This window comes from Colias croceus, chromosome 1 (genome assembly GCF_905220415.1).
Source record: "Colias croceus chromosome 1, ilColCroc2.1".
Classification (NCBI taxonomy): Eukaryota; Metazoa; Arthropoda; class Insecta; order Lepidoptera; family Pieridae; genus Colias; species Colias croceus.
The window spans coordinates 3,488,191-3,593,297 of NC_059537.1; the positions used below are offsets into that span (position 1 = coordinate 3,488,191).

The following is a 105,107-nucleotide window of genomic DNA, read 5'->3' on the forward strand; positions in this document are numbered from 1 at the left end:
ATCTTAATTTTTCAGTTTTATCCATAGACGTCGCGGTCGTTCTATAGAACCGCGAACACACCGTTACACTTACACCGCGTTACCCGCAGTGGATTCTTTTTTTTATAAGATGTCATCATTTAAAAAGATGTCGTCAGAGTTACTCAAAATGGAGAAATAAACCATCCACGCGAAGACGGACATCCGCGCGGACGGAGTCGCGGGCGGAAGCTAGTTCATAATAAAATATAACCAAATACAATGAAACTGAAAGTAGAAATGACTATTAAATTATAGGTACTAACAGCAACTAAGAACCACAATATTACTTGTAGTAATAAAGGAAGAATTCTCGTTAAAAGTTTCTAGAAATTTTCATTCCTTATAGAAATTTATGCGGGATCAATTGAGGTTGTCAATTAAATACAAAATTAAAATTCATTTAAAAGACAATGTAATAATTGTTTATAGTAATTAAATCCGAACACCAAAAAACAAACATTGCATGCATATGCGTTCTTACATTGTCTACTGTTCTTTTTAAGACTTTAACAAAGATATAACAAGTTTCATTAGTATGAAAATGAGTAGTTCAGAATTAATTAAAATATAAAATAACAAGTAACGTGCAACAATAGATACAAATTGGACTGAGAGGAACTTAGACAAACTCCGTAATACCTAAGGCGATAAATTATTAGTGCTGTGAGCAGTTTTGTCTTCGTAACATCTGTCCACCTAGTTCTACAGTTAGTTACTATAACAACGAACAAGGTATATATCACGCAGCTACCAATATGCAGTAAAAAAGAAATAAAGAATTTTCTTTATAATTTTTTCATGAACTTTCCGACATTTGAAACGGTATTCCGATCTCAATAAATAATGGATGCGTTTTTGTTATATACACATATATGTACATTTACGTATCTCATATCCATTTATTATCCTACACTGCGACAATGAATAAATTTCATGTACCCCACTCCATAAAAATCACAACACCTACAAGCTTTACTATTCAATTGTGATCAATATTTGGATTGCTCGCTACAAAAACTTGAACTACTAATTTACCCTCTTTTTTAACGGCTACAATATTTCAAATGAACATTATCCAGAGCTATTAGTCTCAGTGTTTGGAAAGAAACAGCCTAAGCGTGAAACAATCCAAGTTGTAAACTTCTTAAGAGTTTAATATCCTTATCATGGAGCACAGTCTCGTTGGTCTCGCCGTGACAGGGACAAATTACGCTTACAAGAATACGCTGACTCATTTAATGAGATACTTCTAGACGAGATAAAGCACTTCTAGCATGGAATATAATTGATGAATTTGCTGCCCCGGCCACGCAATTTTTGGCGCGCTCTATGCCACAGACTATAATAAGAACAATAGATAAGAACCTCTTTGGTGCTTGTAAAGCGTTTTGTAAATGAATGGCACAAAGCTGCGGGCTGCAGGGACTTACCTATTCATTAATAAATAAATATTTTAAATAAATAAATAATAAATAATAAATCTATACATATAATAAATCTGTAGAAGGGTCAATTCTGTACATTGAAAATATTGAAAAAATAAATAGCAGGGGGTGTTACTGGATCGATACCAAACCCAAATATGTGATTAAAAAAAATTTTGTCTGTCTGTCTGTCTGTCTGTCTGTCTGTCTGTCTGTCTGTCTGTCTGTATGTGAAGGCATCACGTGAAAACTAGCGGTTCGATTTCGATGAAACTTGGTATAATTATACCTTATTATCCTGGGCGTAAAATAGGATACTTTTTATCCTGGAAAAATACGTAGAAAAAATTAATCTTAATTTTTCAGTTTTATCCATAGACGTTGTTCCGTAGAACCGCGAACACACGTTGCGTATTATTATAGGCCTAGCCGTATTTGGGAATTGGGTCCAATCGATATTTATAAGATGTTATTGACAGAGGTACTCAAAATGGAGAAATAACCATCCACGCGAAGACCGACATCCGCGCGGACGGAGTCGCGGGCGGAAGCTAGTAATAAATATTTCTGGACAATTTTCACACACGGCACGATCTGTTCCCATACTAAGCTTTCGCTTGTGTTATAGAAACAAGATGGCTGATAAACTTACATATATAATTTTAAATAAATACTTAAATTTAGATAATTAACACCCAGACACAGAGCAAACATCTATGTTCATCACACAAATATTTACCCCGGGTGGAAATCGAACCTCTGGCTTGGAAGGCAGGGCCACTACCAACCAAGCCAACCGGTCAGTCAAAATAGATACTACAAGCAACTTGGTGTAATAAAATTTATATCGTATCACTACAAATTCGCTTAAAATATACAGTCATTTATGTAATGTAAAAATGAAAATGTGATGTTTTATTTCATGTAATTATAAACTGTAATGACCTTCCATAAACAGGCCGTTTAACACCAACTTGCCAGAACTTCGTAACACGGGGACAGTATATTGTTTGGAAATTTTATTTTCAAAAGTTGCGGTTTTTTCCTACTAATGGAAAAAGTCTTAATGTTGCCTTTTTTCCTTCCGTCCCTCGCTGCCAAGAATACGCTTACCTATCTTCGTGAACTTTGCTGCACAGTTCAACTTTTTGATGTCTTTTTTTCCAATGATAATAAATGAAATGTTTATGGGTATAGCATATAGGTACTATTATGAACGTAGTGATTAAAATAATAACAACATGAGTTCTAATATTAACATACAAAATTGACCTTGCTTCATTGCGCTCCAATGGGACTATAATCATGTTCAATCCTTACCTCAAATCACTACATATTGTTAAAATAACATACAGTAAATACTTTCCAAACCACGAACAAAATATTCTCCTGCACTAAAAGCTTATATGAAAACAAACCACAATGCAATCTACCACATTCAACGACAAATACAGAACGCGCAACGAATTTCTAAACAAACTTCCCTTTGTAATAAACTTCATATTATACCAGAAGTTACCGCTAGGTATAAACGTGATGGCATTATGCATATATCTGTTTCACTGTTTCTGTAGGGACAAGTAGGTGATCAGCCTTCTGTGACCTGCCAGACCGAGACATTTTTTTTGGTCTCCACCGGGAACTGAACCCAGGACCCCTCGGTTCTACGCTCACGTCTCAACCACTGTACCAAAGAGGCTGAACAGAAAGTCACACACATTAAAATATGAATGATATAAAGATCCCATTACGATTTAATAATGCCCAAATCGCCACATAAGCCTGCCTTACCCAACGGATTGTGAAATAATTTATTGAATATTAATTAACATCGCCGAGTAATACGATTAACAAGCAGATTTGTGTTTCGCTGTAATTGCATAATGCACAAACGGTACAAGTATTGATTGTATAATGGAGCTAAAGATATCATTCCCCAGATCTGCCACTGTTATTCTAGTTTCGAAATGTTGAATGTTTTGGTCTAGTATTTTGATGTTAATGGAATACTGTTATATAATTCAAGTCAAGGACCATAATTGCATTCATTGTATCGTTTTCAATCTTATCATTTGCGTTATTTTATGGGTGTTAATTATCTAGGTATATAAGTATTTATTTAAAATTATATAACTATGTTTATCAGCTATCTGGTTTCCATAACACAAGCGAAAAGCTTAGTATGGGATCGGATCGTGCCGTGTGTGAAAATTGTCCTGAAATATTTATTTATTTATATATTTATTATTTTTTAATTTGACTAGAAAAATAATCATTAAGAACATTTGGTATGAATCAGAATTCCAGGATGTGAAAATTTCGGGAATTGTTATCTTTTCAGCAGCGTTCATCTTAAAATAAAATACTTTTTTTCTGAAACAATAGTTACTTAAGTACGTGTTTTGCTTTATAAATATAAACTTTTATAATATGTGTGTAGTTTATTTTCAACATATATTTTATAATTACTTGCTATAAATTACTCATCTAGAAAATGTCTATTTCCCAACATTTTTCAACTTCGAAATAGATTCCATAGAACCTACATCAAAAGTTGAAAATAAAAAATCGCACTGTGGAGCTAGCCGGAAATTGCTTTGATGCAGTGCACTCGGGTATACAACAGAAAAAAATTAGATTTTGCAGCTCCCAGAAATATTGGTTATCATTGAATGAAAATAAAGATCTTAAATGATTGCTGAATAAACTTATGTCTAAAAAATATTTTATTACCTACTTATATTTCTGTTATAATATTTCTGTGCAAAATTATTAAACTTTACCGCTCTATTAATAGTGCCGGAAATTGCCCTACGGCTTTATATTATCGAGTTAGTATTGCCTGGAAATTATAATTATTATGTTCAGTGCCTTCAATAATTTATTTTTTATTGTAGTAAAGTCGATATAATAAGTTAATAACTAAAATATCCACATTGAATAGGTATATCATACTTAACAGAAAAGATAAAATTATTTTAACATTTTATTTACCTTCTCATTTATCTATTTATGTACATATGGGATAACTTCATATAGACGTGGTATAATATATTACTATGTATATATTATATCATATACTAATTGATATTACTAAGTTTGGCTTTAATGAAGATGGAAAGAGCGAATACAAAGGTCTACCAAAAGCAAATCGCTTCACCCTTGTCCAACCCAACCATTCAAAGGGTTATAGACTAAAGAGTATAGAGTATAGACTATAGAGACATCCAAGTAAATAGGCCATTACCATACAGGTCTGATGACTTGCACGGGTGGGGGGTCCGAGCAACAGGCAAGATCAATGCGACCGCTCTCCGCGCCGCATCTGCGCACTTGTTGCGCGCGTCAAACAAAGAACCATAGAGTATAGACTACATAGTATATTATTATATAAAAGAGGCAGTGGACACTTGACAAGTGCAACCTCATCGCTGATTTGTAGTTTATGGGCCCGTCTGGGAGGGGGACAAGGAACATTCCAGTGTTATGGACAGTAAAACTTTATTAGATAAATTACGCTTGTTTTATAACTAATTACAGTTGGGAATCGGGAAAGGAAACAGGCGTAGGATTTATGAAATTAACTTTTTTTTTGTTATAAAATGAACATTAATGTTTACATTAATTAACCCTTAGATTACAAAATAAAAGATCTGTAAAATTATTATTCGTATAAAGAAATAAATCAGCCAAATAATCTACAGAAAACCTGTGAAAAGATGTTTCATCTTTTTTTTTGTTTTCGGGAACAAATTTTACAGCGTTTTATTATCACAAGACAGCATTTTTTTACTAAAATTGCAAACCCTTTTTGACGTATTGCATGACACTATATGCGCTATATCACTGATGCAGCGACGTATTTGCTTTTGATTTCGTATTTTCTTTGACAAGAGCGACGGGCGGTTGTCATGCTCCATCTGTACTTTAATTTGTAATCTAAGAATTAACCTTTAATGAGATACAACAGCAATGAAGGACACTCATGAAATATTTAAGCATGTTATTATTTATTCAGGAAGTCAGCCTTATCGGTCGTGCGTAGCGTGCCGTGGTCGGCCGCCAACAGTCAAGGTGGTGAGACCGAGGGGGTGGTACAATTTAAGTTTTTATCTCGATAAATGGTGATACATAGAACGTAGCCGTGGATCTGTCAATGTCACTTACTTTAAACCTTCAAATATTCTTAGCATAAGGATTCCAAGTATAACTAGTGTTTAGCTACTAAGTCTAAGGCCCAGATTCACAATCGTGACTTTACTTTAGAGCAAAAGAGTCTTCACAAAGTAAACTTTGTATGGCCGAAGTTTACTTTCAACATATTTAATTTCAGAGAGAATTGCTTGACTTTCCTTAGAAAAGTACGGCCCCAAAGTAAAGTACAGGGTAAGACGTGTAACTGTTACTTTATACGCATAATTTATGTTTTTGAGAACATAATATTATTAAATTATGTTATATTTCCATAAAAAAAAACATATTATATAATAATAACATTATTATTTTATATCAAAAATGAAATGTTTAGAAAAAAAAACATTATGTAGGAAGATTATAGTAGAAATATCAAAAACCGGTAGACACCGCAAAATTCGTCAGAAAAATATTATAATAATGTTAAAAGACAAACGAAACCATGCAACGATCAACACATCAACAAAAAAATGTTACTCGACATGACGTTTCGATCTATAACCCAACCATATTAAAATGTGTTTCTGTTCTAGGAAATTGGTTTAGCTTCTTGGTTTAAAATGAAGGCCTACACAATTTATACGCATAGTCATGTAAAGTTTACTTTGAGACCAAAGTCATGATTATCGGCTCCTTAGCCTTTACTAAGTAAAGTATAGTTTCTGGAAAGTAAAGATGAGCTTGACACGACTAAGAAATATATTTTTGGTTGAAAGTAGATCTTTCCATCAAAGTAAAGTTAAAGTGCGATCTATGAATCTCGGCCTTAGTACTAAGTATTATGTATTCTGTGGTATAACTATGTTTTTGTATACCTACCTAATATTCAAATAAATGTTTATGTAACTCTCTACCACTGAAACTTTTACGCTTCAGTGACCAAAAAGCATAACCATTTTAAACGGCTACCTAATTTAAGGACATTTGGAACAAGTAAAGCATATTGTTCATCTCCAGAATTGTACGGAACGACACCGCTGCGTGCCGTATCTGCCATTCTTGAAGCGTGCCACCGATTTAGATGATAATACGCTTCTCTAACTTAGATACCCATTTCAAAGTTATTCTTACACGTTTAGGAATAAATTATATTTTTGAAACATTTTTCTTTGCTGGCAACAAGTGAAGGGAATAATTTTTTGTTCTTTAACTTTTTATGAAGCGTTTTCTTTTAGAATTAGGAATGGTTCTTAAATTTATGGTGGATTTGAACCGATACCAAAATATAGGGAGGTGTAACATGTCTATTTAATATTTTATTTATTTATTTAAAAAAACACAGTTCTCACAAGAACAAGATTTGTTCCCATTCACATGAAGTTAATTTTACTTTATAAATGAACTGAAAGAAATAACTTCTCAAAAGCGCTTGAAAAAGTTGAAAAAAGTTTTGATTTAAAAATTTTTCCTCTGCATTTATATCTTCCAGCTATATATTTAAGCAAATAGCAATATCCTCCCAGGAGATTGAGAAAATTTGCACTATCACTCAATCCAGTCCATACCCTTATAGGATATACATTAAATTTGTAAATATTCACATAACGACCTCTTCGGCTTAACGATTAGGGACTAACAAGGAAAGGGCATGGACTACTCCCTCGGGACTGACCTTTGTAACATCGTTGTTGGCGTCCACACAAACAACAAAAACAACAAAATCCGGGTAATTTAAATAGTAATAACGTGTTAGCCTTAAAGAACAATATTGCTTGGCAATAAATGCCATCATGTAAGGGTTGATCAATCGGTTTGTAGGTTAGTTCATTCAGTTTTATTTCTATGTAAGGCATGATTCTCGTACTTTATAGATATTTCCGTAGCCTGCCCATAACTTTATTAAATCTATAATTATACATACCTAAATATCTCCTACTAGATGCCAAACACAATACAATCAATGCTTTGTTTTATTATTTCTTTAAACTTAACATTTTGATACTGTCTTTTACACTGTATACCCTGACCAAATACAAAGCAATATCTCGTGTAAAAGATACAACGAAAATTCAAATAGACAAATAAAAGCAACGTTGAATCGGCAACATCAATCTGCGGTTTGCGGAAATCACATATTGCACGATGTTTCTGCAAATAATATTATTTTTCCGCGTATTATGCTTTATGATACCTAAATGGATGTTACCATTACAAGGAATAGCTTCTTATCTTATTATATTCACTGAGAATATTTTGCCTAGCCTATATAAATATGCGAAAATAAATCATATCATAATAATTCATAATCATGTGGGCTTTTCTCTCCTTTATTTTATTGAAATACTTTGGTTCATACTATGTTAATGTACATATTACATTAAAGATCGTTATTTAATTCCACTGTAATACATTATTTCATAAACTAATACCTATGTATCTATCCAACCATAGTTTTATTTTTTTAAATCATGTATTCGCTATTTGTAACAATAGCTCAATTTAGTGTCCACTGAAAATCATCGTCAGATTTTGCTATAGGATTTCCTATGCACTGCACATTTTGTAGTATGTAACTTTATACGTGATAAAAAGAAATGTCACTGTGAATGTCCCTTTTTGGGGAAAACAATGCGTTAACAAACTTTATTGTATACTTATTTAATACTTTATAATATATTGTTGGGTACCTAAAATAAGGTAAGTAAGGTAGGCCTTTCTATATCAATTGATAGGACTTGTTAAAAAGATTTATTTGCAAGTCTATTGTCTTCGGTTAACCCAGCTTAAGCTGATTGATTAACACAACCTTAAATTACGTAAACTTCCAACTCCTGAAGACACGTTGCTCCAACAAACGATTAAACGATTAAATCCATTGTTGAATCGCTTAATCTCGGTTTAATTGAATGTGAACTACGATCGTTGGGAATGCACTTCATGCTTTACATATTGGATAAGCGTTTCTTGTCCGAAATTAGACGCTGTGAATACTAAAACTTGAATACCTACTTGGATTAAAAAACGGTAGTTGTAATTTGTTGTTGTTGAGAAGAAGAATTTTTATATTTTAAGATATAACATAGTTACGCATATTCTGCTATATTTTTTTTTTCTATAATTTTCATTTCGTACGAAAATTTTATTAAAATACTTCATTTATTTTAATAAAGAGCCATCTATATCTAATGCAGTTAAATCGTTGCCTAAAAATTTGATACAAGAAATAATTTCAAGCGTAACTGACTGGGTCCACTGCGGTAGTCCTTATTTACACAACAACTAAATTCACAATCATATAGATACAAACCGCAAATAGTTTCTGTGGACACAATCTGTCATTTGTTATTCACAGACCCCAAAACCCTTTGGGATTAGAAATCGCGTACAACTTGCAAAAGTCTACGAACTCAATGAACACCGGTCCGCAACACTTTGATGTTCAATTCAACATTAGAAATGAAATTCAAAAAAACTCAATCTCTCGCATTATACCATCAAAGAAGTGTGAATTTAAATAAAGCTAAAATCGTATCCCTTTTTGTTTTCATGAATAATTTATCTTCCTACCCCTCTCGTCGCTGCAATCGACATATCTTATTTCGTTTGACTCCCTTCTTTTGAACTGAATAGCAATAAAAACGTTAAAAAACAACTATTTCCATTCTTGGGACTTTTGAAAAATTCCCACGAATCGGCACTGAAGAAAGCGTATTGAATTTAGGTCAATTGGGTTGTAAAATGTGGAAACAGTTCCGGTAAATAGCTTTAAAAATAATAATTAACATTTATTTGCGAACTCATCAGTTTATTTGCGAACTCAGGTTTAGAAAAAGTCACCATTTGTTCTTTTATTTATAATCAAAAAAGTAGATCCTTTAATAAAATTTTTAAAATCGTTTACTCTCCATCGTCATGAGACGTAATGACATGATATATTTATATATAAGTATTTAAGAGTATTTATATTTATGACAAAACATCTCGATGGCTATACAGTTCACATAGTACCTACTTAGGTATATTGTGAAAGGGATACAGGCTCATTGATCGTTTAACAATGGAAAGGAAGAATAACAATGATAACGAAATTGTTCAGACAACTTAATAATTTTATACCCATATATATATTATATAATTTTATACGTTATTAAAATATTTTATAATCAAAATTAGCCAAATTGGTCCATCCATTCTGGAGTTTTAGAGAGACATTGATTTTCATTGTTACAGATTAATAAACCAGACTTATCAGTAAAAATAGTAAGTACCTTTAGCTTTCGTTTAAGATTGGAAATTAGGTGGTTTAGTACCTATAATTTTCCTTTTCGTAAGTATAATAAATGTCTTCATAAGTTAGATGATAACACTACAAAACGTGTATGAATTTCTAAATAGAATAACAACTAAAACACATAAATACAGGCAATGCTAATCCACATGTGCGCTCAACTTCACTAGTATCAACAATCTAGTCGCTTTTCCCATTTCCCCAAGCCCTGGAGCATATCGTTTCTGAACACATTTCTGAACATGCCTATATACCTACTGCAAAAGTCCTCGTACCTACTTACTTAGACATTAGACATTTTGGTACGGGAGCTAGCAACGGTTGAAAACAAATAATTTTAGAATAGTTGGTTTTTTGATATACTAATTTTACCTATAGATTGCCTTTTTATTCTCTTCTTATTTCACCTATAGATTGCCTTTTTATAAGAATGTCGTGTTAGTGTGTTACTAAAATGAAATTTATTTGAAAGCTATCTACTTGTAAAATCTATTGATATTTTATATTTAGTATGGACCATTTATACTTATGATAAAACACAGAAATACTTATTAAACAATTAAAAAATTTATACGATTTTTTAAAGCTAAGATACTACGAAACTATGGAAATCTAGTTCTTTTTCTTTGTGGTTGGACTGCGCTGAGAAATGACAGTGACAACTGACAATACTGTCAACTTCAGTTCGTCCCAAGTTCGTCCAAATAAAAATTATTTTATCTTGAACGCATTCATAAATGTAAAACGACTTAGAAAACGACAGTAGTGTAAGTGAATGTCAATTTTTATTTCTATTTTTATATTCTGTAGTTTCCTCCGATTCCAATGCTTTGTAGAAACAATTATTAAAGATTGCTTATTCATAGATAAGAACAATACATATTTGTAGTAAAGTACTCACGACTACGTAAGTTTCGGCCTTGTATTATAACCCCAGTGCGGTAAATCATTCTAGTTTAATGAAACTATATTATTGACATAGATATAATTATGAAAAGAGCAATCGAAAAATGTTGGCGTGATTCTGCTTCGCTTATAGTGCTTGCTAAGCGAAATTTAGATGCGTTACCGAGAAACAGTGCGGATGGATGTAACTATGATATCTTGTTGCAGACTCGAACGCATAACGCTTCTTTCTCGAATAGTGTAGTGTTTCCGGGTGGTGTCTCCGAGGAGGCCGACGCCGATGACCACTGGCTACCACTTTTCACCTCCTTTGGGTATACACAACGGGATTTTGAAGCGCTTCACAGACCTGACGCACCAACAAACCTCATATTTGAAAACAATCCCGTGCGAAGGTATTTATCTCGCTTATGTCAACATAAGAACTTTTCCCATTTGTGATGGAAATATTTACTCATTTTTAATGATTGATTCAAATTTTGTCAAATGTTTAATAATAAATGTTCAATTTGTAATCGACCTTGAAATCAATTTTATTGCTTTTTTATTATATTTAGGCACGTAGCGTTACGAATTTGTGCTATACGAGAGACATTTGAAGAGCTTGGGTTACTAATTTGTAGTTCAGATCACAAAAATAACAAAGCTGCTGCTTGGAGTACAGTTCGCACTGATATAGATACTGATTATTGGCAATTAAAGGTAAGTGTTAGTAATATGTATAAAATAAACATAAAAGACATAAAGACATATACTGCACATGATATGTATCAGTATAAATATCTTTGATATGCTGATAATTTTTATCTTCACCTACTATGCAGCTGCAGCTGCTATTTGCTGCTTCTGCATTTACCTTGCTCTTATTTTACTTTTTTATTGCCTATAAAACATTGGCAGCATTTGATTATCGGCAAAAAGTTTGTCTAGTCAGTAGTTGCAGTCATATGCTATTATGAGACTAATGACGAGGTGATATTTGAAACTATCTGCTGGAATATGAATTGATTGTTCAAGTAAGACATTGTAAACCATAGATTAATTTTAATGTGTGTTTTGTAGAGTATGTAGAACTAGTTTGCTTAATCTATGTTAATGATAGGATTTGGTTAGAGCTTTTGGAATTAATATACCACACTGTAGGTTGGATTTTTCTATAAATTTGTGTATATAAAATGTATCTTTAACTATATTCTTTACTTTCAAAATTGTATTAAAATTAATATAATAAGTGTTATAAACCCTTTATTCATCACAATACCATTTTTACATACACTTCATATTTACAGATCAGTGAAAATCCATCAGAGTTATTGAACCTATGTAAGGCATACAATTGTTATCCAGATATTTGGTCCTTACACTATTGGAGTAACTGGCTTTCCCCTGCCTCGTTACCAAAACGTTTTGATACTGCGTTCTTTGTGACGGCCGTTGAAAATAAAATAACTGATATTAGTAGCAATAGCGAAGTAGTCAAAGTTGAAGTGAGTGTTTCAAATATTAAGACGCTTTTATTAACTACATCTTTATTTTTGTATGTAACTGACTCGTTTAACCCCTTGTCACACTTTAAACAGAGGGATTTAATTCAAACTTTGTACACTTATCAAGCATCAGTAACAATATTTCATGAGTTTTTTTTTACTGTTTTCTGGACTAGGTAATGTTAGTATATTATTGCATTATTTCCTACTAGCGGTACGCTCCGGCTTCGCCGGTGGTACATCTTTCGCAGAAAAGGGTAGCCTATGTTCTTTCTCAGGGTCTAAAGATTGTGCCAAATTTCATCAAAATCGGTCCAGTAGTTTATGCGTGAAAATCATACACACATACAAACCTTTCCTCTTTATAATATTAGTATAGATTTACTACTCCTTTTGACTCCAAAGTAGAAAAAGTTTTCTCTAAACATCTTGGCATTCAAGAATTGTGTAATTGTTATGATAGTAATCATAGAAAAATATAAATTTTGTTTATTTTATACAAAACCAGTTTTGATTTGAAAATGATAAGTTATTTAAAATTCAATTTACTCAGAAATTTATGCTTATCTCAATATATGTAGATGTTTAACATACTCTTTGAAGTGCGTGACTCTAAAGAAGAAAACAAAACATTTTGTATTTTACTTCATTCTTAAATAACTTGAAATGTAATTGTAGATTATTATTTCATGTTTGTGCATAAGCAAGAAATATTAAACTACAGAAAAACAGTTATTGATGCAGGGATAAATGAACATACCTATTTGTCTGGATGCAATAGTACACTATCTTTTTTAAATCTTTTGTATTTAAAAATATTACCAGGAAATAAAAAAAAATATTTAATTAGAATTGATAAAATTTATTTTTTCTTTTTTATGGGATAGAAAAAATATGAACATATTTTTTTTATTTCAGTGGGCAAGCCCTATAGATATATTGGATAGAAATAGCAAAGGGGAACTACAACTACCTCCACCTCAAGGTTATGAGTTAAACCGATTCAGTCACTTTTTGGATATAGATAAATTGGTTAATTTTGCCAGAAATATAACCAATCAGGGTAATGAGCTTCTTTTCCCCATTCCTATACAAACTAAGGATGGCTGGATTTATCTCCTACCAGGTAAAAACATGCCATCCAATATATTTAATTTAAATTGTAAATATCCAGTTATAATTAAAATGTATGAGTATCAAACACATGTTATAAAAACACATTTTATTTTCAGGTGATCATCAATACCCAACAAATGTAGATTATAATGGAAAAATTATAAGAAAAGACAAGACAATAATTGAACTTCGCGACACAACCAAAGCTCTTCATCGTTTTGAAGCTATTGGGTCCAAAAGATACCTTGTTACACACAATTTTCAACCAAGAAACCACATCAATATGGGAAATCAGATTAAAGAAGTGAATATTAAATTTTCAAATAAAAACTAAATACTATTGCCTTAGCTCTCAGCCTTATTAGCAGTACAGATTGTGAAATATTATAGATATACACAGTAGCATTTTTGAATAAAAATGGCAGGTTCAGGTCACATGTGGCCAAACAGTCAAGATGACTATGAATTACTGGAGGTTATCGGCGTGGGGGCTACAGCGGTCGTACACGCTGCTTACTGCCGCCCGCGTTCCGAAAAATGCGCAATTAAACGTATCAACCTCGAAAAATGGAACACGTCTATGGATGAACTTCTCAAAGAAATCCAGGCTATGTCCAGCTGCAACCATGAGAATGTCGTAACGTACTATACAAGTTTCGTCGTGAGGGAGGAACTGTGGCTCGTTTTGAGACTCTTGGAAGGCGGCAGCTTACTTGACATCATCAAGCATAAAATGAGGATCTCAAACTGCAAGCATGGAGTTTTTGATGAAGCTACTATAGCCACCGTTCTAAAGGAGGTGCTGAAGGGTCTCGAATATTTCCACCAAAATGGACAAATCCATCGAGACATCAAAGCTGGTAATATTCTCCTGGGCGATGACGGAATAGTACAAATCGCTGATTTTGGAGTTTCCGCATGGCTGGCCACTGGAAGAGATATTTCGCGACAGAAAGTCCGCCATACTTTTGTGGGGACACCTTGCTGGATGGCACCTGAAGTGATGGAGCAAAATCATGGATATGATTTCAAAGCTGACATCTGGTCGTTCGGTATTACAGCGATAGAAATGGCGACAGGCACAGCCCCATACCACAAGTATCCTCCAATGAAAGTTTTGATGCTCACTTTGCAGAACGATCCGCCCACCTTGGACACCGGGGCAGAAGAAAAAGATCAATATAAAGCATACGGAAAAACTTTCCGGAAGATGATTTCAGAATGCCTTCAAAAAGATCCAACAAAGAGGCCATCTGCCCCAGAGCTGTTAAAGCATTCATTCTTTAAAAAGGCGAAAGATCGCAAATATCTCGTACAAACGCTCGTCACGATCGGGCCCAGTATGGAGACTCGCGTCCACAAGGCCAGTAAAAGGCAGCCGGGCACATCAGGACGATTACATCGCATGGAAACCGGCGAATGGGTTTGGGAAAGCGAAGAGGACGATGACGATGAAGACGGCGAAACCGGCAGCGACCGCCCGATGAACCAGTTGCTGCGGGCCGATTCATCCGACAGCGAAAGTGACAGTGAATCGCGCGCCGGTTTCACTATCGGCTCAGTGGAAGCGGAGGAAGCTCCCCTAATTAATCTCGTCCTAAGAATGAGGAATGCACGCAAAGAACTCAATGACATTCGCTTTGAGTTCGCTCCTGGCAAGGATTCCGCTGATGGCATAGCCACAGAGCTGGTTGGCGCCGGTCTGGTGGCCGCCAAGGACTCGGCGACGATCGCACAGCAACTGCAGATCCTGGTGGACGCGCACATATTCCCGAGCGGGTCTCCGGCGCCGCGCACGCTGACCTTCCGCCTGGACTCCGCCGACCCGACCGAACCCGCCGACGAGAAGGGCCTCATTGGCTTCGCACAGATTTCCATCGTCGACTGAATCCATCTTTCTACCTCCCCTATGGACAATAATGTTGTGAACTCGAGTATTTTATATTAAAACTTTCCACAGTGCGTTTAACCCGCGTCGAGCACTTTTGCTATTTACTTGTTGACGAAGCGTGAGAGCACAAAAGGTAATCGTTACTAAGTCGCGAGTTGGCTTCCAAATTATCTTAATCACTGTTGTATCGCGTGTATATGGTATATGAATAGGTGCAACGTTGCGCGCCATTTTAGTTCGTAGTCGTTTAATCTTAAGCGCTATATTATTACTATGTTATTACTTATTACGCTGTGTTCTGTGTACCTACGTATTTATGGGTAAAATGGAATCCTTTAGTTTATGTCGTTTATAGCTCAAGCGAAGTAATTATTGATAAGAATGATGAATTTATACGATTTTACATATTATATTATATTCTTTCGTGTTTATTTCGCTGAAGTGGATATGAAACACTGTAATTGATTTTATTGTTTGTATAAATGTATCGCTCAAAATCATCCCTAAAATGGAGATATAATCTATGATTGATTAATTTATTTAAAACTATTTTAATATGTAACTTTAAACGTGTATTTAGGTATTATATAAAAAAGTAATCTATGGAACTAAAACAAAAATAAGGCTCAGATTAATAAAATGTTACGAACTAACATGAAAATCGACATAAGGGGTTACATTTAATATAATTTCGTTGTTGTCAGCCTGTGTCAAGTTATGATAAATTAAAAAAAGACATATCCAAAAGTCAATCTTCATTCACATTATTATAAGGATCGCTTTTCATTGTAATGCATTGTATATAAAGTTGTCATGGGATTATTGTAAAATATTGGTGAAACATTAGGCCTAAGAAAAATCAATTGATTTTTAATACAGATTAAAAGTAGAGATAGGCAATTAATAAAAAAGCGCAAGAGGAGCGAACAAAGTAATCGTACTAAAGCTGCATTTTTATAATTGTATTATTTAAATGCTCCCTGCAATATCAATGATTTAGAATTTTGCAATAATCCCGCGACAAAGTATAAGTTAATAATAAGCATAACTTATCATAACCTTTTAGGTACTGACATTTAATCATCATATAAATAAATTAAATATTTCGTTTTGTATATAGGTGAAATTTCAATGACGAAACCCCATACGTGCCATATTTAGTTTGTCTAAATATGATAACAAATCATTTAATCTTGGTGCCTAACACTTCATTATATTTTTATATTATATATTACAAGATCATTGCAGTGTTCAATCAGACGGATATATTCATTCAAATAATTTTTACGTTGTTATTGTATTTGTTTGTTGCTTATTTTGGAATTATTTTTTAAATAATAAAAACATGGAACAGAATCGGCAGGATGTTTTATTGAGACTTCTATTTTTCAAAATTTATATTGACTATATTTTTAATTACATACAATTTGTGCTTATATTAGATACACGCCAATTATACAAACCAATTATCCGAATTTCAAAGCCAGTACACAATACATTAATTACTCCATATATTTCGTAGTTGTTAGAGACGAATTTATAAAGCATTTCCTTCATTTGAAAAACGAATTCATTCCAACAAAAACGGTTTCGACTTCTAAAATATTCTTACATCACACACGGAAATACCTAACTAGTTTTACTATGTCTTATTAACACGTTCAGTGGATAATTTAAATTGTTACCATTCTCATTAAAATGAATTCGTATAGGAATGGAGGATCTTCTTATTCGTACTTTGCTTTTCCTTATTCTAAATGCCATATGAACAAACAAAACTGGAAAAATGTAATCGTCTACATTAAAAAAATGCAAAATGGACGCATTCCGGATAGTGCAATGGAGCGAAACGTTAGTGATTTATAAAGACAATTTTTATCCATTTCACGTACATCCAAAAAATACAAGCAATTCTATAAAATACAACAGGCTTAATCCTAAATACTGGAGCTGTAAAAGTTGTAAAAGCAGTATAAATACAAAAATAACGTTTTTACAGGTACAAAATTAATGTTGGTCCACAGAATGAAATAAATACGCTATGGCAACACAGAATACTTCTAACGCGTTCGAACAACGCGAATTCGACCCTATTACGTAACAACAACATACATTATACAACAATACTAACCTTTCGATTGACCTTTGCAGTTAACATATTGAATTGTTACTCGCATCTTCAATTTACAGTAATTACTCTGATTGTACGGGCGCTGCGTTTTCACAACACATCCTTGAATGACTAGAATTTTACACAAGTGACAATTTTTGTACTAAACAATATGTACTTGGTTCACATCTTAAAGAATTTTTTTTTACATATTTTAATCTTCAATCTATCTTGTTCACGAACTTTTTAACAGTTAAAGAGCAAAGTTCAAATATAATTTCTAACAAATATGAAATCAAAATTGTTGTTATGTTACTGTTGGATACAATTTTAGTAGGTAAAATAAAAAAAATACTATATGATCTGATTAAGTACTCATTAGAAGTTTAAAGTTCCATTTGAATTATCAATTTGGATTCAAATTTAAATGTATGCTCTGCTTGTATAAATAACTTTAACAACATCGTTCTAAAAAAAGGCTAACAAAAAAATATGTCAAATAAATAATTTTCAAATAAATAATTTAAATGCCTATTTTAGACTTGTACTAATGGATAAGGTAATTGAATTCTTGAGGGCATTAAAAAGACACATACATTAATTTGTACTTTCCTTAAAAATAAATATTAATTGTTAATCGAATTAGCAAAAGCATACGAGTATTTTAGAAAAGATCCATTAGTTTTATCATTTATTCTTTTACTAAGCATTCAGATTAAAACAAAGTTGTCCCATAATATGATTTCATTATTAAATTCAGTGAATGCCCAGATTTGTTGCGTTTATTTGTCAATGTATTTCAATATAGTATAAGATCCCACCGCAGGATTAGTGCGTTCAAATTTTGACTGGCAACCTAGTCGATTTATATTCTTTTAATTATAAATATACATAAAAGTTTGGTTTATAGCAAAAAAACTGTGAACGCACTAATCCTGCTCTGGGATCTTAGACTAATAATATCATTCATCATAACACATTGAAAATATGTATATGTTATATTTTCAATTCGATTTATGAAAGGACAGGTAGATTTCCAATTCCTAAAATGTTAGCATATAAGTACTCACGATTGTAACAGGTTTCATAATATTCTTAAATCGACTTATTATTTACATGTGACTAGGCAAGGTGTAGACTTAATCTAACGCTACAAGGCAGTAGTGAAAATTCAAAATATGCGTGCTTCTTATAAATGCTAATACATATTTGAAAAATATAAAAAAGAGTTTGTCGAAACTTATAAAATATCGTGATTTAAATGGATTGAATACAATTTTTGTCAAAATATATTAACAACAAATAAACGTATAAAAATTAATATTAACATTTTGTACTAACATATTTAAAAATTAATAATTTAAATGCAACAACAGACAATAATTGACATCATAAAAATTCAATTAAATTATGATTACTTAATTTGAAGTACATAGTGAAAGTTTCGTAGTTTTCATACAAAAAATAAACCGACTTGAAAAACATAAGCTGCACTCAAAAGCTTAAAAATAATATTATTAATTATTATTAACCACATCGGTGCCCATTCGAACTAAACAATATAATACTTATTAAATTGGTTCACAATTGCGAAAATATTATTAGACAATACACAACAAATACATACAGATGAACAAAGAACCCCTTCCTTTTGTTTTTGGGAGTCGGTTAATAAATAAACAGTTATTCAAACAAATTAAATTGCTCCTTATCTTACTACGTAGTTATATTGCTTTCAATTAGTAGGTATAATACAAAATTTTCAATTGTAGTACATATATATAAACATATCATTTAATATATTAGATCTCTTAGGAAACAAAAAGTCAATATCAAAGTAATTTTACAGACAAAAATAAAACAACGTAGCTCAATCAATACAAAGTATGAGAGAGCAATTAAAATTTATTTCTTGGAATGAAATGTTAATAAATAATGTAAATAAATAAAACGATTATATAAATACTATTAATAAAATTAATAACAGGTACCTTAAATACTTAATTAAATTATAAATAAATAAAAAGGCGGTTAAAAGTGGAATGTTAGCAGATAATATAAATATTTATAATAAGTTAAAAACATAAACTTATTCACATAATATATATATGTATATTTGTGCGTGAGTTATTAAGCATTACTCGCTAAAAGGCGTCCATAAATACTTTAAAATTATAACATAACAAAATTAGCGTTATTCATTTCAAAGTTCTTAATTATTATTAATCATATTTTCACATGTGGTTATTTGTTTTCTTTATTTTTCTAACAAATCTAATACAAAATAAAGTGTGCTTTTATTTCTGTGTGATTCTAGAAAAATTCAAATCGAATTTTTACAACATGTATTTACAAAAGAGCTGTTAACAGTTGTAGTTACATCATATTTTCTTGTTACTCTGTACATATTAGTGTCTTCCTTTGTTAAATGTACAATAATCCCAATGGTGAGTTCTTTTCATATAACTTTCACACTCTAGTTGCAATCAAATTGTTATTAAAAGCAGTGTTATCTATCAATGTTAATACGTATGAATCATATTATTATACTATAAATAGATTCATCAAGGTCTTATCAAACAGATAGCTTTAACTTTCTCACCAAAAATTGGCAAATCATAAATATGCCCACCAGTTTGTCAAGCCCTTTTCCAAATAAAAAATATATTAGCTTTCGTGTGACAAAATGTTTATCTATAACCTAGAAAAGGTGCATTATTAACCTTAGTTTATGCGAAGCAATTTTAGTTCTATATACAAAACGTATATAAATACAATCCGGGTACTTCCCTAAAACGTGTCGAAAAATTTGACACATCAGAATTGACACGACTATCGGCTGACTAAGGGGATTTCAACTAATTGGCGCTATTCACTCTTAGGCCAACTAATTATATGGGCTTATCAATATTTTTCATACCTTTACGTACAAATATCATGATTGGAAGTAATTTCGAGATTTTTCTGCAATGTAGAGCACAATCTTACTTCTTACTATGATCATCGAAAATTAACGTTCAATTAATATAAATGCATAAAAAATATTGATAAGCTATAGGGCCCGTGAAAGGTAGAAACACTCGATTTTTACTCAATTTTTCATCGTTAAGAAATATTTTTATTTATCATTTTGCCTTACAATTATCCTATATTATTATAGTTATACGAAAAACAAGAAATTATTCTCCACCATATCAGAAACGACGATGAATGCTCTGCTTAAAAACAATATAAATATTTCACAAAACGCACGTTATTATTCCGTTTTTTGCCGAACTAACGACCCTAATGTTAGGTTTTTTCGAAATAAAAATAATAGTGAGCCTCTTGTGAAATATATTTGAATTCCTGATCAGGCAACCGAACCTGAGCGGCTAAATAAATAATAATCGGAGAAATAAATATTAACCGGTAATTAAAAATCGAAAATTTTCACCTCCCACTCGTAAACTTAACAAGATAGCGCACAACACCCACGCGCAAAGCTAATGCGAATCAAAAAAGCTCGACCACTTTTTTCTTCAGGTACTCCTTGAGCGGCGCGTAATAGTGATGCCTCAGCGAGACAATTTCCGGTTTCCGTTTCAACGGCCTGAATAGCGGCCAATCCGTTTCGAAGATGAACAGCATTGCTAGAGCGAGAGAGAGCCATACGAACAAGAAGGATGGAACGAAAGCGCGTAGTAAGCTGAAAGGTCTGGGTGGGGGTTGTAATGCGGGCGGCCGCCAGTCGTCCGCCGGCTGCGACGCGTGCGACACGTGCGTCACGTGGGTTGTCGCACCCGATTCGGTTGATGAGTGCTCGAACGAGTCGCGCGTATACTCCGCGCATACTGTGGAAAAAAATATTATTATGCAATAATTATTCGTAAGTGGCCCCTTCGTATAGATCGTTACAGTAATAGTTATTTATGCAAAAATCTAAATGCTTATATTGTGTCGATTTACCGTCAACTAATTGCTTGGACATGGTCTTAAACAAGTATTATCTCGACCAATTCCGTACCACGAACTGCAATTATTATCCCTTACCGCTCTTGTCGTCGCGCCGCAGGTGGTCCGCGCACGCGAGCGCGATGTCGACTGCCGGCCCGCTGAGCAGGCAGCCCCCCTCGCACAGGTCCCCCGCGCCCCCCGCACCCGCACCCGCACCCCCGCCCTCCCCCGCGCCGCTCTCTTCTAGCGGCGCGCTGTGTGTAGACCGCGGGAGGCTGCTGTAACCTGTAACAAGAACATTGAAAGTATTATTGGACTCACAATAATCAATGAAACAAATGTTTGCATAATATAAATTGCATAAATTAAATAAATAAATAATGCATCTGCCCGATATGATTATGACGATTAAAATTTTCTTCTAAAAGAAAACTAACTGAATAAATAAATGTTCGAGGTTAAGTTTTAGCCCCACTTGGGGAAACGGGACTTCACTTTTTATACTCACAATCATGCTCAAAATTTGTCTCGAGTCGAGGCAAAACTCGACCTACACGTTTATTAGGCAGATTTTTCTGGTGAGCGTATTGGAGCATAACAATGGATTTTGAACGTTACTGCGAGGCAATAAGATGTTAATTTGAATGAAAGTTTTATTTATCAAAAATAAATATATATTTATTATTCATTCATTCATTCATTTGGATCTATAAATAAAATACGAACCGAAATCTCCAGTCATCGGTGTGGAAGGCGTAGCTGGTACACTCGATGCTTTCCGCCTACCTCCAGTGCTTGAACCCTCGTCCTGTTGGCAATATAAGCAAGAATAACTATGAGTTTACTAAACAATATAAAATATTATTTTTAACACATTATAATTTTATTATTTAGATTTTTTTTTTTTTAATTTTAGAGATGTACAATAGTGAAATTCATAGTTTTAAAAAATAAGCTTTAGAAAATGAAGCAGGAACATTTACATTTACAGAAACATTTTTTGTACTCAATATGCATGCATATTGAGTACAAAAAATGAGAAAACAATGATGTATATGTATAACTCCGTTATTAATCATTACAACTATATGTATTCCTAAATATGTTTACACTATGTATTATGTATCCTATCTATAAATATAACATAAATAAAATGATTTTTTTTTCTAATTACCCTACAATATACATACCTGCGAAACCCTAGGAGCAAGTAGTCCGTCCCTCTCCAATATCTCCCTTTCAGTCCGACCCACGTATTTGAACTTTGTACCCCAAGAGAACAAGCCCCCACCCGAGTATACACACGCGTCTGATGATGATGGTAAACTGAAATAAAAATATAAACAATTTTTTTTTACTAGATTAAAAATATATATTTTTAGGGTATTATTGATTTTGAATTTAAAACATACTGGAAGGTTCAATAAACTTTGAGTAGGTATATAATTATACTGTCTATATATTTCCTTTTTTCAAATGAGATTTAGACAAATTTAAAAAATAAGTTAATAAAAATGATAATTACTAGAGATGCACCGAATATTCGGTTCCTATCCGGTATCCGGCTTATACGGCCCTTTTTTACTATCCGGCCGGATACCGGATGGTAATGTACTATCAGGCCGGATACCGGATAGTAAAATTGGTAGATTTTATAAATAGAATCGAAATAAAGACAGTTGAAGCTGTTTATTATTTTTAACGAAATTTTTTTTCACTGACACGATAAAAGTGTCTCTACCAAGAACTGTGACCGCGCGAACGTTCACTACGAAACAAGTCAAAACCTGCACTTCACAGGCGGCGTGCCGGTGCGCGACACGCACCTACGAAACTCAAAATGCCGTCGGCCGAATATTCGGCGGCCGGATACCGAACATTCGGCTGGTGGTCAGGCCGAACATCCGGTATCCGGTATCTGGCCAAACAACTATTCGTTGCATCTCTAATAATTACACATTGCCCAAAATAAACATAATATTATTACATATTATTTCACTTACGTAAAAAACAACATTTGTTCTATCGCACAACACCACACATGTCGACACGCGGCGCCACTTGGACATTTAAATCCAACTGTGTGCTTCTTCTGAAATATAAAAATGTTAAACATTGTCTAAAAAAGATTTATATTTAATCTCACTAATTTTAATATAGAAGAAATGCGTTTATTCAAAAAATATAAAGTATTATATTCATAGTACATATTTGAATAAATATACAAAAAAAACATCACAAAACAATTTTTCTTATGTGTAATTGTTGAAAATACCTCAGGATAGTTAAGGTGAACAATGAACATGCGCCCTTCGAAGTTAATCTTATGCACCTCGGACCACTTGAAGTGGTGCGTCTTCCGACTGCCTTGGAATGTGAGAATACCACAATGATTGATCCCCAAGTACAGTTGATTGCCTCTGTGGTCCTAAAAAGACAATACAAATATATAAAAAGACGTGTGGCACTCGGGGACTGCCGCGGTAAAGCTATTGCATAGCATGCCTTCAAGCCACACCTCCGAGGCCGTCGGAGTGGGGAGCGTGAGGTTTTTCGTTACGGAATTTCTCGATTCGGTCCCCGCGCTCAAGGCCCGCGATAGAAGCTATGCAATAGCTTAAAAATCATACACGATTTGAACCCGCGTCTTTCGCCATACCGTGGTGACGCCAGACCTCTCGACCCCGCGTGATCCCGACAGAGCAATCGAATTTATTCTACTGTATCGGTTTTATTTGGATGCGACACCCCACTTGGCAATATTTCTAGATGTTTATTACAGTTATACAAGGTGGATTTTTGGACAGGTAAGGGCAATTACCTTATGGCTTAACCATTACAGCTACAGGAAAACGTTCCTAGGAGACCGTAACAAGATATCCTGAATTCGATTCACAGATTTTGGAAAAAATTACATATTTGGTAGTATTTTTTTTAACGTAGTTACGATACAACGTTTTTATACGACCTTATTTATATTATAAGCATGTTAAAATGCTGTATTCTCCAGGATAAAAAACATGCTTTGTGCATTTCTTCAATTTCATAACTTCAGCATCAGCATGATGTAATATTGATAAATAGGGTTGACATTATTAACTTCTGGTGACAAACAAAGAAACATTAATTACATTAACATTTTATATATTTCATGCAAAATTAAATAGTGTTCAAATAGATAACACAGCATTTATCAATATGAATAAACAATTTCGTATACTATCTTCATTTTTAATTAATGTCAATAGGTCATCTGTATAATCTGCAAATGCAACAAATTTCGGAGTAAACAACTTTCTATTTGTAGAAGATAATATGTTACTTAACTGTACCATATAACATATTATAAAATCGTTAAATTTACTACAATGTATAAGGTTGCAATATTACTTGTAGAATCTCCATAACTTGAATACTATCTGAAAATATCATCGAAATTAGTTCAGCTAATTTCAGATCGTCTGAAAGAACACAGAGTTGAATCTCTTAATAATAAAATTTTGAATTCTTATTTGGTATCTCAACAATCCCTACATTTTTTTTTAAGCGCAATACACATTGAGCCCGCCGGGCCGCCGACAAAGCCCGGCGACACAACCCGGCGGCCTGTATGAAAAGAATCATGTCGGCAACATGCGCCCGCGCGTGACCCGCCGACATGTTGGCGGCTTGGGTACGCCTGCGCTCAGTTGCCCGGCGATTTTCCGACTTGTAATAAGTGAAGCCGCCAACTAGACCGCCGACAAAAAGTTGCCGACATATGTCGGCGGCCCGGCGGGCTCAATGTGTATTGCGCTTAAACATTTTTACCTTTAAACCCTCCAAATTATAACTTCTCACCTTTGAGCATCTCACCTTTACTGGATGTGGATCCACGCCATATGTGTCGAGTTGGCAAGCGATCTTGAGAAATGTCCTCTCCGCCTCTTGTGTGGACATGCCCTTAACACCGCCCGTCCCTCCCGGCGTTCCCTCCACTGGCTCTCTATGTAACTCCTGAATATATTTTTAGTTTATAATATAGGGTGGAAATGATGAATGGGCCCTGGAGGGATGGTACTTAAAATACTGGAGATGAAAGGCAACAGCTCTTTATTTTAAATTTATTTTCTGATTCTTTCAACTACTATGAACCTGTCAATAGTGGAAATGTTTCTGTGTAAAGCCGGAAGTCCAAAAAAAATTGATGATCTAGAATAGCATTATTCTCTGCAAAGCAGATGCATTCTGAATAATAAAAGCATTTCAAATCTCTTGGAGAGGATCTACAAAATGACACCTCATGGTTTGCCAGGTTTATGTATCATCTCGATGTTTGAAAATTTTTAGAACTGTGGAAAATGCAATATAATGGGCGGTCAGGAAAACTATAAGCTAACCATTGCATTAAATTTTCTATAATAAAAATCAATCAGTTCTTTTCAGTTTCTGTACAATATACAATACACATTAATGCAATACAATAATATCAAACATTTAGACAGCTCGAGCAGTGAATAACCAACCGCTTGAGCAGTCCGTGTATGTCACTCAGACATTAACTGCTCGAGCTGCCCGTGTTTGGCCGGGCTTATAGATAATATATCTTTATTCCTCACCTGTATCCTAGCTTCAATAGCATCAGTTTGTCTGAGCAGTAGTCGCATTTCAGTCACATAATTACCGACATGTATACTGGGATCGTAATCACCAAGTTCAACTGAAAAGATGTATTATATAAACATTTGAAATGATTAAAAACTGTACAATTTCTACTACTGTAATGTGTATCTATTACTGTATTTCATGTTTGTATTCAACAAAAGACTGAAGAGTGTCCCTTGTGTGATTATAAATTATAATACAAAGTAGATTTAAATCAGACAAAGGATTTTTATAATCTTTTAAGTGTATATTTAAACAAGCTGTTATAGTGCAATGGACATTGATCACTAAAGCGGCTTGACGGAACACAGTGGGGTTTTAGTCGGTAAGAATCCGACATAACCCACGGCTCCTTCACCGGGGGCCGTGGGTATCTTTGGAAGATTTCCCCACTATAAAAAAAAAAAAAAAAGGTAGGTGGATGATGAATTTTAATGATTCTTTTCATACTTTTCAATTTTTTTCCTTTTAAGTACTTGCTACAAGTTCAGATACTTGAATCAACAGTAAAATTGTTAAATATTTCTTTATCAAGCATAAATCCTTGTTTATTTTTTTTTTATTCAATCTATTTGCAATAATTGAGTATAACACAATTACAATAATAATTCAATAATAACTCACTTTGTATTATTAGCGCTCCAAGCATAGCAGCTTCATTTGATGTGCAATAAAGTCTCCCATGAAGCAGATCTCGTTTAAGTTGCAAGTAAATTTGGAACCGTGTAACATCTTCCTTAAGTAGCAATGGATTTGGAGGGTAGAATTTAACACGAAAACTGAATAATATTGGTGATGCATCTAGAAAAATAACAAGAACATTCAAAATACACAATCAAATTCCATAATAGCTTTCTATTTTTAATCTCAAATTAATTATCTAATTAAGATTATAGAACCCACCTTTAACTTGTTTCAGTATTAATTTAGCTAAGTGGAGCCAATGCTGTAAAAAGAAGACATCATAATTAGACAACATTATAATATAGCCTTTTATTCCTAAACATAGGGTTACAAGAGGTCCCTAAGTTTGGTGTGCCTTTTGGCATAGGCCTTTTATATAGGCAATTTTTTCATAGGCAATTAGACAACATTAAGTTAACAATTAATATGCATTTTTACAAAAATTGACTTACCCGTTGACCATTAGCGTCTACATATCGTAGCCCAAAATAATCCGTTTCAGACAGATTTAGTTGCTGGCAGACATGTTCCAAGAGAAATTTGCCTTTATAGCTAGGCTAAAAAATTAAGTCACAGTTAAATAATATACCGTTTGCACGGAATTCACTGTTAAAGTAGCTAAGAACCGTATTAAATCCATTGAAGTATTATTCTACACAATAATTACGCAAATATCTAAAATAAGTAGTCAAAGTACACTTACATGAAATTCACACTCTAATATTTCTGTATCTTCTAATAATCTCACAGTACATTTATAAACTATGTTACTATCTCCCCGGCTTTTAAACATACTGATTTCGAACTATAAAGCTTTGCAGTCAATATTATTAAAAGGACATAATTAAATAACAACTAAAATAACCCTCATAAATTCACGAGCAGAGACGAAACTATTAAACCAATAATTAAATGTGTGTCACTCGATATAATATTACTTGCTAGATTAATCATATATTACATATTTATTTTCTTAGAATTAGATTTTCATTTACCATTTTTACATTTCGCTTCATTAATTTATTTTTTTAATCTGTCAAAATTCAAATGTCAATATTACATCAGTACATTCCACAGATATTTAAAATATTGAAATTACATACAGATCACATCAATTATTAAAATGAATAAACACTGTGAATATAGGTACGTCATGTGGTGGAAATTTTCAATGGGAGGAAACTTGGATGAAAAGTACTGAAAATACAAGGAAAATACTGTACATAGCAAATTTTGCTGAAAGGAAACATTCCTTTATTTTAAGAAATAGAACCTCATTTAATTATTTTCAAAAATTCTCTCGCTAAAACTGGAAATCGATCTAGCTAAAAATTAAAACTTGTTATTTCAGTCTCCAAATCGACACAAATAATGATTAAATAAATTTTTCATTTCTCTTGCTTTTATATCTTACCTCTAATATTTGCTCTTAGGCCGCGTTTCCACCTGCAAGAAAACTTCCGCGAGAAATGTCCGACAGTCTGTCTGACAGCAACTTGCGAGTCTACTTGCAGGACGCAGGTGGATAGGCGGCCTTAGACATAGAACATTTTTATTGTGGATTTCTTGTAGTACATATGTATTAGAAGTAAAACAATTAATAATAAAGGCAAAAAATAATTTCTTAAGCACCGAAAAATTTTTAAGACGTTCTTTCATAAAATATGTGTTCTTCTTACTTTAAAATTTTTCCTCAAAAAGAATCATCTAAGAAGAATATTATGTTTGTTATTTTTCTTGGTTAAATTCAAAATTATTATTTAATGATTGCAAATGTCAACCAATGAAGCTGTTTTCTTATCTAAGTCTTATCTAAAATTCGTCTCTCATAAACACAGCTCATAAACAACGATTAATAAAACATCTTCAGATGTTACTTTGGTTCGAATAATAAAATTTAATATTATAAAGAGGAAAACTTTGTTTGTTTGATTCTAATGAATAGGCTCATAAACTACTGGACTGATTTTAAAAATTCTTTCACCATTCGAAAGCTTTATCCACGAGTAATGTAGGCTATATATTATCACGCTAAGACCAACAGGAGCGGAGCCACGCGGGCGAAACCGCGCGGCACAGCTAGTATTTAATATTTTACGGATAATGTGTTATAGAAAAACGATTGTAAGACCTATTTTTAACATTATTTGGTTTGAAGAGTTTTTAATATTTAGTTAGTAGGTAAATAAATTAATTTTTCCATCATCTTAAGTTGAAATAGGTTGTTCCATAATTTATTATAATGCTTTATTTGCCTAAAACCTTAATTGCTTATTATTATAAAAACACTAGTTTTACACTGGTTGCATATTATTATAACTTCTATTATGAATTAAATAGGTAATAATATGTTCAATCATTTTTACCTCAAGATATTTTAAAGTACTAGCTTTCGGCCCGTGTATTCGCCCGCTTTCTCTAAAACCTAATAAATTATAAACTAAAACCTTTCTTTTTAATAACTCTATCTATTAAAAAAACAGCATCAAAATCAGTTATGTAGTTCTAAAGATTTATGAATACATATTACATACTTTTCTGTATGACACGGGAAGCGACTTTGCGATACACTATGTAGTTATAATAAATTAAGCTAATCAATAAATAACTTTATATGTGTAACGAAATACTATTCCATTTATAATGTCATCAAATCTGAAATACAGGTATATTTTCTTTATCAGGGAGTAAATAAAATCTTCTCTGTATTTTTTATTATAGCAACTTTAAAGCACAACATTAAACTACTAAACGAAAAGAAAGGATGTGAGACCACATTACAGTAATGTTGCTATTTGAGAATAGCCCGAATATTGAGTAGATTTAATTTTTATTGGATTTAATAATTAATAAAAATGTAAAGATAAATTATTCGTAAGTAGGTAGCTATCTTCTTAGTATATTAAAATGAATCGAAAAATGTGTTGGTAAGCTCTTAACTCAAGTACGGCTGTCTTATTACTTTTTCATTCCATGAAGTTCGAGGATGGTTCTTATGGAGAGGAAACGTAAACATATACCACGGGCGAATCCAGGGTTGTCCGCTAGTATGGCATGAATTACATATTATTATCCGGATTCAATTTTATTACCCTCCCGGTAACATGCACACCCCGGTATGGAAATGAATACCCACCCCTAAAACATATTTTTTCAAACAAAAAGTACCTAGCCTGTAAGTTGAATCTCACATTGGTATATCTTTTCAAAATATAGCAATGGTTTTACGTGACATGTTACAAAAAGACAAACTGACTATCAGATAAAAACAACTTATCATCATTTTCAGTTCAAAGCTTAGCGTTTTCACGACGCTGCGCTGGACCGGCACATCTGTCGGGCCGGTAAAATTGTCCGAAAGTCTCGTGGATGTAGAATTTATTTATAGCTATTCACATTATCTTGAGTCAAGCATTTTCATTTTCAAAACACCGAGAGCTACATTCTTCTGTATAGTTAAATAATAGTTGTTTGAAATTAAAAATTAAGCTTCAGCATTTTCTCGTATAATGTTTTTTTTTTTGTTATATACTAAGTATATTTACTAATATTATAAAGCTGAAGAGTTTGTTTGTTTGAACACGCTAATCTGAAGAACTACTTTGGTCCGATTTGAAAAATTCTATCAGTGTTGGATAGCCCATTTATTGAGGAAGGCTATATTATATCATCACGGTAAGACCAACAGAAGCGAAGCCAAGTAGGTAAAACCGAGGAGCGCAGCTAGTCCATAATATGAATTTAAAAAAAAAGTCGTCAGAAAAATCTCGACATGTGTTATTTATTTATTTATTTTTTTCTTTTACAAGTATTTGTATTTGTTTCTCTATATTTAATTAATAATTTCTATGATTGGAATCACATAAGTACCATTAATTCGTAAAATCTAATAAGTATAAGATCAAGCATACTTATTATACATTAACGTGTTTTTCAACAATAAAGTTTTGTTGAATTTCCTATTCGAAATTATCTGATATGATTCCTTATTTCTGAAAATTTAAGACAGTTTAAGTTATTAAATTATTAGTTCATTGAATTATTTTAAAATACTACTAACAGTACGATCTTTATTATTCTGTTCTTAGTCTCAATTATGGTATGGGTAATTAAAAATTTATGTATGACAACACACGTATCCGGAAATGACTCCTTTCCTCTCCTTCCAGCCGAGTGAAAATCCATTTCTCGTCCATTCTGTTGGAGTCTTTCTCGGATAATACACGCTATCCGTGGTGAGTGTCGGGAAAAATAGTTAAGTGCAGTGAAAATCTCTCAAGTGATTATATTTCAAATCACCTTAAGTATTTAAGTGTTAGTAATAATTTTTTATGTTTTGATGTAGAATAGGTTACAATTTGAAATTATTTTGTGTTTCCATTGTGATTTGATATTATGGTGTAATTGGTATAGTTGATCAGATTCTAATTGATATGTTAGCTTAACTAGTATTTCTATAATCGTTTTTAGATCTGCATTTGTTTTAATTAAATTAATCTGCATTCTAATTTCAAAATTGTGTGTGCTTACGCGTCCGAAAAGTGACCGGCACATGTCACCACGTGGTTGTGAATCACCTTGTTTTTCCAGTTCTCAATAGAAGTATGATTGAAATTTATGCATGATAACTGAAGTAATAAGTTAAGACAATAATTTTTACGTTTTTTCATATTTCATTTTTCATCGTAATGGCTGACGTCCATTGTTAAAATGTCAAGATAGGGCGAGGCGGCCATGCGGCCGCCATATTGATCGCCGCGTATTCATTCACGAGTCCGACCTTGCTAAGGTCCATCACAAGTACTTAATTGTTTTTAAATAAATAAGTTCAATTTGATTTTTTTTCAATTTCAGACAAACCAAAAATGGGCAAGGAAAAGATTCACATTAACATTGTCGTCATTGGACACGTCGACTCCGGCAAGTCCACCACCACCGGTCACTTGATTTACAAATGTGGTGGTATCGACAAACGTACCATCGAGAAGTTCGAGAAGGAGGCCCAGGAAATGGGTAAGGGTTCCTTCAAATACGCCTGGGTGTTGGACAAACTGAAGGCTGAGCGTGAACGTGGTATCACCATCGACATCGCTCTGTGGAAGTTCGAGACCAGCAAATACTACGTCACCATCATCGACGCTCCCGGACACAGAGATTTCATCAAGAACATGATCACAGGAACCTCACAGGCCGATTGCGCCGTACTCATCGTCGCCGCCGGTACCGGTGAGTTCGAAGCTGGTATCTCAAAGAACGGACAGACCCGTGAGCACGCCCTTCTCGCCTTCACACTTGGTGTCAAGCAGCTGATTGTGGGTGTCAACAAAATGGACTCCACTGAGCCTCCCTACAGCGAGTCTCGTTTCGAGGAAATCAAGAAAGAAGTATCTTCATACATCAAGAAGATCGGTTACAACCCAGCTGCTGTCGCTTTCGTGCCCATTTCTGGATGGCATGGAGACAACATGCTGGAGCCATCCACCAAGATGCCCTGGTTCAAGGGATGGTTGGTTGAGCGTAAGGAGGGCAAGGCTGAGGGCAAATGCCTGATTGAGGCTCTCGACGCCATCCTGCCCCCTGCTCGTCCCACAGACAAGCCCCTCCGTCTGCCCCTGCAGGACGTATACAAAATTGGTGGTATCGGAACAGTGCCCGTGGGCCGTGTTGAAACTGGTGTCCTTAAGCCAGGTACAATTGTTGTCTTCGCTCCCGCTAACATCACCACTGAAGTTAAGTCCGTGGAGATGCACCACGAAGCTCTCCAAGAGGCTGTGCCCGGTGACAATGTAGGTTTCAACGTCAAGAACGTGTCCGTTAAGGAATTGCGTCGTGGTTATGTTGCTGGTGACTCAAAGAACAACCCACCCAAGGGAGCTGCCGACTTCACCGCACAAGTTATTGTATTGAACCACCCTGGTCAGATCTCCAATGGATACACACCTGTACTCGATTGCCACACAGCCCATATTGCCTGCAAATTCGCAGAAATCAAAGAAAAGGTTGACCGTCGTACTGGTAAATCCACTGAAGACAACCCTAAATCCATCAAGTCTGGTGATGCCGCTATCGTCAACCTCGTGCCCTCCAAGCCTCTGTGTGTGGAGTCCTTCCAGGAGTTCCCTCCTCTTGGTCGTTTCGCTGTCCGTGACATGAGACAAACCGTGGCCGTAGGAGTCATCAAGGCTGTCAACTACAAGGAAGCTGGTGGTGGCAAGGTCACCAAGGCTGCCGAGAAGGCCACCAAGGGCAAGAAGTAGCTATCATTGTTAACAGCACAATTCTTTATCCAGTTGCGATACTTCATACACCGCAAGGTGTTCCGAAGGAAAGAAAGGCTACCGACTCATTCCTTTTCTATATTTTTTACAAGGCTTATACTGTAACATTATTTTATAATTTATAAGGTTTATTATACATATATCTGAGATATTTTGTTACGACTTCCAACTAATGTAAATTCATAGAATAAAGTAGCCTCAAAAATATTATTGTATTTTCATTGTGCATTCCTTTTATAAATTCCTCTACATTGGATTCAGAATGTCACTATTGTTTTCCAATCAGTTATTTAATTGGTATTTTAAAATCAGTAGATTCCATATGTATATTTTTAATTTAATAATTTTTGTAAATTAAATGACAACTAATATAATTATGTTAATGATTTCTAGCCACTCTTGCACTGGCTCTAGTAAGTTTCTATGTAATTTTTCGTTGAAAATGTACCTAACATTTGTACCAATTTCAAATAAAGCTATAAGTAGGTACCTACCTATCTATAGATCAACATCCCCGAAAGGTAGGTACCTTTCGGGGGAGATAGAAACATTTTTAATAACTTGCCCTTCAGCCCTTAACTTAAAATCAAAACAAAAAAAATAGTACATATCTATAAATCCAACATTAATAATTATTACACTTAAATGGTTTTGGAAAAACGCCAATAACCAGAAAATATATAAATAGGTCATTCACCTGTGTTATGAAATATTTTTTGTAAAAGTTGCAAACTAGAACATGACGTGTAAACTGTTGGTATAATGATATAGCAGGTAATATGTCCCTAGGTAGGTACCTAACGTCAGAGCAAGTATTGTAGGTAGGTATTTAAAGTTTTCAATTAAATCCCACGGGAACCATACGGGTTTTTATTTCAAAATGCGGGCGGAAAGCTAGTGGGAATTAGGTAAATATCTTATAAATGCAATATTCAATCTAAAAGTGCATTGAAAAATATTTTTACGAGTAACTAGGTTATTACTTGCTCTGTGTGTAGGTACGGTGTTCCGAATTCTAATGCTATTAGGTATATTGTCGTGTTACCTAGGAATTTAACTACACCCAGTTTCTACCAACTGGATGTATTGATCTCAAAGAAAAACCCATCTATAGGAAGCTGACATGCCGGCCGGCACGGAGGCCGGCTTCACCACACAAGTTATCACCGCGTTTTTGAACGTCGCGAATGCGATTGATAATTTTTTACGACAAACTCTCAAGACCTTTGTCAATCTAACCCTAATCGATAATCTATATGACAGAGTAAGTAGATAATAATATAATATTAGGTAGGTACTAATCATTACAAAGTCGATATTTGATTGCCAATTGCCCACCCAAAGAAATCGCTTTCACTAGTCTCTAACGGCATTGAACTCTCAAAGCCATCATTAAATAAAGCCTGCCAAACAGAGTTCATTCCTCCCTGACTCCATCTTTTCGAGGACATTTCACATTATAGGTAGGTAGGTACATAAATAAACTATAATATACGTCAAAATTCTAATCCACTTATTACTGCCGTTTACTCCTCATATTATTCTTACACTGATACTTTCACCTTCAAGACCATCGTGCAGGTACCTAGTAGGTATTTCTATCGTCTAACAGTATGTATTCTGAAACACTATTTCACTGAAACTGGTACAATCTAAGGTACAATTTAATTTTAAACTGAAATACCTAGTTAATGTAGTTTAAAAAGTATGAACCTGTATTTTTAAAGTTCATAAGATTAAAAATTATTATTCTTGATAAATATTTTCAAGTCCGGTCGATTTAGACCAAAATTTGACTACCTACCCAAATTCCCGCACGAAGCTGAAAATCAGTAAAATTGTTTAAAAGAATGTTCCCCATTTTGTCCCCTGTAGGTATAGATAATTATTCAAGGTTATAAAAAATGGTTAGGTACGCGTGTGTTTTATCATAAAAATACTTTGACAAAAGTTCAGCAACAACTGCTAAAAAGGGTTGCAGTATTAAAATATTATGTGATTGCAAAAAAGCCGGACATAAAATTATAGTGTAGTGGAAAACCGCGACTAATTTTTTTTACATACCTACAGGGGAAACATGGGAAACTTTCAAATTTTATTTTTAATCACATTTTAAACATTTATCTTACCTACTGATTTTCAGCTTGCTGGAAGTTTGTATGTCCAAATTGATTGGACTTGTTTTTATTATACAGGGTTACAGGGAAAGTCGATGTAGATCCGTTAAGGGCATGTAGTACACATCATTTCTGAATGATTTCACTATGTAACCCCCCATCCTAAACTTAACCGTTTTCGAGATATTCGAGTTTTAATTTTTTTTATGAAAATGCCCAATTTTTCGGCTATTCAATTGAATATTTTGAATATTTTTGACTCTTATGATTATTTTTTTTGTTTTTTACATGAAGAATGAGATGCTTAATTACTTCAATGACTAAAATTGCATGTAAGTTAACTAAATAGGTCATTGTAGACGATCGAAACTTAAGAAAATAAGTACAAATTATAAAAAAATATTTTTCTTTTCTGGATATCTCAAAAAATTATTATGGCACTTGCTCTGCAGATGTGCTTAAAAACATCTATATTTTATCAGCTATCCAACGAGGTATAACACTCTAGGGTATTTATTAACCTCAAAGGTGAAACTTAGTTTCTAAGGCTACATGGCAGTCAGAATAAATAGTCCTTATTTAATCTAATTAATTTGACTTAGTTCAGCATCATCATTTCAGCCTACTGGCTTCCACTATTGAACATAGGCCTCCCTCGGCTAGGTACAACCTTCATGCATCCATCGATATCCCGCTATCCTGACCTAGGAGATCATTCAGTTTTATAGCATTTTTTTTGTTCACATCGTCGATCGTACAAATAATGACCGTAAGTACGCCAACTATTACTTGAGCGTAAGTAGTCACTTACGTCCAGTAACTAGTCATTTACTGGCTATTGTTTGGAAAATAACGTAATCGGCGCGTTGTTAACGCTAGGTGGCATACAAAGTCACTCACGCTCAACTCATAGTTGGCATACAGATCGTCGGTGATTGTAGTAAGCTAAATGAAACAATAAATCAGTTCAAAATAACATTTAATCACCTAATGTTTTTGAATAAAATTTTATAGTTCATGTTCTACGTGTCCACCTCTATTTCGCACACATTTTCTCATTCTTTCACGTAGTCCACTTTTCACTACACCATGTAGTTAATGTTCTTCTTATGTCGTTAGCAGCATTAATTATCCTTTCTTTGAGAACTTCCACTGACGATATGGGGTTGGGCTCACTGTAAACGAGGCTCTTCATGTGCCCCCATACATAAAAATCAATGGGGGTCAGGTCGGGACATCTGGGTGGCCAGGGTAAAGGCCCACCTCGTCCAATCCATTTGTTAGGATAGTTAGTGTCCAACCATTCCCTAACGCTTCTTCTGAAATGAGCAGGGCAGCCATCATGTTGAAACCACATGTCCCGCAGTAATGGGAGATCATTAGTAGGTCACCTAAGTTACACACATAAGTCGTATGGGAATCCGAAAGCACAATAATTCGCATCTACCATGGACGAATCGCATGAGTAGACTAAAATGGATGGCAAGCAAACAAACGACCAAATACAAAACAATGGGTATGTTGTATCTCCAAACTTGTTTTTGCACATTATTTTTCTCACTCTCATCTGCATAAATCGAAAGTTGTCTCGCTCACATGCACCGGATTAACTTGAAGGACAATATCCGAGGGACCCGTTAGACCTACTACCTGAACCTTTTCAACTATGTTTTTTTCTATGAGTTTAAATACAACCCTAGGTTGTTATACCTCGTTGGATAGCTGATAAAATGTAGATGTTTTTAAGCACATCTGCAGAGCAAGTGCCATAATAATTTTTTGAGATATCCAGAAAAGAAAAATATTTTTTTATAATTTGTACTTATTTTCTTAAGTTTCGATCGTCTACAATGACCTATTTAGTTAACTTACGTGCAATTTTAGTCATTGAGGTAATTAAGCATCTCATTCTTCATGTAAAAAACAAAAAAAATAATCATAAGAGTCAAAAATATTCAAAATATTCAATTGAATAGCCGAAAAATTGGGCATTTTCATAAAAAAAATTAAAACTCGAATATCTCGAAAACGGTTAAGTTTAGGATGGGGGGTTACATAGTGAAATCATTCAGAAATGATGTGTACTACATGCCCTTAACGGATCTACATCGACTTTTCCTGTAACCCTGTATAAGTAAGCTAAAAAGTTAAAAACCTTGTATGACTACGAGCCTATGCTTCCTAGTCCCACTGTTCATAAAATTATGATTAAAATATGTATATATTTAGTAATAAGAGGAGCTATGACTTAACATCCATAAAAATGAACCTATGAAATGACATTAAAAAAAATCTAGATAAATATTTATTTTGAATTCTGGGCTACCTATGTATTTCTTATAAAATTTTTGTTATTTTATATTTATATAATTTGTGCTAATCCAGAAACCATGCTTTAATTCAAAGATCTTATCAGTATTCAGCTGTTTTTACTAGACAGTTATTGTGGTTATAGGTACCTATGCAGTTATCCATCAATGCAAACGAGTAGTATTTAAAGTAATATATTTTGTAATAGTATTGTAAAATGGTTAATGGGAGCATGTATATATATTATAACACAAGTAGTTTACCATAAAAATAAAAACATGGAGAAAATATTAATTCTTAATTTATTTAAGGAAGCTATACATTTTATGTACTACAATTATATTTAATAACTCAGGCCCCGGAACCATAGACACAATAATATAAAATCTATTGTGTCTGGGACCGATCAGGCCGCTTGGGGCTCAATGGGTTAAAGCATTATTCATTTAATTCCCTATTTGATTCCCTTTCTTCCATTTCAATAATTGTTTGGGCCCAAGCTTCTGCTTGTTTGTATCTTTGTTTTGTAAGATAGGGTTTGATCCACATCTTATTTACTACAACTACAACGCCTGCAACTGCAAGACCCATGAAGAGCTTAGCAGGTAAATTGGACTTATTAACCCAACGCGATACTGGTGTCATTTTACTGGGAACTTGGGGTTTTTGTGGAGGGTTTCTGAGCACTTTGATTATTTTTCATATAATATTCTGCAATCAATGGCTGCCAAATATATACTCCGCCAATTACTCCTAAAACGGTTACTAAAACTATTTGCCCGTTAGTCAGATATCTTGGTCTTCGTATTCTCATAGTATTTTCTGCCGAATATGTTGTTATTATTATTTGCAGTACTATTTTACTATAGATTGCTCGTTTCGTAACATTATTTTATAACCTCTAAAAATCAAAATTTCAGCACAATTTCAGTTTGACAAATAACAGCTGTCACTTGTCTGAAAATTGAAATGTCAAAGTAAAATGTAGACAAAAAAGGAACAAGATAGGTAATAAAAGTTAAGTATAATGCATTTATTACACCTTGCTAAATTTAGAAAGGTCATCGAGAAATTAGAAGCTAGTGCAATATTGATAACTCTGTGATGACACAGACATCATTATGAATTTTGATACTTGACAAGTTGATTTATTCACACTTGACACTGGCAAATAGTCACATCTTCTTGCCATGAAAACAAAAAAAAAAGAAAGTTGATTTATGATTAGTTGACATTAAATTCGATAATTCGTTAAACCTATATAGTGTTAATTTAGTGCTTTCTCTGAAATTTTATCCATTTATACATTTTATCACTGTGTTTATATTTGAGACTGTAAAGTGAAAGAACAAAATGAATCTAAAACGAAGTTTACCCAATATATTGATTACAGGTACATGTTTAGAGGTTATGTTTATATTGTTTCACTACGCATGGAAGACATTTAATGCCGAATTTAAATATAAATAGGAACCCCTGGAGTTGGAAAGTCAACCATTAGCAGAAAATTAGCAGACCGTGTAAAATTTGCGTGGCGGGAGGTGTCCAAGTTGGCCGAAGAACACAACTGTTTAGATGAATTTGATCCGGAATACCAATGCCCTTTCCTTAATGAAGATAAAGTAAGTTTAGATAGAATAAATAAATACACAATATACAACGTATAAACAACAATGAAAATGGGGTTTCTTTAGTTAACTGCTGCACGTATTATAGGTTTTTTGTGGGAGGGGAGGGGGGAGGAGGAGGGGGGGACCCTCCCTCCAAAAGGGGAAAGTTAGGAAACCAATAGTTTTGGAGAAAAATCAATTTTCCTATTCTAACCTCAAAATGTATGGAATTGGTGTAAAATCATTTTAACTAAGCATTAGACGATAATAACAAAAAATTTACGATACATAAATAAAATACAAACAAGTTGTGTAAACCTACGTAGTTTTTTTATTTGAGTGGGAATCGCCCTATAGTCGCTTCTGGCACTCGCCGGCCGCTGATACACAATGTCACTATGACTTGGCTAAATATTTGTTCCAATTTTACATATCTTTTTTTCTTATTTAAAGCTGCTGGATGTCATGGAAGGAATGATGGCGAAAGGTGGCAACATTGTGGATTACCACGGTTGTGAATTCTTTCCAGAGAGATGGTTCGATGGTGTCTTTGTTATCAGGACAAACAATACAACATTGTTTGATAGATTATCTCAAAGGTAAATATTATATGAACTCAATTAAACAGATTATAATTTTTTGGTATTGTTAATCTAATCAGTTTTGAAGTTATTATAATATGTTTTAAGATTATTTCTAAATCGATTAGGTAATTAAATGTTTTCTCTGTATTTTTATTTTAAATTGAAAATAAATCCATGTATCATTCAAGTATTACATAAAACCATGTTTTTTTAGGGGATACACAGGCAAAAAATTAGAGGACAATATACAGTGTGAAATCTTTGAGACTTTACTAGAAGAAGCGCAGTCATCGTATAAGCCAGAAATCATTGTAGAGCTTAGAAATGACACTGAAGAACAGTTGCAAAGCAATGTTAACGCTATAGTGGAATGGATTGAAAGATGGAAGGAAGAAAATATATAATTTAACAATATTCTGGTTGTTTTATTCATGTCTTTTTGAATTATCAATCATATTATTAAAGATTGTTAACCTAGTCCTTCACACATTAAAAACAAAATTAACTGACAGAGATGCTAGTAGCTATAAATATATACATTTACACATTATTGTCTTTTTAAAATTTGTGTATCTTTAGATAAATTAATGTTTAATTGTTAGTAAGTGGATAATGCACCTATGCAGGTTTATAATATTCATGTATACAGTGTAAAATATAGATTACTAGCTTACCGCCTGCGGCTTCGCCCGCTTTGTCTGAAATCTAATAAATTATATACAAAAACCTTCCTCTTAAATCACTCTTTCTAAACAACCGCAAACCGCATCAAAATCCGTTCAGTAGTTTTATAGATTTAAGCATACAAAGGGACATAGGGACAGAAAAAGCGACTTTGTTTTATACTATGTAGTGATTACGATAAATACTAATCAAAATAAAAAATGGGTATCCTTTAAGCTATTACCAATTTAATTAGTTTTGTGTTTCTTAAATAATATGGTTTGTCCTCAAAATAGTAGATCTGTCACCATAATGTAGTCACCAAACAATGCAAAATCAGTTCCACAATAAATCACCTAAAATCCTGAGATATAAGGTCTAGTACCAAATAAATGTATTTGTATGTATTATAATAGGTGTGTCATAATAAGTATTTAAGCAAACTAATTTAAAAAGATCACCAATAAATCATATTATGTTACTAGAAAATTGCATTAAGTTCAAATAAAAAATTAGGGTTGTCATCATCGTTTCAACCAAAAGATTCTGCTACTTAACTAGACTCCCAAGGTTCTAAATTTCCACTGGTATATAGTATAAATTATATTTAAATAACATTTTTAACAGAGTAGTAAATAAAACAATTAAAGTCAAAATAATCAAACAAAGAAATTAACTAAAACAACAAATTATCCACAACGATAATAAAATGCACCTACAACAATGAACGTGAAATCGCGAATGAAGTAAACTAACTAAACTTGCATCTCTCTCAATCAATCTTTAGAGTCAATTTTTAAAGCGCGCCAATTTGTCTTTGATCATTTTTTCATTAAAATTATAAATTGATGTATTAAATTGGTAACGAATACTATTAATTTAATATCTGAACGAATTAAATGTTACTACTGTATTGGTGATAAAATATTAAATAAAAAGGAGTCGCACTAGTCGCAGTCAGGGATCGATAAATCGATTTATTTGGTGACAGATCTACCATTCTGAGCACAGAGCTATTATTAAAGTAACAAAACTGTTATTATAAGAACGAAGTTTACATTCATGTAATGCAAAATAATTTTATTGGTTATCGATCTCTTATTTTACACATAATATATTAACATTAATTTGATAATTCATACCTGGGAACAATTTTTGTTTATCTGAGAACGAAAATATTTCGTGGTGATAGATCTATTTATTAGGTGATACAACTTGATGACAAATATAAATTTTGGTGATAGAAAATATAGTTCCCATAAAAAATATATGCCTTAATAATAGTGTGGAGAGTTTTGTAAAGAAATTATATTAAATACTCAGTTTGACTTGTTAGGAAAAACTGCAATATCTATAAACTACATTTAAAATAAAACAACAGCATATAAATAACCTATTTATTATTCACTGACAAATATAAGAAATGCATTAAAAATTACTTTACTGTATTTGACATTATTGAGTTTTACCTGTACAATTCATTATATTCAATTTGCGACAGAGCTTATGGGCCCTCTTCACAATGGGTAGTGTTGGGCGAGTAGAGGCAATCACAATAGTGTAGAGGGCCTAAATGTCTATGATCGGCTGTAATTGTACAAGTTTCTTCATATCCGCTGATCGCGACAAATATCGACGATCATTTGTTGGACCAACACTGCCGATGATCAAGAGGGCCCTTTAGGTAAATACTCAATAATTGCTTAGACTAGCTCTCAAATAGTATTCAGGGGATGGAATGTGGACTAAATGCTATATGAGAGCAAACTGGATACATCCCACCACTTTCTGTTAAGGCGCATTCACACACACATTCGCTCGCAGATCTTCAAGTATTGCTTCACAACTCTACAGCTCGTCCTTCTTGGCGTTGCCCTTTCTGTCCCAGCCCTTGAGCTCGCTGCTGGACTGTTCGGCAACATACTTCAAGAAGTCCTCGATACCGCGACCACCCTGTAATGGAACAAAGATTTTACTTACTTTCCATTTATTTATTTTAAAAAAGATTAGTAGTCATTTGATATTTGGTTTTATAGCATTCAAATGTTTTTGCAATGAGAAATTTTTAATGAATAATTCGATACGGGTTTGAATCCCGCGTCGTGATCGAATTTTATCTACTCTTTAAAAATTTCTTATTTACAAAATATTTGATTGCTATAAAACATAAAGATTAGTGTCAAAATACGAAAACAAAATAAAATATTATTGACCATGAAGCAGTAAAAGTTTGATCAATTCAATTTTAGGATTTACATGTTAACATGATAAAATTAATTTAGTTTTAACTTCATATATATAAATAACTAGCTTTCCGCACGCGGCTTCGCCCGCGTTTTCAAAGAAAAACCCGTATAGTTCCCGTTCCCGTGGCATTTCCGGGATGAAACCTATCCTATGTGTTAATCCAAGTTACCCTCTATATGTGTGCTAAATTTCATTGTAATCGGTTCAGTAGTATTTGCGTGAAAGAGTAACAAACACAAACACACATTCTCACAAATTTTCGCATATTAGTAGGAAGGATAGGATGACGAAACAACTCATTTGCAATCTATACCAAAAGGTACTCCTATTTTTATTCTACATTAGTTCATAAAAAACAATCAAAACCATTGAGATATACATATGGAGACGAGACCGCCTACATCACTTATGTTCCGCTCAACATACGCCATATGGCGTAACTGCACGCTCATTTTTTATTTGTTTTAAAGTGAAACGCATCTAATATGCCTTCGTGTGTGTTACACACAAATAATACGGAAAAGTGCAAAGGAATAACTTTCATCGTACCTAACTAGATAATAATTTTTAAAACTTAGAGCAAAAAATGGCGCACAGATTTTGTTCGTGGTGTCTCCTCCATACGTAGTAATATTATCTCAATGATTAAAACTTACATTGTATCTAACTGGTCGCTTATTGGCGTCCTTGGGCTTCCAGTAGATGGTGGGGAAACCGGAGACATCGTACAGTGACTTGGGCCAGTCGTTGGCTGTCGCGTCGATCTTCACAATATCTACCTCTTCGTCTTTCAGCTGAATAACATAATATAGTAGAGTTAGAAAAATATAACAAAATTAAATAAAATATTGGTATTTAATAAAATATAAACGATTACTTCATAGAAATAGCAGAAGTAACATAAAGATTGAAATATCAAAGAAAACTCAACATATTTTATAATAATAATAATTTCAACACACTAAATCAGCGATGAAGGTTCATCAAATCTTCCAAGAATGAGCCCTGATTACTATAAATGTTGCTAAATACTAAACTAAAATGACTGAATGTACCCAAACAAAAATACACAAAATAAGAGAGCGTGTGTTCCGAGCACAAGTGCCAGAAGTGAAACTTCTTCGGCAAGATTCAAATATACCAAAATCGTCGCCTTACTCCATGACGTGACCTTGAAATTTTACTCTCAACGCGCCTAAAGAAGTTTCACTTCAAAAAATAGTAAAAATAAGTCACCTTGTCACCAAGTTCCTCCCACACGGGAGCAAGTTTCTGGCAATGTCCACACCAGGGTGCATAGAACTCAATGAGGGCATCCCGTCCACTGTCCGTCACCAGCTCCTTGAAGTTCTTGCCGACAGCCACCTTCACGGGACCAGAGTTGTCTTCGGGCAATGCTTCAGATTTGATGAACGGCTCCAACTTGCCAGCGAGGAGGTCTTTGCTGAACGCCAGGAGGTTCTCAATGCTGGAATGATCAGTATTTGTTATTAACAATAATAAATATTATCTTTATCTCACTGTGGTAAAAAATAATAATTAAAAAAAATCAAATGTTTACTGACATAAAATCATTCAGTATGTGTATAATCGAGATAATTTTTATGGAATAGAATATACGACTAATAATAATTTTACGTAATTAACTATAATCGCGTTACAATAACTTTTGAAGTAGTAACCAAACAACAAAACTGAGTAATTTATCACTTTAAATTAATATTACTCACTCCTTAACCTATCTTACTCAAAAGTTTGAAAAAAAACGTAATCAAAATCAAGCAGTAATGAAATTTCAATGTTGCCAGTGGCGGTACGTTCATACAAGCCGAAAAGCCCGGCTTGCCTAAGGAATTCGCTACGAGACAGGAAAATACCCAAATTCACTTTTGAATATTCGCGCGCAACGAGCAATTCAAAATTTGCTCCGAAATTCAATGAAAACTCACCAACAAACAATGTCGAATTCGAGTCAAACTTTTTAATTTCATCCTTCTTGCTATCTAAATAAAGTCGTACTTTGTATAAACAGTGCGGTGTCCTTCTTGAGTGACATATAGTTCTCTCGCTTGCACTCGTGGGCTTTTACCGGGCTTTGCGCTTATCTCTTCTAACGTATGAAATTTCGTTGAAGTAGCTACATACCTATCTGTAGAATTCTATAGCAATTTATATGGCCAACAAAGCCGGGCTTTAACAGTGTGAAGATAGTTACGATTGCGCGTCGCGCGAACGAACGTCGTGAATATTATTGTTAGTATGGTTTAGCGCATGATTATACCGGTGCGGTGTAATTTAGGTTAAGTTTTTCGAATTTTGTGATAAAATAAGTGTCGCGACACAGATTGTATTGTAAATTGTGATGGTTTGCTTTGTGCTCAGCGGGGAAAGGTAAAATCATTAAACTTTACTGTAAAACAACGATTAATTTCTTCATCAAAACCAACTCCCGATTTGTGCAGTAAGTAACATAAACCAAATTTTAATTGTAATGTTTACGAATTAATCGATTTCATGAATGAGAATTGGTTAGAAGAAGCCTTCTGATGAAACTTGCACATATTTTGGTATTTACGATTCTTGCTAGTTGTTCTTCCACGGAGCGTGCTTTCTCAGCGTTAAATTGAATTCATAGGTAGGTACTAGGTAGGTACGTATTTAAGAAATACACAAGGCCAAGAACGCCTTTCTGAATTAACAATGACTGTCATTGAGAAAGAGCTGTTAATTGAATTAAAACAATCACCTATGACCTAAGTAGGTACCTACTTCTATTCTGATGTTATAAAATATTTCCTTCAGAAAGATCGGCGTTTTGAATTAGAATATAAATGATCTGTACAATTTTATAATATAATGTCATACAGTTTTATATAATTTATAGATATAGATTTTAATATGATTGTAATGGTAAACGTTTGACTCAACTGTTTGCGGGCGCGCGTGAAGATTTAGAAGATTTGATTCGGTATGTTCACATTTTTTATAAGTTTTATAACGAACATAGGTACCTACTTAGTAACACAGTGTATACCTTATTCAAGAAAAGGGTACCCAGCAAACACTTCGAAAAATTTGGGCTTGCCCAGTCCTTACACCCTAGGCACGCCACTGAATGTTGCATACCAAATAATCAACATGCAAATAGAAATAAATAATTGTGAAGTAGATTAGAATACTGATAAGGTGGCAAAGTAATAAATGTACATTTTATGAGTTGGCAACAAAAAAAAAATATTTAAAAACATTGTTACAGTTATTAGGATTACATAAATTTCTTTCTTAATATATAAGACAAAGTATGGTTGTTGTTTATATTGTTTTTCATTATTTTCTATATACATACCTGAGATATACGAAGAATATCACTTAGTCAAATATGTTAAATTTTAAATGAGAAGGAAGATCTCTCGTAAATTAATGTACCAAGAAGGCGGATTATAATGCTACTGTAATCTTAGCTTTAGCTTAAGTCTTTCACAAAAAAAAAACAGCGTGTATGCTGAGGACACGTGTCAAAAGTGAAACTTCTTTGACAAGTTTCAAAGATACCAAGACTTACTCCATGACGTGACGGTATTGCCATGATGCGACCTTGAAATTTTACTCTCAAGAAGTTTTACTACAAAAAAAAAAAAAAAACATCTTACCTAAACTCAGTGCTCATAACGAATTTGTTTCCATCAGCATCTCGTCCAGCAACAACTGGCTTGTCACCCTTCGCGAAATCAATGCCATAGTCATTCAGTTCGTGCGTAAAGTCGTCCTTGTCGGACACTGCGAATGTAATTTCGTCCATTTCTTTGGCGACCTGCGAATATGGGAATTATTAATTAATTTGACCACTTTGATAAAACCGGCCAAGTGCGAGTCGGACTAAAGATGGTTCAATTGGAAGCATTCATTATTATTTTATACTAGCTGTGCCCCGCGGATTCACCCGCATTGCTCCGCTCCTGTTGGTCTTAGCGTGATGATATATAGCCTATAGCCTTCCTCGATAAATGGGCTATCTAACACCGAAATAATTTTTCAAATCGAACCAGTAGTTCCCGAGATTAGCGCGTTCAAACAAACAAACAAACAAACAAACTCTTCAGCTTTATAATATTAGTATAGATTTCTCTGGTTGTATCGATCTCTATAAAATTGAATCCTACTTCTACAATTCTCATATTTTATGTTTTATCTGAAAGAAAAGGGGCTAAATAACTGTTATTTTTTTATGAGGATGATGAACATTGAACATATGATGATTTGCATTTAACTTCTCAAACATTACTTTAAATCCAATATATTCACACACCTTAAGCACTCTGTTCCTCCAGTAGTTTGTTCCCTTGGGGTTCTTAACGTAGTCGACATCGAAGTAAGCGACAACCAGGGGGTCGGTGAAGTCGCGCATGTTGTCCTTTAGACGGATACCGACTAGGCCGTGGCTAAATAATTATCAAAGATTTAATATTTACATAAAATAAAATTCTTGATAGTAAGTAATATTTTTTAGAATTTTTTGAGCCCTGATTTTGTTATAAAAGACGTCAGAAGGAAGGCAGCATGCGTGTATCAACAAGATGATTCTGTAGCACACATCGCATTCTTGTCATCATTGTCTTTTCAATAAAATACATGATAATGTCTTTTAGAGAAAATGGCACGAATTTTTCTAGATTTTCTTATTTGAAATTGATAAATTCATTGTGGTCAAAAATCTCTCATTGATTAACTTTTGGGTAGGAAAAAATAATTTGTATTTTGTTTTCAACCTACTATGTACTAGCTTATAGTAACCAGGTAACATTCAAATACGATACTATAATATATCAGTCAACTTTTCGTCACTATAATATATCAGTCAATACAAATAAACGATCATATCCCGTGTCGCTGCATCCCAATAAAATAAAATTTATATGCAATAAAATTATTTCTCTCGACATTCGAAGGGTCCGCCCCAGAACTCGCGATCGACAAGGGCTGCCTTATTATTATTAATCTGTGATAAATAGCATTATGTTCTAACATGAAATATCAATTATGTTGGATGCCTGACGAAATGGAAGCGGATCAGCTAGTTCACAATATAGTAGACTAACTTTTCAAAGAAAAACCTACATAGCTCCCGTTCCTGTGGTATTTCCGGGATATTTTATTCCCGGAAATCCCAGCTTATGTCTTATTCTTGTTCTTTAGCTACTAACATACTAAATTTCATTGTAATTGTTTCAATAGTATTTGCGTGAAAGAGTAACAAACACCCATATATCCATCCTCACAAACTTTCGCATTTATAACATTCCTACTAATGTTGTAAATGCGATGGATATGTCTGTATGTGGAGGATATGTCCAAATACTTACAAGTTTTCCTTGATGAAGCCCTTCAGGGAGTCAGGCTCGCCATTGTATACAACTGAGGATTCTTCGAATTTGTTCTGCAGGCGTTTTGGACGGTACAGTACCACATTGTCCCTGTTAAAGATGAATGAATAAATAATCAATAAAATTACTTAATTCATACAACGTAAAGTAACTATTAACCTATTTGATTATATAAGAAAAAGTTGCAAACATTTTTAGTATTTTTAGAATCTATCTCGTTGCAGCTGCGACGAGCTAGTAAACAAATTTAAAAAAATGCTTGATTTTCACTATAATTCAGATTTTTTTTATTGTATTAAATGTAGTTTTCACGCGATTTATTTATTGTACCTAATATTTACAATATCAAATCTATTATAAAATTTAACTTCGACATATTATGAAATGTATGATATGAACAAAAAAAAATTCTATAGGTAATGTAAACTGTTGAAGGCCATAGATTTTATGCTTTTAAATTGTTGTGTATAGGAATGTTGATAAGTTATCAGTGTACACCATTTAAAAGTCATAAAAATACTAGCTTTCCACCCGCAGCTTCGCCCGCGCAGTCAAAGAAAAACCCGCATAGACCCGTTCCCGTGGGATTTACGGAATAAAACCTATCCTATTTCCCGGGGTAAAAAGTAGTCTATGTCCTTTCTCAGGTATCAAAATATCTCAATACCAAATTGCATGCAAATTGGTTCAGTAGTTAAGGCGTGATTGAGTAACAGACAGACAGACAGAGTTAATTTCGCATTTATAATATTAGTATGGATGGCAGGAAGTTTCGATTGAATCCATTTAAAATTTAAATAGAAAAAAATCATCAAAATTTATACATTTTTAGTATGTAAGTAACTTTTTAGCATTATAGGGTATTTTTTTTTTTCTAATCTAAAAGCTCATTATGTATTTTAAATTTGAATGCTATTAGATATTGTGTGTGTATAATAATCAGATTTATCAATAGTTATTGGAATGATTAAATCAGTTTGATTGAAAGAGAAGATTAAATTGATTTTCATGTAAACTCATAGTCTAATTGCATTGTGAGGTATTTTACAAATGGTGTATTAAATACTATTAGATATTAAATTATAATTCAAAGAAAATCGGAATATGAGGAGAGAGAATTTAAATCAGACAAAAAAAAATTATCAGGACTTAAATTTGAAGAAACAGGATTTACAGCATAATTAGCATATTCTATACACTTGCAGAAATACTAATTATCATAATACTGATAAATAGATGTAAGTTTAAAAATAAAATAAAATTTAACTTTTAACATAAAATGAATTGCTAATTAACTATTGCCAAATTTTAAGTAGCGCAGTGTAGTATTTAGTGTGGTAGGTGCTTCTAAATTCTAATAAAAATAAGGTTGGCTATTTTAAAATAAAGAATTTGTATTTTTATACTAAAAGTTAAGTAGTAAAATACTTATTACTTCTTCTACGATATGACTTTCTTGACATGCATGATAGATAACAAGAAAATATGTATTCATATGTTTGTTGTTACTATGTTATGTACCAAAGTTAACGATTAAATTAGATATTACAATCCTCAACACTAACAGGTTTGTGGGCTTTAGTAACATGTGGTTCACTAAAGTGTAAGCCATCAGCTACCTTATATTCTCAGTTATAAACATCATGAAATTAAAATACTCACTTAAATCCAGCCTTGTCAAGGACCTCCTTGGCTGATGAGTGACCAAAGGTGATTTCTTCACGCATCTTGTCTGCCGTTTTCAAGAACTCGCCCTTCAGGTCTGATTCCTTCTCGAAGAAGCCAACAACAACAACTTCATCCTTGTTGAGGAAATCTTCAAAGTTGGCGACTGTAAGCAGTTCCTTGGAGCTGGGGCCAACTTGGGCGCGCATGTACTTGACAATACCGTCTAGGGAAGAAATAATATGTTGTGTTAAGGATTAATATATTATTCTAAACTCGATTAACCAATTGAGATATAAATGGACTTTTAATATTATAAATGAGTTTATTTATATAATCATATTATTTAATTGGTTAAGAATATACCAGCTTTATTACTAAAAAGATATAAGAAATAACAATTGAAAGAAAACTTACTTGATTCCCTGGGTCCATTGTATTCCTGTGATAGTTCTCCTTTGCGGAAGATCTTCAAAGTGGGGTATCCAGATACAGAGTACTTTTCACAGAGGGTCTTACCACCTTCAGTACAGTCCACCTTAGCTAGGGCTACTGGTGGATCGTCATTTTTAAGAATGCCGGCCGCAAGAGCGTATTCCGGTTTTAAGCGTTTGCAATGACCGCACCTGAATCATATAAAATAAAGTTAATTTTTTCGTTTACATTCTCGAAGTTTATGGGGGTCAATAATCTCTCCTCAACTTACCATGGTGCGTAAAACATGACGAGAGCGGTGTCATGCTGAGAAATCGCACTATCAAAATCTCCATCAGTAAGTTCTAGTACGTCTTCCTCTGAGGCCTTACATAAATAAATTACACTTAACAGTAAAACTAACTTAAGTGACCCTATCATTTTTGCGTGCTTCACGATATCTCTCGGCGACAAAGTGAAGCTAAGTTAAGAGAGAGGACAAGGACCGGAAAAATACACGTATGATGCAGCAGATGACATTAGCCGGCACAGCGTTGTCGACTTTTGATTGGTTGATTATGGAAGCGTTCATTAAAGCATCTCTTAAGGTTTAAATATGTATATTATAACGTACAATTGAGTATTGAAGAAAATAAAAATAAAACATATTCTAAATGATATCATACGCAGAACAGGGTTATCTTATCATTTGTTTGTTTTTTCATTCGTATATTAAATTTTATCGGTTATTATCAAATGTCGATTTATAGGAGTGAGAAGCTCTCGGAGCTTCACTAGCACGTACAACCACCGATTTTGGCAGTTGGCTTTGCTGTCAATTGGAAAATGGCAGCGACGAGTGTTGTCGTTCTCGACAGAGGCAATAATACAACTTGTACCGTAAATCTTTTCGGTAAGTAAAATTATAAAATTATCCCCTATAAACATTAGTAATAACTAGTGAACAATATTGATTTTTTTTGTGTTTCCTTCACGATAACACTGTAAAAGCCGGATAACCTGAAAAAGTTTTGTTTTTTATTTATTTTCAAAAGATGCGCGGAACTTTTAAATTTGGTTTCACAACATATAATATTTTGTAATGATATGAAATAGGTCAAATCTTAAGTAATAAAACTATTTATTGGGTTTTGGTATCAGGTTTAGTATAATAGAAGGTAACAAGTTTTTTTTTTATTGAATAGACAAAGTTGTTCGCGGCGATTTGACCTTGGTTATTGGATTGTAGGAAGTAAACTGTAGATACTTCTAAATTGTAAGTGATTATTTGATGTACTCACAAAAAATTCTCATAAGTTGTGTAACAACATTAAATAATTCAATTATAATTTATGTAATAAGTTGATTAAATACAATATAACTTGTTATGATCAACATATTATTTTAAATTAATTAATAAAATATATTGTTTTAGGTGCAACAGTAGTATCATGGCGAGTTAATAATCAAGAACAATTATTTGTTAGGTAAGTGATAATTTAATTAAGGTATCATCATTTAATAACTGAAATTTACATAAATTCAAGAGACATAAATAACTAATAAACACTAGCAATATAGAACAACATACATACCTATATTCAAATTAATACATTACCGATAAATTAATAAAGAAGAGCAAAATATCATATATAAAATCAATCTTACACTTTTTTATTATATAATCACACATAGGTACACCAAAATAATCAACATTGTTACATCTTAAAATTAAAAAAAATCATACAATACGTGCCAAAACTCAATTTTTAAAAGTTAATTAAACTTATCATGGGTTCAATTATCTATATGGATGTTTAAAAACAATTTTATGGTTTGATAAAAAGGTGATCAAGGTTACTTATATTACATAATTTACTATTTACAAATTGGTATAGCGTATTTTAAAAACATTATACTTTTATGGGTTTTTATTAAACATCTAGAAGTAAATGTTTGTAAATATATTGGATAATTAGAAATAAATAGTATTCTTACTAAATAATTATTTTTGCAAATTTGCAATAACTGAAATGTGACTGTATTTTGTAAATTATTATCAACTAGAGGTCCGCCCCGGCTTCGCCCGTGGTATTTCGCAATAAATGTAGCCTATGTCTTTTCTCGGGTATCAAAATATCTCCATACCAAATTTCATGCAAATTGGTTCAGTAGTTTAGGCGTGATTGAGTAACAGACAGACAGAGAGTTCCTTTGGCATTTATAATATTAGTATGGATGTAACATTATGAATTGAATTTATAATCCTTACATAATATTATGTCTATAATAAATTACAATAGGCAAAAATAGGTAATCTAAAGTAATGCCAATTACTGCATAATCGCAATCTACATAATAAATAAGAATTTATTTGAGACTAGCTTTCCGCCCGCGGCTTCGCCCGCGTTTTCAAAGAAAAACCCGCATAGTTCCCGTTCCCGTGGGATTTCAGGGATAAAACCTAGCCTATGTTACTCGTGGATAATGTAGCTTTCGAATGGTGAAAGAATTTTTCAAATCTGCCAAGTAGTTTCGGAGCCTATTCAATTCATACAAACAAACAAACAAACAAAAAATCAAACCTTTCCTCTTTATAATATTTGTATAGAAAAACAAAATTAATACAATACTTAAAAAACCTACTTCTTAAATTTCGATATAATGTTATCAACTCTATACATGCCTACACAGAAAAACGAATGTAAAATTGTGTCCTTCCTAATCTCGAAAATTCTAGTAACAACTAAACTAAAACCACAGCTAAAACTTAAAATATTTATTACATAGGTATTATCTAATGAAAATTCTAAGTTGTGCTGTGTGTACTAAGTATGTATTCTAAGTGCATGCTTGGATTGTGTTGTAAAATGAAGAGTTAAGCTTTTCTTGAAAAGCACAGTCAAATGATTCGTGACTATTTAAATGAGTAGGTATATTTTATGTTTCTATATGTATATAGGTATGTAAATAACATAATATTTAAACAGCGCATTTATCGATTTTAAAAAGATTTTCGCTTTCAACTGTAAATATTTCTTCCCGAAGACTTATATACATATACGAGTATAATAATATTGTATGTTTATGTACTATTACAATTGATAAGTGTAGGTAATAAATACGTTTGGGCACCAAGTCACCAAAAAAAAAGACGTGTGGCACTCGGGGACTGCCGCGGTAAAGCTATTGCATGCTATGCCTTCAAGCCACACCTGACACCTCCGAGCCCGTCGGAGTGGAGAGCGTGAGGTTTTTTCGTTACGGAATTTCTCGATTCGGTCCCCGCGCTCAAGGCCCGCGATAGAAGCTATGCAATAGCTTAAAAATATTTTTATGCCTTGCGTAATTGAGCCCGTGCGAAGCCAGGCCGGGCTTTTTATTTCCAAGTTAGTTTTTATTGTAGGTTCTAAAGCTCTAGATTGAATGCATAGATGGCCTAACGACTAAGTAATGATAATTTAGTTTTTAAAAATCGGATTTAAGTTTCAGAAATAATCTATAAATAACGGCGTTTTGAGATAGCCGCAATATACTACATAAATTTAATAGCGATTACAATTCTTTTGTAAATTTTCTAAAGCCGAAGTAAAAAGCAAAGAAATTAAAAAAAAAAAATGTCTTCAATAAGGCATATTAACTTTCAATAATCAATAGCCTTTGTGTTTTCTACACCTCATTGTATATTATTTTCTTGTATATTTTAATAGAAATGAAACAACCCTTCCGATACTTTTTTTAATGGTTCATATACACACATAATACGTAATATAAGTTGCATGCATAAATTGCATAATATGTAGGAAATGCCCGTCCTAGTACAAACAGGAACCAATGTATCTCTGTCCTGTTTTATTATGTAGATGTATTCTATTAGGTTCTATGTATAATTGTTATACATTTTACGATGACATGTGCTCCAATATATTCAATTAACGAGCTCTTTTTCTGAATAATATAACAATATTTCATATTTTTTATGGATGGAACTTTTAATGGCGATCTGAAAGGGCACTTTGTTGTTATTCAGTGTTTCCGAGAGACACAATTCTATATTTTATAAATGACAAAGATTAATCATTAAATACGTTAAAAGGTGTACCAACGAATGGTAAACTAGCGTGTGTAATATGGTATATTTTATCATAATATTTCTTAGGTTTTGTGAACGTAAACCTAAGAAACTTGCTACATTTTTCGGAATCCATACCTTTTGACGTGAGACATTTTTTCATAATTTAATGCGTATTTTATAAAGATACTAGCTTTCCGCCCGCGGCTTCGCCCGCGTTTTCAAAGAAAAACCCGCATAGTTCCCATTCCCGAGGGATTTCCGGGATAAAACCTATCCTATCTCTCAAGTTGGATCGATCTGCACATGGTGTGCGAATTTTATTATAATCGGTTAAGTGGTTTAGGAGTCCATTGAGGACAAACATTGTGACACGAGATTTATATATATTAGATTATTATTAGATATTATTACAGATACAATAGTATAATTGATTTGTAATAAATAGCTGTTTGAAAAACACCTTCAGTAAAACCCTTTCAAAATGAATAAGTCGGATTTATTATAACGACGCTATCACGGGTTTAATTAGCCAAATAAAAATTACAATTACACACTTTGAAAGGAATGACGTTAATGGAATGAATTTAAATATTAAAGATACTTTGTGACGTATATTTTAAAGCATCAAAAGCCTTTAATTATACGGTTCATAATTATTATTATATGCTGATGTTACACGAAATATTGCTGGTCTTTATTTCTATTCAGGTAAACCTAAGAGGATTGTTGTTTGTCGTTGAATGTTTGAATGCGCTGAAATAAAGTCTAGACTATTCGGAAGTGCTTTTTAGTATTCCTAAATAATATGACGTATTATTATTTTAAAGCGAAGTTTTTGGCAAAATTTGTAGAAGGTTTTATCCTGCTCGTTCTCATATTTGCGAAAAATTGGCCAAATTCCTAAAACTTTGTTAAGAAATTCTACCATTACGACCAGATGTCGGTCTTCGTATAGTTATCTTGTATATTATAATATCATAACTAATTACATTCGAATGTGTTGGAAATAAAACCGCGACCGTGAATATATCCGCCTAAAACTTAGCGAATGTCTGTTACTTGCGTGAGGCCCAAAGCGCCTTCTGTTGGTCATAATATACTATTTCAGAATTTGTTTCTATTATGCGTATTTTGTTACAATAATTTTAGAAGTACTAAACAATAATAATCCTCGTATATTTTGATTAAACAACGCAAAGAATAGAAGATTAATTATAGGGATAGGAACAAAAAATAAGCCTTTCTGGACAGGAAGATAGTTATTGATTGACTACCTACAGTGTTTTCTCAAGCTGTTAGGAGCGATAGTTGAATGATATTTTTATACACTAGAACTAGATTATGATTGTTATCTTGGTAGGTACCCCTGCGTAGTAAAAATTACATAGTAGTACAATTATAACTTCGGCGCTCGGCGGTTCAGGATATCGTAAGGAAAAATCTAGTCAATTTTCAATCCATTATAGAATCAAGTTTATCTGAAGTTTGGAACTAAGGTGACGTAATGCCAGAAGGCTTGCAGAGCTATTAATATTGCATTAGTGGTTTTAAAGCGAACGTGCGGCTCTCGGAATAAATATTAGGTTTTGTTCACCTAGGCAGTTCTGGGTTATTGTCTCTGGCAACTTGTATCTGCATTGTTGTATATTACCTTAAGGGGTTTCTGGATACTGTTACAAAGGTTATAAACAAATTATTGTAGCCAGATATTCAATCAAGTACTTGACAGATTTTATAGTTTTGGACCTTTCTGTCCTCTCACAAACGGGACTTATTCCTGTAGTAAACCATGCAGGTATATGGTATTATAAATTAAAATTCACATATTATGTAAATTCTGAATTTTTTACTCCACACAAACAGTTTGTGTGAAAGTCGAATTAATTTTCCGTCCGAAAACAAAATGTAATCAATTCTCAATGTACTTAGAAGTTTTCAGCTCGCAATTAAATCCAGTGTAGGTACTAGTAACGCAATTAATTCGGAATCAATTTAGTGGCGCACGTATTGTTCGGATGCAATTTGGCCCTGGGACAAAAACGCGTCTCGGCCCGCGGATGGCTCTAACAAACGATCCGACTGACGCTAATGATTCTATGAAAGCATAGGGCTGCTACAGTTTTGTTATAAGGGAAATTATATGGAGAAATAATTTACGTATAAGCGACAAAAAAGATGTTAGAATATATGAAATTCCTGCAATTCTAGACTACCTATTTAGTCTTGAGACATTTGTTGAATTTGGGCGAAATTAAGAATTAGATAGTTAGATATTGAAAAATGTAATGATAACATTAACAAGTTATAATTGCACACGCTTTTTTAAAGGGCAGCTTGTCTGCCTGTTGATGTTGTATTACAAAATTACAATTTAAGTAAAAGCGATTGATTTGTACACAGTTATGAGGATTTCAATCAAACAAAACTCTTTTTGGACACGTATACATATAAAAGGATAGTATAATTGTTATATTGGTATTAAATAATATTGCTTCGAAGTTTATAAGTTTTACGGTTTTATTGAGTTCAATTTTTATGTGAGTTCAACAGAATTTTATGTTTTACGTGAATTAATAGCATAGAAAAAACCCAGAATGTAACTCAGATAAAAGTGCTTTATGTTCAATGTTCATCGTTATATTCTATTATGTCAAACGTATATCGAGAAGAATTATTAAAGAATGAAGATATTATCTGTAAAATAGATTCGATTATTTGCAAGGTAACCGTACGGTATAGGTTTATAGACGACCCTGCGGATGCTTAAACGGTTAACTACTGAAGTAATTCACAAAGACTCTCTGAAACACTCCTGTTTTATACAGGTAAAATAGCCAGGAGGTAAAATAGCCATATTTGAATCTGAATGAAGCTAGAAAAACAATAGATGATTCTTAATATTCTAAAACGTGATCTCGTTGATCAATTTCTTAATAAATAAAATAAAATATCTTTATCCATCTCATAGTAACATCAACAATGTCAAACGGACATTCACATTCCATAGGACAAATAAAATAATAAAACAAATCACTTCCCGTAGGAAAATGATCGTAAATTGAAAACAATTTGTATTTATTATGTCCTTATATTGGATCTACGACCAACAGTGTCATAAATCATTTAGTTTCATCCAAAAGCACTCGCTTCGAAAGGGTCATATTTGTTTAAGTGACACTCAAAATATTGGGATTTGAAAATACAATTCAAGGGTTAGAAAATCTGCGGGAACCCCTGTCACTAGCAAAAACTTTGCCGCCTTCTGCTCCAATATTAAACATAGTTGGTAGGTTTTTGTAAGCGAGCGGCCGGGATCGCTTGACCCTTTCATATCTGGGGGTATCGAGGGCGTGAAATCTTTTCAAATTTTAATGGACCCATTCGACACGGAGCCTGACTGATGATTCGGAGGAAGCTGGATCGATTAATATCACATGCAAATGAAGCGGTTGTAATAACTCCGTGTAAAGTGATTGACGCATTGTCACGGCTGCGGCCTGCCGCTTTTTGCAGCAATTGCTTCTCGGTATTGAACTGTTCTTTACATTGTATTTTTGTTTTTACCTCCTTTGTGTGTGATCTGATGCTTTATAAAGACAATTATTATTCACATGTTTGTAAACATAGTCGGTAGGAATAATTTGTTTGAAAATAAATAGATAGCATAGCATTTCTATAACTTTGGTCGTATATTATAATACTCCTCCATTACCACTTCTGCAAGTAATTATCCAAACAACAGTACCGCTATCAGCTTACAGCGCATTTATCCCGGCGCATTGCTAAATACACGAAACAAACATTAGTTACGGAGAGCAAAGATGCCCCTGCTAGCCTCGTGTTTTTGTGGTCGCGTCTGCAGCCCCGGGCTCTCCCTCCCCCCGGCCGATGACAAATGGTCCCACCCCGCTAATGCCCAGATAATTTTATGCCGTCAAGACAGAGATGACCGGCATACTCCATCCCATCGCTGCATCGATCGCCTCAACGTCCTCATCATTATACGCCACTTCACGGATCACCAACCTCTGAAACGGGTTTATCGCGTCATTTGAATTAAATTGATGATTTCAATCATTAATTAACCCTATTCGGTCTCCATCTTTAATTAATTACGCTAGCTCGGCTCATCGTGATATTTTTTGCGACGTGTGAGCGTACGGAGATTGAGATGTGTGTGAGGGACGGTCTCCGACGTATAATGTGTGTGAGGGATTTATTTGAGTTATTATTTGCACATTAGCGTGGGTAATTAATTTGCTCGGTTCTGTATTGCTATGATTCTACCGGCATACACCTATAATATTGAGTTAGAAAATAAAACATTTGTACGTTACCAATATAAAACATACCAAGAATACATAAATGCGGCAGCTGACCCCTACATATAAATATAACGAAATAACTTTTGAAATTACCTCGATTCCTGTTCTTAGAACGTAATATTATGTGGTGATAATCTATCTCAGCTTTGAAGGTAATAATTTCTACATTGATGGAAGGTAACCAGTAGCCGGTAGGTAATACGAGCAACAAAATCCTGTAGTCCGAGAGACAGTGATTTTTTTGTTACATATAATGAGATTGACTCCTCGTTAAGTACGACTAGGTGTATTAAATCACACGGTGGCGAGCCTTTAATGGTAAATTCTATATATAATATGGAAGCGTCCTTAAATATTCTTTATGCAGTAAATTGCGTAGATGTGGTGCGGGAATTTTAATATTTGTCTTTGCTGTCGAGTCCTTTTTGCTTCGATCGATTAAACTTTTCTGATGTATGTTTTTTATTGTAGATTTCTTTTGAATAAAGCTGGATAATACATGCTAATGCTATTGCATATTTACTACTTACTTTATTAATAATAAAAGTGATATATGACCTGTACCTTTTTAGAAAATTTATTACTTACTTATACTACTTACTTCATTACCATTCGTATTCAATGGATATAAAGTAAGTAGACTTCAATTCCACCAAAATATCGACCTACTTACACACTTGCATCTCCACTCTAAAGCAGACCTGCTCAAAAATCGTCAACAATCAGTGCGTCATCTCTCAGTCCACAAGTGTAGGAATGCCCTCGTCACCCAGCCGACCGGTCACACCCCATTGATTTTACTGAATAGCCATCCTATCAGCTTCCACTCACTTGATCTTGAGCTTTGTGAGCCAAGTTTTGTCTGCCGTGACGTCATAAGGAAACATGATGATGGGTTGCGTAATGTTTTAATGTTCGGTTGTGGCTTTGATTAATGTGATAATTTTAATTGAGGTGTTTGATTCAATTTCTGTTGCAGTAAATTGGAGATTCTAAAGTATGCTATGTATGTAAAATTTTCAATATCTATATTATTGGTGTCAAAAACCAGTAAAAAGATAGTACATATTTGTAATGTAAAATTCGTCGGAAATAGCTGGATATTGAATTGTTGTTATATTGAAGAAAATTCGAAAATTCGTCTAAACTCTCGTTAAATAAATTAGAAAATACGTCTTCATTGTCGAATTTAAAATTGAACTAGTAACTGAACAAAAGATCCCAAACACCGAAAGATTTATATGACACTAGCTGTTGCCCGCAGCTTCGCTTGCGTGGAATATATAAATTTTCATGGTATAAGTTTTCATCCCCTATTTTACCCCTTTAGGGGATGAATTTTATAAAATCCTTTCTTAGGGGACGCCTACGTTATGACATCTACCTGCATGCCAAATTTCAGCCCGATACGTCCAGTGGTTTGGGCTGTGCGTTGATAGATCACTATATCAGTCACCTTTGAGTTTTATATATTATATAGATAATAGTAATCGTAAAAGCAATACGTGATATCATGAATGCTAATAATATCTATTATATTATTGCTGTTAACATTATTATGCATATACTTGTTAACATTCTCAATGCAATGTTATCGCCGCGATGATCGATGGAGCGTCCATTACAATACTATGTACAAAGGATATTATAATAAGAAATATGATTATTTAAATACAGGTGTTATTTTGCACTTTAAGGAATTATTATTCTAAATTTATTCTTAAAATTTGTTAAATTAAAATTAAGTAAGATAACAATTTCATGTTAATTATTTGAATAAATAATCAGTGTTACAATTATTCTAAATAAAGTCCTTGAAATTTGCCAAATTATTAAATTGAAACTTGGTAAAACAACTTGAATATATAGAATAGTAGATGGCAGAAAACACTTAATTCGTAATGATGAAAAATTAATTTCCACACTCCATACGCAATCTCCATAAGAAAACATTTAACCTAATCACATTTACGAACGAGATTACGATTACAACGCTAACAGCGGCGTTTCGAAAGTTTTTGTTACCATAATGAGTTATCATTTGGCGTCAAGAGATGCACGTGCTTGTGCCATTACTGGCCAACATATGTTAGTTTTTTCCCCATCCGTGCGACACCCAAGACATCGATTGTTCCACACGTTAGACGGGACAGCTGCGATGAAATATTAGAAGCGTCCGACCGGGATTTATCGGCGAAACGAGCGTTTAACTCGAAACACTGCCCTAATGGTTTATTTGTGAGACAATGGACTCGGCCAATTACAATACGAAACGAAGTGCATGTCATTCTGAACGTTGACTTAAAGCGACTATTGTCAGTATTAGGGGTGTCGTATCGTTTGTCTCTTAAATCAAGAAGAGGAAAAATTGTGTTCGTTTTAGATATGTTTGATATTTAAATGATGGAAGAAACGAAGAATTTATTTCATCTTTTTAATTATTATCTGAACACTAACCACCAGTTGAATGTGTTATTTAATTACCAAATCGGCGATTAAACACAAGGCATGATTAATATATATTTCTGAATATCGCTTATTGCGTCAATGAGCGCAATAATTTATCACAATTAAGGCTTTCCACGTTTAGTTAGGTATTAACTATTAACGATGGTTACGACCTTTGACTTGTTTCGAAATGCTGAACGGAAGGCTATAATTTATTTTAAATTATTTAACGTTGGAGATCATTTGTACATTGTTGTTAGTGAGGATGATGTGTTCAATAATGAAGCACATAGAAGTACCCAAGTCTTGAACTCAAGATTTGGAAATGTTTTGTTGTCTTCGCATGTTTTTTTTAATAAAACATTTGGATGAACGTCAAAGCTTTTAAAAATTGTGATATTGGCATGTATCTCGAAGACGATTGCCTCTTTACAGGCAACTTGATAACAACCACGACATTTATCATTGATAGCTCTTCTATAATCTTGTAGTATTTGTATTGGGTGTACATTGTACAAATCAATAGATCAGGTAGTAATAAATGAGTATTGCCACATTCAGTTATATTCTCTTTGTTAGACACGTAACAAATTGAATTTGGATTTATGGATTTAGTTTTGTACATACATTATCTTATGATATAGGTACTGTAGCTATGTATTCATTCAATGCAGGTAGTGAGATACTTCCAGTGATTTCAAGTATACATACTTCAAATAACCACCAATCATTATAATGTAATTCTTTACGGTGTACACAGTTTTCCAGCCATAGATTCAACCTACGCGTTCATTGCGTGGTTATTATAATTTTCGTCAGTTCGTGATAGCTCATTTTGTTTGGGCGTGTAATTATTATATCTACGTACAGTCTAAAAGCAATAAATAATAAATGGAATCGACACGCGAATAGCATCTTTTCTCGTGACGATTTAAGATGTATTATTCCGTGTTGAGATGATACAGTGTTGTGTGTCTGGGACACGCGATTGGGTTGTAGACTGTAGTGGCTCGAATGACATCAGCAGGATTTGTCTAGTACAGCCTTATACGGTCTCGACTTGTATGATCTATTGAATGGTGCTTGCGAACAGCTGACTCCGGTGATGACGAATAGTAGTAATGTTGTAGGAACATTACCGAAAATGGTTCGGACAACTTGAGCGGGCTATCGAATATCGATGCTCTCAAATAAATCGACAATTAATTAGATTTGTTTATTTGTAGGATTAACACCGCCTCTGCCTTTAATGGATTCGTTTGTAATGGCTTTAGATTCATTTTGCGATTTAATTATTTAAAAGCTTTCCTTTTTTATTGAATTCTTCGTTTTTGGTTGTTTATGGTTCTAGTTGAGTATTCAATTAGACTAGTAATTATTGCCATGACGAGACTTGGGTAAAGAGGAAATGAGATTGATTATTGTTCATCTTAAAATGAATATCGAAAAAGCGTCAATGATGAAATGTTTGTTGTTGCTCAACAAATTGTTATTTGTTGCACGAAAAAAAGTTTGAGTTTTGCTATAAAGTGTTATTAAAATTACGGTTATTGATTTTAAGTTTTTTTTTTTTAATTATGGGTAATGGCTATTATCTATTTAGGTGATCATTTAATTGTAACTTTAGGTTGGTTACCTATAATTTTAATGAAGCACTAAATGAAACAATTTATTACAGTTCTTTCAAGTATATTTTCATAGTAAGGAATTCTACATCAGATCACAAAATTGTAATTAGCGATGTATTTTCACACATATAAACTGGATTTGAACTTGCGACCCGTCTAAGCTTACGTCCGTCAAGCATTTGAATGAGTAATTTATTATTAAAAATAATACATTACTTACTTAAAATTTCAAATAGCCGTGTTGCAAGCTCTTATTGCTTAATTTTTTGTCCGTATTTTGCTGACGTATTACGTGTAAATTTTCCATACTTCATAATTATTATTCATATAAGATAATTTGATAATTTGTTTGCGTACATTAACAATTGTTGATTTTTATGGCTCGAATAATTAATGTACAATGTTTCTAGAAGGAATGGATGCATTGTTGTTTAGAACGAGACGGGCCTTAAAAACAGAAAATCAACATATCATCACCCTTAATAAAAGAATAGTTCATTTATCAGCTTGTATTATGTATCATTACAACAATACAAACTTGAATTAGGTATCTATACATAAAATAAATCTGTAGAAGGGTCAATTCTGTACATTGAAAATATTGAAAAAATAAATAGCAGGGGGTGTTCCTGGATCGATACCAAACCCAAATATTTGATTAAAAATTTTTTTGTCTGTCTGTCTGTCTGTCCGTCTGTCTGTCTGTCTGTCTGTCTGTCTGTATGTGAAGGCATCACGTGAAAACTAACGGTTAGATTTCGATGAAACTTGGTATAATTATACCTTATTATCCTGGGCATAAAATAGGATACTTTTTATCCCGGAAAAATACTTAGAAAAAAAATTAATCTTAATTTTTCCGCGCGGACGGAGTCGCGGGCGGAAGCTAGTTTTTAATATAGTAGAAGACTACTAATTCACTTTGCTGTAGTTAATGCAGTAAAACAACTAATTAGTACTGACAATTTGTTTATGTGTATCTCTTATATTAAAATAATTTATTGTGACTCTTAGAATGTGGATAATTAGTAGCTCTAAAACGTGAAGTAGGAGACCATTGGTTTGTTCTAATCCGCTTATCTTGTGGCAAATGGCCCGGGGGTGGGGCGGGCATATTAATCTGCTGTCCGCAGCATCTGACTCTGACCCCTGTCGTGGTGTACCCCACGACGTTTGTCTTTGTCGGCTTGCTTTATGGCTATTTGTTTAAAACCGTTAAGATTTGTTCCCCGAGGCAATCAGTCCTGCCTGAACGCCTTTGTTAGTAGGCTCTATAACGCTTTTCGCAATGTAGCAATAATTAGCAGTATCGACGTTTTTCGATATTTAAATATTATTTTATGGATTTGATTTTTAAAATGTAGGTCTCCATCAACTATGAACTATGGATATGAACGGATTTGAGGCATTTAAATTATGGATTATGAATGATATTATTTTTCATCGCAATTAACTCAAGGCTCTCCGCTCTATGCCAACAAATTATAATAGTTTCGAACGTATAAACGTCAATGTTTTTTTAACTATGTTCGTGAGCAAGTTCCTCAGAACAATCAGTACCCTTGTCTAAAGTTTCTATTACTTATGTGCATAATTATAATAATTTGACTCATAAAGTAGATGGTAGATTAGGGTGTTACTGGTCCCGCGTTGTGCCTACGCGTCACAGATTATAATATTAGTAACCATTTTAACCTTACGCCATAGCTTTAACGGCTTTGTTTTACCATTTATGTACCACATGGCAAAATCGACTATTGAAGTGAAAGCAAGCTATACATTGTTCGGAGATTATTATCTGGATAAATGCAACTTTGTGGATGATTAGTGTTAGTCTTGAGTCTAGAAAGTTACAAAATAGACGATAAATAAATACATGGATTTTATATTTTTTTAGGTACATATTTGAAATTTTAATATTTTCTTATTTCATCCAACTTCTTGGTCCCTTTGTATAATATCATGATAATATATCGATCGTTGTAAGGCAACATTTTCAGGATTTCTTAGATCCTGCTCGCTTTGGGGAAAATATTTACACAATGAATCAACAGTGAGTCGCATCTGAATCTTAATTTTGACCCTAATACGTAGTATTTATACCAAGAACTTAGCAGGTGGTCAAATGAAAAAATAGTAATCCTATAATTGAGACTGGAATTACAGTCACTACATAATGTCGTTGTAACGTCAATTTATAATTAATAGTGGTCATCGATACTATGCCGTCGTTAATTATGTATTTTTTTTAATTCCTTACTTACCGTGAATTACATTTAGAAATGCTGTAGCTTTTCTTATTTTGGGTAAACTATGTCTCGATCATCAGCGGCAACTATACGATAAAGATCTTATTTTTAATTAACCATCGAAGGCAGCAACAATTTACTCGTGAATGACAGTTCTAAAACGTCTAATTACGGTATGTCGCATCGCCTGTGCGACCTTTAATTTGTAGTTGCTTGCACTAGCTGTATCCAGGTATTTTTTTCTTTTTCCATTAAACCAGTTTATGGCCTCCTCTTAATATGTCAGAGTAACACGCTCCAAGTCATTAACTCGGTAGCTTCAAGGAGGTTTGACTATTTTTTCCGACATAGTTTTAAAATTCTTTTTATCTGTTTTGCTAGAGAAAATAATTAGATTATTCATTGAGCGGTTAAGGGTACTTACAGAATGTAAACTTCAATTTGAGAGGATTAATATAAATAACAGCTTAATAACGACTGTAAATGTGTATTGGTAAGTACTAAATATTATTAATATATTTTAACGTTATTAACCTTAATTAAACTGAATACGGTCAGTTAATTAGCTTTTTTTTATAGACACACCAGAAAAGGTTTCTCCGATATTCAGATCGATCGTCAGAGGTCTTTATATCCAAATTTACCGAATACTTTTTCTTTAAAAACGTTTAAGTATAAATTAAAATTAATAACATTCCAAGTAATTAAAAGAAATTAAATTGTGATAATGGCGATACATTTAATTTTAATAGGCTTATCCGCTAATAACGTTCAGTCGTTTTCACGTACAGAATAAACCGGTAATTGGTATAACAATTTTATTGTGACTCGCTTTTTTAATTTTATAACTTCCCGGCGAAGTCCTGACTCGAATAGATATGAGCCTCGGTATTAATGAAACACCATTCATGGGCATAACAGGTTCTATTCATTACTCGAGTAATTACAAGTTTGCTTATCATTGAATAGTGTATCGTAGAAGCTCCCGAGCGCATCTCACGAGAACTTATCAACAATGTTGAGAAATTTTAATAGCTCAAGTCACATATTCGATTGGTTCATGAAAGTCTACAACAATAGTATGAGAGCGACATTGTTTGATGCGCTTTTTGTGCGATATCCCGTTCGGATGAGCGCCTGCTATGATTATTGCCTTCGAATCTCACAATCGCGTCTGTAATCTCATTGTTTAACTCTTTTATAAGATTAAAAATGGCAGAACTATAAGATTATATAAATTAATTGCAGATTGTATGGATACAATTATTTTCTTACTAGCTTGTGGCATCTTTATTGTTAAAACAAACGCTGTGTCCATAATAAGAAGTTTCACAAACACTTTATCAGTTCTAATGAAGATATTATGTTTTATACAAGGATTCTATCACGTAATAAGCTGGCCATTGATGCTTAATAACACCTCTAAGTGATAGTGATTATTGAAATCGATCATTTGAAACGAAGGTATAGTTGGCATTCGGTGGGGTTGATGATGGAAGTATGGAACGAGTTTCCACGGCGGTAAAAACTCGGTCGGTGCCAAAGTGGGAATGTATCGAGCCCGTCGGCCGCCGCTCATGAAGGAATTTCACCCGGAATCTCCAATTAAAACTTTATCTAGTCCCCTCCGAATCGTGATTTCGTGGAATCGCACTAGCAGATTGTCGCCTGAATCGCTAATCATTTAGTATTTTTTTAAATGGTCTGCCAGATATGGGACGACTGAAGCGGTCGTCGATTGGTAGGAGATGTCCATGGTGAATCACAGGGGCACAATCGCGAAACATGTCGTTAATGTTCATGAGTTTAGGACTATTTATCGTACAGTAATTTCTTAATCATAATAATCTATTAGAATATTTCAGGAAGGATAGAGTTTTGAACTGTTCAATACAATGTTAACGTGGAATTGAACGTTAGAGCTCATGGCCCTGAAATGTCATATCATCTCGTCAAACCGGTGTTAATGCCATTTACAAAAATACTTCCATACTCAATATTATATGCGATACTCATTATGAGTTAGTAACTAGTAATTTAATGTAAACTAGGGACGTCTTAGTGAATTAATGCAGTTAATAAGCGATCAACATAGTTGGATAGTTAACGTACTGCATATTGAAGAGGTGTTTTATAGTTCAGGTGACAAGCTGGTGGCTGATCCAGAATCTAGATTATTGGACATTGTTATAGTGGCTTGCCATTTAGGTTTCTTTTTGTGTAACACATTGTTTGCTCATCAGAATGATATAAATAATGGAGTTGTGCAATTTGTTCGTAATTAAGGTTACAAGTGTAGATCAAAATACTAGGATTAATATGTTTATGTTCACAAACTATTATCTATGGTATTCGTGGTGTCAGAAGTGTACAGCTGCCGTTTGGTTTATATCAAGTCTTACCTGCGTTTGCTTATAATTCACTTCGTATAACTATCTGCGTAGGCGATGTAATTGTGAATTTTCTAAATCAATTTGCATTTTGCAATCTATCAAAAGACCGTAGTCAATTATATTACTCAAAGTCTGTTGACGAATCCATGTTTTCAAGCTAAGGTATCTTTGTGTCTACAAGGTGGAAAAACAGCCATTATATAATATATTGTTTTACATATAAAATTGAAACTATTAATAATGTTGTTCAGTTTATTGTGAACTCGATCATGCAAGGGCTAATCTTATATTTTAATGACTTTATTACGGCATTGCCCGCAATTGCTAGTAATGCAACCACTTAAACTTTACCTTCACCACATTAAATATTTAACGCTTTTTTAATCCAAATGAAATTATCAGACCGATAACTGTTTGTGACAATGTAAATAAAATGGTAACTTTATTAAGCGATAACTTCATCCTATGAATTAACATAGCTGAACTGTTTACGCATTTATTTAATTTATGGACTTAATATCGTACCCCGGTTTATCTTTCATATTTTATGGCGTTTGTTCATTAAGCAATGATAAGGTACTTTTTTAATTGCTATCCGATATCTAAAGACGCTGCATACTTTATAGTTTTATAGATCAACATAATACTGTAATATGTGCGGACTCGATTGCTTACAGATGTTCATGGAGAGAAGAAACTGTTTTGGTGTCCTTTAATGACGTTTTCATGTTATTATTACTGCTTAACTACGTTATCTATAAACGATAAGCAATAAAATGCGAAAAGAAATTAAACATTGAAAGTTAATTGTATTAAGTGTTTATCGATCAAGCCCTATAAAGCCTTGGGAGAAATAGTAGCCCCATTGTAGAAATGATTATAATTATACCTACATTGGTAAAAGTTTTTGATATCATTATGTTTATGATGTGCAACAGAAAAGAAGTTAAGGGGTAGTAGACCTAATGAATTTAAAGTTTTAAATATATATATTAATTACCATTAATTGTTAAATTATTATCGATCAATAAACTGCTAAACGAAGACTACCAAACCGTTCCAAATTCCTGTTTTCACATAGCTTCTTTAAAATTAATTCTAAAATTGCGCATAGTTCCAATCCTTAGAAACGCGCGTCCAATTATATCCCCAAGAGCTATCTCATCCCACTCGTCGATTAATTATTATAAGTTTATCAGGACGTGAAGGCACAAGGCACACGGCACAAGATATCCAACGCTAAGATGAACGCGTTCCGCGCGGCGATGACATCTGCCGTCGAGTCGTCCGTCAGTTGTCCAGTCGCGAACTCCGAAATGCTAAAAATGGCATAAATAATTTATACGCGGCTTGCTCGGCTCCGTTTTTGTCGCGACGTAGCGCTGACCACTGATGCATTTATAATATAAGGGTGCTTTTTGCAGCGTCCCTCGGCCGCGTTGGAATGCAACCGCTAAAATTGATCTTGTTCCAAACGTGAGGAGGAAAGTAATGCTGGCCAGCATACGGACTGTTAGCAATAACTAGTGTTATGAATGATGTCTGGTTTCTTTAAGATATGATTCATTGTCGTTTCGGAAATTGATCACTGGTGTAAGATCTATGACATTGTCGGTCATGAACACGAATGGTTGGAAACGTTTTATCTTAGGATTTAGTAAGACAAGGTAATGATTATTATTATTTGCTGAAATAACATTATATTAAATTCGTGTGAATATTTGACATTTTGCAAGTTTAACATCAACTTTTCACAGCATTTTGAAAATTGATTTGCAATGAAATTCAAACACAAAGTCATCTAGGTATGTTTCAAGGAAGTGGTTTTATGCCTATTAGAGCTGAATAATTGAATGAATCGGTCATAGTAAGAAATTTACCTTCAATTTACTTTTAATGAATGAACAATTTTAAAGGCAATAAAACAGACCATGTCTGATACATTGAAATGTGAAGATCTCATTTGGGATAGATTACCTATATTCGTTTTACGTATCTCCATTTCAACGTAGGTAATGGTTTAACAATGAATTGCCTCTGTAAAAAAAAAAGACGGGTTGCACTCCGGGAGTGCCGGCAGAAGTGAAAACTTGATTATTAACGTTCAGCATGTTAGATATTTTGGAATGGTATCCGTCTTACGCATGGAATATAAGGGCTAAAAAAAAATCCGTCTTACGCTTTTTCGATCAGGCCACGTGTCCTGACGCGAGTTTAAGATTTTATAATACCCAACGCCGCTAAAGAAGTTTTCACTTCAAAATTAAAAACAATTTTTTTTGGTATAATAAACGTACTGTGCGTGTCTATGATTGAAAAATTATTGCCAGATACAAAATGGTTACACTTACATAAACATATACCTTTATAATATTAGTAATAATATTTATTGTTGTCTTGATTGTTGTTATTTTCAGCAAAAGTTTGCAATCAAACTCATTTATATGCTAGGTATTTTCAGCTTAAATATTGATGTTACAGTATGTATTCACGTTGTTCATAATAAAGATATTCTCATAAGTTTACGGGTTTTTTTTATTCAAATGTGTGTTGCCGTGGCATTCGAATAAAATGCCAGTTTAAGATATCTCAGGATTCTTTGAGACGAACAAGGCTTTATTGGGTGTTTTTTCTTCTACCAAATAATGTCCTGCCGCCGTGATCAAGTTGCCTTCTTAGTTCTTCATTTGGTAGCTCTAAGTATTCTGGAAAATAGACGATGTTTTAAATTAGTTAAAATAAAATTTTATATTTTCCCGAAGTTTAAGAACAAATTGTGAAAGAATTTAACAAAAGTTTAAACAAAAGGTTGAAAAGAAAGTTCTGTATAAGAAAAAGTAAATGGAAGTTTTTGTAAGTTAGTTTTAAAAGTTAACAAATTTTCAGTGATGAATTAATTTAACAGAGATTTCGGGAAACGATGTGATTGTTTATTTTCAAATATTCAGTTCATAGATGAAGTTTAAGGAACTATAATATGTATTATATTCTGAACAAAACAATATTATTGTATCATCTGTGGGCTTGATAGGATTTTCCACTTTTCCAACAATAGAATAACAAAACTTATGTAAATACAAATTTTGATCAAGATATTTTCAAAACACAGTACCTACATTTTTATACAAACCTCAATTTCAATTGTGTTAACTTTTTTTATAAAACAATGCAATTTGTTATAAATAGATGAACATTTCTAAGATTTACCGTTAGCTTTATTGCATTTTTACAAATATCTGAATTTAAAATTTTTTATTGTTTTCAGTAAACAAGCAATATTCGATGGCAAGAGGCCGATCCGAGGGGGAGTACCTTTTGTATTCCGTAAGTATTTATTTCTAAATTTTATCTATTACCAGCTTTCCACTCTCGGTTTCGTTTGCGAGCATGTCAAGATATTACGTTACAATCTTCTAAATTTTTATACCCTATATTACTTTCAGTGTGGTCTATATATACGTATATTATTTAGATTGTGGCAATTGCAACAAGTTGTACTTAGTCTTCGTCTTTCGTCATTATGGCCTATTTATGAATATATCAATATTCATCCAAATTCGTACTGTAGTTTAGACTTGAGATATGAAATAGTAGTAGGAATAGAAAGGTGTTAATAGGAAGCTTATATTAAACAACTAAAAATTCACAGTTCACCATTAATTAAACTTCGATTTATGCTTTGGTACGACAATAGCTTTAAAATGTCTTAAGTGAATAAAATTAAGATTGAATACGAATGGCTTTAATCACAGAATATCTAAAAGGTTAATAAGAATACATTATGTACATTGTAGATACAAAAAATAAATTAAGGCTCCTTAGCCTAATTGTAAATTCAAAAGCGTTCAACCAAAAGGTTTTGAGATAAAGCCTGTCTAAGTGTAGTCAATACGCTTTACTTAATCGTAAATGCTGTCTCCGTAATTATCAGCTCGCAAATGCTAGACATCGAATATCGCCATTTTTAATTTCTTCGGTAATAAAAATTGAAAGTCTTCAATGTTTTTTAATGCAAGGGAACAATATTATCTGTATTAGGTGAGATGAATTTAGTTTTTCTTTCCTTGAACAAATATGTTGTAGGTTTTTCGGAATAGCACTAGTTAAAGGTTGCTCAATAAATTATTTACAACCTTAAACTATAAATTAAGCGATCGGTCTCGCTTGTAACATAAATCCATCTCTGCGCCGACAAAGTATTTCTTAGACGATATCAATAACCGTATTTTACTTAAAGCATCAAGTTATACTATCTTCCCTTGATAGGTAATAGTTTTTTAATGTACTAGTTGTTTCGTAGCATTGGCATATTTAAAATATATTATAGAAAATGCTACGCTGAATATAAAATGATAAAGTTAAAGATTAATATATACATATAATAAATCTGTAGAAGGGTCAATTCTGTACATTGAAAATATTGAAAAAATAAATAGCAGGGGGTGTTACTGGATCGATACAAAGCCCAAATATGTGATTAAAAAAATTTTTGTCTGTCTGTCTGTCTGTATGTTCAGGCATCACGTGAAAACTAACGGTTCGATTTCGATGAAACTTGGTATAATTATACCTTATTATCCTGGGCAGAAAATAGGATACTTTTTATCCCGGAAAAATACGTAGAAAAAAAAAATCTTAATTTTTCTTAATTTTTCCGCGCGGACGGAGTCGCGGGCGGAAGCTAGTTATATATAAATGTATGGGCTATCATAGATGGAAGGTTTGTTAATTGAATATTAAAAGTGCAAAGAACTTTGGTTTATACCCTAGTGGGTATTATGATATAGAGTCTGCATCTGTTTTGCAGTTCAAGTTAGTGCGCAGTCGAATTGTTAAAGTTTCTAGAGCTTTCCATAATGTTTTTGTTTAGGGATGAAATTTAGGTTCTCTTGTGAATTGTGATGTCTCCTATATGTCTGCGAAGCATATTATATATTACCTACCTCACCATAAATTATTTCGATATGCAACTTTCGGTAGGAAAAATAGTTTGGGCATTATACATTTACTCTACTCCGACGTGCTCCATTTATTCAAGGATGATATTATTGATCTCTCATTTGAACAAAGGAAATAAGTCATAACATCTTGATAACACTGACCATTAAACTAGAGAATTGTATCCCCAATTTCCCAGCTAAAATATCGTTAATTTATGTATTTATCCTTACTTCCAGCCCAATTCGGCGACTGGGCGTTTGGGCCGATGCACGGGTTCGCGCGCATCGCTCGTTGGCACGTGGAGAAGATGCCCGAGAGATTGCCCAGCGGCGACGTGGAGGCCATCTTCAGCCTCATGGACGATGACTTCACTAGGTCCATGTGGCACTTTCAGTAAGTGATGTTTTGGGTTTTAGTTTTGTTTAAAATGGTAAACAAATGTCTGATGTTCTCATAATGTAAAACGATTTTCGCTCGTGAATTAATAATTTCAGCTGTATCGATGAGTAAAGGTTTTGATTAAATTTTTGCAAACTTTTAAACCGTGAATACATTGGTTAATTTTTAAAATCCGAACGAGACAATTTCTAAGACAATTACATGTACATTAAAATTTGCGTATTGTAGTAGTAGCGTGTGTAGTTTTCCCTGAATAACTGTTACCTACTGACTATATCAGCGGAATATTAGCACTATCCACATAGGAAAGGAAATTCAGTAAACATATTATCCCAATATAATAAACGACGACTCCCAAAAAACGTCTACATATCACACCATCCACCAGGTTCAGACTGACCTACCGGCTGATCCTGCGCGAAAAGGAGCTGCACTTCAACATCGGCGTGTACAACCCGAGCAAGGAGCTCACGTTCAGCTGCCAGCTGCTGCTGCACACGTACTTCAAGGTGCCCGATGTGAGACGCTGTCAGATCACCGGCTTGCACGGGTGCATGTTTATAGACAAGGTATGTGTTATCTGTGGTTTGGAAACGTTTTTAAAATAAAAAAGGAGGTGTGATGGACCAGGAAACGCGCGAGGTCTAGCAAAGAGTGTAGCTACTGCGCTTTCTAAAAATATTTGCTGCAGAAATTAATTTTTCTTAATAATACCCTACTTTCAAACTACCCTAAATTAAAAAGATCGGTCAAGTGCAAATCAGACTCGCAACACTAACAGTTCGATAAATTCGTATGTTCTGTGAAGAAATGTTGGTTACGGAACCATAAAAAAACTAGAGTATGTAAGCGATATTATATTATTTCCTCCCATCGTGAGAGCCCTGACAGTGTACCTACTTATTACACGCGCGAGCCTGGTCACAAGCAAATCAACGAAAGCGCATTATATTTTCCACAAACATTTCCTTAGACTGCCAATTTTCGCCAATAACATCTTTTTCAAACTACCCTCTTAAGAAATAATCTCCCATATCATATTATAAGGAAACACGCGAGGCCGGGTTAAATATTAGTTTGAATGTAATAAGAATGTACTACGATTCTACACAGCTACCTAATTGATGTATGTAGATAGTTGATAATAAATATCGCAGCTAGTCAACGACTATTAGCAAAGTTGGGTCAAACGTCGTATAAACAACGTCCGAGCCCCTGAGGCACGATTCGTACGAATGCGCCACGAGTCAAAGGAAAGCGGCTTTTTATAGTATTCTAAACATGTTCAAACATGAAAATATAATGACAACTACATTGACAACTATTCATGATTCATCCACAAAAATATTAAATCAAAAGTTACGTCTAACAATAATATATTCGTATAATCTCGTCGCTAGAGTCGCGACGGTGTAATGTACCAAGACACCCGCGAGGTGGTCACCATCAACGAGTGCACGTCACGCATCTACCAGAACACGATGCAGGAGCACATCATCACCAACGTGGTCAGCGGCCGCAAGATGAGGATACAGAAGTATAACTTCCCGGATACCGGTGAGTTTTTCTTTATCATTTTGTTTTTATTGAAGTTATACTTCTTTTGGCGCGATGGAGAAAAATGATGAGAGTGAATTTTTACGATGCGCGCGCACACCGACACCTAAATTTAACAGCATGAAGTTAGTTCTAGATGGTATGAAAATTGATAACTATGTTCAAGTTGTATATTCTAGTATTTTTTTTTCCATAGGTACGCCAAAGAAGTATAACTTCTAACGCGTGTACATACTACATAAGTACACACACTCTTTTTATGTTCATTTAAGTATTCTGTTTCAACCTTATACCTTTTGTTTTGTGTCCGTAGGCCATAAGCCTAGTTGGCTATGTGTGCTTCGATTATATTATACACTAATGTGAATAATGGTTTTAAATTTTAATAATAAATATCAGCTTATCTTTGTACATACCACGCCTAAATAGGCCACTTATAAGGATTAAATTTGTCACTCGTGTTGTCCACGTCCGGATTATACTTGTGAACGCAATAAACAAGAGCCCCGCAGAGCGGGTCTCTGTCGGGTCATAACCATCGCCTTGTGGACGATTGGAAATGTTACTTTTATTCAATTGACAATTACATATCCTACTTATATTACTAAATAATTTATAATGTATGTTACTCTCTTACGCAAAAACGACTGAACCAATTACAATTTTTTAAAGAAATTATAAGAATAAGACATAGGCTACTATGAACAGGAACTATGTGGGTTTTTATTTGAAAACACGGGCAATGTCTCGGAAATCCAGTAATAAATAATAAATTATAATTTGTATGCAATCCGCAGTGATCTGGAACCCGTGGGCGGAGCTGGCCAAGGAGATCCCGGACCTGGGCGACGACGAGTTCCCCAACATGGTGTGCGTGGAGGCCGGCCGCATCGCCACGCCCATCGTGCTGCTGCCCGGCACCGCATTCGAGGCCAGCCAGATCCTGCAGGTGACGTACTGATAAATTCAAAAAAAATTGGTTGTTGGTAAAGTAGGTTTACGATCGAGATGTTTACGTGATAACGTCTTATGATGAGACGGGAGATCGGTCCGTCTCTCTCTCTTGTTATACCTGCGATCGCGCTCGTGAGGTTTTGGTGTGACACAAGTTTCTGAACATGTCACCCGACTAAAACGATTTTAAAGACGTTATCACGTCAAAAGACGTGTGGCACTCGGGGACTGCCGCGGTAAAGCTATTGCATAGCATGCCCGTCGGAGTGGGGAGCGTGAGGTTTTTTCGTTACGGAATTTCTCGATTCGGTCCCCGCGCTCAAGGCCCGCGATAGAAGCTATGCAATAGCTTAAAAGGAATTATCAAAATCGGCTAATAAACATACATACACATAAAAATTAAAAATGTACAACCGTTTGTTACGAAAAGGCGTCTGAACTCAGCATTTGGTCGAAACAATGATCCAAACACCAATAGTTTCATCGCTGTTTTTCGATCATAGCCTGTAACTACACTGACCATTACATACTGGACGCATTGTAATTTGTAACTACAAAATTATTCGTCGTAGAATTTTGTGTTTCTCATTCCTATGGCTTTCTACATAACAATATGATATTATAGTAATATATTATTACCACCACGTCCGATAGAAGTGATAACTTAAACATTTATATTTATTTTCATTTTCAGGTTATGTAAATATCGCGTACGCGATCGTACAACCGTCCAGTGGAGCGAAGTCAATTGCGTATGTTTATGACAATATTACCGGGGCGATACAGGCAGCTACGGTCTATATCTGAATAATTGTCTATTGCATGAAACAAACCATAGTTAACAAATACCATAGACAATAAATTGAGATTTGTCACGTCAATGTCAACGTCAATATGGGCGACTTATTTTTTTTCCACAGATTAAAATAATTTAGTTTTTAATGCTGAAGATAATTATTTAGATATCGTCCTCACTCGCGTTACATGTTATTCCTATCTCCTACTCATTGTGTAGTTAGTCTATGTAATTGTAGTAAGCAGCGAATATTCCGTTATTTTAACTGAAATTCTAAAAAATATCAATTAAAGATACAAGAATATTATGGTTGTGTTCGTGTCAGAACTTATTCAAGTTGTAGCTTAACCTATATCCACAAATGATACAAACCTTTGTCCATTATATAATATAGTCCATTGCATTTATAAATAATTTAAATAACATATCCAGCCTCTTCAACGTTAGCATAATGATGTCAATTTTGTATTTTAACTACTAATTAGTAGGATTTTTAATATTTTAATTATTATTAACCTAATGTAATGCCTTAGGCATGTTAATAGGGCGCTAGATTAACTCATATGCAATATTTTTCAATGTTTAAGGTGGTTACGCCCTTTTTAATTAATAATGAATATTCGATACGATAATAGTGTAAAGACATTTCAGTCCATTTTTAATTTTGAAAATAAAAACATGAATTTATAATTTAATGTAACTAAGCAGCTATTTCGCACAAATAATCTTAATAATGATTAAATCTTGCCAATTTTCTTTCAACTCTAGTACTTTTTCCTATTACTACCTGTCTTCCTTTTTTTCTTGTTATCAGCAATTTAAATGCTTTTATTGTCTTATTAATTATTTTTAACATACAATTAGTAATCGATTGAGCATACTGTCAATTTTATCTTATAACTCTTTCTCTACGCATAATACTCATGTAATGTGTTACATTGTTAACTTGTTTTTTATTAAGTTAGCGTTATTTGATGGGTTCCGTAACTTAAGTTAACTCGACGTTCCAATTTCATTCCTATTTACTTGATAAGAATTTTACTTTTTTACTGTTTACAATAAGAAGCATTTGGTTTTAGGGTTAATGAAGTTTTTTCTTGAATCTCGCATGTTAATTAAATCTATGTACATATGTACTGAATCTCAGCCCCGTGAATGTACAAATATTTTTTTTATATAATTCTTTTTCTTTGGATACTTTTGGAGGCTTTTAAAGTATACGAGATAATTGTAAGAATATGTACTTAGTTATAAAGTTCCTCGTTCTGTTTGTATTGAAAAATTGATAACCGTTTATGCGATTTTTGTAAGCTCTCTATAAACAGCCGAGCACATGCACACTATTTTAATGTTTTTATTGTTCCTGAATGTTTTTCATTCTAAATAAAAGTAAAATTATGTCATGTTATGTATTTGTTTTATATGGCGTGTGCTCTGTTTTATTTTAAAAATTGTAAGACATTAATTTTCGTCAAGGTTCGTATGTAAACATAGTTAATATTTGGTGATCTGATAATCGACAATTAGCAACGAAGTGTACTTCCTTAGGTGCAATAAAGTGAATAAGACATTATTTTGAGTTTTCTTTTTTTCCTATATCCACCCTTAATGTTGTAGCTTATAATATATAAACTGACGTAGAAGCTGTCTATGCGAACAAACTAGCAGTTAAAGCTGTTCCGCGTTATCTACATAAACATTACTAAGTATGCTACCTTCACACTAACAGTAACGTACGCATTCACGTACTCCGCAGTGAGACAAAGACAGAATATACATTTAAACAATTAGCCGAAAAGAGTTAGCAGCGTAACCGACTAAACGCAACCCAGCTAAATTAGCTGACTTCCAACGGAATGTGTTTTTTCACTTGGTTTTTACGCGTATGCCGCTTCCTTGCCGCTTCTAACTCAGTTTAAAAATCGTCTTCGTGTACTGATAATACAAATTTTTATTTCATGATTGAATCAAATCAGACAAAGTAAGACGAGCAGTTAGTAAAGAGTATCAAGTTAATAATAGTATAAATTATCTAAAATCCATAGTTCTGTAATATTATATTAAAGAAATGCGAAACCTTGTAAATACCTCTACTATAATATAATAGCAAATAATGTTTTCGTTTACAACCTTTTTACACCACCTACCTATACATTTTAGTAATATCTACTTCTTTAATCGCAGTGCTTGATACAGGTAGATTTTATAAGTCAAATCGCACTAGGTGTAAAAGCGCGGCAGCTTAGCAATGCGACACGATACAGCAAAGTAGGTATTTTTTTTTCTATGAAATTGTATATCGCACTAAGCGACACCGAAACTACGCGCAAGTCGCAACCGCAGAATTAGACAAATCGGCAAATGTGACGCGCCGCGGCCGTGCAGTTACGCCTAGTGCGGGCGGACCTAAAGGTCTATAAGTAGTAGTCAGTTCAAGAATCAAGGATTTTTACTTGATCTATAATTTTATTCCGAATTTCATTCAATTCGTGACAGATGGTCAGGCTAACAAATTAATTTGAATAACGAGTAGGTAGATCGTTGCTCATGTGCACAGATTTTCGAAAAGACGCGCGCGCTTCTTCCGATATTATGGCATATTAAAACCACAGATTAGAATTTAAAACAAACAACCGTGACACTAATTACGCACACTCATGTGCAACAGTGCAATGAAGGTGCAATGCAATGCTTTTTTGAGATATGTCACCGGAATTTAACACATTAGTTTTTCCCCTGATTTCAATACGACAGAATAAGGCATGATTACATAATATTTATTAGATAAAAAAAAAATCACAGATAAACCTTGCAGCCGGCAATCGGCAAAAAAGGTTTATCTGTGATTTTTTTTTAAAGCCGACAAATCGGCTTTGAGCTAAACAATGCCGGAACGCGCTCGACTCTAATGCATAGCGGTGCAATATCTCAAGCAGGGGCAGGAGGCCGCGCGGTTTCCAAAGATCTGTGCTCATGTATAATACTTGCTACCTACATCGCTGGCCGCTGGGTATATCCTGCTAACCACAAAATTAAGTATTAACTCTATAGAGTTATTGAGCTATAATATTTTTCTCACTGAAATGACTTAAAAGCCTAGCCTAGCTTACAATCAAGGACCCCAATAAAACACACAAGACAAGCTAATAAATATATTTCAACTAAATCATTGCGCAGTAAGTTCCGGCGTTGGCTTAACGTCCCATACTCCGACTTCATTTAACAAGTCCTTCTTTGACTCAAAGTATTCCTTATACCACATGATATGGTCTCGTTTCTCTTGTACTGTATAGAATGCGTTCTTGGAGAGACCCACACACACTAGTTCCATGAAATGTCTGATGGGACCGCGGGCCGGACACCAGCCTTCCAAGTGGGTCTCTAGGAACACATGCTCAGAGAAATGGACATTTTCCTCTTCTTCCATGCCTGGAATTGAGATGGATTATGCATTATTATTAAAGTAATTTAATAATTTTAAGGCTTAGATTAGAATATAGTATTAAAATCTTATCACAATTGATCTGTTAGCAACTGAGCTTTTGAAAATTATTTTTAATGACAATGAGAAAAACTGAAATTGTCTATATATTTATTTATTTATATACTCTTTATTGCACACACAAAGTTTGACAAAATCAGGATATTATACTAAGCAATTGGCGGCTTTATTGCTTAACAGCAATTTCTTCCAAGCAACCAAAAAAGTTGTACCTAAACCAAAAAATCTAGTACCTTTTGTAAAAATTGGCTCTTTGGAATTGCAGTATAACGATACAAAATATAAAAAGATAAAAGTATGTTGTGAGCTATATATGCAATTTCATTAAAATCAGTAGCTAAAACATAAATGTTCTCATGTGTCCGTTATACAAGGTTTTTTATACATTGGTATAAATTAAATTTCAACACCAAGATACCTGCCCCCCTAGCCAAGTGGCTTTCTGTTAGCGTAGCGTTCAATAGAATAGACTACGAATGTATGAGAATGACGTAAGCTATAGATAAACGTATCTACAGCTTACGTCAATCTCATACATTCGTAGTCTATTCTATTGAACGCTACGTTATCTACAGCTTACGTCATTCTCATACATTCGTAGTCTATTCTATTGAACGCTACGCTAACAGAAAGCCACTTGGCTAGGGGGGCTGATCTGAATAATTATAATCTTATCATAAAACACATAAATCCTTACCCTGTTCATTATTAATAGGGAACTTCCAGACTTTGCCCTGTTCAGTCCACAATATCATCTTCTCAAAGTAATTGGATGGTGGCTGTGAAGTGGCCAGCGTTAACTCCCTTTGGTTAAGGTGTTCCCAAACATCCAATTTTGTTCCATAGTTCACTTCACTGGATGTAAAAATACCTAATGGCTCTCCGCTGAATATGTTGATACTGAGTGGTGCTGATGTTCTGAAATAAAATAAATGTATAAATAAATAAAAAAATATGTTTATCTCTGTCTTACGATACAGAAGAGATACAGTTGAGAACTATCTTTTTGATTAAAACAAAATAAACAGATTAGTCATCGCGAATATTAGAATACTATGAAACTTAATGTTACTCTTAACAGTCATCATCACAACATTGATGGGAACAGAATAAGTTGTTGCTATACATACCTCTTCCATGAACCATAGCCAATTTTTTGCCAAATTAAAAAAAGGAAGTGGGTTCTGTGTTTGTCTATAATATGTATATTTTTTTTAATAGTTTTGCCCTACGGAATTTGCCTGATTTAAATTCCAACAAAATAATGCTATGTGGTATTTTATAAATTAACTAGCTCTCCGCCCGGGGCTTCGCATGCTTCGTCTAAAACCTAATAAATTATATACAAAAACCTTCCTCTTGAATCACTCTATCTATTAAAAGAAAACGCATCAAAATCCGTTGCGTAGGTTTAAAGATTTAAGCATACATAGGGAAATAGGGACAGAGAAAGCGACTTTGTTTTATACTATGTAGTGATGAAACCCTTACTCTTTCCTCTGCAATCTCCGCTCGCCATCAGCAGGTTGTCGCCTCTCATATTGCCTCTGTGGTTTGTTCTGTGCTGCCTTACCGACCATGCGCTTCACTTGCTGACCTCTCGTTTCTGGCATACCTTGCTTATCACTTTCCTTTGTACGGTCTACTTTCATGCCCACTAGGAGGTCACTGGAAGGTAAGTTTTATAATGTTTAATTTTACCAAAAATGGATTGAATCAACTATATGTGCTGTATCAAATAAAACTACAAGTAAATGTAAAACAGGTGGTATTTTGACAGGACAGATTTTGTCAATTTAATCATCCAAAAAAAAAAATGAATTAAATTCTGATACTTATAAATTTAAGAATTTGATGTAAATAAGTAATGCATGATTCTATAAATTTGAAGTATAACTTAGTAATAACAAAACTATTATTATAGTCGAGCCAATTTAATAGGCAACATTTGACGTCTATCAATTTTATCTTCGAAGAGAGGTAACCTGCTTAAAAACATCGATTAAAGTGAATTAATCGATACGGATTTGAAACATTTGTCAATCGAATTTATTAATTTATGATGATTTTTATTCACAAGTAATCAATGCATTCGATTCTAGATGTCAGATTTCGATTTTTAGAGTAACGTCTCTGGTATTTAAAAAGAAAAAAGGTTTATTGACACAAAATTGTAGCGACGTCAGTTCTTCAATTCAGAAATTGTTTATTATGTTTAGTATGGTTTATCAGTAAAATGAAATCTGAAAATTACTTGTATCGGTCATTATTATTATAAATATGTAATCATAATTGAAAAAAGTTAAGCAAATGTGCAGTTCTAACAAAACGAAATATCATGTTAATCTATGTCATTGTTACTAGGTTACGTTGTTGAATTTTGTTGAACTGTCAAATGTTGCCTATTAAAATGGCTCTACTATACATAGATTTTTTATGTAAAATAATATTGAAAATTTGTAGATAAAATACCTTAGTGTTGTTGATGTTTGGTTTATCTTCCCAAGTACTCTGGACAATAATTCTGCTTCAGTTTGCTTCACATCACCACCAATCACTTTTGCCACATCCCCCGCTGCTTTTGTTATATTCTCTTCTGTGAATTAGAAAAGTTGGCATATAAATTTATGCTGTAATAGTGAAACTACTACTTATACAAGAATTTTGATAGCCATAGAAATTTGAGTCAAATGCTGCTCTTATCATATTCTTGAGTAAAAACTAAAAATCAACATTATGCTGTATAAAATAAAAATATTATTTCAAAGTTTAATTCAATGAATGTCAAATTCTAAAGTCTGTGTTTGTTGTTATACATCACAGTGCAATATACAAAATAAATAATCATTTTACCAATTTTTTCCATTTTAGTTTCAATCACATCAGGTTCACGTCTCTTCCGTTCAGGAGCAACTGTAAACTTTTCACTGTATTCTTTTTGGGATATTTTCGGTTCAGCCAACATTTGTTTCAAGAGCGCCTGGATTTTCTCAGTACTTGAGTCATCTTTTTTTTCTTCTTTTTTGGACTTTATTTCAGGAATCTTTCCATCGTGTTCAGGAGGCTTTTCCGATAAGCAGCGCGTTAGTATCCGGAACTCTGGCTTAAATCTCAACCTTAAAATAATAAACAAGGAAATCAAGCAATTTCTTCAGTATGATAACATCCAACTAAACTATTCGAATGGCACATACCTGCTGAGCAACATTCTAAGGACCTGATATTTTTAATATTCAAATTATTTGTATTAATTATAAATAACAAAAATCATCAGAAATTCAATTTAAAATGAATGTATTAACATAACCAACCTATAATTTTTAAATTTTGTCAATCTTCAGACTTCAATACTTTTTGAGATCTGTCAACTGTCAAGTGTCAAAACAAGAAGTCGAGACAGACGCGATCACGTCTTGTATCTTCTTCAAAATTTCATTTAAACATTAACAACATTTAATAATTCACACGAATATAAGGAACGCCGCGGCCGTTAATTATTATTAATACAACCAAAATAAATGTAATTAAATTATTGAAATCCACACAATCGGCTGCGATAAAAAAACGACGTGTGGCACTCGGGGAATGCCGCGGTAAAGTTATTATATTGCATGCTATGCCTTCAAGCCACACCTCCGCCCGTCGGAGAGGGGAGCGTGAGGTTTTTTCGTTACGGAATTTCTCGATTCGGTCCCTGCGCTCAAGGCCCGCGATAGAAGCTATGCAATAGTTTAAAATTTAAAAACTTAGAATCATTATAATCGTATCTCATATGGTAATTTCAAGAAGATTATATCTAATACACTGGAGATTTCAGTATGAACATTTAACTTGTAACAAGAAAATATGACATTGAATGACGCCTGTATGTTTTTACTTTTTACACGCTTTATATTAGCTTCACCTTGTTTGTTTGTAACCGACTTCTTTGGGCGCGATTTTGACCCACTTTAAACGGCCAGATTTCGTTCAAACTTTGTAAATTTATTGAGGACCGATGACAATACACTAATTTGATAAAATTTTCTATTTTTTAGTTCGGTTTTCTATAAAAAGCGTGTTTTTTAGTTTTTTTTAAACTATTATTATTTTTATCCCTTTCACACACAGCTTTCACACCTAACTTGGTCACCCCCATAGAAAGAGATAAAAAAACATACAGGCGTCATTCAATGTCATATTTTCTTGTTACAAGTTAAATGTTCATACTGAAATCTCCAGTGTATTAGATATAAGCTTCTTGGGTAATTTCATCTGCTAACAAACTATGATATATTTTGATAAGTTAGTTATTCCAAGGTGATTCCTTATAAGCTTTGCAAAAGACACAAAAGAAAAACAATAAAACGCGGGTAGTTTCTGAGAATGAAACAATTATCACTGGAAGAAAGAGGATTTATGACAACATTCCACTTTTTACGTAGAAATTCCCACGGGATATTTATTTGAAAAAACACGAATGTTATTTAAAATGAAATAAAACACATATCCATTGTAAGGCACATTTATTGTGGACGGGACTAATATTCAAGATATTTACATTACAATATTATATGCTTTTAATTATATAAAACAGACATTATTGGCTATTATGAAAATTTCCCACGATGAGGTTCTTTACAAAACATATTTTAAATAACCAAAGGTAACAATATTAAAATAGGTGTAAAACCTAACTTAACCTAGGTAACACTAAATCTAAAGATATCACATTGAGTATATTAAATTACTTAAGTAATTTATTTAAGTAGATAATCAATCGTAAAATGTTACGATAAAAAAATGAACATGCTTACTTATGTCGCTGTATGTCGCCTTTAGAACTAAACCTTTTGTTTATTTTTCAATGCACTATTAGTGATAAAGTTACTCACATTTTAAGTTCCCATTATTACAGTTAAGTTTTACCTTTCATTAATTCTCTTAACTTATCAGTATCGTAAATCTTATACAATATACAGGCATTTATTATCCATGTAATTTTTTTGTATTCAAATTGGCTTGTAAGGATTTTAACCTAATATTTTAATCTTGTTGAGCATTTCAAATAATAATGTTTAGTTTAAACATCTATTATCTATAATCAAGGAATTGAAAGTGAAAAGTAAACAAAAGTTATTCTTAATTATTTACAAATAAACCATACAAAATTACAAACAAAATCATCCCATATTATTCTTGAATTCGAACCAATACTTTCCACTCTTAGTTCATATAGTATAATTTACACCATATTTTGAATACATAATGTAACAACACTAAATTAAAATTACACTTAATCGCAAAAATATGTAACAAAAATTTCGATCACTCTTATGTTAAGCACCGTTTAAACTCAAAACTAAAGTACTTGACTCGACCCTAAAACCCTAAACTAAAGTCTGCACTATTAATAATAAATGTCAAAATATAATTCCTACAAATTAAGTCAAATGGGCAAATGCAGATTTGAGCAATTACTATATCGTAAATATTAAGGTTTTTTAATAATAAATTTCGATAAACTCAACAGGACATGTTAATTTTCCGTCCGAAAACACAGAAAATTTTTCCCTTGTAAATAAATGACAACACAGCGGTTTTATATAACACATTTTCTTATTCAAATAATTTAGAGAACACTTTTGAACAAAATAAATGCAAATTTACGAGATTAATATTAATTATCAAGAGTTGCATGATTGTTAACGGTCACAGACTATACTAAGTTCAGGATACATCGCCCATTTTTGCAAGTGACTACTATCAAGCTAATTTTCCGTTTGTAGCTTTATTTTGATGAGACGCCCAATAATTTCGTGTACGAAAGTCTCGATTGTGGTAGCTAACAGAGATAACAAGGATACAAATTTTTGATTTGATGGTTCTCAAATATTTATTACTAACTGAATTTTTTTTTTGTTCAATCTCAAGATAATTACCTAAATTATTCGAAAAAATATTTGTCCTACAAAATCTATGGTTGGTTCAAAGAGTCCCCCTTTCCAAAGTGTATCGATAACGAGGTCATCATAAATGATTACTAACAAGCTGATTTTTTTGTTTTCACTTAGTTAATGTTTATATAATCCAACAGACATATTGTCCTACAAATTGCGTAATAAATATTTGAGAACCATCAAATCAAAAAATTTTATCCTTGTTATCTCTGTTAGCTACCACAATCGAGAGTTTCGTACACGAAATTATTCGGTGTCTCATCAAAATAAAGCTACAAACGGAAAATCAGCTTGATAGTAGTCACTTGCAAAAATGGGCGATGTATCCTGTACTATACAACTTGTCCAAAATCTTATGTCGTTCAACAAAAGTTGTTTTGAAAACATTGCTACCGTAATTGGTATGTATTGGTTACTCACTACTGTGATGTATTGTTCCATTCTATTTACATATGGCACGCTTCTTTTATACATAAGCACCATTCAACTGTTCACAAATAAACATTGGCAGTGATTTGCATTCATTGGCTTTGTGCATTGCGATTAATAACACCGAGAACTACATATTAAAAAATGTCATTCACATGTATGGAATTAAGAAATAAATTATTATTTTTGAACTGCAATAGTGTGTACTAGTAGCAAAATGTACTTTCGTGTAAAACATTTCAGCTATTTTCTTTCTCATAGCACACGCATAAATTGGAAGACTTCATATGGCACAAAAAAGTCACTAAGTAAGTACCGAAGTCACTCACCACTCTTCTGCATTGAGTCATTACACTATCACAGTCATTAGGAACTTAACTTCACGAAACCAATGTACGAGTATCCCGGTCGGAGCCACAATGTTCTGTTCTGTTCTCTTTGGGCGATATTGACTGTATCGTCCTTGGACAGTCGAGCCACTGTGTGTACGGAGCAGGATATCTGGGACTTATCCAAAGGTCTGGAACTGGAGTCGTCGCCAGTTGCACACGTGGTTAAGAGTCGAGGTGCACCGGCTGGCTGACGGGCCCATACGAAGAAACTGTTTGGTGCGTGGGTTAGGTAGACTACCTGTAATGAAATTTGACTTTGAAACTATTGTTAAACAGTTTATAATCGAATGCATGGTCTCGAATTGTGTCCACATTTATTTCGGGACAAACTTTAAACTGTATAGGTTCATAATAGTTATGGTAAATTAGATTTAGGGAAGGGAAGTACCTTGTAAAAATCGTAACAAAGAAACAAATCATTAGCTCGCATTTCGCATGAATCACACTGACTTGGAATGTTTTGCTGTGTAGGTATTAAATATTAATTTGTAATTAAGGTAATAATAATTCATGCTCGACTATTAAATAATGTTTTTAATAAAAATATTTGCAAAACACAAACAAGCAGTATTATCGAATTATCAGTAGTTTGGCGCGACTAAACTGCGCACATCTCATAATCTGTTTACAATACCTATCTTTTTCTAGAGATAACTGCAGTATATTTAGAAATATGTATTGGCCTAATTTTCTGCGTTACTTTTCTAATGCGTAATTGAAGCATTCGTCATCTTAATTTATATAATAGGTAATAGATCAACAAAGTAATTGACAATCATTGGATTTTTATAGAAACATTGTTAGAACACAATAATAATACAGTATAATATTTTTCCTTTCCGTAATTGGGATGTTTTAGGCAATGTTCCAGAATATCTTCTGATTAGATGATGATATATTATTTAGGTATAGGTACGATAAATAAAAGGTTTTATTTACTAAAATTTTTTCGTGAAATTTTATACTTAATGTAATAATTAATGTTCATCATATAAATAATATTTGCGCTGTGACATAGTAGATGGATATAAAATATATATCGACTACACGTGACCAACCCACACTTGCTCATTATAGTGCTTTTAACCCTGTTAATGATCCAACAGCAGTTTAATAAAATTGAAATATGCTTTTATCGGAAAATAAAATTATATTACAAATTTGAAATAGTTGTTTCTTTTCATAGATAAAACAAACATTGATAATGAACCATTAAAATATTACCTCTGGTTTATTCATGAAATCAAAATGTGGTTAAAGTATTTTTAGATCTGAATCTTCAAATAAGGATCTGCAATTCTGATGGTTCTTAAGTATTTTATGTATGTATGTTTATTTAATATGTCCTGTTTCTTGGGGTATCTTTAACTTTGCTAAAAGTTAAAGATACCAGCAGATGATCAACTCCTTGCTCAAATCGTAATAGGATTAGTGATCCTGATATGAAATGGTGCATATGATACTCCACCAGAGAACTTAATAGTTAAAACTAGTACCATAAAAGTAAATATTAGTACATAAACACACACATCTATAAACACGAAGATATCCCTTAAGTTACTTCAAACACATTCCGAATATTTCCTCGCGAATAGTGTCTATTTACGTAAAGCCAACTTACTTGCGCGTAGACTAAATACAGCCCAGGCTCCTTTATAGTGAAATAGTTGGTGTTCAGCTCTATTTTGGTTTCGCTGTTCTTGGTCGATACCTCCATGTCTCGCACCCACGGGCCCACTAGAGCTGGAATGTAAAATACTTATGTTATAGAGGAAATATTTGTAGCAAATAAACTATTAAATTACAAGTTTAAATTGAAAATTCTTTCGGAAGCAGAAACCTACATTATTTGTGAGTGGCGCAGGCTAGAAGTTTTTAATTGTAGAATTTTAAAGAGGACGACTACATACCATAAAGCAGTAATTCTATCTAACTATAATAAAACAAGCTTTCTGCCCGCGGCTTAGCCCGCTTGTTCTAAAACCTAATAAATTATACACTAAAACCTTCCTCATAAATCACTCTTTCTATAAAAAAAAACCGAATCGAAAACCGTTGTGTGTGTTCTTATTGATATTTATAGACTTCAAGTTTTATACATTGATCGTATATATCGAGATGGGATTCGCATAATAATAAGTCAGAACTTATAGTTTCGCACATGTCTAGAACTAAGGTCAGCCTTGAAATCCTGTCGTCCGCAAAAACTACGACTTTCTGAGAACGGGTTGGAATATTTTTAGACAATATTTCTTTTGAGTAAAATTATGATTTTATACCTTTAATGGAAAATGGAGAGATTTTTAGGAGTAAGCATAAATTCGTATAATTTAACTTATACAATTAATAAGATAATGGTCTTTTATTCATAAATTTGCACTGTATTTGATAGTACCTAGGTAGTAGGTATATTTTTTTTCTCTGAGAAAAAATCCATATTAAATTTATTTCTTTCTGTATTCATAAAATAATCAAAATCAATTTAGCTGTCTAGGATAGAGATCACTTATGTAAAGCTAGAATAAAAAAAAATCTAGGGCTTATAGTAAAGAAAAACTTTTGTGATTAATAAAGTTATACTAACAACTAAAAGATATACCTATAGGCTATATGTGATTGAATAATTGAACTCAATAAGGACAAATCAATATTAGCTGTTTACAATGAACACATGATAAGCAAAACGTGCGTACTATTCGCTAAACTCGATTTCAGCAAATATCGATTGTAATACAAAGCCTTTGTCCTACGTCAATATACTATTTATTATCCCCATAGAAGGAACATAAACACGGAAAACTATTTGATACAAGTTCGCTGTCGGCACAATTACCGCAAATAACGTCATGCCATGTCATCTTTATGGACTATATTTTATTTAAATGTATGTTCATTCCGTACTTCAATCATTAGATTCCGTAGTAATAAAAAGGGCGATTCCTCATTCCGTAGTAATTAAACCGTCTCTACTCGTTTAAGAAACTATTATTTCAATATTATGTTATTTGGAACTATTATTTTGTTCAAGCAGGTTTAATAAATAGGTACGGCTGACCGCCAAATACAATAGGATACTTAGTCACAGATATACATAGTTATAGATGATGGATATCCCGAACGAAGACAGGATAAGCTAGATTTATCATAAACTAGCTGTGCCCCGCGGTTTTGCCCTCATTGCTCCGCTCATATTGCTCTTAACCTGATGATATTATAAACCTTCCTCGATAAATGGGCTATCTTTCCATGAGATTAGCGCGTTCAAACAAACAAACTCTTCAGCTTTATAATATTTATATAGATATTGATACGTATTTACTACACGGTAAGGACTGTGGAAAATATTTCATAACGGTTACCTCTTACGTTTAAAATGGCTGACTCGGATATCGTCGTCTGCGAAATATACAAGTCGGCAATGCTAATTATGCGTGACCGAAATAGTTAGTTTAAAATAGTTCGATTGACTATTCGCTTATACGAATATAGTAAGAGCTTGTTAATCTGATATTTCTTTTATGAATACCGTAACTTTTTGAGAGATTCGAGGTGGGGGTAATTTATGGATTACTTTCCGATCGATAGGCAATTTTAGGATTACTTTTTTTTCCTGGCCGAATTACCTACATAGTAATTTGAAAATATTACAACTTTTGGTTCTAGTTGAAATCACACATACCTACACTATACAAGTAAAGTATCATATAACATTTAAAATATCATTGCTTGCCTTCAGGCAAGTTTACGCGTGGAACGTTGTTTTTACGGTGATTTTTAGTGGCGGGCTTTATTCTATCGCACAGATTATGGACCAATAAATAAATTATTAAATTAAACTGAAACTAAAGCAATACATCGCTTCTCGGCCTTTTGGCCGAGATCAAAGTGTAGTGTAGTTTATCTATAGTTCTACTTTTTATCATTGTTTATATATTGGTATTCTGTATAGATTTTCAAGTGGTACTTAAGTAATTTTTCAATGACGTGATTATATGATTATTAGTGATTGTATTATGTGGTAATTACGATCGTTTATTGCGGTTAAGTGATCTATGAGTAACAAAGATAATGTATTTCATAAGAAAACGAAGAAAATAAACATTCACATATTATTTACCCGCTCTAAAAACTCAAGGCTAATTAATAACTCTATCAATTAAATTTATTTCTAATGAAAAAAGAAAATTAATAAATCGTGTACCTATGACACTTTCGCAACAATGTTGTTACATTTATGGTGACTTATCACTCACACGTTTGGCTTCCTGTATCACAAAAAAACTGTTCTTCATACAATATTTGCAATTAAAACATGTACTTAGGTATTTTTTTTTTTCAAAATTTAGAACTACATAATAAGTATGCATCGAATTTACACTGAAACATGATGGAGGAAGAAAATTACCATGGAAGAATAATAACTTGAGGGGAGAAACCTACCTATTTCTCAATTTAATATTTTGAAACCAAAGCAAAGCTAAGTATTAACTACACATCCACAAATTTTATATTACATTATTAAGCTATTGCATAGCTTCTATCGCGGGCCTTGAGCGCGGGGACCGAATCCAGAAATTGCGTAACGAGAAACCTCACGCTCCCCACTCCGACAGGGACGGAGGTGTGGCTTGAAGGCATGCTATGCAATAGCTTTACCGCGACAGTCCCCTAGTGCCACATGTATTTTTTTGGATTAAAAATGACAAACTATTTAGGAAGAGCTACAAGTTCAAAATTACTGTAGGTAAAGCTTTATTTGTGTGAAACTGATATTTATCATGCACTTAGATATAAATTACAATTAAAATGTTATTCAATATCGGTATGCAGATGGCAATTTTAATTGTTTCCAATGAGAAACACTTCCATTCATTGAGAGATATTAAAAAAGAAATTATATAACAATGTCTAGCCCTTTAATTACCACCAGCACTTAATCAAAACACACATATAAATACAGTTATGGTATTTTAAACCTACTTACAATGCATAAAGGTTTATAATCAGATGTAAAGTATTTCAATCGTTCACACATCCTGTGGTATGTAAATAAATTAACATTATAATCACATATTTCTGAGATTATGTTATTCTGCTTTGTTAGCATAGCAATATCAGCTGATGTGGCTATTGGTTTTTTGTCTTGCATTATATAAATATCGGATACCTTATTTTAATAACTAAAATAAAAATTAATTAAATTCAACTTAGGTAATTGTTACATGAAATTGGTGGTTAGATTGAAATATAGTTGACATTTTAGGTTTTGAAATAAATTATAAAGGTACTTACATTGTGTTCCTAAATTTAACTCCCTCATAGCACCATTGAATTGAACGACTAGAGGCTCTGAAATGAAGATCAATTATTAATTTCTATTTGCTTGTACTAAATAAATTTATTTCCAATTAAATAAAGTACCTTTTTGGAAGACTGATAAATCATAAGTAGGATTTTTATCATGACTAGGATTCTTTTTGCTTGAGTCTAAAAGTAACATATCTTCTCCGAGGTCTTCAACATACAACCTCCTAGCATTCGGTGAGATCTCATCTTTGAATTCCATTCGAGGCTCTCTTGCCTCCAGACCTCTTTGACGGGGCCTTAAATGAGAGACTAATGGACTCTGTATAGTCTTATCTGGATGTATAACTCCATCTCTTATATTCTGTATGAGAAATTGTTCTCGCAAAACGTCGAGCTGCTTTCTCATGGATATCATCTCATTCCAATAATAGAAAGCTATCGAGCAACTTATTATCATACATATAACGCTTAGTAAAAAGTTTAAAACGAACATGAGCTTAATTTTCTTAGAAGACGCTATGGAGAAGGTCGTATTTATATGCACGCCGACGTCCGCTGTTTTTTCTACAAATAAAAATATCGAGATAAATAAAAGAACTTACAACAAATTTTGAATGAAATTTTCTCATGGAACTGAAAATCACCTGTGTTCAGATGAATGACAGTCCCGTCGTTTACTTTTGGATTTTTACCCGTGTTCAAAAATATGTTCGCCGCACCTGCCGAATTAAGTGGGACACCTTCGCTTAAATTAATTTTTCTCTCGCCGTCCATTATAAATATTTTGAACTGTACAGAGTACTATAGTAGTACGCACATATTTTGTTTCATACAATCATTGGTGTAGGCGTCGTCGTCCCTAAACAAAGGAAGTAAAGCTTATTAAAAGTTCGCACGGACCACACGATAACCAGTACCTAGTTGATAACAAAAATAACACTGTTACATACCACAATTATATACACGTCGGCATTTAATTATTTAATACACACTTGTTTAGTTCTACATTTGCAAATTTTTACTTATCACTAAAACGAGTCCGTCCACCGCACAAAAACAAACAAAAAAGTAAATAACACGAGAGAAACTTTCGATTCGTCCGTTCAACTGCTCGCTGGCATTGGAGCGCGCGCGCGGCTTGACCGCAACTGTCGACGCGCCAAATTCAAATTGCCTACTGCTTAGGCCACAGAGTATAGACTGCGAAAGGCGAATGTGGGCCGAGGATCGTCAAGCATTCGTCGTTTGTTCAACAGTTATTAGCGTAATTAAGTTTTAGGTGATTAACATCGACAACTTAAATACTATAAATAATTGCGACAGTCAGCAAATATTTTAAGCCTGATAAATAATATTATAATAATTATCCAATGGTAATAACTATAGCACATATTTATTAGTTTACAAAATATTAAACTAGGCCTTTATTAATCCCTGGAAAATAATAGTGTTTTTTAATCCCAATATTCAGATAATTTACAGGCTTAACAGTCTGTGGTTAAAAAAAATAATAGACATTTTTTTTTCATGATGGGTTCATTCTGTGGGTTCATTAGTTTTTCAAATGGAACTTCGAAATTACGTTACGATTATTTCAATTCAAAAAGTCCTAATAAATAGTCACATCTTCTTGCCATGAAAACCAAAAAAAAAAAAAAAAGTCCTAATATGAAGTTATTTATTACACAATTATAAATCATTATACCGAGTTTTAGCTATCATTAGGGTTTCATATCATCATTGAATATTTTAACTTTTTAAAACTGAAAATAGGTAGTTACCGGTAAGTTTAGTAAATTAAGTTAATATTTTGAGAAATTTGACAACGCGACGTTTAGCTCCTTATTAATTAATATTACGTTGATGTTATATTTTTATATATATTTTCACAACGTTTTTATAATCCTTTTATTAAATGTTTAAAGAATATAAAATTTGTGAATATTATATGTAACTAGTAGTTAGGTATTTTTGTCCTTAACTTTTTGTTCTATTGTAAGATTAAAATTAGGGAAATTTCCAATCCTTTTGAAATGATTGTTTTATTACGTGTTTGTTCACCATAAGTACTGTTTGCTTGTGTTGAATTCCCGCAACTCTTATCTCAGGTAGTTAGGAAGATTAAATGTAACCGGAAACGTTATATCCCAATATTAAACCGTAGCTCCTACTGAAAACACAATAACCATAAGTATGCCAATGATACTATATATAAATTACTTATAAGTAACATCATTGATGTAATTCCATAACTAACTGAATACAAAAATACTTGTAGGTGTCGTGATTACATGAAAATCAAATCTTGTACCTGCCTAAATTCGAACATTTTCGAGTGTTGAAATCTGTGGTTGAAATGGATACCGAATGACCCAATTTAAATCTATTGATGGACAACACAATGACAAACCTAGAGAATTGAGATTAAGGTATTTATGATTGTTTTCACGTGGAATTTTTCGAGCTATCCAGATATATTTGTACCTATTACTTCGAGAAAGTAATTGTAATTTTATTGTTAGTTTGAGAGGGAGAGACAATTCGTACTTATGACTAACTTTTTGATGAATATTTACGTGTAGATATTATCCCTACTAATATTATAAATGCGAAAGTAACTCAGTCTGTCTGTCTGTTACGCTTTCCCGCTTAAACCTCTCAACCGATTTTGATGAAATTTGGCACAGACAATCTTTAGACCCTGAGTCCCTGAGAAAGAATATAGGCTAAAGAATATAGGGTTTATTGCGAAATATGTACCACGGGCGAAGCCGGGGCGGACCGCTAGTATTTAATACATTTTATATTTTTCAAAATCAGAAATCAGTCGCTTGAAAATCCATACTAATATTATAAATGCGAAAGTAGGTAACTCTGTCTGTCTGTCTGTTGCTCAATCACGCCTTAGGTAACTACTGAACCAATTTGCATGAAATTTGGTATAGAGATATTTTGATACCCGAGAAAGGACATAGGCTACTTTTTATCCCGGAAAAAAGGATAGGTTTTATCCGGAAATCCCCCGGGAACGGGAACTATGCGGGTTTTTCTTTAACTGCGCGGTCGAAGCTGCGGGTGGAAAGCTAGTTTATATATAAGCACTCTTACTTAATATTATATCGTACTTATTATTTAGTATTTACTGCGCCTTTTACAAGAGCGTACTTAGGTGCATTTTTTATCATAAGCTGGAAAAGATCTCGCAAAAGCCTCCTTTGGCAATTTCTTTAAATTTTTCTGTTCTCGTGAAGACATTCTCTTGTCTCCGAAACAATTAGTACCTAGACAAGTTTACTGCCGCCTTAATGACAACAAAAACCTGACATAAATGTTATAAATAAAAAAAAAAAAAATTTTTTAATAATAATTATAGAAGTCGAAATTATGCTGCGGAGAAAATATCGTGTTATTCAATTGTTTCCAATTGTCCTGAAAAGTTATCTAAATACTTAGATGTTTTTATTTGATTTTATATCCCGAAGGAATAATTTGTTCTTTGTTTAAATTTTTAAATGGAACCCACGTTGACCTGGTGGAACGCTAACAGGCTACCTGCTCCCAATTTTACGATAAAATATTGAAGGGTGGATGAAGGTGATACTAATCAGCTATAAATCAGATAGCTGATCTAGTACTATCGAGATGTAGCTATTAATTAACTTATAATTAATACTTGAAATTTTTTTTTTCGAATGTTTTTATTTTATGTACCTATCTGTTACAAATATTGTTTTTGGTTGGGGATTAGAAACGACAATCTATAGACCATTGACTACGAAGATATTTTTTTTTAAATTTATCTACATAATCATATACATAATAAATATGTATATTGATAGTGCATTCAGGAATATTATATTATCGTCTGTGGTATGCGAGCCAGCTGCATCCAACTCGGCTGCTAAGGACTCATCCACACGAACCTGTTATAATTTATGTCCAGGAATGAATCGAATCTTTTTGCTTGCGGTTCAATTTTCTCAAACATTTCCTGTAGAAATAAAATGAATCACAGTTGCTGGAAGCCATTATTTAAGTCAGTTATTTTTTTAAATGATAAAATATACTTATTGTTATGTTGTAACTTGTAATTAATTATCTAATAGGCAGAATACACGTAGAGACGATTGTATCTTTGTGAGATAATTTTGTATAGTTACATCACGTCATAGTAGTGATAATGCGCGTTTGTCACTTTTTTATCAAATGCACTACAACTACCTACATAATTTACCTACTATATTAAAAAAATGAAAGTACTATAAGTAAAGCTAATTTTAGGTAAAGCTAATTTTATAACACTATAAATCAAAACAGTGACTCTTATCATTTGAAAAAAAGTGTGGCAGATGTGAAATCCATCTGGTTCAGGTTCTGAAGAACACGGAAATTCACTTTATGCGGAATTTATATACTCATAAGATATTTTTAAAATTGCATGCTCGATTTGGAATAGGTCACACCTGTTAATAATGCAGGAAAATGATATTTAGGGATGTGAATTAGACGATTAGTAGTAGTAGAGTATTAAATTAGTATAAAAGACATTGTTATTTAATTTTATCTAATTATTATTCAATTTACAGGACTTTCCAATACCAATTAACATGTACTTAATTCTGTCAACGAAGTAATGACTTCTAATTATTAATCGTAATAAATAAATAATAATTATTTAAAGTGAATTTTCGATTATAATTAAATAACTTCGGTCGTTATGTAGTTATGATTAATCCCGGTTTTTTAAGTAATTCAAGAGGATAAAAATTAACAAACTTGATTATTATTTTTCGAAAATGTGAAGTAAGTAACTTAGAATTATTGTTAGAAAGGTGCAAATTCCTATTCATCGTATCCTAAGATGAGTTTAAAAGAATTCAAATTATCTATAAAGAATGCAACGAAATGGAAGACATTATTTGTATGTACCATAAACGTAAATGAGGTTAGACTGAGGTTAAAGATAAGCTTATCGGTTAATTGACCAAATACTAGGTACTTTAGACCGTGTCTAGGGTTAAAACTTAAAACCATGAACTACAAACTATAGCCACATTAAAAAAAGCTAAATTTCCAATTTTTCAAAAAATGGAATGTTTTGTTTTACCATAGACAAGTCTTAACTTCTTGTCAAATATAGCAGACGTTATTTGCAAACGCGCCACACGGTATGCCCAGATGGAATAGAGGGAATGAGATTCGGAAAACGCGCATGTCATGTAGGTACTAAGCAGTAAGCACGTTATTATTAGATTGCTATAATTAATATTTTAAACCTTTAACATCTGTTCAATTGGATTGAGTTAATTTGAGATTGAGTAGTAAATTTATTTAAATTTTTATGATTTGTTTCTTTAAATGAAGATATTACAACAAATACCAACGAAATATCACTACGGTCTACTGTATTTCTGGGATCTTCCTCATTATAAGTATTAGGTTCATTATTTCGTATTAGGGTTTAGGAAAGTACCAGAAAGTATAGTACTTTCCTAGTTTTCCTACGCATTTATAGGCAGGGACAAATGTAAATATGTCTCTCTATTATTAAATTTCAGTCTACGAAAGACCTGTAGGAAAACGATAGGATCACGGAGATCAGCGGGGTAATTCTTTAAGTATTAATATAAGCACTTTAATCATACACTCAATCACAGCAATTGGAATGAAAGTAGTTTAAATAGGAGTATGAAATTTCTACCCTTGATATCACCGTCTTCCGTGTGAAACCACTGGGCAGAGCTAGTAAGACTATAAAATAACTTATCACGCGACCACTGGAACGTGTCACTAAAATGCTAACTTAATTACATTATTTAATACTTGGAATAATTAATGAGTGTCGCGTACTATGGACGCTAAATTATGCTAAAAGAAATTGGAGCAGTATCTTGAATGAATCACTTCAGTAGGGTTGCTGCGAGACTGAAATATAATTAGTGTAAATAAGATATTGTAGTAAGAATGTTAAAGTTATTAGTTAATTAAATTTATAACTATTTTCACCCAATTTGTGAAAAAAAATCGGTGCGTTAAACCAAAAGTGCTAAATGTATCTGGTATCATATACTTCAGTCATCGAAATATTCTTATTAACAATGTATCTTGTGTTGATTTGGTTTATTTTTTATTTTTGTTAATTTTTGGTAGTTAGCCATACAATATTAAACATCGTAACAAAAAGTAGTTAGGAAAAATAAGCTTGATACAATATTTACTACTCGAGAATGAAAAATAGACAACCCTAACTCACTGATTCATTCAGATGTTTTAAAAATGCAATGATAGCATCGATGTTGAAAAACTGATAAAATGATATCTCCTTTGTTACTAAATCGTTTTAAGGTATTGTAATTTTAGTAAAAAACGCATGTAGGTATAATGAATCACGAAAACGTAATGAACTGTTGATAGCTTAGGTTGATAGAGTAAGCACATTCATAATTTATGAGTGTTCCAAAAGGTATATTGAACCAGATTGAACCATTATAAACATCTTTAAAAAAAAATAAACAAAATGGAACACTTACCTAACATTTGATTCTTTATTCGAATTTTATAATATTTGTTTTATTTGACAAATTTCATAGCAACAGTACCCTTAAAGTACCTTCTCATATAATCTGATTTCCACAGATAAACATTCTATTTATTTGAGAAACTGAAAAAAAAAACCTTATTCGTAATACTTACATAAATTCTCTGTACTCATTCCGTACCACCATACATCAATTCAATCTAGGGTTGCCAACCGTACTCTAAAATAGAGTATTGTACTCTATATCATGTAGGCGTACTCTATAATCTATAACACTAATAGAGTATGCTAAAATACTCTATTTTACACTTTACACACAATTGTCACATTCATGACTGAAAGAGTCTTTTCGGTCATGAATGTGAAGTGGCGGGAAGAGAGAAACCGAGCTTCATTAAAATTTATTAAAAATGAGCTCTTGATATATATAAATTTAGGTTTGGAATGTTTGGATTCATATAATTCATTTAAAAATAATGAAAAATTGTTGGGTACTGCAAAAAGTACAAAAAAATACATTTTTAAAAATATTAAATAAATGATACTCTTTTTTGTCAGTCCGTACTCTTTATTTACCTCCTTTGAAATCAGATATACTCTATTTCTTCTAATAAAAGTTGGCAACCCTTATTCAATCACTTAGCACATGTGTTTCTTTAAAAGCATTAGATAATGAAGTCAGGGCCTGCTTTACACACTTCTATACGGGCTATAAAAGTTATATTCATGTTCTTAAATAATAATTAAAATAATCTAAGACTATCCCCGAATCAAGTAGTAAGTAAACCCAAAAAAAATCTCAAGATTTCGTTCATTGTGTTCGTTTATATGGCCCAAAGTATTACTTCAATGGAAGTTAATTGCTTTTTAAGTTCGGCGCCCAACTCCCAAATCTAACACCGTCCCTGTTTCAAGTACTGTTTCACACAAAAATATCTCGAGAATTCGCTAATTGTGTTCCGGGGTGAGTAAGGCCGTCAATGGCCTGGCCCACTTACCGTTACGGTATCGGCGAGGTCGTATAATGACACTACATACAAATTGTTAGGATTACAATTCAAATCACTATTAAATGCATCATGCATGCCGGTAGCCTGGAAGATATCGCTACCGATCGATAAGACCTACATATTTTGTACATATTTTCGTTTGTTTTGTCTTCTATCCGTGTTTTATAGTTAATTTTGTGTGTGCGAAATAAACAATTATCTATCTATATTTCCACGTTTTAACATTTTGAAAAATACCCTTCCTGTATACTTATAATTTAAACGACGTTTTTGAAACAGGAGCTTTGTTGCGTGCAACGGTGTTAAAAAACGCATCTCCGTTGTCAGTACGACCTGAATCCCGTTTCAGTGTAAAATTGAATGCTTATTAATATGAAAACAAATTTGACAAAGAAATTCGCGTACTTTGTTTCCGTTGAAACATGTGCGTGGCCTCACGCAGGTACTTCGAAGAAAGCGACATCATGACATTCCGTATGGGTGATGATTAGTAGCACTTTATTACGAAATCCATGTTCAAAATAACATAAAGCCTAGTTCTAGTTGTTTGTTTGGTATTTTATACCAATGTGGGTCATTTGAAATTTATGCTAGTACGCTTGGGCACCTTATTAGAATTTCTTAAATAATCTCATATTATCATCTTTTAACACGCTATAAATTATAATTACGAATAATGAATTCTACGTTGGCTTAGGTGAGGTTGCTGTTTTGACCATACTATGTGTATAATATAACGAAAATGATATAAAACAAATAATTCTAAGATTAACGTACCTATATAAGGTACCTCAAATATTACTTACTAGCTGCTCCGCGCGGTTTCACCCCCGTGGCTCCACCCCTGTTTGTCGTAGCGTGATGACACATAGCCTATTTAACCTTCCTCGATAAATGGGCTATATAACAGCGAAAGAATTTTTCAAATCGGACCAGTAGTTACCGAGATTAGCGCGTTCAAACAAACAAACAAACAAACAAACAAACATACAAACAAACTCTTCAGCTTTATAATATTAGTATAGATTTGATATGAAAGTTCTCCATAGAATAGAGACAATGCGGACACGGGCTATAAATTTCGCTAAAAATTAATGATAAATCACAATACCCATTCTATGGTTATTCTATTAACACAGTTCATATAGTATCGCAAGTGATGAATGAGTCAGATAGTAGTTGAATGAACTACTTTCGTGGTATGAAGGTAACGCCTACTCCGTCATGTACGCCATGGCTCTTGAAAAAAAAACGTTGAATTTTTCTAATTTCCTACACACGTGTATAACGGTAGCACGTGTAAAATATTGCTATGTGTGAAAAATATAATTAAAGGATTCTATATATTATCATTTATTAATAAGTATTATTTTTGAGAGATTTTGAATATAAGTATCTGTATGTAAAGATAGGTATATAAAAAAAGTATTTTTAAATTCTTTCTTTATTTGTAACAAAACATAAGAAAAACGGAATAAGGATATTCCAAATATTGTTATTGTGTTCCATTTCTTTTTCTTTTAAGTTTCATCGCCCCTGCACTAGTGCACTACAGGTAAATCTAGTTCTTACAGTAAAAAACGCTACTCAGAAATGAAATTAAAGTTGTTACTAATAGCCCAGCCCATATCTACATGACTAATCTATATTTTCTCTAAAGTAGACAATCATGAATTGACCTTATGAAAACACAAAAAAATACAGTTATCCTTATGTATGTCAGACCGTTAGCGACATAGTCCTCGCTAAAGAGTGAGAGCGGTCCTGTTATTGTAAATAATAATAAATTTGTTCATTATTAACGGTTAATCGACTGGCAAATCTTGTGGCCTAGTTTTCCCTTTTAATTTGTTGAAGTCATTATCATTTATACATTCATCGATATTTTAATTGTGTTTTTTTAGCCAAATTATACTGGTCATAAGATTAAAAATTATTTTCTAAGTAAAACTATACTGTATCAATTAGCTCTATGTAGAGGAGTATCTAGTATACGAGAGAAAAAGGAGAGGGCCTTCTTTGGCTTTTCTGATTGTGTATAATATAATGCAGAAATAAATATCAGATATTCATAATTTTTCTAAATTGGTGTACCTATATAAAGGTATTTTATTTATTCTTTACAATCTGATACATTAATTTAATTAACATTTTTTTGTTTTATTTATTGCATGAGAAAAATACGCAAATCGTTTCACAAAATTCACATAAAGTTTGTTGAACTTTGCATTACGTTGAAATAAAAATATTAATAATTTAAATAAGGGCACGAGCACACGAGTCATATTCAGGAAAATGTAAGTGAAGTAACGACGTACTTATGAATAGTGAACAGCTGAAATTTCGTCCAAGTGCAATGACCCCCCGGTCCCTGCAAAGAGGAAGGAAGTTCTAAATTTGAAATTCGCACAGATTGCATACTCGTAATTAGAGTATTGAATAACACAGACTCAAAATAATATTTTGTCAAAACGATCAGAGAGTTTTAGAAAAGAAACAATATCAAAAGAATCCATAAGTCGCGTTAGAATATATTACATATATTCTATGTCCATAAGCAGCGAATTTTGCGAATTGCGAAAACTTGGTTTGTGAGCGAAACGAGGAGCATAAAAGTTTTACTTATTGTTTGTTTTGTAAATACTTAGGGATGTTATTTTTATTAGGGAAAATAAACCCAATAATGTATATAAGACAAGTATATTCAGAAAGCTACTTAGATACATTTTGTTACTTTATTACTTCCAGACCTTTCAGGGCAATTATTTAATATATTATATATTATTATATTATACATTTTCAAAACAAAAATAGTATTTTTGCATCGTATTAAGAAATAATCTTGCTTTTCTATCGATTTGAATTAACTTTCAATTATAGTCTCTATTTCCTGCACAATTCGATAACAATTAAAATTAGTATGTGTTTATAATGCATCTCAAAGGTGACTTTCAGGTATAATCGGGGACATTTCCTTGATCACGTGACATTATGTAAGAATTTACTATTATTGATATTATCGATCTATGTAATACGACACTGTAATATCGAGACATTGTTTACATTATTCTATATTATAAATAGCTTTGTAGTGGTGTGAGTAGGATTTTTTCGTGGGATGAGGTTGCGTCTAGGTTTGCACTAGATTTTGCACAAGTTAGTTATTGATTATTATTATAGGTACGCAATATTTGCAACGTGATTATCGAAGTCACGTGGCAAGGGCTTTGTTGTTATTTGTTGCTTACACGGTTGCTTACATGTTCATTGAAAATGCAGACATGTGTTATTGTTTCACGATATCGATGTATGGATAGAAATTTAAGCTAATGAGGCATGGATTATAGTGTGGTTAGTTATTATGTTTTGTAGTATAAATTCGTACATAACTTTTACTCACTGATGTTTCTAATGAATGGATGTTAAAAAACCAAGAAATAAAAGATAAACAAAATCTTGTGACTTAAAGGTAATGAAAATAAGAAAGCAAAATATTGCATGAGCTTTTTGAGGAATTTTCTGGGCAGAGCTTTCCAGTTTTGTATATTTAATAGTACATATTTAAAAAGAAAGGATATTACAGTTTTACTGTACTGTAGGTACCTATCTGATATTTTATTGATATAATTGACTCTTTTATAAGATTGGCAATGTTTCTAAGAAATGGATATGAATGAGTAGAGCTAATTAAATGTTATTAATGAATAAATGTCAATTAAAACTTATAAATATAAAATTGAATGTGAAAGCTTGTTTTTGCAAATGACTTTGTGAAAGTTTATGAAAGTACATGAAATTTCCAAAACGCAAAGGCAAATAACTTCTAAATAGACAAATAATAGCTTTTATTTTTTTCACTAGGTAGGTATAACAATATAAGAATTTTAATTGTTTTCCACAATACCGGTTATTATTAAATTGAATTGGATACGATTGCACTTGTTCGTTTTAAAAATAAATTTAATGTATGACATCACGCAATTTATTAAAGGCGTCTATAATATGACTCTACATGCAGTGGAAGAGATTTTTGGTTAGGCTGCTTATTATTGTTTAGTCGAATAATTTTACATGTTTTTGTGTTAATCTTATATATAAAAATGAATCGCAAAATGTGTTGGTAAGCGCATAGCTCGAGAACGGCTGAACCGATTTCGATAATTCTTTTTTTGTTATATTCCTTGAAGTACGAGGATGGATCTTATGTAGAGAAAACGTAAACATGTACCACGGGCGAAGCCGGGGCGGACCGCTAGTATCAAATAAATATTGCGTTTATGGATGCGCTTTTACACATATATTTCCTCATGGATTTCTATGAAAATATTATCATTAGTATTGCATCGACAAGGGCGAACACAAGAGCGTCATTGAGTGTAGTACAATATACTATACATACTAAATATAAAAAATATTATATGTTACGATAAATAAATGGTATACGTGATTTAAATATACATATAGGTAGGTTATAAAAGTAAAGTATGTTAATAAACAAAATAAGGTAGGCAATATGTCGCAAGAATAATACTTTTTTTTGCAAATATAGCCTTTTAAAATTGTCCGAGATTTATCGGTGCCTCGCTGTCTAGGAAATTATATACCTAGATTAAAAAAAATGTTTACTCATATGCTGATTCGTCTATAAATATTACATACTTTATTTAACAGTCACGTAATACACGAGTAATTCTGAATTCATAACGATCATATTTTTTACAAAGTCAGTATTGTTTTCTTCCAAAGTTTCAGCAATCTATAACAAAAGTCCCTCTACCTATATGAGTTATGCATATATCTGAATTACGTTTTCCTTTCCAACATTTGAACAATTATTATAAACTAGCTTTCCACCCGCAGCTTCGCCCGCGCAGTCAAAGAAAAACCCGCATAGTTCCCGTTCCCGTGGGATTTCCGGGATAAAACCTATCCTATTTCCCGGGGTAAAAAGTAGCCTATGTCCTTTCTCGGGTGTCAAAATATCTCTATACCAAATTCCATGCTAATTGGTAAAGTAGTTAAGGCGTGATTGAGTAACAGACAGACAGACAGAGTTACTTTCGCATTTATAATATTAGTATGGATGCTAATCAAAGGGGAGTCAAATCAATTTTATTTTATCAGTGACGATATTCTTTATGTACTTAAATACTTATTCCTGTAGAAGTCCACCCATTTTCAATGGAAATCCAGCTAACATTTCCTGTTGCTACGGATTTAGGACAACCTAAGAAGATTATCAGTATTAAAGACAGACCGTGAAAGATATATCGATGTTCGGTTTACATAGCTTCATCCAGTCGTTTCATCTGTCCAGACTGTATACCATACCATTCTTCTAATCAGTTGCCTGAATTATAGACGTATAAGAAAATTAAAAATAATTGATGATAATGTTATCTATTTGCAGTCTAAAATAAAAGCTTTTTCGTATGAAATACGATAGATTCTACTTGGAGTCTCTGTCTCTTCGGCTAATGTGAGAAATAAATGGATTAGTATTCACGTAGTTTATGCTGTTTTACTAGGAGATACTTTTATTTTGGAACAAGAATTGTCGGTATGTAATAGCTATACATGAGGACCTCCCTCATTATCTAAAGTCGACATATAGTAGGAAACAATAAAAAATACCGTTCATAATAACTTTGATGCGGAATAACAATTTAAACAGTTTCAGATAACACAAGGTTAAATAATTTAGTTCAAGGCAATAGAGATTGAATGTGTGTCGCCTGTAAAACAATCCCGTCCGATATATTGGGCATGTATTATAGGTCTAGATCGAGGTGTCGAATTATATGGCAATGTATTGACAAACAAATATTCTGATGAAACATTATTTATTTGTTTAGTCTGATATCTTAATATATATAAATCTCGTGTCACAATGTTTGTCCTCAATGGACGCCTAAACCACTTAACCGATTATAATAAAATTCGCACACCATGTGCAGTTCGATCCAACTTGAGAGATAGGATAGTTTAAATCTCAAATCGTTTTAGAGAAAGCGGGCGAAGCCGCGGGCGGTAAGCTAGTTGTAATATACATACATAACTGCTAAGTAAGACACAATGGAATAAATGTACCTACACTAACATTCCGCCCGCGGCTTCATACGGTTTCTCTAAAGCCTTTTTTTTATGCAATAGGAGGCAACAGAGCAGATGCGTCACCTGCTGGTAAGTGCTCCACGTCGCCCATATGTACCCACAGTGCCAGAGACATTGTGAGTATGTTGCCGGCCTTTCAGGTAGGAATATGCTCTTTTCTTGAAGGTCCCCAGTTCATAGCCGTTTGGAAAAGCCGCATGA

General features: G+C 33.2%; 10 protein-coding genes across 13 annotated transcripts; 5 read left to right on the forward strand and 5 right to left on the reverse strand.

The window, feature by feature from the left end:
- The first annotated feature begins 10,814 nt into the window (after nucleotides 1-10,814).
- On the forward strand, nucleotides 10,815-13,710 carry LOC123690760 (acyl-coenzyme A diphosphatase NUDT19). 2 transcript variants are annotated; one of them, XM_045634881.1, is made up of 5 exons: nucleotides 10,815-11,168; nucleotides 11,331-11,475; nucleotides 12,063-12,260; nucleotides 13,179-13,386; nucleotides 13,493-13,710. In XM_045634881.1, the coding sequence occupies exons 1-5, from the start codon at nucleotides 10,858-10,860 to the stop codon at nucleotides 13,708-13,710; spliced, it is 1,080 nt and encodes a 359-aa protein (XP_045490837.1). In that variant the 5' UTR covers nucleotides 10,815-10,857. The 2 variants fall into 2 exon arrangements, with proteins under 2 accessions (XP_045490837.1, XP_045490913.1); XM_045634957.1 differs by having other exon boundaries at nucleotides 11,397-11,475.
- An 84-nt stretch (nucleotides 13,711-13,794) lies between these two features.
- Nucleotides 13,795-16,623, forward strand: LOC123706456 (STE20/SPS1-related proline-alanine-rich protein kinase). The gene has a single exon (XM_045655781.1). It carries the CDS (start codon nucleotides 13,795-13,797, stop codon nucleotides 15,262-15,264), a length of 1,470 nt encoding a protein of 489 aa, XP_045511737.1. The 3' UTR covers nucleotides 15,265-16,623.
- Nucleotides 16,624-19,144: 2,521 nt separating this feature from the next.
- Nucleotides 19,145-27,656, reverse strand: LOC123706370 (FERM domain-containing protein 5). The gene is made up of 12 exons (XM_045655659.1): nucleotides 27,345-27,656; nucleotides 27,094-27,198; nucleotides 26,861-26,903; nucleotides 26,582-26,758; nucleotides 25,912-26,012; nucleotides 25,169-25,309; nucleotides 23,589-23,741; nucleotides 23,317-23,405; nucleotides 22,504-22,639; nucleotides 22,040-22,121; nucleotides 21,410-21,598; nucleotides 19,145-21,210 (listed from the first exon to the last, which is right to left on the reverse strand). Exons 1-12 carry the CDS (start codon nucleotides 27,432-27,434, stop codon nucleotides 20,873-20,875), a joined length of 1,644 nt encoding a protein of 547 aa, XP_045511615.1. The 5' UTR covers nucleotides 27,435-27,656; the 3' UTR covers nucleotides 19,145-20,872.
- Nucleotides 27,657-30,765: 3,109 nt separating this feature from the next.
- Nucleotides 30,766-33,126, forward strand: LOC123702112 (elongation factor 1-alpha). Of its 2 annotated transcripts, none has more exons than XM_045649798.1 (2): nucleotides 30,766-30,876; nucleotides 31,496-33,126. In XM_045649798.1, exon 2 carries the CDS (start codon nucleotides 31,507-31,509, stop codon nucleotides 32,896-32,898), a length of 1,392 nt encoding a protein of 463 aa, XP_045505754.1. In that variant the 5' UTR covers nucleotides 30,766-30,876; nucleotides 31,496-31,506; the 3' UTR covers nucleotides 32,899-33,126. The 2 variants fall into 2 exon arrangements, with proteins under 2 accessions (XP_045505754.1, XP_045505826.1); XM_045649870.1 differs by having other exon boundaries at nucleotides 30,824-30,955.
- Nucleotides 33,127-37,699: 4,573 nt separating this feature from the next.
- LOC123694639 lies at nucleotides 37,700-38,297 on the reverse strand. Its single transcript, XM_045640132.1, is given in 2 exon segments — nucleotides 37,700-37,943; nucleotides 37,978-38,297. Coding segments are annotated over 2 exon segments (342 nt in total). The 5' UTR covers nucleotides 38,161-38,297; the 3' UTR covers nucleotides 37,700-37,784.
- Nucleotides 38,298-38,548: 251 nt separating this feature from the next.
- LOC123694630 (adenylate kinase isoenzyme 6 homolog) lies at nucleotides 38,549-39,954 on the forward strand. Its single transcript, XM_045640120.1, has 4 exons — nucleotides 38,549-38,739; nucleotides 38,817-38,968; nucleotides 39,410-39,555; nucleotides 39,755-39,954. The coding sequence occupies exons 1-4, from the start codon at nucleotides 38,700-38,702 to the stop codon at nucleotides 39,942-39,944; spliced, it is 528 nt and encodes a 175-aa protein (XP_045496076.1). The 5' UTR covers nucleotides 38,549-38,699; the 3' UTR covers nucleotides 39,945-39,954.
- A 1,632-nt stretch (nucleotides 39,955-41,586) lies between these two features.
- LOC123692951 (protein disulfide-isomerase A3) lies at nucleotides 41,587-50,429 on the reverse strand. The gene is made up of 9 exons (XM_045637805.1): nucleotides 50,203-50,429; nucleotides 49,914-50,122; nucleotides 49,494-49,722; nucleotides 47,811-47,921; nucleotides 46,757-46,889; nucleotides 46,101-46,261; nucleotides 43,687-43,918; nucleotides 43,107-43,244; nucleotides 41,587-42,156 (listed from the first exon to the last, which is right to left on the reverse strand). The coding sequence occupies exons 1-9, from the start codon at nucleotides 50,349-50,351 to the stop codon at nucleotides 42,052-42,054; spliced, it is 1,467 nt and encodes a 488-aa protein (XP_045493761.1). The 5' UTR covers nucleotides 50,352-50,429; the 3' UTR covers nucleotides 41,587-42,051.
- A 318-nt stretch (nucleotides 50,430-50,747) lies between these two features.
- On the forward strand, nucleotides 50,748-77,248 carry LOC123694554 (glucose-6-phosphate 1-epimerase). Its single transcript, XM_045640021.1, has 8 exons — nucleotides 50,748-50,823; nucleotides 51,346-51,397; nucleotides 70,294-70,352; nucleotides 72,206-72,362; nucleotides 72,757-72,937; nucleotides 73,769-73,925; nucleotides 74,723-74,874; nucleotides 75,574-77,248. Exons 1-8 carry the CDS (start codon nucleotides 50,757-50,759, stop codon nucleotides 75,580-75,582), a joined length of 834 nt encoding a protein of 277 aa, XP_045495977.1. The 5' UTR covers nucleotides 50,748-50,756; the 3' UTR covers nucleotides 75,583-77,248.
- Nucleotides 77,249-78,813: 1,565 nt separating this feature from the next.
- LOC123690758 (28S ribosomal protein S31, mitochondrial) lies at nucleotides 78,814-82,531 on the reverse strand. Its single transcript, XM_045634865.1, has 6 exons — nucleotides 82,372-82,531; nucleotides 82,031-82,293; nucleotides 81,650-81,773; nucleotides 80,669-80,845; nucleotides 79,875-80,095; nucleotides 78,814-79,104 (listed from the first exon to the last, which is right to left on the reverse strand). Exons 1-6 carry the CDS (start codon nucleotides 82,383-82,385, stop codon nucleotides 78,842-78,844), a joined length of 1,062 nt encoding a protein of 353 aa, XP_045490821.1. The 5' UTR covers nucleotides 82,386-82,531; the 3' UTR covers nucleotides 78,814-78,841.
- Nucleotides 82,532-85,454: 2,923 nt separating this feature from the next.
- On the reverse strand, nucleotides 85,455-92,454 carry LOC123694480. Of its 2 annotated transcripts, none has more exons than XM_045639939.1 (6): nucleotides 92,195-92,454; nucleotides 91,937-92,103; nucleotides 91,359-91,808; nucleotides 91,230-91,286; nucleotides 87,559-87,680; nucleotides 85,455-86,175 (listed from the first exon to the last, which is right to left on the reverse strand). In XM_045639939.1, the coding sequence occupies exons 2-6, from the start codon at nucleotides 92,016-92,018 to the stop codon at nucleotides 85,912-85,914; spliced, it is 975 nt and encodes a 324-aa protein (XP_045495895.1). In that variant the 5' UTR covers nucleotides 92,019-92,103; nucleotides 92,195-92,454; the 3' UTR covers nucleotides 85,455-85,911. The 2 variants fall into 2 exon arrangements, with proteins under 2 accessions (XP_045495895.1, XP_045495887.1); XM_045639931.1 differs by having other exon boundaries at nucleotides 91,889-92,103; nucleotides 92,195-92,452.
- Nucleotides 92,455-105,107: the final 12,653 nt, after the last annotated feature.

Excerpts from the sequence above, each read along its gene's own strand:
- LOC123690760 (XM_045634881.1), top strand. The coding sequence starts at position 10,858 with ATGAAAAGAGCAATCGAAAAATGTTGGCGTGATTCTGCTTCGCTTATA. Across the intron at positions 11,169-11,330 it reads GAAAACAATCCCGTGCGAAG|GCACGTAGCGTTACGAATTT; the intron begins GTATTTATCTCG and ends TATTATATTTAG. Across the intron at positions 11,476-12,062 it reads CTGATTATTGGCAATTAAAG|ATCAGTGAAAATCCATCAGA; the intron begins GTAAGTGTTAGT and ends TCATATTTACAG.
- LOC123706456 (XM_045655781.1), top strand. The coding sequence starts at position 13,795 with ATGGCAGGTTCAGGTCACATGTGGCCAAACAGTCAAGATGACTATGAA.
- LOC123706370 (XM_045655659.1), bottom strand. The coding sequence starts at position 27,434 with ATGTTTAAAAGCCGGGGAGATAGTAACATAGTTTATAAATGTACTGTG. Across the intron at positions 27,199-27,344 it reads TATTAGAGTGTGAATTTCAT|CCTAGCTATAAAGGCAAATT; the intron begins GTAAGTGTACTT and ends TTAATTTTTTAG. Across the intron at positions 25,310-25,911 it reads CTATTGAAGCTAGGATACAG|GAGTTACATAGAGAGCCAGT; the intron begins GTGAGGAATAAA and ends AAATATATTCAG.
- LOC123702112 (XM_045649798.1), top strand. The coding sequence starts at position 31,507 with ATGGGCAAGGAAAAGATTCACATTAACATTGTCGTCATTGGACACGTC.
- LOC123694630 (XM_045640120.1), top strand. The coding sequence starts at position 38,700 with ATGAATCTAAAACGAAGTTTACCCAATATATTGATTACAG. Across the intron at positions 38,740-38,816 it reads ACCCAATATATTGATTACAG|GAACCCCTGGAGTTGGAAAG; the intron begins GTACATGTTTAG and ends AAATATAAATAG. Across the intron at positions 39,556-39,754 it reads TTTGATAGATTATCTCAAAG|GGGATACACAGGCAAAAAAT; the intron begins GTAAATATTATA and ends ATGTTTTTTTAG.
- LOC123692951 (XM_045637805.1), bottom strand. The coding sequence starts at position 50,351 with ATGATAGGGTCACTTAAGTTAGTTTTACTGTTAAGTGTAATTTATTTA. Across the intron at positions 46,890-47,810 it reads GGCTTCATCAAGGAAAACTT|CCACGGCCTAGTCGGTATCC; the intron begins GTAAGTATTTGG and ends ATAATTATTTAG. Across the intron at positions 43,919-46,100 it reads GTTATGAGCACTGAGTTTAG|CATTGAGAACCTCCTGGCGT; the intron begins GTAAGATGTTTT and ends TGATCATTCCAG.
- LOC123694554 (XM_045640021.1), top strand. The coding sequence starts at position 50,757 with ATGGCAGCGACGAGTGTTGTCGTTCTCGACAGAGGCAATAATACAACT. Across the intron at positions 72,363-72,756 it reads AGGTCCATGTGGCACTTTCA|GTTCAGACTGACCTACCGGC; the intron begins GTAAGTGATGTT and ends ACCATCCACCAG. Across the intron at positions 72,938-73,768 it reads GGTGCATGTTTATAGACAAG|AGTCGCGACGGTGTAATGTA; the intron begins GTATGTGTTATC and ends TCTCGTCGCTAG.
- LOC123690758 (XM_045634865.1), bottom strand. Across the intron at positions 80,846-81,649 it reads CAAACATCAACAACACTAAG|TGACCTCCTAGTGGGCATGA; the intron begins GTATTTTATCTA and ends CTTACCTTCCAG. Across the intron at positions 79,105-79,874 it reads CCCTATTAATAATGAACAGG|GCATGGAAGAAGAGGAAAAT; the intron begins GTAAGGATTTAT and ends TCTCAATTCCAG.
- LOC123694480 (XM_045639931.1), bottom strand. The coding sequence starts at position 92,018 with ATGGACGGCGAGAGAAAAATTAATTTAAGCGAAGGTGTCCCACTTAAT. Across the intron at positions 87,681-91,229 it reads GTTAAATTTAGGAACACAAT|CTCTAGTGGGCCCGTGGGTG; the intron begins GTAAGTACCTTT and ends TTTACATTCCAG. Across the intron at positions 86,176-87,558 it reads TGTATTTAGTCTACGCGCAA|GTAGTCTACCTAACCCACGC; the intron begins GTAAGTTGGCTT and ends ATTTCATTACAG.